Source organism: Miniopterus natalensis, chromosome 3, assembly GCF_054644295.1.
Source record: "Miniopterus natalensis isolate mMinNat1 chromosome 3, mMinNat1.hap1, whole genome shotgun sequence".
NCBI lineage: Eukaryota > Metazoa > Chordata > Mammalia > Chiroptera > Miniopteridae > Miniopterus > Miniopterus natalensis.
Genome location: NC_142083.1, coordinates 14235873 through 14371592, shown reverse-complemented (window position 1 = coordinate 14371592; position 135720 = coordinate 14235873). Strand labels below are relative to the sequence as shown.

Sequence of the window (135720 nt, the reverse complement as noted above, 5' to 3'; positions counted from 1 at the left end):
CATGGGAGAGGCAGAATGAAAAGTGTCCGAGGCAACGGAGACAACAACTGAAAGTGTCTTTGAACAGAAGCCCGTTCCATTTGCAAAACTGTGTAAAGGACAGACGGGCTGGTATCCAGAGGGAATGGGAGTGCACCTGAGGCAAAGCTGGAGAGGCTTCTCTGTCCTGTTAAGCAGTTTCAGAGCAATGAGAATGCATTGATTTTTGCTCTTAATTTCAAATCATTTTTAAGGATATGAAGTAACAAGATTTTAACTTTGTAGGAGTAATCCTTAATGCAGGATAAACAAAATGGTTTAAAAAAGGCTGAGGTCCTCGGAGGCAAATTTAAAGGCTGTTGCTATTGCTGAACTCCAGGAATAATATGGCAGGTAGTTTTGCATGTGGGAAAAAGTAGACACATTTCAGCGGTGTTGGAGAAGCAATTAACAGGAATATGATGAGTTAGGAATCAGGGGTGGGGACCGTCTGGCCCGCGGGCTGTATATGGCCCTCGAAATCATTTGGCCTGGCCCTGCCAAGGCCGCACCAAAAAGAAGCAGTCCCAGCCATCACATTAGGGGTGAGGTAATTAAATGTTTGACCAAATATAACAGGCTAATTTTTAAGTTGATATTTTTGTATGGCCCATGAATTATGTTATAAATATCCAAATCACCCTCGACAGAAAAAAGGTTCCCCACCCCTGCAAGAGAGTGTGATACTGTGGTTTCTAACTTATACAACTGGTTGAATCATGAATAGTTCACTTACTAAGAGAATACTGGAAGACAATGATTTTGGGGAGTAGAAAGATAATGACTTCACTTTGGTCTCATTGAGTTTAAATTGCCTTCGAGCCAACCAGGGGTGATTCAAGTAGACATATGGGTTGTACATCTAGAGCAAAGAGTATTTTATGGTAAATATTTTTATATGTGGAAGCAGTCATGACTAAATGTTAAAAAAAATGAAATAAAATAAGTAATTGTGGCTGACAATATAGAACTGTTAAAATTGTGTTAATTCCAAGCCAATTAATGTAATTATATCTTAAATTCCACTCTTAAATATAACTGTTATGAAAATGAATAACTTTTTTATTCTGAAAGTATTGCTAATATTTAAATTACTATTTAGGAGCATATTGAAATTTGAAGTAAAAATCACAATCTAATTGAAACAGACCAAATAGTGGGTATCTGAATGGCATACTGCTATATACTTATAGGTTCAGATATATGGGAAAATAAAGTTCATCAGCCAGGACAAAGACATTTGATTAATTTTTTTTATTAGTGGAGATTTAGGCTTCAGAAGTGTTAAGACATTTTAATTACTCCAACTGTTGTTGAAAACATTGGTGCTTAAACTCTAGATCTCAGGAACTGTAAATAGTGACCTTTGGAATATTTCTTTGTTATCATGCTGAGGGAATTGTCTTATATGTAAAGCTTATGATGAGAACTTTAAATTGTATCTTTTATCTAAAACCTCATCGGCGCATAAAGTATCATTTCTTCCTTCAATAAAACATAGTAAGAGAAGCTTATTTGAAAACCGTTAGGCATACCCTGAACTATAGGACAAGAGCTCTTACCCTTTTCAGGCACTTACAGTCTATCCGAGTAAGATCACTATAAAGCTAAAGTGCCAGACAGTGTTACAGGAGGAAATTCAGGGTCAAGTCGTCACCCACATGAGAGTGGTCAACTGTGCTTGGAGGGGGAGTTAGAGTCTTATCAGGGTGGGGGAGAGTAAGTGCTCTCACTTCAGATGGAATTAAGTTGAACTACGTTTGATGATACAGGGGCACTCTGGTAGAAGATGTCACATCTTCTCCTCTCTCCTGAATCAATTAAGACTTCCTTGCCCCGCCTTGTTCCCAGACAACTTCAGCTCTTTTTTCACTGAGAAAACAGAAGCAGTGAGATGGAATGTCTATATACATCTGCCATCAAATTTATTAAATCCATCTCAATCTACGTTTTTGTTTTTCTTTATATCACAGTGTAGACACTGGTTTGGATTCCTTCCCAAAGGCAAAAGACCCACTTGTGATTTGTTTCTCTTTTCCTCTTTGCTTTCACTTCAGAATTGTCCCTCCTCTTTCTATTTCTTCTACTGGCATGTTTTTTTCCTACCGAGTCATTTTCGATACCTACCCTGGCTCTAATGTGGCCCAACTGAAAAAAACTGTGCTTCGATTCTGAACTCCTTCCAACTACCATAAACTTGACCGCTTCCCACTTAAAGGACATTATTTGAGTGTTTCTGTCTTCTGGTATGCTTCTTTCTCCTTTGAAAACACCTCAGTCCTGACTCAGTTCCAATGAGTCCATTGATACAGCTGTTCTCATCATCGCTAATAGACCCTGGCTGCCAAACCCAATGGGCAGTCTGAAAATATACGATGAATCTACTGGAATAGGACCATAATGAAGTTGTCTGTTTTGCTCTCTCAGCTGTATTAATTGTGCATTAATCTCTGTATAACATACATTCACCCCATAATATTTGCTAAACAATTAAGTGACTGAAAGACTGAATAAATAAATGAATAAATGAATTAAAAACAATGTAAGGGTTCAGAGGTTATGGAAAACCCAATGTGCCTAGAAATATGCAAGGTTTAAAATATGACTTCAGAATATAGTTATAATTTGTTTTGAATAAGAAAAAAAATACTATGGCTATTTATTGTTTTACTAGAGACAACTAATTACTATTTTTCTATCTTTATAAAATCTTAGGAGTCACTTTCATTCAGTGTTTCCTGATATAAATGAATAATCGAGTGTTTATCATGTGCTTGGCATCATGTTAAGCCATTGATATACAAAAGAAATAAGAAGACTAAACATCATTGATCCGGAAGAACAATCACTATGCAATTTCTATACAGAAAAATAAGTGCCATGATTGGAGAGCATAGTTTTAAAATACACTTAGCAGAGCAATTCAGATGGTCTTTATTCTAGGCTTTGTATATTTAACCATTAAATAAACTAACCAGTTGCTTAAAGCACCAGCAGAGCAAGGACATCAGTTAAAATTAATTTATTAAGTTTTAAATTTATTTTATGCTAAAATGGTCCCCAAAAAGAATTTTTGCTTTTTTTGTTGTTGTTGTTGTTTGCTTTTTGTTAATTCTCACCCAAGGATATTTTTCCCACTGATTTTTAGAGAGAGTGGAAGAGAGAGAGGGAAGGAAGGAGAAAGAGAAAGAGAGAGAAACATTGATTTGAGAGAGCCACACTGATTGGTTGCCTCCTGCATGAACCCCATCCGGGCTGGGGATTGAACTTGCAACCAAGGCCCGTGCTCTTGACCAGGAGTCAAACCTGCAACCCTTTGGTGGTTGGGCTGAGACTCTAACCACTGAGAACACCAGCCAGGGCCAAAAAGATTTTTAGGTGATCCCTATTGTCTTGATTCACCAAGTGGAAAAGATCATAAAAGTCTTTAACCACATTTTTCTAAGGGTAAGCCTACATCTTTAATTTTATCACCATAAATTCAATATGAAAGCCTTTTGTTTAATGCTTATGACTACATTTATCTAAAAACTGGGGAATGCATTATTAAATAATGATGGGTAGAGATGTCTGCCAATGCAGATCAAAGATTCTGCTGTACCATTTAAATGTACATGTGTTGGGCCATTAAAAGTTAGAAGTGAAAGTGTTTTTACTCCATTTTCTAGTTTCCCTGACTCTAACGGTTTCTTTGATCATGCTCAGTAGCTATAATTGGGACATTTTTGAGTTAGAGAACCAGGAGTTTTATTGACAGGGGAATAATTTTGTTTCCTGAGGGTATGATTATCATTTTGTTAATTTGCCAAGGATAACTTTTCAATTCAAATATGATCAGTGGATTTCTAAGAAAAATATATAATATTTCTAATCTGCAAAAAGGGGTAAAATAACTGTCCTCCTAAAGTAAAGTTACAAAGGGATCACACACTACACAGTAGAATATCTATTTTGCGTCCATGTTAGTATTACAATAAGAGGCACATTAAGTGGCAAAAGCAGAACCTTCAAAGAGAAAAATAAAAGCATGGAGGAAAAAGAGCAAAGGATATAGAGAGTTATAAACTGTCTCAGTGAGTACAATGAAGGGTTAGTGGAATCAATCCTTTTACACATTGGATTACTTCAGAGAAAGGTATTGCTTACAAAGCATACAGAAATAGGCAAGTCACTGGAGGAGCAGAAGCTAATTTGAATGATGATGGATCACAAAGGAGTTTCTAAAAGTCCATCCCTAAATACAGTCTTACAAACTACCTAATGAATATCTTGACACACAATTAAGTGACTACACTTTTAGAATATTGCTGTGATAAGTGTGTTTTATTTATGCAAACTGTGTAGTATTTGATGTAATAGCTTGGTAAGTCTAAATACACAAGTATTCATAAACTAAGTTGCTTGTCCCACACTCTATGTTGGCTAAATTATACAATATGTCTGGTTGGCTTAAATAGAGACCTATGTCCATGGAATTGAAGTAAGCTAAGTGAATCATTTTAAGTGTTATTATTTTCTTCATTGCCCATAACTGCCATGAAATGAACCCTTTATGGTGAATAACAATTTCAGTTTAGTAGAATTTTTAGTCCTAGAACCTTTGATTAGTTATGTTGATATTTGTGGTTTCATTTTTTTCTCTGTAATATGTAAGTTATGCTTTTTAAATAAGTATTCTATATGCACAAATTGTCCAGACAAGCCCTCTTGAAAGACAAATGTAGAATTTTATTGTAAACATTATCTCAGTGTTTTATTGTAACCTTGATTCAAGTGTACCCAATAAATTGCACGGTATTAGTTGATATGTCACATAGTTTTAAGAATTTGAGAAGAATAAAATAAGAATTTCAGATGATGATATCAATAGAAATATTACAGATTCCCACAACTGCTTTTGGGGGGTAATTGCCTTAAGTTATATTATGCAAAATATCCCTGGTTATATATAAAAAGGCTGAATTTAGATGAGATTAAAAATGATTCTTTTGAGCTGATTTATGCACTAACTTCTTCATGCTTTGGAGAAAAATTTCCTTTCAGCTGGACTTGAAATATGTCTTTGTCTTCTTGAGTGAATACATTAAGGACTTTTACCTCAATAAATAGCCCTAAACTCCTGTGGACCTCAAGGGGTTCTACCTTTGGTTCCCATTCTTTTCCTCTGAAGTGTAATGGGCCAGTCATTTCACCATGGCCTCTGATAAACTTGCAGCATGGGAAAAGAGTGAATTTATTTTAATCAGATGTAGGAAAAATATGACTATGGCTTTTAGTGTTCAGAAGTAAGCATATATCTCCTAGATATTGGAAAATAAGTTCGCCCTTACTATAACCTCTATGTATTTTCCCTTCCTGCCAGTATAGTCTCACAGCAGAATTGAAAGTGAGTCCATTAACTATCATCCACATATACATTCAGCTTGATCCTTTCAAGGCTTGAGATAATTGTTGTGTTTGATCTTTATATGTCTAGAGAGAGAACAAATTGAATATCTTTATGTCAAGATATACAATATAATTTTATTTTTTTATAGGCTAAGGAACCCACAAGGAAAGACATTCTTATGCTCATCGAAGCCATAATCCAGCCCTGGACTACATCTTACAGGAAGGCGTGGAGTAAGTGTGCTCTATCTCCTGTGTCCCCTAAAACATTCATAAGCAGAGACACTTCGGTACCAATAATGCTCACCTTTCAGATCCTTAAGTCTCACTGGATGTAATGCTGAAAACTTACAAATTGTTCACGAAGTACTTATGGTTAAAAATACCTCAGGTCCTGAAAAATGCACCACCAAGATTAACTCTAGGAAGTGTCTACAGCAACTGACCTCAACCCTATCTCAGATTGGCAAATTTAGTGAACAATCTTAGTCTGAATCAAAATCAGAATGATATGTCATTTAATAGTTATAAATGAGGCATATATTGCAAGAGAAAAAGTGTTCTAAGGAAAACTCACTAAAAGCACTGGTCCTTATTCTGATATTCAAATAAATAATACAGTAGTAGGATACTAACGCCTTGGCCAGATGTCCAGATAAAATTTGCTAAGTGTGGGGCATTCTATCTAAGTGGCATGAGGATTCTGGTTCTTCTAACAACAGTAGTTGGTAAATGTTCACAAATCTAAAATTGCTACTCTTCTGTATTTGGAGGGCATCTAATACATAAATTAAATTCTGTTCTTCAAAATACATGATTTTGTTGGTACTGTTAATTATACCCGTTTTTAAAGAGTGTACTTGAATTAAATTATTTAATAACCTTTTTTTGTTTTTTGTTATAGTAAAGTTAGTCTGTAACAGAGAGATACAACAGAAATTTGGTTACTTAAAAAAGAGGGAGATTTCTTACTCTTTTAGTGCTAAGTTGAGGTCAGTGTTACAGTTCACTGACAGCTATGCTCCTTAGAGGACTGACTGCTCTTTGTCATCTCCAGCTCCACAAATTCTGGCTGATACTTAAAGCTGGTTTATCTTCTCATTATAAACTGTTGTATTTCACTTATTTAAAATTTTTTTTCCATCTTTAGGCTCTATTATTTAATTCATCCTTAAAGAAGCAGATTTTGGGGTTGACTAAAACAAGCAGTTTAGAAGCTCATGAGAGCCCTCTGATAAAATATTCCTGGCTTATTATATAGTGGTCTCAGAGACAGAATTTAGAGGCCGCCTGCCCGGGGAATTTTTCCAGCTTTATTGTTTATTAACTGTTAGAACTTAAGCAAATTAATCCTCTCTCTGTTTGTTTATGCTTATCAGAAATGGAGGTAATAATAGGTCTACCACAACAATAGATTAAATCAATGAATAGCTTTAAAGAGCTTAGAATAGTAGCAAAGCTATAGTAAATGCTCAATAAGTAATATTAAATGCTGTATACTAAAATAATAAGTACCTTGAGGTAAGGTAAGGAAAGAGTTCAGTGTTGTTGTTTCTTTTGTTTACTGTTGTTTCTCTAATGCCCAAAGTGACTGGTAGATAGTAAGCACTGAAATTTTTTTATGAGTTAAAATTCAAGGCATTCCACCAAAATATTCTTATCTTACATCATTTATCAATTTGCAAATGCAAACAACTCAATACTCAAAGTGTGGTTTAATGCAGTTGACATAGCATAGAGCCTGTGAACTAACATATTAGGATGGATCTGTTTAATTTGAATGCTGGATCTTCCACTCCCTAAGGTTTATTTAACCCCTGACTCTCATTTATCTTACCAATAAAATAGGACTTATGAAAGCTTACCTCTCAGAAGTGCTTAAGATACTTAGAAAAATGTTAAATATATCACTAGTATTATTATTACTACTATAATTGCTTCCCATTCGGATAATTATTAAAAGTATAGGTGTTCTCTTCATGCTATAATTGCATAACATTCACTAGGCCTACTTTATACTTCGTTGTTTTTTTCTTTCATTAACTTTTAAAATGCTTGTTTTCTCAGTAGTCATGTTTTATACCATTTTATATTCCATCTGCTCTCACTGGTATATGACTGCAATGAGTGCCAACTGGTGATTCATCCCAGTGATTTAAGAAATAGTTTTCTTTAGATATAAAATCAAGTACGCCATTTTCTCTGTGATCAATTACTCATGTCTTTCCTCCTCAAAAGAGAGTTTTAACAGGGCTGGCACTCAATAACCTCTCAGAAACATGGTCTCCTCCAAACATCTTCTTCATTGAAATGAATTATTTTTTGCTGTCATGTCCCAGAACAGTAATGCTGCTTTCAGACATTGGTTACTAACCCTGCAAGCACAGATGCTGAGAAAGGGCTTCACAGAGTCTTTATACTTACTGTCTTTTTGTTAATTCTCTTACTGACAAAGGATAAGTGAGTAATGTTTGACTTTCTTCTTCTTCAATAAGTTGCTTAAGTGGAGACAATCCCTTTGGGAAGATTGCTATCTCTTATTTAATTTTCTCTTTACAGAATCATTTTGAATACCCTCTGACTTCTATAAGGTAAGGTTCATCTAGTCTGCTCTACTCTTTGAAGACAAGAAATATTCATCCCAAATATCTTCATTCAGGTAACCAACAAATATATGTTAACTAATTTCTGAGCGTTGGCATGTGCTTTGTGCTAAGGATAAGTGAATAAATAGGATTTGGTTTGTGTTCTCCTGGAGCTACCAATCTAGTATGAGGGATGGCTGAAGATGAATGAAAGTGAGAAATATAGCTGGTGCTCTTAAAGCTTGTATTAAAGGGACCTAATTTATTAAATTTTGAAAAAAAAAGAGAAGTGTATGCATCTTACCCAGGATATTAATCCAGTTGACTTTTGAACTTCACAAATGTCCCTTATTTTACTGTCAGTCACTGTATTTTAAAAGTTTATTACAAAGAAATATTCAGAATCATTTATTTTATATATATAGAATTCTTCTCTCTGCTATTTTCCTAGCTCTTAGATGAAGTACAAGAAAACAATGAATCATAAAAAAACTGCATTTCCTGAGAATTTATTAACCCCAGCTTTTAAGAATTCAGTACCTTTACATGTTTACAGACTTACTAACAACAAGACATTATTGCATAATATTAAGATCTAGTGATCTTTTTGTTTTTGGTGTAGAGTATATGTTTTCTTGGAGTATTGAATAATTGTATAACCATAATTTGACATTTGGAATATTTTATAATAATAGACTTTTACCCATGTAGGTTGATACTGTTCTTATATATTTTTGATTAGTCAGAATGTTACTAGAACTAATCTAGAAAATTTTAATTCCATCGTAGACATATAGAATTGAGAATTTTGAAATTTTTATTATATTTTGAAATTTCTTAGGAATATTGAAATCATATAATTTACACAGGTTGACTATGTTGGTAATATTATCTTTCAAAAGTTATTTTAAAAATTATTTGCTATTCAAATTATTCTTTGGTTTATAACTGATATAATTTTTAAAGCCTCTGAAGCAAAACGCAGCCCTGTAACATATTCAGGTTGATAGAAATACTATCCGCCTATTACAAGCATGATTACTGGGGTTGGGTGTTTTGGAAAGAGTTGACAAAGACGGTCATGTAGCTTCTTCAGAGACCCCTTAGGAGGTCTTAGAAGACATCTTTAACTCAACCCCGTGATCTGCTGACTGAAGAGGCTACAAGGTATGTATTAAAAAAGGTTTTTTGATTTGTTTTTGTACAAAGCAATCTGTTAGAGTTTGTTTCCAGATTTTAGGGGAGAATTCCTATGCACTCCCCAGGGGTAGAATGAATGTGACTGTCTCTTCTAATCTGAGCATGAGCATATAAGGTTGGCTCCTAGGCAAGTGTTCAGTGTTTATGAAAAACAATAGGAAGATCATCTATGCACCTCTAGATATTCAGGTTCCCTTTGAAGTATCTACTTTTATTTCTGCCTGTTAATTTCAGTGATGCCTCTTAGCCCTGGGTTTTAAGGGCTGCCAGCATTACTTATTTCTCCCGTATCATTACTATAGAATCTTTGGAAAGTAATTCAGAGATGTGAACAAACTCCAATACTCTGGATCCAGAGTGTGTTTTTGAATCCTGAGGCTTCTTCCTTTTAGCTGTGTGACCTTGGGAAAAAGTAGTTTTACGTACTCTGGTTTCCTCAACTGTGGAATAGGGACAGTAATGATGCTAACGTCATAGTGTTTTCAAGAGGAATACATGCATTTGTAGACATGGAGCACGATGCCTGTCATGTAAGTGCACTCAGGAAACGTTAGCTTTATATGTTCAGAGGGTTATGGATGTGGAATGGAACTCATTCTAAGGTCTTATAATAGAAAACCCTGATGGTGGTTTTTTGTCATCTCACCAGATCAATTTTCCAAGCTTCTTTGATCTGCTCAGTGTTGCTCTGCTCTGTGCTACAGAAGACTAAAACCTAGACACTGTATCACAGGTCTTTCTCATTTTTAGTTTCCCATAGGGTTTAGCCCATGGATATCACTGGAAGTAAATAAAGGGGCAAGAGAAGAGAAAGGTCAAAATATTGATGCTTTCCTCTCCTTGCCATGGTGTGTTATTAAATAATTTTCTCTACCCACAGATACTGACTAGGGACCCTGTTTCTAACTTTATTTCTGTCACACTGCTGTTCTCATTCTTTTAAGACTGTGGGTGAAAAGTCTTCTCATTGTCATTCGTCACTAGGTGTTACACTCACCCTTGCTGGTTCTCTTAACACTGTCCTCACTTTTGTATATAATCCCCTTTCTTCAGTTAAATATGATGAACACAATGAGCATGACATCTTTCTTTATTGATGCATTAAATATAAGACATGGTCAAAAATGTGTCATTAAATACTTCTTTGAGGCTCACTAAGGGACCCTTGTAGTGTCTCTGCTCTCCAATCACCAAGCACCTACTCTTCATCTCCTCTTGATGGGAGGAGCTGCAGATAATCTATGTCCAATTTTTTTTTAATCTATTATAGTTCTACCTTCCAAAGTTAGGTGAAGTTGTTCCAAGAGACTGAAACATAATTCACACAAACAGATCAGGTGTATCTAAAAAATATAATCCACTTCCTTTTTCACCTTAACTAGATGGTTACTAAACTCCTAAATAGATGCCTCACTCTATTTTTTCAAGGTAGGGAAACAGAACAGAATACCCTTTTGGGAAAATCTAACATGCGTCTCCTAATTTTCTATATTGGGGAAAATTCTGGAGGCTCTTTCTGTAGCCAGAGGAGAACCAGGATGAGGCGGGTCTGCTCCAGCATGTTCTAGAAACAGGTTCTTGTGGCGTCCTGGGAAGGGAATTTCAGGAACACTCAAGAAGGAGAAGTTTAGTGATACTGGCAAGATTTATTAGAGTGAAAAGGGATAGTAGGTCCTCAGGGAGGCAGAGAACAGACAGGTTATATAGCAGCAGCTCTCTGGAAGTCCTTGCTAAGCCTCCATATATTCTTTGGTTTGGGGAGAAAGCTGGCTTTCTTTCAAACTATCCGATCTCTTTCCTGGCTTTTCCTGGGCCCGCACTGGTGCCCTCCCCCTAACCAATCTCTTCCCTGGATTTTCCGGGGGCTTGTGCCCTTCTCCATTTGGAACCTTTTCCCAGATTTTCTGAGGCTGGTGCCCTCCCCCTTAATGGTCACCATTTTGGCTGCTACTGTACATGCCTCATAGTTCTGCTTAAGCTTCTACTGTGCATTTATTTAGTAAAAGGAATTTCCCTTCATCTGGCTGAATGGTGATAGCTGTCCCCTGAGGTGACTGAAAAGCATCTTTTTTGCCTACTTAGATGCCTGGAGTAACTATGAAACTGTCCTTTCCTAGTTTATCTGGTTTAATCAGATGCTTGGCTCTGCTTTCTCCCTTCTATTTTGTAAACATCTAACTAACTGCCTACTGTGACATTTCCACTACTGTTTATATATTTAAAGCAGTGATACTGAAATAGCCATGATAGTGTGGTAAGAACAAAGTACAGACTAACAGTGTGCCTGAGGAAAAGATGCAGGTTATCTCCCAACTCAATTCTACACCCATCCTTGCATTCTCCATGGCCTTAGAGGACAAAGAAGAGCATCTTAGAACTTCCAAAATTCCATGTGAAGGAACACCAAAAACACAGATAACTTTCCTGGAGCAAAGGGACTAATGATTTCTAGAAAATGAGAAAACTGATTTATGAGTATGAGGACAGTTGGTCAAGACAATAAACGGTACCGATACTATTGTAATTAGCTGGTTATTAATAATAGGAAGAAGCAAAGGGAAGGCCAGACATTGTAAGCATTGTCATCTGGGCAGCTTCACCAGGGAGCTGCAACTTCACACTCCCCAGGGAACCACAGGTCATTCCCTGCAAATCACTGGGGGAAGGGGTCCAACAAAGAGGAGGTGGGCACATGTGCAATGAGTCACCCCCAGTGAGTTGGGTGATGTAGGGAAGGTGCCTGTCAGTCGAACTAGGGAACAGATATCACTGGCTAGAAGGGTAAGGGCCACTACAAGCCCACAGCAACATGGGACAGAACCTCTGGGCAACAGCTTTAATCCTAGCCCTGCTAAAGACACAGCTGGATCTTCTCCTTGGCGGGATGAAGGGGCATGGAACTTGGGAAACTCAGGGGTGTAATTCCACAGAAATGAAGCTTTCTATAATATCTCATCCTCTCATGCAAGTCTCAGAAAAGTATTTTTCTTGTGATATTGCAAGAAGCCCACTTCCACTGGCAACAGGTGGGAACAGGGAGATGGCCACACAGATAACAGTACTACACAGAAAGTGACTCAGTTTCTAAAGGCAAAGAGATAATATTTTCATAGATACTGTTAGGATTTGATAGCATTTTTCTGTTGTCTTTGAACGTATTGTCTTGAGTTTTTTAGTTTCTTTAGATATACTATCAAAATTTTAATATTTGGAATTATATTACTAACATAAAAATGACCACCATTGGCTTAGTGACTATATGAAAATTATAACATAGACATTGAACTGGGAAGGAACCTTATTGTCATCTTTGCTCAGCTAATTTCTAACACAGTGCTGGATCTTTCTAGATGCTTAAACATGTGTAGGAGACAAAGCCATTAAACATTGTGTCCATATGATTGTCTACATTTTAGTATGGAACAAATTTTAGCATAATGGCCTTAACAGTCATTTTTCTATTGCTTATGTTTGTAAATACTTTTTTTAAAACTTTCCTCTGAAATGACCTAGTAGATGCTAATCAGAATATGATAAAATGCAAATATATATCTATTTGTTTGCATAGACTTCATTCTTTTCCTACTGGAAATCTTATACCGGCTCCAAAGAAATAAGTGTCTAAGAAGTTTCACTAGGATTTTGATTCCAGAATCCCTTTTGTACTCATGTACTTGACAGAGTCACATTATATGCATATATATATGTTCCTTCTCATTACAAACAGTTTCAAAGTTAAAGATTTCTCCTTTGGCTATGTACAGGGTGGCGCAAAAGTAGGTTTACAATTATGAATATGCAAAATGAGTTTATTCTTTTATTATTTATTATTATATTATTTTCCATATGAAAAAGTTGCATCTTCTTTTGTGCCACCGTGTGTTATGGAATTAATGAAGATGGGCACACGACAACTCTAAAAGTGGAAATGGTATAAATAAAATATTTAAGTAAGATAAGCACCATGAACCATGGAAGGATGTGTGTCCTTCCTTTTTTCCTTCTTCTATCAATATGCACTGCAAGGCTTTCTATTCATAAAGGAAATTTGTCTCAAAAGATGATGAATTCTATAAGCACACATGAGACCTTTCATATGAGCATATTATTCCTTAAATCATTGTCATTTTGTTCTCAGTGGATTAGAACTTAACTCATTTGTATAGTTGATTGTATTCTCTTTAGGGTTTAATTTTAAATTAAATTTTAACGAGGTAATATTCTTTTCCTCATAAATGGAAGAAGAATAAAGATGAACTTTCTCCTTTTTTCCCTCATAACAGGATTCTGCTTAAAAAATGTTGAAATTGCAACCATCCTTTGAGATTTGTAACATATATTTTAAGCTTGGGGCTTTTCTTTTTGATCAATTTACATTTACTGCTTTTCCTCTTGGACCCTTCATAGAAATTTGTAGAAGGATTTTTTTCTCTCTCAAAGATGAGCAGAATTTCCTCTTAATCTTAAGTTCACATCCTTGATCCCAGTTCTCAAAGGTACTTTTGCCACGTATGCAGAAATTTATCAAAAATAGATGCCCAAAATTAAATGCGCATTTGTTTTTCTTTTGAAACACTGTATTATTTTATGTATAGACTTCTGTTGCATGGTGGCACAGATGTTTATTTGTAAAAAGAAAATGAACATAACATTTAGAGAGTAAATAGAACATATTTTTGGTAAGCTGCTGAAAATAACATATCATGCTAATTAATTTGTCATATATGAACTAAAAGCAAGCAGTTTAGGTCTATTAGTTTCAACTTCATTAGAGTAGATTTTTAAATAAAATATTTTAGGAATTCAGATCGCTGTTTTATTTAACATAGATTTGCATTTAAATATCTTTTAACATTGCTTCTAAATAATTTGTTATTCAGTGAGCAAAACTGATGGTTATTGCATTAAAGTTTTAATGAGTAAAGGTTGAGAATATTTAATATAATTTCATGATAATAAGTATGAGAGTAGAGTAATAATGAAAAATGCATATGATCTTTCATTATAGCTGGAAGGTTAAGGAATTAATTTTACAGACCATGAAATGGAAATAACTTCCCCACCATTTTATTAACCAATGCTTAGATCAGTATAATCAACTCTCCTATTCATAGCATGTCTAGTGTCTTATTTAGTGGCACTAGATCAAAATTCCTGTCTGTTCATTAGGTTATTGTAATTCACTAGATAATACCCAAGTAAGAACTAGATCATAGTACATGACTATTTCTTGATAAGTTGTTTTATATCATTTAGCAAATACGTCAACATTTCTGAAACTAAAACAAGTGTGAACTTTTAGGTACATTTTTTTATGTTAGGCAGTTTATTAGTCTGAGGCCATCAGTATAGGAATCTACCATTAAGAAGGAAAACAAAGGGAATATTTAGAATACTGTGAGCTTCACAAATAGTTCATTCCCGTTCATTGGGTAACTTATAATTCAAAGTATGATTTTTTCCATGAAAATTAAAAGCTGAGTGTACAAACACACTCAGATAACATATATGAACAACCCTCTACATTTTAAAACTATGTATTATTAAATAGATGCAATCCGTAACTGGGAATTAATATATGAACTTCTGTTTAGCACAGTGTTTTCCTAATTTTTCCCTGGCCAGTTGATTAAGTTTTCAATCACTGGAAAGTCTCAGTACTTGAAAAATTTTGGCAAATTTAAAATCACACTGGAGAAAGTACTTACAAGGGGGCAGAAGACCGTCAAAAACATCTCTCTGGCTCCCCCCTAGAATTTGGTTTCATTGGATGCACATGACTAAAAAAAGCCATACATCGTATACATTGGCCCGAGGAAAAAAAAGTAATTGCCTGTTTCTCTATTCTTTCCTATTACTAAGAAGTTCCCATGTTCCAGATTGTTCTCTTTAGAATAAATGTGGCTAATGACAAGTGTTTGGAATTAGACTTAATTGTTGCTAGGCCCCATCCTCATTTGCTTGTTCCACAGCTTAATTTACAAGTGGCCTTTCCAAGGTTTCAAAGCATCATATGAAAATGCAGGATGTAAGGTCCTACTCTCCCACTTCCGTCCTCAAATCCCTTGTTTTCTAGTGCTTCCTCTGCCCTAGTCGTGTGCAAGACAATAAGGCAAGCTTCTCTGTTACCTTCCTTCACAGTGTAATTACAAATTTAGCTGTTATTGCTAGTTTTAACAGAAGATTCAAAATAAACACAACTACATCTGATCTGACACACACTCCATATGACTTATTTTTTAAAGGAAAGTAATAACATACAAAAGTCTGTGGGAATTTCCCCAATCACAATTCATTTGTCATCTAAGGAAAACTAAGCATCAGAAATCTCATCCGTATTGGTGCATTTTAGTTTTTACCGTTAGTGACTATTTTTTGCACATTTTTCTACCATTTTGCCATGTTGATATCTATTGCCATGTAAAATATCTTTTGCCTCATTGTATTCTTTTCTATAAAGAAAATTATTATATGTGTTGATATTTGATAGCAAGCATTTGAATACTGAAAATCCCTGTTCCTCCCTCCAGTCTCTCCTTGACGTTCATGCCATTAAAGAATGGTAGGGAAGCACTCTCTTCATATTTGGCTCACTATAAGTGCACAGTAAATCTTTCTTGTGTCACCCTAATGAGCCACCTATTTTATACTATAACAGAGTATAAATTTTTAATATTTTATTTTAATATATTGCAGCTTTAAGTTAGCTTTTGCTTTCTGTTATTAGATATTATGGCTTCAGATTCAGGTACGGTCCCTTTCTAGAACTTGTGTACTTTCAGACCCTTTCATCTACAAGAAAAATATTTTGTATCTTTGGATTTTGTCAAAACCTAAACTCTTACTGGACATTTTATTTTATTTTTAAGCAAATTGTATATGACTGTTTTTTCTGAGGCAAATATGATTGAACAGTTCCTGGCTCAATGCTACTGCCATGTTTTCAGTCTCCTAAAATAATCCTAATACAGGAGAGGATCCTGGTTGACAACAGAGCCTACTGAGTCGCGTTGCCCAGATTCAAAACTTTGCTTCATCTCTTAGTAACTTGTGACCTTGAATAGAGGACAAAGATAATAACTAAATAAACGACTTTGGAGACTTAAGTGAATAATCCTTATAAAATGATGAGTAACATTTGGGACATATATACACATTCAGTGTGTGAATGTAAAGCTGTCCTCCTGCAGTTACCAACATCCTTACTCTCAGTAGCTAAATGCACATCATGCTATAATTAAAACCCCAAGAATGTTCCAACTAAAAAATTTAATATATGAATGAAATTAAACTTTGAGCAAGTTCATGATTAAGAGACTCATTAGGAAATATATCTGAAGTACTGTGAAGATGGAAATAAAAAAGCAATAAAACTATTTATTTTAAAATGTTTATAAAGTCTCTATGTATGTTATCAAGATTATTCTTAACCTTACCAAGTTACCAGTTTTAGTTATTAAAAAGTTAACTACAGTTTTGTTTTATGATTACTTGTTCAAGTTGATCGACCCCCTCAGACTTTCCAAGAGTTTCATTTGGCTATGAAGTCTGGTGATGCCATGTAAACACACCAACCAATGGGATAGGAAAAGCTGTATTATTTACATAAGTAAGATTTCTGGAGAGGGCAGGCTGGATGTCTCAAGCTAGAGAGAGGAAGGAAAGGAGACTTGACCTGGGTTTTTATTGTGGTTTGGGCATTGGGCCTAGTAAAAGTTTGCTCCTGTGGGCAGGACTTACGAGGTTTGGGTTTCCTGTCTGTATCCAAGAAAGGAACACACAGGCTTTCTTATCAGCTTGTCTAGATGTGGGGCTCAAAGAGAAGAGGGAGGAGAGAGGCTTTAAAACTATCAGTAGTCAAATATTTGATTTTTACTAGATATAGCAATTCTCATTCATTATTTTATTTTATTTTATTTATTTTATTTTAATTTTTTTATTTTTATTTTTTTTAAACATATCTTTATTGATTCCAGAGAGGAAAGGAGATGGAGAGAGGGAGACAGAAACATCAATGATGAGAGAGTCATTGATCAAGCCCACAGCCTGGGCATGTGCCCTGACCAGGGATTGAACCCTGATCGCCTGGATCCTAGGTGGACGCTCAACCGCTGAGCCACGCCTGGCCAGGCTCATTCATTTATTTTAAATTTTTATTTATTGATTGATTTTAGAGAGAGACAGAGAAAAACATTGATTTGTTCCACTTACCTGTGCACTCATTGATTGCTTCTTGTAGGGGGCCCTGACCAGGGACTGAGCCCAGCACCTCTGTCCGATGGTGAAGAAAAAAATTGGAACTCTTTTTTCTCATTCAGAAAACTTCTGTTGGTGGGGAAAGAATACTTTAGATATTTTTTTTCACCTACATAACATTTCTGACAGATTTACTCTCAAAATTCACTGGTTGATCCTATAGTAAAGAATTGTGCGGAAAAAAAAAGTTAATCATTAACAATTATATTTATACTTTCTATTCCAAATATGTCTCATATGCTATTGATGGGTAGATACCAGTGACTCAGTAAGCACTTGTCCATTCTTAAGTGGTTGAAGCAGAAAACCACAATTTATACTAAAGCTCTTCTACAGTTCCAGTACGTTCTAGTTCCAAAGCGCATGCAGTAACATAGCTGCTTTTCCCGTCAGTCAGGTTTTAGCTCTAAATCTGTAACACATTTCTGTTGCAAGTAATATCAGAACTGCTTCCAAGAATTAAATAAAACGACATTTATTTTTATAAATACTGGTTTATTTCATAAAAATACAAAAATATAAATATACATTTATAAAAATATGAATAAATTAACACCAAGACATTCTTCAACTAAATAAGTATGGCAGTAATAGTCATTCCTATTTCCTTAGGGATATATTTCCTCCGCTTTAACTTACAAAGCAGTCGCACAAGGTTTCGTTGAATAGTAAAGGTGACCGTGTCAGTCAGCTAAGAAAACATTTATAAAGTTGTATCTAAGGAAAGGCACAGGAAGCCTTTACGCGTGTTCTACGGGTTACTGGTGGGATACACTTTCCTTCAGAGACTCAGGCAGAGAGGGTGGACAGGGCATTAAGACTTGATAAGGAAATCTGTGTCCTTCGTGTGCACTCACAGAAACTGCGCGATTAAGCAAACCCCTCACGAAGACAACACCGACGCACTGCTTGTCGTTTTGATTTTTGTTTTTAAAAAAGCTTCCTCCAAGGGAGAGAATACAGGCCACCCAGGGTAGTAAGAAAGCGCGCTCGCAAGGACACCCGCGGTCACCGCTGTCTAGTCAAGGTCACCGGCTGTGTAGTCAAGGTCACCGCTGTGTAGTCAAGGTCACCGGCTGTGTAGTCAAGGTCACCGCCTGTGTAGTCAAGGTCACCGGCTGTCTAGTCAAGGTCACCGGCTGTCTAGTCAAGGTCACCGCTGTCTAGTCAAGGTCACCGCTGTCCAGTCGGGTCGCCGCTGTCTCGTCCGGTCGCCGCTGTCTAGTCGCGGTCGCTGTCCTGGCCCCCGAACAGGTCGGCCAGCGTCTGGAAGCGCGGCCCCCAGTCGCCCAGGAAGCCGTAGTCCTGGCCGCCGTCGGGCGCCAGCGACTCGAGCGAGCTGAGCGAGCCGGCGGCCGACGCGCCGCCCTCGTAGGCGTAGGTGGCCAGCGAGTCGTAGGGCGGCGCGCTCGGGTCCGCGTCGCTCTCGCGCAGCCGCCGGCGCAGGAAGTCGTGCAGGTCGGCGCTGTCCCAGGGCCCCGCGCGGCGCGGCCGCGAGGCGGGGTCGGGCGCCACGTCCCTGCGCGCGCCGCCGTCCTCGCGCGCGTCGGGGTGCCGCAGCGCGCCCATGTCGAAGGCCTGCGTGTCCTCTTCCCCGCCGCCCTCGTCGTTGTAGGTCACGATGTTGTCGCGGACGTCGTCCTTGCAGATGATCAGGGCTTCCTTTTTCCTGTGTCGCTTCACGGCGGCGAACAGCACGACTAAAACTAGTTGGAGAGAGAGGGGTGGTGAGCCCCGGGCGCAGGTGCCCCGCGCGCCTCCGCCTCCCGGGCCCGCGCAGCGGGAGGGGCAGGCCCCGCGGGAGCAGCCGCCCGAGCTCGGGGACGCCCCCTGCGCTCGCCCTGCTGGGCGCCCAGGCCCTGGAAACGCTTTATTCAGGCCCAGCTCGTGCATTTAGCCAGCTGCGGCGTGTGGTATCACTCCTCCCAAATGAGCATGGCTTCAAAAATACTGAAATTTTATTTTATTAAAAAGCTCCTTATTGATTTCAGAGAGAGGAAGGGAGAGGGAGAGAGAGAAACATCCATGATGAGAGCCATCCATGGCCCGCCTCCGGCACGCCCCCGACTGGGGATCCAGCCCGCAGCCCGGGCCTGTGCCCTGACCGGGCATCGAACCCCGGTCGCCCTGGTGCTCAGCCGCTGAGCCGCGCCCGCCGGGCTGAAAATACTGAAATTTTAAAGCTACAGTAATCATTATGCCAAGAGAAATTTAGCATCAGTTGGTTATTTTTCTCAATGACTCAAGGGAATATACGTAAAGTATTACTCATATATATGCGTATATATGTATTTGTGCATTCTATACATCTGTTGTGTCTATATAATGCATATGTATATGTATGCGTATATATATACATATGTATATATATGTATATATATGTAAGTATATATACAACATATAATATATAACTAATAACAAATAGGTATAACAGGTACATAAATATGTATGTGCTACTGATCTCTGCCCTTTCCATAGCTCATATCTGCTTACTTACGTTTCTTTATTGCTCTGGTTTTGAAAGCCTGCTGAAGATCTGAAATGTAAGTCATTATTGTATTTTGCATTCAAGCTTTTTGGCTAAAATGTTAATTGTACTCCCTGTATTTTCTGTGTTGTTTTTATTATTTACCTCTATCCTTACTTATATATTTACCTATATATGTCTATAGTATCAAGTTAACTGTAAACTTCCCCACATATGATATACTTACTTTCTTATTTTTCATTATATTACTGGAATTTCAGGAACGCATATATTTGACAATGAACATGCATAAAACAAATACATTATGCAATTAAACATACATTGAAACAAAAAGAAAACATGATGTTTCCAAATATAAATTTCCATTGAAAATGGACCCCATCCCTGATTTTATACATAAGAAAAGTGAAGCCCGGTCGGGCATGGCTCAGGGTTGAGCGTCGGCCTAGGATCCAGGCGATCGGGGTTTGATTCCCGGTCAGGGCACATGCCCGGGTTGTGGGCTCGATCCCCAGTTGGGTGCGTGCAGGAGGCAGCCCATCGATGACTCTGTCATCATGGATGTTTCTCTCTTTCTCTCTCCCTCTCCTTTCCTCTCTCTGAAATCAATAAAGATAAATTAAAAAAAAAAAAGGTGAATAATTAAAGGAAATTTTCCCAAAGCACACTTACACATTGCCTGAAAGAAATAACAAATAGGTTTCCCTTACTTCAGGGCAGTTAAACGTTTTGTTAATACCACTCATATTTCACTGAAAAACAAGAAAATGTTGGCTCAAAAATCTATTGTTTCTTTTCTCAATCTTTGTTTCAAGGTTATACAAAATGAATTCATTTACATCGAGACTGTTCTTCACGCTGGCCCTTGAGGCCTTTATAATCCACTAAAAGCCTATCCAATGCTGCTGTCATATCGGCCACCACACGTTCCTCAGCTCTTGCTGATTGGTAGAAAGAATTTTTTAAAAATCCTTAGAAGCATCTTTAGTTAAGCTCCACAGAATGGGCTTTGAGTGCTGAGCTATATCCAGAATCATCTTGGAGACAATTTTAAAAAACTGTTCAGTAAAGATGAGACATAACTGTACTCTAGTAAAACAAGATAAAAGTAAATTAAATCCAACACTATTTGAAATCCAACAATCTAGTGAAAGCAATAGAAAAAGGGGTTCTTTCTAAATTTAATAATGAGTGTATTCATTTATAAATTTACTGCTCTTTTATAAATAAAACAGCTATATAGTCCAATTATTTTAAATATTTATTAGCTAATATTTTGTTTACTAATTCTCACAAATGATCCTTAGGACTTATTCTTAGTGTTTTCTTCTCTGCCAGGTCAAAATTATCTGCTGCTTTTCCCTAAACTGAGATTATTAATCTGGGTATGTGATAAGGAAGGGAAAAAATGTATCATTATTTTCTCTAAACTACAACTGGAATTTAGTATTTCTTTCTATTTTGAATTTTAGCATAAACTATAGTTACAGTATGTGTGACTATTAAATCAATAGAAATCCCTTATTTTATATTATAGTTATGACATATCTCAAATGATCATTAGACTTGTACCAGAACAAGGCAATATGACAACAGTCAAGCACATTTTGCATTTTTTGGTGTTTTTTGTTCAATTGACAAATACATTTTGTTTTGTTTTATATATTTCATTTCTGTAAATTTAAATTATTATTCAAACTAGGCCTATAAGCTTTACTTGACTGCCAGAGGTGTCCAAGGTACCAAAAAGATTAAAAAGTCCTACTCTAGCTGTTTATCCCGTAGTTAGCCTTGCAACATGGATATAAACTAAGAAACCATTCTTCCAACTGTAATAGAGTATGTCTAAAATATTAATGCCGATGCTATATCACTATCTTGCAAAGAACAGACTCTCTTAACTATAGTACAGTAACTCTGTCCAGCCATCAGGATATAGCCTCAAAATAGCAACAAGACTGCCTTGGAACTTTGATAATGAAACCTCCTGAGGTTTATTATCTGGTTCTAACCAATTTTAATTAAAATAATAGAAAATCACTTCACATTTAGGCATAAGTTGGGAAGGGTGAACAATAAATGTGTGCCTTCTATATTGCTAAGGAATGAAAGGTGGCAGAATTTTCAGAATGAAAGAAGCCTTCTAGGGTTTGAAAATATTATACAGTTTAGTGTGATAATGCTGTAAAATCTAAACTTACTTGGGGGGGTGCTTTTGTTCCCCCATGGATGCATGTATGTTTTTATATATGTTTATGTATAATATTAACATAAGAATAAAAAAATCAAGTTTGAAATACACATAATTTCATGTTCTTATTTAGGAAATTAGAACTATCTGAGCAAATAAAACAATTTGAAAAGCATAAAAGTAGCATTTTGCTAAAAGGGCAAGCCAAAATTTAATCTCAATGGGGGATACAAAAATATTTTACTGAAGAGCTGAACTTTCTAGCAGCAGGTAGAGATGCTGACTGCTGATGGTGATGGTAGTAGTGTGTATGTTCTAACACCCTGAAAAAATGTTTTTCTAAATAGCTGGATCATTTTTAACTGAGAAATAATGGTTTCCCTTCACTTTCATCAATCCCCCACTGAAGTCCTGCAAGGATATCTGGCCAAAGGGATTTCATCCAGATAGCTTGAAAGGATTTGCAATGAAAAGGAGCCAGCACATATGGGCATTGGAACATAAATTTGGCTAGCTATCCTGCCCTAAGCATGAGCATGTTGGATGCATATTTGTTGGAAACAATTTTGTGGTAATGTTTTACAGTGGAACAACTGCTTAATTGAATTAAATCGTTGTCCTGTTAGGGCATGCTCAAATAAAACATTTGCTATTGGAAACATGACCTTATTTAGAAAGCATTGCAGGTATAGATATTCTATAGTGATATTTTAAAAAAATGAACATAAGATTTTAAAATGGTGTATTACACCTACATATAACAAATTTTATGAAAAAAAATATTTATCTTATTGTGACAACTTAAATATGTTTGCTGTCTGATAGGCATAACTTAGTATTTGTTAGTAATATTATTTATAAAGGTAGTCTTTAGTTTTGAGAATAGCTAGAAAGAAGAATTCTGAATCCAAATAATCTGGGTCTTAATGGTAATTAAACACTTTCTAAATGGGTGACTTGTGTAATTTATTTAGCCTTTCTGTAGATAAAAATAAAAGCATTTACCTTACAGAGTTGATGTAAAAATTAAATCAATTATTAAATTAAAGCTCATTAGAATAGTGACTATGTTTAGCACTAAAGAGTACAAATATAAGATAAAAAAATCAGTTCATGTAAAATATCACTAGCTATTTTACCCTTGTTTTTGACCCCTAGAATGCTAGACCTATCCCCACAAACAAAACGATTCTTTTTCTAGTTGAAAGGAGATTTAAAAAAAAATTTATATATATATATATATCCCATCTTTAGCTATAGAGAAGACTGCTCTGCAGCGCAGGGCCACAGGGCAGTGCGGGGGACAGTGCTGAGGGCTGAATGGCATTGGGGCGTCGCTTTACCCAGGAGTATGACCACGCAGAGAAGGCTGGCCACCAGGGCCCCGGTGCTCAGGCCGGCTGAGAGGAGCAAGGCCTGGGCGTTGCAGGACTGCATGTTCCCTTGGCCGTCGCAGGCGCACACGCGGATCGTGAGCGTGCCAGTGCTGCTTTGAACTGGATAATCGTTGTCAAAGATCAAAATTGGTAGTAGATAGGTGCTCATTTTGTAGCGGCTATACCCATCTTTTCGAGTCATGATTCCTGCTGTGTTATCTGGGGGGGGGGGCGGGGGAGGCGAGGGGGAAACAACTCACATCAGTATTTAATAGTGCATCTGAAGGTCTTATCATTTTTTTGTTTTAAAAAGTGCTCTATACCTTTATTATCTACAATGGTGAAGTTTGGGTTGAGGGGAAACTCTGGTACTGGTTCAAAGAAGAACTTGTGTCCTCGGGGAGGATCGTCTTTGTCCATGACACTGACAGTCTGAATCAACTGAAACAAAATACATTAAGTAAAGCACAGCACTATGCAATTCTTGTTGTTATAAGGCATTTTTGTGCTTTAACCTTTAAAAGACAGCATCATACAAACTCCATATATTTTCCAGGATCAACTGTACAAATAATGGTTTCTTTCCTTTTGCCTGTAAAAAAGAACGGTATATGCTTAGGTTTCTGCGTATTTAAATATACCACTGAAATTAAAGAAACAAAAAAATACACCATCTTCAGAAAATTATGCCAAGGTTTTTTATGGTTATATCTAACGTAACTGAATTAATCCAGAATGAAAAATGTCCATCAAGTATTAGTTAAGGGTACCTCTATGAGTCATTGCCTGATTCCTGGCCAGTGGAAAGGAGACTTTAAAGGAAAATTTTACCACTCTAGCACCAATCCTCTTTGAACTTTTTTAGAAGGCGCCAGTCTTTTTTTTTGTTAATTGGTTACCAATCTGTTGTCTCCACTAGATAATGGTTGTCTCAAAGGCAGAGAACAGATGAATTTTTTAAAATGTAAGTGCTTAGCATAACCACCTCCTATAGATTAAAATCACTATTAATATAGTTTTGGAAAATGAGAAATAGGTCCTATAGTATCAGCAATCAAAAGATTGTACAACTACGGGGCCCCATAACTACAGTCATATTGTATATTTTATTCAAATTATTTGCCTTTTTCAGTGGTATTTGCAAAGTTTAGAAAAATACACAAATAATGCTTCTAAAGTTTTGTAAAATCAGTGTCAAAGCGGAGAAATTACAAAACCTCTTAGCTAGGCTCACTGTAAGTCAGAGGTGTGCTCTAGTGCGATGATTGGAGCAGCAAATGACAAATTGGGTGCAAAAATTCCACTGAGCACTTTATTATGGAAAAAACACTAAGTTACACATCACAATGCCTGTTTTTCTAGTCTGGGGCATGCCATCTGTGAGATTTGAAATCACAGCCACTTAATTGCTCTTACTTTTAAATGTCTCTTCTACAGAAACAGTTGCACCACTTCCAGGTAACAGAGTCCAACATTCTTTTATGAACAGTTATTAGAATTTCACAGTAGTTTTTTGGTTGTGCACCTTCTATAGGCTCACTAATCTGCAGGCTCACTAGTCAAGAGGTTTCCTCTGTACTTTGATATTAACCATAATTTCATTCATTTTGACAGAGTGACATGTAACCTTAGGTGTTTTTAATAACTGTGCTTCTGAAAGTGCACAATTATTAATACAAACTGAATCCCCTGTTTCTCCTTAGAAGCATGACATAGAAAATAATGTACATAGTATTCTTATTCAATATTCTGTTCCAGAGTAGCAAAAACATATATATATATATATAGTATTTTAAATCATAAACAACATTGGTCCTTTGGTTACATGACTATGAGTTCTTGAAATGATTAGATGGATCATTGTTTAAGCATATTTTAAGAGAGAATACATATTAGTAGCTTAAAATATATTATGTTTTCTTTTTATTCTTGTTAATTTTTTCAAGAAAATTATTTTACATCAACTATATGGACATGATATAGATATTTTAATAGTATATATATTAAAATAATCAGTTAATATTATATTTTATCATTATAAAACATCAATTTGTAATATATCAATAACTCACATGAATAAAAAAAAGAAAGGCATACTAATAGACAAGTAAAGAATATCTATAGGCTATTATCAGTTGACTTGTATCCCTCCAAAATATATATTCAAGCCCTAATCCCCAGTACCTGTGAAGAGGAAATGTTATTTCTAGTTTATAATAATTTTATTTACCTGCCCAGGTTTTGCATTTTCACAAACAAATGTTTCATAGTACATGGCAAATTCCGGAGCATGGTCATTTATATCTAGAATTCTGATGAAGACAGGAATTTCACTACTTTGTTTTGAGTTATCTGCAACAAGAACATGTAGGAGATTTCAGTCGCACTTACAGAGAAGCAGTGATACCACTCTCCCCATTTGTAACTTAGCAACAGATCATTTCTGTGGAATTCACTACTTGATTGGATTGCTGATGGATATCTCAGCTTTCTTACATGGTCCAGATGGGAAGCATGACCAAAAGAGGAGAATATGATAGATAATAAAATATTATTTTGTAAGAGATAATTCTTTAGACTGCTTATTTTATGAGGTTAAATTACATTTCTACCTTATGGCACGGTATAAAGAAAATCAAGTTTAAAATAGATGAATATTTGGTAATCATTAAAATAATGAAAAAACCCAGGCACTCTAAATCATTTTTCTCAGATCTTTCTAATGATAAAATCATCCCACTCAAGAAAAAGAGTCTACTTAATGCCATTATTTTATCACTTTGGTGAAAAATAATGTGTTCAGATGGATGTATTTTCAACTTACTTATTTCTGTGGCTATAATGGTGATGTTGTGCCATGGAGATGATTCCCGGTCAAGGGGCTTTAAAGTGAAAATAGAGCCATTTTCTGCATGGATACTGAAAATCCGATCCATATCAGTGTGCCGATCAACAGAGTATCTAAAAGAAAAGAGGCTCATAAACCCAAGCGTTGTTTTAAGATTAGTTCACTTACTATTTCTTAAGCTTAGAGGCATACAAAACAAGGTTCTGATCAAGACATGGCCAGTAAAATGGTGAGAACTTTTTTGATTTTTTATTGAGTGTAATTGTCATTTTAGACAATCTGATATTTTTGGCTATTTCCATTATTACAGTTCCATGATTACACATACTTCAGTCATAATTTATACTCATGAGCCCTTGTGGCAGCCTTTGGTAAGTTTTTAATTGTCACTTGGTTTAATTATCCTATCATAGACCCATGCAGTGCTTGAGACATACTAAGCAGTTACATTAAACTTGAGAGAGTCAATTGCATTGGGTAAATAGAAATTGTTTAAAAAACATGTAAGGACACGTGTCCACAGAGTCCTTATGAGCGTAAGTGAACATGGAGTGGCTGTTCATTGCTTTTGAAAGACTATTCAAAGAACACAGCTGAATCCAACCTATTCCAAATAAAAATGAAGAGGCATTTTCACAGAGTTCCATGAATATTTCTCATTAGGTCTTGATATGGAAGATGTCACCATAAACTTTGTATCATTCTATGGTTGGCAAAATAATGCCACTTCCTAAAGTATGTCCATCTCCATATCCCTGGAACCTGTGATTATGTTACTTTACATGGTAAAAGTTACTTTGCAGATGTGACTAAGGTAAAAAAAAATGGAGATGGAGATTAACCTTGATTATCTAGATGGGCCTAAAGTAATCATATGTACCCTTAAAAATAAAAGAAAGCGGAAAAGTAAAATACTAGCTTCTACATGAATCACATTGGGAAAAATTGTTAAAAACAAATTTTGATTCAGTAGGTCTAGTGTGGGAGCTGGGATTCTGCATTTCTAACAAACTCTTGGATGAATCCCATGTGGCAAATTCATGGACAAGGTTTGAATAGCAAGGTGATAGACCATGGGGTAAACTGGTAAAAATAAGAAACAGTTACAGGCAACTAATAGACTAATCAGCATCTGGTGTCATCTTCATTTTTCTAGGAATCTATTAAAAACACTTAACAAATGAATTCCTTTTTAATCTGGTGATTTAGGAGATAATGGTTCCCATATAAATCTGCAATATATTTACTATCAGGCACTGACTTTGACAAACATAAGTAATATATATTTAGGTTTCTAAATATTGTGAAATACTGGCAATTTTTAAACATTGGATGAAAGTACATTTATCTAAATGATATAATTTTTTGGAGAGTTGAGTTGTTTTAATAAAGAGCATGTGACTTAGTCAATTAGTATATGAATTATGTGGAATTTAAGGCACATGTCAGTAAACTCAGATTTCAAAAATGATTTAAACTATTTAACATAGTACATGATGGTGTTTGCCTAATTTATTTTCCACTAAACTTGGTAAATGATTTGTTCAGGCTCACAAATACTGCTTCAAAGTGAGTTTGTGGCATATATATGTGTGTGTATATATATACACACACATATATATACACACATATATATATACTTCTTTTCATCTTAAAAGTGGAATAACTAAAAAGTGAAATAGCTAAAAACTTTAAATAGTTGTTCCCAGGTTTCTTTCTGTACCTTACTCCCAAAATATGGAACTGGCTCAGTCACCCCCTTGCCATCCTTTGGAAGGGTAGTGCAATGAATGATACAGCTGAATGGAAATAGCAGTGTTCCCTCACTTTTTCAATAATCGTGATTGTAATTTTCCTACATAATTATTATAAAAAATATTTGGATTTTTTGAAAAACTTGTATGACATATGGTAACAGCACAAGAAAGGGTAGCTATACTTCTGGAGTGGGAAATCCTAGGTAGGACATAATTAGAAACCTAAATATAATAATAAATATATAAAATACATAATGATATATAAATAATTCCTAAAAGCAAAAGCTCTATTGGTTTTAACCAAGAATTCTTTGTCAGACAAGAATCTGAGATAATTCTTATTCTTAAGATCACTATTAATGTACTAAAATTGAGAATGACAGTCATATTAATTGTTTTAATTTCTGTTGTTTAATAGTGCTAAAATTAAATCAACTATACTGTCTACAATTTAGTTCCTAATGTGGGCTGAAAAAGTCACTGAAACATTAAAATAATGACTATTTTTCTTAATTCTGCTTAAGAATAAAAACAATCGAAAATGAAAAAAAAGACAGCAAAGTAAAACAACATAGCCACATCTATGCAATGAATGGGACTCAATTCATAATATTCACCTTCATGTATTTCCCTCCATTATTGGAAAGGCCAATAGTTAATCATTATCTGCTTATGGTAGAATAGATCTCGGATTTCTTCCTACTGTTCACATTGAATATCAAAGAGGAAAATAAAAATCCCTTTGTGCCCACTGCTACTTGCCCTACAGATTTGTACCATAGTTTCTCTGGTTGAAGAATAGCTAACCATCCTAACATTACACAAACCTAGTTTTGACTTACTTGGAGCTTATGTGGAATCAAAATAGATCTGAATTTTGGCTGCTCTACTTTTAGGTTCAAACTTGAAAGACACTGTTTTTAAGTTAAGAATTCATGAAGGACTATCACTTTGATGATTTAGAAATGGCTTACTTTAACATTAACACTGCAAACTTTCAGTTCTATATTCTGAAATTTGCCCCCTTGCAAATAATGTCCTGCAGTTTTTCAAATTCCAGGGATAATTTTATTTACTTAGCAAGCAATATTTTATTTTCAATGCAGAATAGGCCATTCCAGTTTAGCTATTAATAATAAATGTACTGGATTACAACAAATGAGCAGAAAGGGCCCTATAAACATTTAATACAGGACAAAGCTATCTCTGTGTGCCAGCAGATTGCCTATTAAAACAACATTTTATTGATCTCCTTACATGGAATTTGAGCAATAATTTTAAAAAATGACCACTGGCATAATTTTTTGAATGAATACCTTCTGCAGAGACAGGATCCAATCATATAGGCTACAAATAGCAAGTAAAAAAGATCACCAGAGAACTGAGCCTGTGGAAGCTGAAATCTGGGTTAGTTGGATGCTCTTTGTTTTTTGTTCGTTTGTCTCTTTATTTTGTGTTCTGTCTTTCACAAACACACATCAGATGTCTGTAATTATATCTACTACAGAAAAACACACGTAAGTTAAATTTTAGGCACCAGAACAAATTGATATATGAAAAAATATGTCAAAGATAGCATTTCTTTTTTCTTTACTGAATTCCAGGCACACCATTGAATAAATAAGTCAGTATAATTAGGCTATGGCTATGCTCTTTCCTTTCCAGCTACCACTTTTTAGAAATGTGTTTTCTGGCTATGGACTATAAAACCTTCATCCCCCTTCAAAAACACACGTATCTATGTCATGTTTGAACAAATAGTTCAAATCTTTTTTTTCTTTGCAGATATTAGTGACATAATTTCAAATTATTATTATTTTAATCTCTGTAATAAAATCAGCAACTACTAGGGAGACATATAATATATGAAAGCACTTATTCACTTAGTCTGGCTTATGGTGGAATCATGTACATTTTATTGAGGCTTAACTAATTTCTCACCAGCACTTTTGTTTTGGACTTACTCTCAATTTGACCTCAGTAAAAAAAAAAAAAAAGAGCACTTAAAAAATTCATTGAACTTTAAATTTGTTCAGCATTAAATAGGTGTAAAATGAGACAACATGTTTTTTCAGAACCTGTAAAGCTGTAATCAACCCTATAACTTGGGAAATCCATGATTACTAATGAGGTGAAGCAGAGCTGACAGCAGCTGCTAATTGTAACCAGAATCTCATGTTGCAAGTGGCAGATGTATTTCAGAAAATATCTTTGATGAACAGATTTACTGGTGGGTGAAAATTAGTTCCCAAGCTTTCCTTGGAAATATTTCTCCTTGATGCTTATCATAGCCTGTTTCTGCTCTGGGGATCAGCCATCTTTCTAAATGCTATCAGAACAAACAAATGAGTCACATTACAATGTTGCCTCCTTGTTGAATTATTGCTGGGTTTTCACACTATAATTGGATATCTAAAGCATTTATTTCATACATTTCTATGCTAACAGGAAGCAACTTATATGCTATATTTTCAGGATGCCTTTTTACTTTGGCAGGCTTGGCCGTATAATTTTAGGACATAATTTGAGATTAATTTGTTCTCAATATTTTTATTCTGTCATAATTCTTGAGATTTTACAGGTAAAACTGCTGTTCGTTGTTTTTTTAAGACTTGATACCACATAAAAAGCAACTATTTCTCGGATAGCTGTGAACTTAAAAATTTATCAACCACTTTCATATACTGTGAAGCAAGGTTGCAAATTTTACTATCAGTTTTTGGCCCAGAAAATTGACTTCTAAAATTGTATCCTCATGATATCAGATATAGGGCAGGATGTGTGTGTGTGCGTGTGTGTGTCTGTGTGTGTGTGTATGTTTGTGTGTACATGTCTCCAAACAATCTGAACTTTTATCAGGGATGTATCACCTATATGACTGCATGTTATTTTATACAATAGAAGTTTGAGAAATTAATGGCATTAGCAAATATCCACAATGAATAAAAATACACACCTAGATATATATTATAAAAGCTCTACTTAATAAAAATAGAGATACAAATTGAATAAATATACTATGATATCCAAGTATTTGGAATATGTACTATGATATCCAAATATTTGGAGCTGCGCCATGGACGCAGCCCTATAGCGGGGAGCTCATAGCAGGGCTCAGCCAAAAGAGCGGAGGAATCAGGTTGTGGCTGGACTGCCTTCAGCTGGGAGGAGCAAAGAGATTCAGTGGTCATTCCTGCAGGAGTGGGCAGTGCCCGCTGTGGCTGAGCCCAGAGATCTAGACAAGAACACGGCGTGAAAGTGTGGTGGCAGCCGTCGGTGTCGGCATTCCAGACAGAGACGTTGCGCCTGGGCACACCGCAGCTTCCAAGAGCTTGTCTCCCTCTGCCCTTGGTGTCAGATTGCCCCGTACAACATTTGCAAGCCCATAACTGGTACTACAGAGTCACTTTTTCCCCTGAGTAAAGGGTTCATTCTGTGACTGGTCCCAGGGCTGAGGTGCAGGTGGGCCCCAGGAAGGCCTGAGGTCATCATTACTAGGAAAGCAAAACAACACAGAAGGCTGCCAGGTTGGCTCTGCCTACCCCACCCCAACACATTGTGGCGACACTGAGAGCAGCATCTCGCTGCAACGGACAGCACTGGGATGCCACAAAGTTAAAATGCTTGGGATTCAACTCCACCCACTGGAAAGTAATAGAAAGACCTCTTCATAGTAATCTGCTAGAGAAGTTCCACTCATATATAGATGCCTTCTCTTCAGGGTATCTACCCAAAAAACTTGAAAGCCTTTATTCACAAAGATATATGTAGCCCTGTGTTCATTGTAGCACTATTCAATGTGGCCAAGACATGGAAACAACCGAAGTGTCCTTTGATAGGTGGTTGCATAAAGAAGATGTTATATATATATATATGCACACACACATACATACATACATACATACATACATACATTCACACACACATTGGAATACTGCTAAGCCATAAGAAAAGATGAAATAATAATACTGTTATTTGTGACAACATGGATGGACCTTAGAATAGTATGCTAAGCAAAATAAGTCAGTTGGAAAAAGCTAAGAACCATATGTGAGATATAAAACTGAAACTCATAGACATGGACAAACAACATGGTTATTTCCAAAGGGAAGGGGGTGGGGGATAGTAAAGTGTAAAGGGGGCCAAATATATGGTAACAGAAGATGATTTGATTTTGGTTGTTGGGTGCATAATGCAATAGGCAGATCATGTATCAGAGAAATATACACTTGAAACCTATATGATCTTATTAACCAATGTCACCCCAATAAATTTAATAAAAATAATGTTTTTTCTTTTGTACAATTTTGTCCTTGAGGACTCTGCTTTATACCACTAAATTTGGTCTAATTAGTCAATGGATGAGGAACATTATATCAATTACATTTAATTAATAATCAGAACAGTAAGAAAGCATAGTAAAGAATTGGCTATGCATTCAGATCAACAATAGGTGAATCCTCTGTCTGCTAATTATTTTTACTATATCCTTTGGAAAGTTCCTTAAACTCTTTGCAACTCAGTTTATTCTTCTATAAAATGTGGGTGATAATGGTACTTACCTTATAAATTTGTGGTAAAGCTTAAATGAACTGTAAATATAAAGCACTTTAGACAGTTCTAGTTCACAGTAAATGCTCAACAAAATAACAATTATTTTATGGAGGAAAAGACAGGCAAAATGTTTGACAGTTTTATGCAATTAATTTGTTGCCAAATTTGAGTAATAGAACATATATTTTGTTGCTTATTACTTTACTTTATAATAAATGAAAATATTGTGTAAATGATTGTTAAACTGGTACAGCTTGATGAAACTCTTGATGCTCTCTGAATAAATAAGTACCCTTGGCAACATGGAAAAGTCAGGGTGCCCCTCTCAAGTTAACCAACATTCATTGAACTCCTAATATACAAGATATCATACTAAATGAATAAGAAAAGCATACACAGATTATTAAGATTTGGTCTCATTCATACTGAGGATTGCTCAGTAGTTTGTCAACAAATGGTTCTTCATCTGAAAGAATTAATATGCTGCCACTGTGTAGAACTCTCTAACAGTGGGTGATATTAATAAACAAAAGTTACAATCAATTACTTCTTAAAAACATTAATGTGAAAGTTTAACAGAAGCCTTTGGTGCCACAAACTTGGAAGAAATAGTCACAGTCAACATTGACTACTGTTTTTTTTGAGGATGGAGGGATCTGGCAAAAACTATCAAAGACAGATACTTATTGAGCATTCATAGTTAGTTACTGGTATGAACAGTCCCTTATTCTTTTTTAGTGTAAGTGGTGATTCATATCCATTGCAATATCGCAAAAACATGAAACTACTTTAAGCTATTGTTAATTTTAAAATATGACATGTAAGAGATGCCAAACCAATCAGCCACATATAATTTTAATAAAATAAAAATAAACATTATTTTGGATATAAACATGCTAGTGCACATACACAGGACCACTGGAGAAGCTAGATTACTCATTCATTTCATTTTAGGAGTTTTGTTTTATGCAATATAGGGATTTTAAATACATTTTATGCATTCAGATAAAAATTGTCAGAGTAAACTTCTATGCATTAATATTATAGTTCATGTTTATAAATAATATTGAACAATATGCATAATACATAACTTAAACACAAATGTTTATTACAATAAAAATCTAAGTAAATTTTATTCAAATTAGCCTAAAATTAGCCAAATATTTCAAGGTAATATAAACTCTGAGTATTAACTATAAAATCTGAGCATTAACTACAGATTAAAATTATGGACTTATAATATATTAATCAACAAATTAAAAATTCATTAAGATATATTTAGTGCAATAAGTGCTGCTTTATAAATTAACACTATCAAATAGTCATTACCTCTTTTAAAAAATTAATAATTATATGTTTAGTATTGTGCTTATTAATTTTCTATGTGATAGTATGACATAAATTCTAGGGAATTTGGGATTTTCCAATAATAATTTACCCATTTATTTTCTTTAATTAAAAATTTAATTTGCCCTGGTCAAAGGCACATAGTTGGGTTGCATTTGATCCCCAGCCCTGGTTGGGGCACAAGCAGGAAGCAACCGATCGATCTCTCTCCCCCACTTCCCTCCCTTCCACTCTCTCTAAAAACCAATGGAAAAAATATTCTCAGATGAGGGTTAATCAAAAAAATAAATAAATTTTAACATAGCACAATTTTATTCATTTTACTAGCCACACATCAGCACATAATGCATTATTTTTCTGTCTTTTCCACACTCTGTCTTCAACATATCTACGCATCTTCATTCACCCATCCTATATATCCATTTATTATTTGCATTCTCATTAAGCACTATGTATAAATTTAAGTTTCTGGCATATTGAAAGCTTTGAAATGGTTAATACAATATTCAAACTTTGTGAAAGTATCACACTATATTATACATTATACACATTTTAACACTTTTACTATTCTCAAATATTATTACTATCATTACTAATTCTGTTATTAGCATATAATTGACATTGTTTTTCCAAAATTTTAATATATGCTATTCCTGGTGACTGTTTCAAAAGAAGATATTTCAACATTTTCAAGGCATCTCTTACTATTTCTAGAGGAACACATTTTTTTTCTAATTTATTTGCTTAGGTTATTTATTATTTGAACTACCATTTACCAAAGTGGGACAATAAGATATAATCACAACACCTAAGGAATTAAAAATCACAGACTGAAGACTGACAGCCCGATTTTCAAACCCAGCTTGGCCACTAATTATTTGGCAAGCGATTTAAATGCTCAGTGCCTTAGTCTAACCGTCTTCAGAAAGGTATGATAATAGGATCTACCTTATAAAGTGATGAGTCAAATTAAATAATATATGCAGAGCACTTAGAAGACAGCCCACTTAAGAGTTTGTGCTATGGAAGTGTCTGTACCTGATCATACATTGTACAATGTTATTTTTTCACATAGCTTATAAATGATGAGAATATTATTTTTCTGCAAACTTGAATTTTCTCACAATACTTACTGTATGAAGTTGTTTGTGGCATCTGGGTCATAGGCTGTGACTTGCCCAATGATGCTGCCTTCCTTCACATCTTCATCTACCTCTATCAAGTAGGAAACCTGACTGAACACAGGAGGCTCATCAATGTCTCCCACAGATATTTTGACCACAGCTGTGTCTTTGAAAGGTCCCAGGTGTAGGAATCGTGGATCTGGGTGCGTGTTACTTGCATCCACTCTTAAAGTGTACAGCATTTTGTTTTCAAAATCTAAATTCTGAGGTTAAATAAAATAAGAAAAGTTAAGATGATATAGCAGGCGCAACAATGAAAGACAACTTCAATATTATATTTAATAACCAGCTCTCTTAATGGTACCAGTAATTCTGGCTAAATAATTTTCCCAATTATTACTTCATAGGTATATCAAATGAATTAGTAAATACTGTTATGCCTTACACTTATTTACAGGAGGTAATCATATTATAGCATACACATTAGTAGTGTTTCCCAGTTAGTAATACATTTCACATTTTGGTGGTCACAGGTTTATTATCTAATGGATACATAGGTTATTTATTTTTATTACTATTATTATTGCAAAAGTTATACAAAGTTAAAATTAGAGGAAAAAATAAAATAGAGATTTATACTATTCACAAAAGTTGCATCCTTAGGTCCTACATTTCTAAAACTGGTATTATAAAAAGAAAAGAAAAATCATTCATCTGAGCACTGAGGAAAGCAAGAGGTGAATGAAAGCAAGCAATCAAGGCAATAGAAAGTAATCAATATTTAGCTGGATTCTTCTTTGTAAGCTTCATAATGTTATCCCACACTGCATTAAACCTCAAGAAATCCAACAAAAACAACCACATAGCATCTTCAGGCCTCATCACCTTGAATAAAACATCACATTTCACAATTTATGCTAAAAAGTGCATCAAATAAAATGATGGCTGCATGCCTATTTTTTCTGCCATGGAGAAACATGATGTAGTCCTTCGGAGGTTGTCTAATCCTGGTTTGATTGTTGCCTTCTATAAGCCCGAGCAGTAAAGGTTTTACATCGCTTTGTAAGTGTCAGTGATGAAGGTGCTTAAAACTTACTTGAAGTGAAATCACAACTGTCCCCACTCACCCGGGAGATAGACAGCCTGTAAAGGGTGGGCAAAATAAACCCTAGGCTTTCCTTCCCTTAGCTGAAAAGCAAAACTCAACCAGAAAGTGCTCAATAAGAAAATGAAGACGGCGAGAAGAAACCTGTTTGACAGTTATAATCCCCTCCTGCGTGTCCTGGTCAGTGATGACTTCGAACATGCCAGCCCCGTCCCCGTCAGCGATGCTGTACTCCATCTCCGCGTTTTCCCCCACGTCAGGGTCACTGGCTTTTATTCTTCCAAGGTGGGTTCCCAGGGGTACGGACTCAGGGGGATTAAATTGATACGTACCTGGAAATTAAATCAGAGCTCTTGACATTTCATCTTTAGATAGCAAAAAGCCTTCATTTCCTTTGCCTTTTTCACTTAAATAAATTAATTTTAAATCGGAAGAGTTTTTCATCATATTGAATTGTAAGCTGTCAAAAATTATAGATTTATTAAGTTGAAAAAATAATTTATAAAGGCAGAACACTTTCATTTTGTAATTGAGAAATATAAGTTCCAGAAAGATTAAGTGAATGTCTCAAGGTTATTCAGATAATTGATGGCAGGCATAATATTAGAATCCAGAACTTTGACTTAGGGCAAGAACCAAATAAATCTTTTAAATAATTTAATATACATAAAAATGTGTAATGACGATGTTGAAAGCTCTAGATAAGCAGTACATACTTGGTTTCTTGCCCTCTTAAGCATTTATTTTTATATTCTAAATCAGGGATAGAAAAATAAATTTATATACAGCAGATTTTTAAAGTATTAATGCCTTTAAGTGGGATATGAATGTTTCTGTTTCCTGAAGTTTGAGCCAAACATTATTATTGCATTATGCTATCTCTGAAAGCATTTTGGTTTCTTACTATTTATTCAAAATACAAATAGCAGAAAAAATTGCAAAAATATGTCAATGAAAGTTAGAAATGTTTTTAAACACTCAGTATGTGCTGAACTCTATATAAGGCTAAAGGTCCTCTATGTTAACTTAATTATATCATCAGTTTTCATAGGACTAAGGTAGGTATGCTATCCTTAGGGACAGGATTCAAGGAAATCATCCTGTAATGTTGGGGAAAGCAGATGCAGAACAAAGGCTCTCTGACTTCAAAGTCTGCTCTCTTTCCAGTTTGCTTGGTGGTTAAGAAGAGGGATCTCTAAATATAGCTGCCTGGATTTATATTGCCATCACTGGGCAAGTTAGTTAAATTCTTAACCCTTGATTTCCACATATATAAAATGATAACAATAATGATAGTGATGGACTCATTGGTTTGTTATAAGAATTGCATGAAATTATGTCTTTAATATGCTTAGCTTGGGGCCTAGTTCTTGAATATTTTTACTATTACTACTGTAGTTCCAAAGATTTTGCTAAGTTTTTAATAGAACTAGAAAATGGCCAGCCATTTGAGAATTCATTAAATCATACTCTTTTGATTTATATTTAAAGAAACTCAAAACAAGGTTTAGATTTATCTTAATTAGGCTTATTAGTTATACTCGTAGCAAACTTTATTTTTTAACATTTATCACATATTTAAGTCCACTATCCAAAGCTGAATCATCAAATATTTTAAATTTAATTAGCTTGGAAAAATGCTTTACTGTATTGAAATCAATGTCATAAATTTAAGTTTGAGGTCTTTAATTAAGCATTTTAAGATGGGCACGTTTATATACTGCAGAAGGGAAACATTTTCAGCAGAGTATGGGAATCTGTTTTTGTAGGACCTCATGGCATACAAAATGGTGACAACTGAAAGAGCACTGACTGATTCAACCTTCACAAGCAGGTAGCAGATACCAGCAAACTATAACATATCTCAGATGCCACCACAGCTGAGCTATACCATAACTCTATGGGCCACTAAGAAAAGGAAAGAACCAATTGAACCAATTGAACCAATATGCATTGATTTTAATATAATATCTGATGTCAGAGATTGTTTAAGCAAGCATCAAGTCTGTGTTTTAGAAGCAATTAAAGAAGAAGTTATAATTCTTATGTACAGACAAGAAAACTGAGGCAAGACAAATCATGGACAAGGAATTTGAAGCCAGGCAGTCAGATTTGAGAGTCCATACTCTAACTGGGAAAGGGGTAAGAGAAAGAATGAGTTGATCACAGCGAAGTTTGGGAAAGATAGTGTGGAAAACTTTATAGCCCTTCTAAAGGTAGAAGGGGATAATTAAAGTTGCCAAAAGAACATCATTTTCATGTTTTCTCTTACTACCTACTCACTGATGAAAATGACCATAATGACTTTCAGTTTGTGGGAAATCGTGATATATCGCAGGGACAAGTGGTGTGGATTTGCCTTTATGCATGTAGTGATAGTGAAACCACTCGTACAAATATTAGCCTCTGTTTGTGGTGTGTTGGAGAAGCCTTCTGACGTGAGATCCCTGAGACCTTTCTTACTCTGGGGAAATCGAGGAGGGTTGTTGTTGACGTCTGTCAGAGTGATGTTCACTGTGGTGGTTCCAGAAAGGCCTCCCATCTGGCCGCCCATGTCTTTGGCTTGTATAACCACTTGGTACTTCTCTCTATTTTCTCTGCTCATGTCTGGTAATGCCGTTTTTATTATACCTTTTGGAAAAGTAGAGAAATATTTTATAATGTAATCACTGATTTTTAAAATTAAACTATGCAAGGTCCATTTTAGAGAAGTTAATCATAACAAACAGGTACGATGTTGTGCCTAAATACTTATTTCAATCTCTAACCAATTTCACATAATTGACAGAACTGAAAGAATTATTCCACTGGCTACTGTTCAGGAAATGACTTTTTCTAAATCATTTTGATTAATAAAAAATTGACTTCAAAAATCATCAGAACCATAAGCTTAATTTTGATGATTGTCGTGTGGTTAGATTTTAGTATTTCCTATGACATATAAAGTGGTAAATCTCTGTGAAATTTCGTAGTTAGTGTCATAAACATAAACTCAATAAATAGTTCAAAGAGCTAACGATTCAAATGATCTATTTAAATTACAGGAAATTTGCCTTTATTTCCATGTAATAACTGTAAGGAAAAAGTAGAAACAGATACTGAATAGATAGCTTTTAAAATACAGAAAAACATACAAATTAATTGTGCATCCAGATGCATTTTATAATGAGAAACAGACCGTATTTTAAGCGCTGTTACCTGATTCTGGGTCCACTGAGAAATATGGCTGTCCTTGCAATATGCTGTAGACCACTTTGGCACTATTTCCGTAGTTGGCATCATCGGCATCCGTCGCAGTCACTTGTATAACAGATGTACCTACATGAATCCCCACCCAAACACAGACGCTTAAATACTTCTGCATGAGAAGCTATGTTCCTGAAAAATTACTGCAGGGAGGGTGATGTGTTAGACTGTGGTTAGTTGGGAGAAATTGGTTTAAATTGTGCTGCCTCAGAAAAACCCTCACTTTAACTAAAGAACACATATGCATACCTCATGGTCATGGACAATAATTTGATGAAGGCAGGGAAAGGGTAGGTGGGGGGAGGTGGAGGTGGAAAGGGTTGGGGCGGAGGGGAATCCTGCAATAATGTCAACATTAAAAAAATTTTAATAAAAAGTAACCTAGAGTGGGGGGAAAAATAAAACCCTCAAATTTCTCTTTTATTCTTTTTTAAATTTAAATATTCCTTGCTTTTATGATTTGAGCTAACTAAATAAAAAACATATCACAAATATGAGTACAATGAGACAAATTCTGCTTTTTACTCTGGTAAATTAACTATATATTATAAGTGGAATAAAAAATGGAGAGGTCTTGTTTTTTATAAAAAACAAACAAGAATATTATAAAATCGACCTGCAATATTTTTCTTTTATGGGCAAGACATATATGATTGTTAAGTGCCTTTACTTCCCTGTAAAATGTAGTGAGCACAGTCACACTTGATTATACCTATAGATATGCTACACATTTTATTTGCTGATATATGTAAATTAGTAGATTTTTCCCTTATAGTTAAGAAAGTGTATAATTCTGTCACATGCAATACTATAATTTAACATTACTCTGTTTAATTTTATTTTATAAAATTTAAATTATTTTCTTTAAACTTTGTCAAAAATAATCTTCTTTAAAAGATTTTTAAAAGTTTTAAAGGAGCTAGCTTCAGGAGCCAGACCTAATGCCATATATTGATAGACTTTCCTTACATTTCACTAGGTCTCTATAAGGAGCCAAAACATGGTTGTAAAACTACTATTAACTGATGCCTACCTTGGGAAAAATGAATTTGTATGACATTTTTTCCAGTATACTACATATAAATTTTCAAATGTTTGATTCAAATTCTTACATAGATTTTAAAATTCTTTAGGACTGGGCAAGTTCCAAATTGGCCCTGTCACCTATTTTAACACCCTGCCTACATTATACACTCATGACTTGTCATATTGAGTTGTGGTGAATGTTTTCAAATTTTCATATCTATGTGAATGCAAATGCAAAAACTTAATATGCTGTACATTAAGATACAACTAACAGCTCATTTCCCACTAACATATTTGAATACTAACTTAGCAAGTCTTTTTATGTGCTCTCAAAATTCATTGTCCAAAGATGAGACCTTGAGTCCTTTCCCTGGAGGCCGCTGTTTCTTCAGCTGCAGTGGACTGATACACCCTGTGAGAAGGTACACTGCATCTCGCAGTCAACCCCTGACGTCCTCTTTTATTATGTGAAAACACCTGCTCGTGTACTAATGTCCTGGCTAGACCAAAGCAAATACCATAAAGTGATTTTCTCCCCACCACAATGTGCAGAGTTCTCAGTACTTGATTTATATCATTACTTATCCTAATAATAAATAGAGCATGTAGGCCTTGAGGCATAGCGAGGTTGCTCATGATCACAGGCCTAGGAGGTGACAGGGATGGGATTCAGTGTAGCCAGTCTGAGGAATGAAACTTCATTTCATTCTAAACACTTTACTAAATGGCCTATCTGGTGCTATGGGTAAGATTGTACACGTTACATACTGAATTTACAGATGGTGACCTCTAAATATGTTCCTGGATTAGGACATGAAGGATTCACTGATGCATTATTTGTGTGATCTGTAAAAAAACTACAGAGGAAATTCCTTTTGGGTGGATGGTGTGGAAGGAGAACTGGACATGTTTTTGAGAGACAAGTTTTATTATGAGTATTGAATAAGACAAGGACTTTTAAAAAAACACTGTATAGATGTGCTTAGTACAGTTCTGATCTTATTACATATGTGATAAATACTGATAGGATATAGATTGTATTTGTATTTCAGATGAGAAAAAATATAATTGAATTAGGTATACAGAGGTTGACAAAAAGTAGGTTTACAGTTGTGAGTACATGAAAGTTTATTCTCGTATTATTATTTATTAATTATTATTTATTTGTATTATAACTGTTAACCTACCTTTGCCCACCCCTGTATAAATGATAATATTCCATTAAATAAACAAAATAATATGAGAGAAGACACAGGCTATTTAATTTAAGTATTAGATTAGCCAAAGAACATATATGCATGGCCCATGAGCACAGACCAGGGAAGGGGTGAGCAGGGGCTGGGTGGAGGTGGGCAAAGGGGAGTAATAGTGTCAACAATACAAAAGTCTCTAATAAATATTGTCTTTTTAAAAATGAACTAATGTTTTGAAAATTTGAAGTTATACAAATTTAAATCAATTATTATCAAAATGTATCACATTCAACTATCTCTGTCATCTCAATTATACTTTTTACTTCTATAGGGATATCATACGTTTTTGGAGAAGGAAAGGTGAAAGTTTGTGTGCTATCAAGTGGCAAAATATCTTGCAAATAACATATATACAAGAAAAACAATAATGTTTTATAAAAGTTAAAGGGTGTTAACTAGAAAACTAAACTGCTTAAGAGTGCTCATCAATAGGAATTTGAGATGAGAGATAATTTTCAGATTTATCTTCATCTCAAATGTAAGCCCACAAAGAGATCATGATGTAGATTTACATTGGCACATTGGTTGACCTCTATGGACCAGACGAGTACTTTTCATGGAACTGTACCAGGAAAATGCACATTTAAAATTATTAAAGAGAACATAACTGCTCATATTTCATCCTAGGCTTTATGATTGCATAGGACTGCTGTCTAACTCGATAAGTCCCTTTCATATTATTGAAATGAATGCCAGAAAAGGCAGTAGAAACTGTGGTTTTCTCAGACAGCTGAGATTCCCTTTGATGTTAGAGGAAATTATAACTTTTTTACAAACTCTTGTTTCTTCTGACTACATGGCAGGGAGTTAAGAAACATTTTATGTTAATCACTCACTAAAGGTGGATATGTTTATTTTTCCTCATAAGGAAATTATTTTAGACTGAAATATACATGTATTAATTATAGTAATGTCAAACATATATTTAAAGCCAATTTTAAAATGATATTCAACTCAATAGCATCAATTTGTGAAAATCAGTTGCATAGTTTGGATATTATAAAAGCTTATTTTACTGAGGATATTTTAGAAATATGTTATAATTTAAGAGTCATTAACAAATCTAAACTTTTTGTATAAGTAGAGCTAAAAGTAGTCAGGTATACAGATTAAAATAATCGTATAACAAATGGTATTTAAAACTATGGGCAGCCTTAAAAATGAAACAATTATTTTCAGTTTGCAGAGCAATAACTGAAATAACATAAAAAGATTTGAAATATTGTTGTTATGCTACCAGGTGATTTGATCGAATTCAGTTGCTTAATCTTTCTGAATCCTGGGCTCCTAATTAACAGAAGGAGGATTTGAAGTTCTATCTCCCATGCCTACAACATTAAGTTGTTTCAGTGATCAAATGAAATGATCAAACGAAATTTGTCAAATGCAAGAGCATTCGTTGTTATTATGCAAAATAATGTGAGCAAAACTGCCCCAAACTGTTGATACTGTTTGTATTCCTTTCATTTCAGACAGAAATACACTCAACTTGCCTGCTATTTGAATGGCAGTTGAGTAGAGGTGACAATGTTTGTTGAAGTACAATGAACTAACTGTTCTCTGTGCTAATCATTTTAGATATGTTACAGCATAGCAGGAAACAGTAAGATATATACTGTTGGAAATATTTAGAAGTGAGATAGCTAACATAAAATAGTAGTTTTCAGTTATAGTTCTTGAAATAGGCCACATATCGTAACCGGATGTCCATAATAATTACCTTAGCAAACAAACAAAAAAGTTAGTTTACATGGATTGGCATATACCTACCTACTCCAGACATTTCAGGAACACTCGCAATGTATAAGTCTTTTGTGAATCTTGGTTCATTGTCATTGATATCATGGATTTTAATGATAAATTCAGACTCCGGTTCCACCTGCCGCCCGGTCTTTCTGTCTATAGCCTTGGCACGAAGAATGTACAGGGATTTTTCTTCTCTGTCTAATTTCTTCACAGCATGAATATCTCCTGTATTTTCATCTATAACGAATATACTGCCAGCCCCATCGCCTGTTAATATGTACTTTAAATTTCCATCTCCTTTATCTTGGTCAGTGTGAAGCTTTAGAGAAGTAGAAAAAAAGAGTTCTATAAATATATGCATTGTTATTATAGGAAAAATAATTTTGGTACAAATCAATTTATCTCCACATACCATCACTGGAACAGTGACTACAATGGTTATCTTAATTTTCACTGTGAGAAAATTAAGCATTTCACTTTTATCTTTCTCAAAATAAATTTGTAAACAATTATATTTATATACCTTAATGGACCAAATTTAAAATATAACAAAAATGAATATATCTTTTTCAAAACAGTGTTTCCAAACTATTTTAAAATAGAATGCTACTGCAATTTAAACCTCTAATACATTAGCAAAAAAAAATTATTAACCTAGATCTTGAGTATAAAATATTAATATACTCTTGATTACATTTAAAATCACTAAACTCAAAAGAAGTGATATGAGGAGTTTCTGAAATTATGCAGATATATTTAGAGAAAAATACGGTAAACTTTGAAGTGATTTTTCCTCCTTTCAGTATAATATTGTTTGTAGATGCACAGTTTCTGTCATTAGAGAGACCAATCAGAGAGAGTTTTATATCATGCATTTTTCTCTATGAGACTTTGGGAGGGTACTTTTTCAAACACAGTGTTCGAATTTTTTTTTGGGTGGGGGGAATTGACATTTATGGACATTTGAAATATCAAGTGATATAAAATATGCAAGACTTTCCCCCTGATCATATAAATAATTTAACAAAAATATGAGGAACTTATCATAAATTATCTTCCTTCTTCTGTTACATACCCATCTTAAAAATAAACTTTTTAATGTATAAGGGTATTTAAGACAGGTAAAATGTATCAAGTATTCACAGAAATTTTGCATTGGAAAATAGTCTTAAGGTGCTTGCAAATGTAACATTATTCTGAAACTTGAGCCTTAACTAGTCTATGCCTGCTGTGTTGTCTTCCATCACATACATCACAATTTCCATTATATCCTGCCTCTACCCGTTTCTTTGGTGCCCCATTCCATCTGTGAAGTCATTAACTATTTGAATCTGTTTTTCATGTTAACCAAAATTAAAAACTTGGTATTTACATTTTATTCCTCTTTTCCTTTTAATCCCAATGTTACAATAACCATCTGCAGCCTTTTCTTCTCTGAAATATCTTCCTGACCCATCTATCTGTCTCCATCTGTATATTACCACCCTTGTTTTATGTTCCATCATATCTTAGGTCACTACAGCAATCTCCTAATTGCTGCTTGCCTCCCCTCCTGTTCTACTCCAAACGCTTCCTCACACTAAAGATTCAATAAAGCCTATATAAAATGCCTTAAGAAAGATGAGTATCAAAATATTATTATTTGTTCAGATCTCAGTGGACCAAGTAGTCTTCTTTCCCTGGAAATAACTTATTTCCTCTTCTAAACTTGAATACATTAAACATAAAATTAATTATAGATACATTTCTAAATTAACTATTATTTTCCAAAAGTATCATTTTTAGTTTTCCCCCACTACAGTATTTTTTTTAGAAATTTGAAAAAAATTAAATAGGTACATGCCAAAGTGACCAATTTTATATATCGACCTAATTGGGCAAAAGGGTGCCCAGATATTTGGCTAAACACTATTCTGGGTGTGTCTATGAAGATGATTCTAGATGAAATGGACAGTTGAAGCAGTAGACTGAGCAAAGTGGATTGCCCTTCTCCCCTATATGTGGGTCTCATCTAATCCTTTAAACACCTGAATACAAAAAAGTCTGGGTGAGAGAAAATTCACTCTTTCTACCTGCTATAGATTGACACTGGAAGTTACACCATTGTTTCTCAGGTTTCTCAAGCATTGGACTCAGACTTCAATTATTGCATCAGCATTCCTGGGTCTCTGGCTTGCTAACTGCAGATCTTGAAATTTTACAGGCCCCATAATAGCATGAGCCAATTCTTTGTTTTATGTGTTTATATATAATAATATAAAATATGTAAGTATAATAATATAAATTGCATATAATAATATAATATGTATTTTAACATATACAATTCCTGAAAAAGAGAATCAATTTTGTTTATATATGATATGTATAATATTCATATATAATATATAAGTACATGAATTATATTTTATATAAATAAAATTTGTATTAGTCTGGTTTTTGCAGAGAAAGGGAATAAATAGTCCTTAAGGGTATTTGCATGTTAGAGCAGGTTTGTCATTTAGACCTACTCATACATGCTAAGGGTGTCTAGAAGATGTACTTTCTTTCTCCCAGCCTTTCCCAAATAAACAAATACCTTTAATCAGATTAGCTGTGCACTGAAGAAAAAAAAAAAGGAAATTAATCAGACCTTTGGGGATTGTGGGAAACCTAAAACAGGCTTCTAGAGAAATTTGCTCTAGCCCTGGGGATTCCAGGCGACCAAACATTAGTGTGATCTTTACACCAGAGTAGAGGAATGTAGAAGTCAGGTGACTAATGCAATTTTACCTGAAGATTGTTTCACGGTGAGTTTAGTGGGTCCCCAAAGCCCACTGAAGGATAAATAGTAAAGGGTGTAAAGGATAAATTATTACCTCTGGCCAGTTCTACAACCAAAAAAGGGGGGATGATGCCTACTGGGACTCTTTAGATTTTTGGAGACACTATTCCTCATACAAGGGTGTTATTCTACCCATTTACCAAATCACCTGAAAAGCTGCTAGTTTTGAGGGGGACCAAGGACTTGAGAAGTCTTTACAACAGGTTCAGGCTACTATGTGAGCTGCTCTGCTACTTTGACTATATAATCACGTTAATCCAGTGCTATTTGAGGTGTCAGTGGCAGATAGAGATACTAGAAGGAGCCTTTGACAGGCTCCTGTAGGTAAATTTGCAGTGCAGGCCCTTAGGATTTTAGAGCAAAGAACTGCTATCTTCTGTGGCTAATTGTTGTAGAAACAGCTCTCAGCCTACTATTGGGCCTTAGAAACTGAATACTTAACCATTGGCTACCAAGTTACCATATAACCTGAGGTATTCATCATCAGCTGGGTGTTATCTGACCAATAAACCCATAAAGTTGACTGTGCACAGCAGTAAGTGCTCCATCATCAAATGGAAGTGGTATATACATGACACATCTGAACATGCCCTGGGAGCATGGGTAAGTTACAGGAAGAAGTAGCTCAAATGCCCATGGTGCCCACTTCACACTGCCTTCTCTCGCCCAGCCTGCACCTGTGGCTTCACAAGGAATTCCTTCAGTCAGCTGATTGAAGAAGAAAAGTCTCGGGACTGGTTTAGAAATAGCTCTGCATGATATGCAGGCATCACTAAAAAGTGGACAGATGAAGCACTGCAATCTCTTTCTGGGACATCCTGAAGGACACTGGTAAAGAGAAATCCTCTCAGTAGACAGAACTTCAGGCAGCACACCCGGTTGTTTATTTTACTTGGAAATGAAAATGACCAGACATGCAATTATGTATCAATTCATGAGCTGTCCCTAATGGTTTGGCTGGATGTTTAAGAAGTTGGAAAGAACATGATTGGAAATTGGTGAGAGGGAAATCTGGAGCAGAAGCTTCTGGGTAAAACTCTTTGAAAGTGCAAAAAATATGAAGGTATTTGTATCTTATGTGAATGCTCACCAAAGGATGACTTCAGTAGACTAGAATCTTAACAATCAAGAAAATAGGATGACCTATTCTATGTATACCAGTCTGCCTCTTTCCCCAGCCACCCCTGCCATCTCTTGGGCTCATGAACAAACTGTCCATGGTGGTAGGGATAGAAGATATGCTTGGGCTCAGCAACATACACGTCAACTCACTCAGGGCCATATGGCTACAGCCACTACTGAGGACCCAACCTCCCAGCAGCTGACCAACATTGAGTTCTGGAGATGACACCATTCCTGAGGTAGCAAATTGATTGCACTGGACTGCTTCCATCATGGAAGAGGCAATGTTTTCTTATTACTGGAATAGACACTCTGAATATGGATTTGCCTTCTGTGTGCACAATACTTCTGACAAAATTACCAGTCAAGGACTTAGCAGAATGCCTTATCCATCATCATGGTATTCCATACAGCATTGCTTCTAATCAAAGCAAAAGAATCTTGGCAATGAGTGAGTGCTCATGGAATTCATTGGTCCTACAATGGTTCCCATCACACTGGAGCAGGTGATTTGATAGGTGGAATAACATTCTGAAGTCTCAATTACTGTGACAGCTAGGAGCCAATATCTCCAGGGATGGAGCAAGTTTCTCTAGAAGGTGTATATGCTTTAAATCAGCATCCAATATGTGGAACTGTTTTTCCCACAGGCAGGATAAACTGGTCTAAGAACCAAGAGGTAGAAATAGGATTGGCACCACTATGATTCTTGTTACTCACTAGCAAAAAATTTGCTCCCAGTTCCTGTGACCTTAAAATATGTTGGCCTAGAGTTTTTAATTCCAGAGGGTTGAATGCCCACAAGGATACACAACAATGATTCCATTGAACTGGAGAACTATTTCCTGGCCACTTGGGATTCCTCATGCCTCTGACTCAAAACGTAAAGAAAGGAGTCACTGTACTGACTGGAGTGATTGATCCTGACTATAAAGGGGAAATTGGACTGCTACTCCTTAAGGGAGGCAAGGAAGAGTATATCTGGAATATATGAAATCCCTTTGAGTGTCTCTTAGTACCACCATGCCTTGTGATTAAAATCAGTGAAAACTCACAACAACCTAATCCATATAAGACCATTAATGGTCCAGATTCTTTAGGAATGAAGGTTTGAGTCCCTCCACTAGATAAAGAATCACAACCAGATGAAATACTTGCCAAAGGCAAATAATTGGTAGTGGAAGATAATTCTTACAAATACCAGCTATGATCACATGACTAGTTACAGAAATGAGGACTGTAACTGTCATAAGCATTTCCTCCTTACTTTGTTATGAATATGTTTTTGTGTCTGCATAAGTTAAGCAAATACCATTTGTTACTCTCCTATTCCTTTATCATACAACATAAGATGAATTGAATTTATATTACAGTATTTAAGTATTGTTCATATTACATCATTGTATTTAAGCTATAGGATATCAAGGGGAAGAGTACATATCACTTCACTTTACCCCTTCTTTTGGGGAAGAGATTGGTGTGATTTCAGTTGTATACAGGATAGTTGTACCATGTTAGGCGAAATTACAAATGCTGTTATTGTCTTTATTTTGAAGATTAAGGAAATTAACAATGGAAAGCCTTGTGATGGTAAATTTTATGTGTCAATTTGACTGGGTCATGGTGTGCCCATATATTTAGTTGAACATTGCTCTGGATGTGTCTATGATGGTGTTTCTGGATGAGATTAATATTTGAATTGGCGAACCATGTAAAGCAAATTGCTCTCCCCAATGTGAGTATGAATTGTTCAGTCCATTGAAGGCCTGGCTACAACAAAAAGCTGAGTTAAGTTGTTTGGTTGTGCTTGTGCTGGGACACTGATCTTCTCCTGTCCTTACACTCAACCTCAGACTGGTACTTACACCTTCCTCCACTCTCCTGGTTCTCAAGTCTTTAGACTCAGCATGAAACTATATTTTTGTCTCTTCTAAGCCTCCAACTGCAGATCTTGGGACTTTCTGGTTTCCATAATCACATCAACCAGTTTCTTACAAGAAATATATATAAGAGATACACTGATTCTCTGATTCTCTGGAGAACCCAGATTAATACAACTTTTGAAAGTAAAATTTGTAAAATGGAAGCAAATTCATTTCTAATCAATTTTCCTTTAAAAGTTAGGAGTGCTTTTTTGATTATTTGCTTGTTTTAATTTTTTAATTGCAAAAGTATGCCATCACGTCCAACTCATACTATCAGCAATATTCATATATCTTAAAAATATATTTGAAATCTTCTAACATTCAGTTTTTGATGAGGAAATACATAAGATCTATTGCTAATACTTGCTAAAAATAAATAATAATTATTATAATAGTTATATTTGATATATGAATAATGTTTAAATACATCAATATATTTTCAAGAATAGTATGTGATGTATCCATCTTAAAGGTAGATTTTTCTTCTTGAGTAAATTACACATTTTTTCACTGTTATTAGTATAAATAATCAAGGAAACATCTTTTATGAATGTATCACAGAACGTATTATACACAGTGAAGTGCTCTATTAAATAGGCAGTGGAAACACTTACTGAAAATGGGTAGCTCTATGGATGGGCTTAATCATTTAAATGAACATGTTCCAAGTTTGAATATCAGAGGAGATAACGTGAGACTTCACTGGAATTGTTTGTGGAATCTAGAGGTAGGAATAGAGGAATGGGGTGGGAGGTGCAATTACAAAACACTCCACCTTTCTAAAACCTATTTAAAATTTTTGCATAAGTAATGAATGCCTAAGTCCTAATTTTGATGAAAGTGAATTTATCACCCCATATTTCTAAAGGTATTTTGTGATGAATCATAACATCCACCCTTATGGCCTACCAGAGCTACTTATAAATGCTGTTCCATTACCAAGCAACAGACTTGTCCTAGATATTTTACCTGCCAAATTCTTAGTCTGCCTAGAGATGGGGGTGGAATATGGCTGAGAAGTGTGAGTAAGGTTTCTTTTATTACCATCTTAGTAGGTAGATAACATGCCTGCTAAGCTAACAGTCAATCTTAGGTGGAAAAAGTAATAAATAGAAATAGGAGATATAACAAAAGAAAAAGGTACTCACAAAAGGATTCGTATACCAGGGAGGGATGTGACTGTTCAATTTCCAAGTGAGCATCTCAGGGCAAGAGAACAATACTCTTAGTATCCCTCTCAGATCTAATGATGACCAATGTCAAGTGGCGGGAGAAGCCTCAGGACTTGTTACTTTCACAGAAGAAACTCAACACCTGCTCATTTTACAATTGCAAAAACATATGTAGTGACTTGATAAATACAGGCCCCACTGTTTCAAATGTTCTGTGGGTATGTTAAGAGGTCATCTGTAGACTGAATAGGACTAAAATAACATTCCTAGAATGTTGTCAGCATGATGAGGAAGTCCTGCTAACCCACATAGGGACATTCATAAAACTTCTTCAGGAGACTGGCAATGGCTGGAAATTGATCTTGAGAGAAAGCAAACCTCAAATTAAATCAATTAATTAAATAACAACTTTAGCAGAACTGTCGACAGTGGTTGAAGAGGGATTATTTATAAGTAATGGCTATCAGATGTCATAATCTCTCATGACTTTAAAGGCCAGTAACTGTGTGGCTTAGTGAGCCAAACAAAGGAAATTCAATTGTGTAAATACTATATTAAACTTCAGTAATAGTAGGGCATCACAAAAAATTGTGGCTTTTATCATTGCTTTTAAAGCCCAAAATATTACAAAAAACAAACAAACAAAAAAAGTCTTCACTGTTGTGTAGCTCATTGAGTTTGAATAGATAGAGTGGCAAAACTTTGTCATCACATCTGGAAGCCAGGGTCCTAAATCCTTTCCTATCTTAACTGAGATATTATTATATCCACAAACCAAATATAACCCCACATTCACAGAATAATGTGCTTTGGTCACCACCTCAGTCAGTTGGAATGTGTGGTACACAGGGAAATTAATATATTAATCTCTCTGACAGAGCTATAGGATGAACAAATGGTTTACAAATTAATTTATAGAATTGAATTGAAACCAAACTTGTGTAAATGATCTCTTCAGAAAGAGAAAATACTTTATGATCTGAATTGAAGTCAACACTTGATAAAAGGCTTCTGAAAACTGTCCAAAAAGGAAGTAAATTTGGCCTTATAAAAATTACACATTCAATAAATGCTTACATCAACACATATAAAAATGTTCAACTGACTGTAGCCACTGGAGGAATAAGAGTAATTGCACTGACAAAATAATATTAAAATAACTCTGAGGGATATCATCCTGTTAAAAAGCTTTGCAAAGAAAAATCCTATTAAAAATGGTATGAGTCATGTCCAATTCATTGTCATGCTGTTTGTAAGATTAATCTTCATAGAAAATATAACACCAACTATAAGCTAAAAATTGAAACTATATCTTAGAAATCATTAGTTTGGAAATACAGACTGAGGACAGAGGATTGAGTAGGAAGTTCAACAGTTCACCTACAACATGTTTCCTTCACATTACTAGAGAGAGGTTGAAATTAGGGATACGAACATGACGTATCTTGTTGTAAACATGCTAAAAAATGCCCTAAAAACAACCTAATGTTAGAGGAGAATACTTACCTTTAAAATGCTTTAGTGGAGCCAATGGTTTAGGGTTGCCTTTGGTCATTAAATCAAGAATCTATGATTAATGAGGCATGCTGTCTGGAAAGTGTCTCGTAAGGTATGTGTGTACATAATGGACATACTTCATAACCTAACTAAAACCCTTTTTAAAGCAGGTGACTGTCCATCTTACTTAGGGACCTGTTCTTTAGACATGGGCTAGAGATGCACTCTGCAGGGATCTGGGAAGCTGTACTGAACGGCCTGAACCTCCTCTCCGTTTTTCCCCCCTATAGATTGTACATGTCCTTGAAAATTATCAGTAAAGCTTGATATTGAGCAGTATCTCTGACCTATGTGGATCTAATTGGACAATTCCCTATCATTTGTCTTCACTGAGAAGGGCAGGACAGCCATTTATCATCCTGTAACAGTGACATCCCAGTGCTGTTCCCACAGATCTCTTTCCCTGGTTCACTAGTGCCCACAAAACTTGCATCCTCCACACACAGGTCCAATTAAAAAAAATGAAATAAAGCAATTCTCCCTAGGAATTTAAATTTGCTGTTTTAAGACTCATTCTCATTGAAATAACCCAAAATGTCTCCATTCCTTAAAGAACACAAAGTTCGAGGAGAGAAAAGTCAAAGTTGAATAGTGAGGTTGTTTTAAAAAAAGTAAGGAAAGTAAAATAAATATGTAAATTAGGAAGCATTATATAATTGATAGTCTATGCAATATCAGCATAAAAAACACTGATGACTGTGACATTTCACATTAACTTCAATGTAACCTCAGTGTTTGTAGAAGCATTTCTACTTCTGCAACATATTTCCTTATTTTTATTGCAAGACATTAAAGTTTATACTAAGTAATACATCAAACATTTTCTTAAGCAAACCTAATAAGGCAATAATTTGACATATATAGACATTATATTATTTTGATTCAATTAGTACAGTATGAATTTGAAACTATAATATCAGCCTATTAAATTTTTATTTATTATAATTCAAAATTTTTTTTAAAAAAATAAATGTATGCATTAGTACACTACAAGTGAACTACCAAAACATTTTCTCCTAGACATTGCCATGGATACTGCCTTAATGAATTTATCATTATACAATAATGAGTCCTTATTTCTGTCTTCTATTTGTACTTTCTAAGTAGTTACCTAGTCAAATGACTTTACAGGCAAACTATATGTAAACACTCTCACAATGATATTTTCTTTCCTAATTTTTTACTGTCTTTTCAAACCAAATATTTGAATACCTGCCTTTCATAACCATCAGTGTGTCAAAGAAGCCATTTAAAACTTTATATGGTTCAAATAAAATTATCTATTTCTCTCTGAGTCGTCTACTATTCACCCATTCTCTCACCTTGCCTTTCCAATACACTCCACTGTGGTCAAAGGTGCTACCGTTTTGTATGACTGATTACGTCAAAACTTTCCTCTCTTTCTCTCGCATCCCCTTCATCCAATCTATCTGTAAATTCTATAATCTCCATCTTTTCTGTTAACATCTCAGTTCAAGCCACCACTGTTGGCCACTTGAATTACTTTAGTGGCTTCTTACTCAGTGTCCCTGAATCTCTCTCTCCTTTAGAATCTGTGTTCCACACAGCAACTAGAGTGACTTTTTTTTTTTTCCAAAATAGAATTAGTTTATATGAATCACTTACTTAAAACAGATCTATGGCTTTTCATTCCAATAAATCTCTGACTCTCTCTCTTTCTCTGTCTCTATCTCTGTCTCTCTTTTTCTTTTTCTTCCTCTTTCTCAGTCTCTGTCTCTGTCTCTGCCCCTTTCTCTGTCTCTCTCTCTGTCTCTCTCTGCCTTTCTCTCTCTGTCTCTCTCTGCCTTTCTCTCTCTGTCCCTCTCTGTCTCTATCTCTCTCTGTCTGTCTCTGTCTCTCTCTCGCTCTCTCACACACACACACCAAAAAAATCAAATAAAACCGAAAGATTACTATGACTTCCAAGTACCTACATCAGCTTTCCTCTGTCTAACTCTTAAAACTATCTAGTCATTGTTTCCCTCCTCACACACTAAACTATACTCCTTTTGGCTTTCTTTCTTCACCATGGATCACAATATAATTGAGCAAACTCTTTAATTTAGAGTGACAAATTAATTACCTTGCCCAAGGTCATGTTAGAATTTTATTGCAGAAAGGCATTTAAGCAAAATTTCCTGACTCCCCACTATTATTTTCCGTTCCTCTCTGTAACACATAAATTCCAAATGGCAATTACACTTTCCAGCACTTCCTTCACTTGTGATTAATTAACTATCAATTTTGAGTATTAATTCTCTCTCTAACTAGAATTGTGGACAATTTAGAGCTTTTGTTTTTGTTTTTGTTTTTTTTGGGGGGGAGGGGCAACTGCCCAGTTGTTCCTATTCTGGGAAAAAAATAAATCACTACTCTTTAGATGTTAGAAACTCCCTTCCTGTGGAGAAGATAACAAATCATATCCATCACTTACAGAGGAGGCTACAGAAGAGGAAGGAGCTGGGCGCTGTTCATATGCTTGTGAGTCAGGAAAAACTGAACTAATGTCCCATGTTGAATTGGTTATTTTGAAATATGATAAAATTATCGTGGAGGTAAAACAGTTCTATTAACTGGATGATTACAGCAGAGATCCATCATATTTTTCAGGACAGATAGTTTTTATGGTGGAGTGAAGGGGTAAAACTTATACTGGATGGCAACTGCATTTGGGTTCTAAAGGAAAGAATCTGCAAAGAAATATAAGCCATATATAATTTGTCCAGATTAGTTTTTTATTTTGAGAAAGAAGTTCTGAAATATCCCCAAATTATCTTACTCATCAATTGAAAGTCCTCTGGAAACAGAACTATTGGGAAACCGGTATGTGGGGTAGAAAAGAAAAGCTCCCTTATTTTATTTTACTTTTTTGGAGGAAATAACTTTAAAAATACTTAAATGACTAACTTTTCTTTTTGCAGTTAAGAATTAATCTTGTTGATTTTAACATTACTGATATATCTGAAATAAACTTATGTAATGCTCTGGTAAAAAAATTCTAAGGAAAAAATGATAATTTTTATATTATAATAATTCCCACAAAACTTTATGAAATCAAATGCTGTGTCATGTGTCATCATAAAATTCAATTTAAATGACAATTTACAATGAGCTGTTAGAGTACTTTCCTAAGCTGTTAAGCACTTACTGTTAACTAAAACCAGACATCACTAGTCTATCATTCCTCAACTGTTCTCTTTTAGCTGTTTGCTTTCTCTCTCTTTTCAGCCATTAGCTCCCCTGTCTAGAATGTCTTCTCTCCACTTCTTTGAAGTATTATTTACTGATTGCACTTCAAGGCTCAGGTTAAATGTTACAATATGTAGAAGCCCTTATCTGTTAGTTTCCTGTTGCTGCTGTAACAGTTTACCACAATCTTAATAGCCTAAAGTAACACAAATTTATTATCTTACAGTTCTTACAGTTCTCTAAGTCAGAAATCTGACAGGTCTAACTAGGCTAAAATTAAGATATCAGCAGGGCTGTAGTCCTTCTCTGGAAGCTCTAAGGGAAAATCCATCTCCTTGCCTTTTTAAATTTCTAGGGCCTGCTTCATTTCTTGACTCTTAAGTCCCTTCTTCCATCTTCAAACCCAGCAGTAGCAGGTCAAATGATTTTCACATGGTGTCTCTCTGAACCTTTTTGGTTGCATTTCTTTATCAATCTCTCTCTCTCTTCCTCTCTCTCTCCCTCTCTCTCCTCTCTCTCTCTCTCTTTCTATTTCTATCTGTATTTCAAGAACAGCTGATTAGCAACCTCAATTCTCTTTTGCCATATAATGTACCAAAGACATGGATTCTAGGTATTAGGACACAGGAATATCATTCTTCCTATGACATTTCTTTCTTCAGGTAGAGTTTCTTACACTAATCTTTCTACAGTTAGCAGATGTACTATTGAAAAATCATACACTAAGCTACACTAGGCATCAGTATAGTGTAATGGTTAAAAGGATGAATTTTTAGAGGCAGATGGACACATTTAAAATCCTAGGTCTGCAATTATTATGTGACTTGTGCAAGTGATCTAACCTTTCTGCATCTCCACAAAATCATTATAATAATAACGATCACCCTTAGAATTGAGGGTTAAATTCTTAAAAATATATGAAACAATAAAATATTTGTGCCATGGTCAGTGCTCAATAGATATTACACATAATCATTAGTGATTTCATAAAGTTGTCTTTTCCTCTGCTTTTCTTTCCTTTCATTTTTTTAACCCTAACCCGAGGATATGCCCATGTGCTTCCTCAAAAATATCCATTTAGTTGAATTTTAATATCACATTTTGATTTCCATTGAAAATACTAAAAGGAACTTATTTTTGAAATTTGTATTCACATTTGCTACAGAAGCGGTATTGAATACATTTTATATGATATTAATCAGAAGCATTTACATAGAATAGTAAGAAGAAATGATCTTAAAAGCATGTTAGGAATAATAAAATGTAGTTATTAAAAATTATTTTGTTGTCAAATTGATATTTCCATGAATATCTGGAATTACTTACCTAAGAGGCAAGTTGGATGCACAAGTATAGATAAGCATTATGCAGACTCCATGCTATACAATGATATGCTTTCTCTGCATCAAATTAATTAATATGTTCTGGAACTGCCTATATTTTAAATAAATCAGCATTGCTTTACATATTATTCTATTTAAAGTTTACCTCAAAGTCATTGTGAGGCTTCTGGTTTAAAATGACAGACTAAATAAACAAATTTAGCTTCCCATTCTTTCTCACGAACAAATTGAAATATGATAGAAGAAATACTAAAATAAGTGAATTTACAATAATGTTGAGAAAGAACTGATGTATTAGTTACTTTTAGCAATTCCTGGAGAAAAGCAAATGGGTGGGATTTACTAGCCCATGATTCTGAGAAAAGAGTCACAAATCTCAGTGAACAAGAAATAATACTCTAGTGAGGGGCACAGGAGTCTGTTTGTTTATTGTTTGTCTGTTTTTTGCACATATGAACCCCTAAGGTTAACAAAAATGGAAAGTGAAAATGAGAAAGATGACCATTGAGGCAGCTAAGAATGGCTTATAAAACGGCATCATTGGTTGGTTGGTTTTCATTACCCTTCTTTAACCAGCATAGAGGAAAGAGATGGTTTACTTCCAGACTGAAACAAGACATCTGCTTTCTAAGCAATCAGAAGTCCTACTTAATTTTCCCTGTTTATTTTTCAAAAATATGCCCTCCATGTTTGCCTGCCTGATTCCCACACATGTTGGCTAAGATGATATCTTCATTGTGTAGGGAGTTTTCCTAAGCACAAAGCTGAAGTTCACCTATAAATTAGGGGATAGTGGCCATAAAAGCAGTCATAGGTAGGAACAAACAAAAAGTGTTCATGATACACTTGAAGAAAACTGGTTACTAGGAAGTAACTAAGTTAAGATTAGAAAACTGAACTCAGAAGATACTACATCAGTACAGTGAAGACAAAATTACTTTAAATAAATTCTAAATTGTATGCTTATTATATTCATGAAGAACTTAGTTTCACCAAGGAAAAATATTTCACTAAAAAAGAAGTATAATTAGAAACCCAGAAATAATGTATGTAATAAAAATATGCAAAAATATTAGTAAGAATAACTGGACAAAAGTTGGTATAAAATTATATGGTGCCAAAAACCAACTCAAAATAGATCAGTGACTTAAGTTTAAGAGCTAAAAATATAAAATTCTTAGAAGAAAGCATAGAAATAAATCTCCATAGCCTTGCCATAACCTTGAATTTGGCAATGTATCTTTAAACATAACACCAACAGCACAAGCGAAAAATAAAACATAGGTAAATTAAATGTCTTGGGGAAAAACAAAAACAAAAACTGTGTGCATAAAAAGACACCATCAGGAAGGTAAAAAATAATTAGCTACATAATGAGGGGAAATATTTGCAAAATATATATCTGATGAGGGTCTAGTATCCAGAATACATGAAGAACTATTACAATTTCAAAGCAAAAGACAACCCAATTAAAAAATGGTCCAATGTTTCGGATAGATGTTTTCCCAAAGGATATAAACAAAAGGTCATCAATAACATGAAAAGATGGTCAACATTATTATTCATTAGAGAAATGTTAATCAAAACCACAATGAGATGCCAGTTTATACCAACCATAACAGGTGTTGAAAATAAAATGGATAATAGCAAGTCTAGGAATTGGAACACTCCTGTGTTGCTGCTGGTCATGTAAAATGGTTCATCTACTATGGAAAACAGGTTGATGGTACATCAGTAAGTTAAAAATAGAATTATCATATGACCCAGCAATTCCACTCCTACGTATATGCCCAAAAGAGCTGAAAACACGTATTGAAACAAATACTTATATATGAATGAATGTGGCAGCACTATTCATAGTAGCTAAAAGGTGGACCCAAACATCCATCAATGGAGAGTGGATAAAGGAAATTTGGTAAAGTCATAAAATGGAATATTACTCAACTATAAAAGCAAGTACATACTGCAACGCGGGTGAACCTCAAAAATATTATACTAAGTGAAGAAGCAGGAAATAAAAGGTAACATAGCCTATGATTTTATTTAGATAAAATATGCAGAAGAGGTAAATCCTTAGAGACTGAAAACAGGTTAGTGGTTGACAGGGCCTGGGGGCTAGGGGGTAACTGCTCAGTAGTTATAAGATTTCTTTTGGGGTGATGAAAATGCTTTGAAAATACAGATACTGGCTGCACATTAAAAATGTACCAAACTCCATTGAATCATACATTTCAAAATGGTTTTTATGTTAGTAATACTTCAAAAACATAAAAGAAAAAAGATAAAGTGATGAGACACAGAAATTTGAATCTCTTTGATTTTGTTTCTTTTTTGTTATCATGAAATTTTACTACATAAAGAAAAATCATCCTCAGTGCTTATAGTGAGGGGCTCTAAGCGGGTCACCTGCAGGGGAATGTGCATTTTATAAACAGTAGCCTTCTCATCAACAATCTTGGACACTAAACAAGAAAGGAGTGATCGAAGCGGTTAATGTTTATGATCAAATTATTTTGAAACTTGAATTTCATGCTCAGTAAAGTTATTAATTAAACTTGAGGATAAAATGAAGACAGTTCATGCATGGGCACAAAAAGCTTGCCTCCCATATGCCATTTCTAAAACCACTGAAAAGTTTAGAGATCATATTTAGACGTTCCAATCGGTAATGTAATTATCATACTGGAGGCTTTTGGTTGAGACCGGCATTTATAAATTTTGTTAACATAAAAAAGACAATCGGTTACTTAAAAAATAAAGTTCTCTGGAAAGTATACACAGTTCAATTAGAAACCAAGCTCAAGGGTTTCATAGTGAGCTTTACGGGCCCCTGTTCACCGAAGCAGTAAGCCTTCTGTCTCCGGCAGTTCCCTCAGCTGCCCACCAACAGGGTGAAAACAGAACAGACCAAAAACAACAACAGAAACTTTCTCCTTTTAACTTCTTGTGGTTACTGTTGTTGGTTTTGATTCTGCCATAAACATTTCAATCTCTAGTCAGCTGATCAACTTTTTTTCTACACACAAAAATATTTTTTAATAAAAAGAACCCTCCTGATAGCTAAGTCAATATATTTTACAACAAAAATTACACACCTGTTGTCTTTGAACAAGTTAATACAGGCAGTGATTTCATGAGAATATAAAAAGTAAAAAAATTGCTCGTTACTATTATTTGCAAATACAATTACTCTGATACACATAAATACCGAGCAGTAATTGATCAGACTCATTAAATCACATTAGAATTAATCACTTAGAAATACTGGTAATAATATGAACTTCAATCTATACAGCATTTGGACTTTTGTCCTTTTAGAGATACAGGGTTTGTTTTTGTCTAGAAGAAAATGTAGAGCATTAAACAATCCCAAAATAATTTACATTCATTGCAGGACGGCAGTGGGTCTAGTTCCTGGCTCTGGCCCCCTTTAAGGTGCTTTTGTCAAAGCACTTTTAAGTTGACTTTTGATAAGCCACTCATGTCTTAGACTCTCCCAAAGTAGACAGAAAATACGGCCGACCACAAAGGCATCGGATGCCAGCTCTGCCTTTCCTGGTTTATGGTGCCACAACTATTCCTTGCTGACATTTGAGCCCAACCAGAACATCGCAGGCTAATACTTTATAGCTGGCTACAAAGATGCACGTCAGTGCTAAAGAAATACATACATACATACAAGTACATGAAGACCTCATTTGTCCTCACATCACTGACCTAAAAACGCAGTCTACTCTATCAGAAGATATATAGAGATGTCTTTTGTCCTACTAAAGTTAAAATCTGTACTTTTCACTAATTTATCTCAGATAGCTTCTTATATCATTTTTAAAAGGTTCATATACTTGTTTTTCAGTGTGAAGTAACTGTTCATTCTTATTTAAGCAACCTTCAGTGAGGAGATATTTAGGTTGTTTTTTTCATTGCTGTCATTAGTTAGTATATTAAGTGCTATAATGAATGCACTTGTACATAGATCTTCATATATTTCTAAGAGTACATCTACTGGATATATTTCTAGTGGGTGAATTGCTGCTTCAACTTTTTTTTTTTTTTTTTTTTTTTTGGTTATTTTTGGATACTTATCACTTAAAATGCACTTCCAAATCCCTTGACAAAGTATCAAACTTTTTTCATTTTTACCAGGCTCATTGGAGAAGAACTACAAATTGCTTTGATATTATTTTTGTTATTTTGAGTGAAATAGAGAATCTGTCCTCATGTTAGCAGCTAGAAAAGGATTTTCAGAATGATGATCTTTCACATTTTTGAAAGATCAGTGTGATAAATTAGAGAATGAAATAAGGCAAAGGCAGGGATTTTATTTAAGTGGGTTGTGAACAGTTAGCTCTTGGCTTTGTATGTATGTTCCTGCTCATTGTAGTTCTTGTAAAAAACATTCACTGTAAACCTGAGATATCCTAGCGTAGTGCCTGGAACTAGCAGATATCAATGCATAGTTGTAGAGTTTAATTGCACTGCAATGATCCTTTTAAAATTCAGAATTTCCTTTGCCTAATACTTGTGCTCATTTCTTTTAATTATTTTTCCTTATTTTACTGCTGACATCAAAAATTGAATTTTTAAATTATTTTTTACTTTCTGATTTCACTGGTGGGTAGAAAAAGAAATTTTACATGTACATGCAGATATAATATGCATGTCCTATAAATTATATCCACATATACATATACCTTTTCAAGGTAAGTCATATGAGTCTCAAAATATCTTCACACCAAAACCAATTTTAAGTTCTTAAAAATTTCAAATGACACTTTTTGCATTTTTAAATTAAAATAAAGTTAAAAATGTAGTAGTAAATCAAGAATTCTAATAACTTGAGAGACATTGGGTTTTTATTTTTATGAAAATGTCACAAATCTAGTCACTGTCTTTTTTTACATACAATTTAACTTATAGTTACTATCCTAACTACAGTTCTTTATAACTAAACTTTTTCAAAAAGCTTAGTGAAGAAATGACTATGAGACACATTGTTTAGCCGTAAAGAATAACCCTCATTGACTTATTTATAGTTTTTCTAACAACTTACCTAACCTTAGAAATGTGTGAGGAGCCAGGCCAGCGTGGCTCAGGAGATGGAGGTTGGATCCCCAGGAGGCAGCAGGTCAATGACTCTCTCATCCTTGATGTTTCTCTCTCTCTCCCTCACCCTTCCTCTCTCTGAAATCAATAAAAATATATTTAAAAAAGAAAAAGGGAAAGAAATGTATGAGGAAAAACAACCTCACTGCATCACTACACACACACACACACACACACACACACACACACGATGTATATGGCTCCACATGTCCTATAAATGGTTTTCCCAATATTGTATTGCTTGGATAGCCATGATCATGTTACATCATATTTATCAGGCTTAGTAGCCTAAAATAAACATAGAAAATAACGAAATCATCACAACAACTCCAGAGGATGATGGAATAATTGAGTACACCCTGAAGTTTTTGCATTAGTAATCAGAACCTTCATTTCTCCGCCTTCACTGAATTCTCTTTCCATATATTTACATAGACGAGACCTTATTTATTTGCCAAAAACTCATTTTGCAAATTTGACCTTGCCCTGTATACCTGTAGGCACATATAGATGATTTTTTTCTTATAAATGTTACAAGTCCTACAGTGATTCAGATGTCAACTGTAAATACAATAGGAATGGTCCTGAGACTTCCACATATAATTAAAATTGAATAGCAACATAAACTTCCATTTTTCTCTAAGTTTTCTGATATATAGCAGAGAAAAGAATGTGAGCAGTAAAAACGTTAGAAATGCTACTGACAATAGAGGCCATTCTTATCACAATTTACACATTTGTTACCTTTATTCTATGACGTTCCTTTTGACATACATGAAAACTCTGTTTCTTTTCAGCTTTATGCAAAGCTAAAATGGGGACCTCTATTTCTAGCCTTTACCAGAAAGTCTGATTGCAGCATTACTATCTGATTCCAGCATTACTCACCACAAAAATGGTCAAGATAAAGCACATATTAACAGCGGTGAAGTGACATGAGAGAAAATTGGAATTCACTCATCGGTCATAGAGTACAAACAAAGTTCATAGCCTTGAATACATCATTTCCAAGAGGCGATTTTTATACTCTAAGGAGTGCTAACTACAGCAATGTATTATCACTTTTTCAATTTCATTCCAACTTTAAGGAAATACCTCCCTAGTAGGAACACCAGTAAATGGTATTATCCATTGTGTTTTCAATGCACTCAATTCATTAGATATAAAACCTGCAAGTCAAGAGGGGAATTTAGATGAATCATTATTATGTGACATATTTGTGTATGTTGCTAAAATCAACTACATGGCTGAAATACTTTGAAAACAGGATTTGCCTTAGAATATTTGCTTGTGAAGTTTAATCTCTTTACAAAAAAGCTATCCTTATTGCTCTAATGCATGTGTGGTGTGTGTGTGTGTGTGTGTGTGTACATATGCCTGCATTCATCTCAGATTGTTGACTACAGCAAGTTAGTAGTAAGCTTATATTTTGATCCAACTTTAAAGTTATAGCTGCTCATGAGATGTGGCTTCAAATAAGATTATTGAATGTGCTCTCTATATTAGCTCTATACTACGTCTTACATTAAGAGTTTAAGAAATTGAAAAACCTAAGCTACCAAGATCTATATAGTCTGTGGAAGATTCTGCTAGATATATGATTGCATCAATAGTATATCATTTGTTTTTGTACATTAGTTTGCAATTATCTGTATGGCATCAATTATATTTTGCATTTTCTTACTAAAGAAGTTACTTGAAGATTGGCAGTGCAATCCATTATCACTATTGATTCACAGTTGAAACTAAATTTAAATTGATCACAAACATTTAATTATAGAATATTATCCATCAGTTTAAAACCCTTCTAGAACCAAAGCTTTTCAAGTGATTCTAACAAAAAATGTCACTGATTTGAGTGTATGTCTCTCTGCCCTAATATACCTTAGGGAACATGTTTTAATAAATATGCCCTTGAATGGCCTTTCTTTAACTTTGTTTTGTGATATCATTATCTGTTTTAATATCATGAATAAATTTTAGGTTCAAAACAGTGTTTAAAATGCATTTTTACAACTTAAAATACATTGAAAAATAAGCAAAATAACATGTAATATTTATATTATTTAATACAGCTCAATTTTACCTAAGTATCCCATATCACATATTTAAAAACTTAATTTGTCCCTTTCTGTACCATATTTAAGGTCATATTTTCATTTAAGTAAAGGCCATCTTAAGTGAGCAAAATTATGTTTTTGTATTTATAAAAATAATTAAGCAAATTAGGCATAATATGTGATTTTTTGTCCCTTTGCAAAACTCTACTAATGTAGTTCAATGGGTTTGGAAGATATCTGCCTGTTCATTTTTATCTCTATCTTGCAGTAATTAAAATAATGACAATAGCATCACAGAGTCCTGTGCTCAAAAGCTTAGATTAAATTCAACATTAAGTTGAGTGCTAATATGTGCCAGGAACTGAACTGAGGGAGAGGGGCATAGTGATCTGTATTTTTAAAAATAAGCAATCTGAATAGATATGACAAAGGTATTTTTATAAAATGCAGTAAAAACAAAATAGTGATGTGATATTTACTTTACATAACTCTGTTATATATACAGAATAATAAACGTTTAGATAGTTCAAAAAATAACTGGTGAGCCTGACTTCTGCCCTCTTACTCTCACTGATGTGCTGGTGGAATAAGTGGAGGTGTTCAAAATTGCACTGGAAAGAAGGGACAGTAATTACTGATCTCACGGGTGCTTGAGACGTTGTGACTGGAAAAGCAGAAGTATGACTATATAGATGGGTTGGTCCAGACAAGAAGTGAATAAAAAATGTTTACAAATGGCTACTGCAGATTTCCACTTGAAGGTTTGAGTTCTTTGCCAGGAAGGTAAGAGTGCCATTGCATTTCTTAATATGCCAGAGGACATCAAAATGCCAACAATTCTATCCCTAAAGCGACTTAGAGTAAGGAACTGATTTACACCATCACCTATGATGTTAAGCGCTTGAAAGCTCTACCTTATATAATAAAACATGAAACAAAAATTGTAAGTGTAGCTTTGTGGGGTTTGGGGAGAGCTTATTTTGACTTAGCACTCAGAAAATTATTTAAAATCTTTCCTTAGTGGTGCATGAAACCTTCATATTCACATTTTGATGTGTTTCTCAAAGGCAATCTTTGTATTGGGGGTTTTGTCCTCACAAAATAATTGCATTAAAAAGTATATCCACAGAGAATAACTGTGAACCGTATGACCAAAGTAAACCCACATACAGACTGACAAACCTGACAGTGGACAGTCTGATGACAGTTTGATAACTCCAGACACCAACTAATAGAGGAGGAGCTGCAAAGACTGTGATTTTGAGTTAAGCTTTTGGTGGCCTGTACCATTACCAGCCTTTTCGTTTTTCTTTCTGTTTTTGGTAACATCCCTGGAAGTGCAAGGGAGCTTTCATTCTTTACTTTATCTTTGCATTGATTGAATTTTTTTTAAATAAGAACTTTAATTTTTTCCTAAGAAAATTGAATTTTTTATTTTACAAAAAAAAAGAAAGAAAATATTGTTGAACTCTGTTGTATACAAGGCATTACTAGAAGTCAAATTATATAGTAATAACATTCTGAAGTTTATGACAGTTATGGTGAACAGACTTCTTTAAAATTGTGGTAAAACATACATAATGTTCAGTTGACCATTTTTACTATTTTTAAGTATAAAATTCAGTGGCATTAAGTCCACTCACATGGTTGTGTAGCCATCACCACCATCCATCCCTAGGACTTTTCCATCATCCTAAACTTAAATTCTGTACCATTGAACAGTCACTGCCCATCCCCCTTACAGAGGCTACTTTATGGTTATGGGGTTGGAGACAATATGTAATTAGAGCTCAAGTGGAGAACCAGTATTATTGGGCTGAGAAGTGAGTGGGTAGAGTTCAGATCTGCCACAGTGGCTAGAAACTGCAGAATACAATCTCAGGGAGGAGGGAATCACAGAGATTTGATCCCCCGAGTCTATTAACATCCTCAAATATTTAGTACAACTCTAAGTAAGGCAGATAATGTCAGCAAGAATTCTAAGAAACTGAACAGAGATTTCATCAGCAGGGAATGAAAATTAGAGTTGCCAAGTTAGTGTGGGTTTGCAAGTAATCCATGTCTTCTGTATTGCTCAAGAAGAGACAAGACCTAGAAGCAGTGAGTGAGTGGAAATAGTTCTGCTTGAGAAGAGTAATGGGCAGAGGGGGGAGAGAGAAAAAGACAAGCAGGGAGGGATGGAGGAAGGAATGGAACTGGGAAGGGAAAGAAGGAAGGGAAGTAAGTTTGTGCACACAAGTGTGTGTGCATGTCTGTGCTTAGAGATCAGGATTCAGGGCTACCATCATGACTAAAGATTGAGAGAAGGAAATCTAGGAACAGGAGAAGCCACAGGAAAGATGGCCCTAAACTTTGAATACTCTGTATATGTAACATGTGGCTGACTTTTAAGCTGATCATTTATACAGCAAGACTCCAAGGAATTCAGAGAAAAGAAAGAGCCATAAAGTTTAAAACTGAGCAGAGATCTTCCACTACAAGTAATGCAAAAAGGAGTCTTCAGGTTGAAAGGAAATGATAGTAAGAGAAATTCAAATCAGCAGAGTAAACTTTGCTGATGGAAATGGTAATTATGTATGAAAATATAATAATATAATTAAAATATAATATAATATATAATATAAAATATTTCATTAATTTTAAGTTTTTAAATCAATATTGAAATGCTTAAAAATAAAGATTAGCAATGTATGGTACATCTTACAGTATACACAGAAGGAAATATATGACAAAAATAGAATAAAGTCCCACAGGGGAAATGAAGTTATACTGTTGTGAGATTATTGCATTGTATACTAAAATACATAATGTTATTTTAATTTATATCATAATAGGTTAAGTATTATTTATAAAGAATTTAAATTCAGATTTTTAAAAAAGTATATATTGAATTGCCCTTAAATATGTTAGAAAAGCAGAAGCAAATGTTTAAAGAACAGTGGAGTAAATTAAAACAAGAAAACAGTAGAATTCAATCCAAATGTATCAGAAATTGCATGATATATGAACGGACTTAACATTTCAATTAAATGTTAAAGATTTTCAGTGGATAGAAATACATAAATCAAGTTTTTGCTGTTTATAAGATCTGAGTTTTAAACAGAATTACACAAAAAGCCTAAGAACAAAAAGGTGGAGAAAGATAAACACCACAAACACAATCGTATATTTGTTGGTTGTGGGTGAATTTGTATCAGAGAAGGTAAACTTTAAGCAGCAATAGTATCAAAAATAAAGGGCAATATTTTATATTAATAATACAACAACTAATCAGAAACATAAAATATAATTGACTGCTCATCTAATAATTGAATAAAAATGAAGAAAAATTGAACATTATAACGAGAAATTTTAAAAATTAGACATTTTCATACTCTTGATGGTGCCTGTGTCTAAGCCTTTTTTTCCTGTCCCTCTCTGTGTTCTCTGCTGGAGACTCTACTACTTCTATTTAAGTTTCTTTATTTTAATACTGATAACTATGTAAGGGTAGATTTGATGTTCTAAAAGTTTGGAAATAAAGGAAGAGAATGTTGGAATGTTAGAAATAGGACAAGAGCACTGAAACCGATGGCAGGAAAAATCACACACAACTTGATAATCATACTAATAAACATTTTTCTACCACACCCTAATAGTTTTTAAATTATTTAACAGGTATTTGTATTATACCAAAAAAATACTTTACTAAAATTTTATATGTAGATGTTTCTGGGAGTAGTTACAACTCTGTATTCAGTCAGAATTTGTTTAATCCTATGTTTTAATCATTGGTACCTGTTTAAAATTATCTGAGTTAAGTACATAGACATTATTTTGGAGTGAAAGTGAATCTAATGTATGTGCTGTTTGAGGGCATAAAGCAAAATGGGGAGGGCTTGGTTGCAATTATGATCCTGAAGTATAATGGAAATACAGAAAAGGGATTGCATTTGAGGCAAAATGTGTCAGGGGAAGGGAATATACTTGTTTTAAGATTTATCTGCTCTTTTCGTGTTTCATAGTGTCAGCCTCCCAGATTGTAAATGCTTAACAAAGGTCTACTGAGAGAGCAGCTGAATATTAATTTTGAGTAAATACATGATGTCAAACATTTTGGAGAACTTAGACCCAACACAGATTCAAAGGTCACAGATGCTAGGTGATGAAATAGTGGACCAAAATAATTAAAATTGGGCCATGAATGAGGTTTTGGTAGGTGACAGAATTCTGACGGGGAATTCACCTGGGTGGATGAAGCTGGGCCTCATGTATGGGCTTCATGCATTTGAGATTAGACTTAAAACAAAGGAGAAGAGATGAAATTAGGGAAGAGTGCTTAGGTATTTCCTGGGCAAAGGCCTGTGAGCATGATAAAATAGAGGTCAAGTATATGGAAGAGGAAAGTTTAACTCTGCCTAGAGCTAAGGCTACGCAGTTATGGGGACGTAGCACAGAGGCTGGGTTGTACAATGGTATTGAATACTTTGAATTCTACTTAAGTAAATGTGAGTTCTTTTCCCATAGACATTTTGTCCAAGATATTGGTATCATTCAGGAAACAGCATGTAATATGTTTTGAAAATTAAAATACAGTCACATGAAAAGGTTATTTAGTGTGCCATGCAGTGATGGGATAATACAGTACTGGCAGTGAGAATTAAATGATAACACTCTATTATAAAAGTCAATTTTTAAAGAAATCTGTGTCAAAGAAGCATTTGTGCCTTGTCCCAAGAATCTAGTCTTAATGCTTAATATTTTCCTCACGTGTCTCCAGTTTTAAACAACCAAGCTATAAGAGAATTTGGGGATATAATGTGCTTTTAAATCAGAAGCAGCTGCTACATGTACTGGACCATAAGTAATGACATTATAAAACCTTTATAAAGGTAATTTATTTTGATTCTGAAAAACACTGTAATACTATAAAAATTTATCAAACAGCCACAGGAAGTTTGAGACTTTATTTCTGTGTCTATACACATCAAACTGATGTATCCTAAAGCCTAAGAGAAAACTGACTGTCCAAATACATTACTTTATGTATGCTTTGGGGAATATCAAAGTTTAGTGTATATGTCAACATACGTAGTACAATAGCTTGATTACCCAACAATTCCATAGCTCAATTTAATATAAATCAGAATGCTGTTTTTCAGTTGATACCTGTGTTTTCATGGTTTTAATTAACATCTAAATCAATTGTATCTAATTTTAATCAGGAACCTGATAAATGTTTAGATCTCCTTCCATTCTAGGATTCTATAATTACACTTATGATGATTTAAGCTATAAAATAGTAATTTTTTTCATTAAAACTATGAAAAATTTAGAGCTAACTCTGTAAAAAAGATGTCTTATATTTAGATGGTGACTACCTATAGGCAGTTTCAGGACACTATGTTGATTGCCCTGAGCAAAATGAAGGCTAAATATATATCTCTGAATTAAAGTGATAACCAATGAAGTTGATATTTCAAAATTATTTTATGAATAATGTTTTTCTTTAAAAAAAGAATAATCACTACTCCTGTAAGTTTGGCATTCCTTCATGCAATAAATGTCCTTCAATAACCAGATATTAAAATCAAATACTTATCTGGACAACCTGGATGAAATGGAAATGGATAAATTCCTAGAAAAATACAAACTCCCAAAACTCAGTCAGGAAAAGTCAGAAAATTTAAATATACTGATAGCTGCTGATGAAGTTGAAGCAATAATCAAAGGGCTCCCAGCACACAAAAGCTCTGCCCCCGATGGCTTCCCAGGGGAGTTTTACCAAACATTCAAAGAAGAGCTAACACCTACCCTCCTCAAACTATTTCAAAAAATTGAGGAAGGAACATTTCCAAGCTCTTTTTACAAGGCCAGCATTAGCCTAATTCCAAAACCAGACAAAGATACCAGAAAGAAAGAGAATTACAGGCCAATATCCCTGATGAACATAGATGCTAAAATCCTCAACAAAATATTAGCAAATCAGATCCAGCACTATATTAAAAGATCATACGCCATGACCAAGTGGGATTTATTCTGGGAATGCAAAGCTGGTACAATACTCATAAATCAATAAATGTGATACATCACATAAACAAATTGAAAGACAAAAATCACTTGATCATATTAATAGATGCAGAAAAACATTTGATAAAATCCAACACCCATTTTTAATAAAACCTCTCAGCAAAGTGGAAATAGAGGGATCATACCTCAACATAATAAAGGCCATATATGACAAACCTATAGCCAACATCATACTCAATGGGCAAAAACTAAAACCATTTCCCCTAAGAATAGGAATAAGACAGGGGCATCCACTTTCACCACTCTTATTCAACATAGTACTGGAAGTCCTAGCTACAGTGATCAGAAAAGAAGAAAACATAAAAGGCATCCAAATTGGAAAGGAGGAAACAAAACTGTCATTATTTTCTGATGACATGATATTGTACATAGAGAATCTTAAAGACTCCACCAAAAAAACTACTAGATTTAATAAATAAACTTGGAAAGGTAGAAGGATACAAAATTAACACCCAGAAATCTATGGCATTTTTATACACTAATAATGAACTCTCAGAAATAGAAATCAACCCCATTTACCACTGCAACTAAAAAAATAAGATACCTAGGAATAAACTTAACAAAAGATGTAAAATTGCTGTACTCAGAAAACTACAGGACACTGAAAAAAGAAATACAGGAAGACATAAACAAATGGAAAAATATACCATGGTCATGGATTGGAAGGGTAACATCATTAAAATGTCCATACTACCCAAAACAATCTATAAATTCAATGCATCCCTATTAAAATGCCAACAGCATATTTCACAGATCTAGAACCAACACTTAGAAAATTTATATGGAACCAAATAAGACTCAGAATAGCCACGACAATCTTGAGAAAAAGGAGCAAAGTTGGAGGGATCACAATACCAGATATCAAGTTAAACTACAAAGCCACTGTAATCAAAACAGCCAGGTACTGGCACAAGAACAGACATATCCATCAGTGGAACAGAACAGAGAACCCAGAACTTGACCCATGCCATTATGCCCAATTAATATTTGATAAAGGAGGCGAGAACATACAATGGAGTAAAGACAGTCTCTTCAGTAAGTGGTGCTGGGAAAATTGGGCAGATACATGCAAAAAAATAAAACTAGACCACCAACTTACACTATACACAAAAATAACCTCAAAATGGGTAAAAGACTTAAATGTAAGACATGAAACCATAAAAATCCTAGAGGAAAACATAGGCAGCAAAATCTCAGACATCTCTAGTAGCAATATGTTTGCTGATATATCTCCTAGGGCAAGAGAAAGGGAGAAAATAAACAAATTGGACTTCATCAAAATAAAAAGCTTCTGCACAGCAAAGAAACCATCAACAAAACGAAAAGGGAGCCCACTGTATGGGAGAACATTTTTGCCCATGACACATCTGATAAAGGGTTAATATCCAAACTATATAAGGAATTCATACAACTTAACAAAAGGAAGACAAACAATGCAATTAAAATGGGCAAATTCTGCTTAATTCTCAATAATAGGCATATGACCAATTAATTATTAATCCATGACAACATTGAAATCTAACTCACAAAAAATAAAATGCACCTGAAGATTCTGTAACCAAATAGTAAAAGCCTTCGCTGTGCTGCTAGTGTTGTGGAGTTGTGCACCTGAAACCTGTGTAATTTTGTTCACTAGAGTCACCCCGGTAAATTCAATTATAAAGAAAAAATGTATTTTAGTTCTTCTCCTGAGCAGTATTACTAGTTCTCCTAAGTAATTCATTACATGTGTGTCTTCAAATTACAGGGAAGGTACATGGCAATTGCTATGGCTTTGTCATTCTCTTTGTAAGAACCAAAGGTTTTTCTTGGTGCAGAAAACAGAATTAGTCAACGTCTAACAGTTTCAGCCAAAAGTAAGCAACCAAGCTTCAGATGGAATTATTGTGAAAAACAAAGATTGCTCTTAATTTCAACATTTCTGACTTTTCTCTCCTGTATTGTAAATGCAAAAATGACATAAGGAAACATTCTATAGTATTTCCTTATAAAAATATCATTTTGATTCATTTTCTTGCTCCTCAAGTCTATCCGGACAGTGAAAGTTAATTGATCACCCCAGACTGTGCTCTGAATTTGTACAAGAGCTTTCAGGAGGTACTCAAATACCATGTAAAAGCAACTCAGCATGGAATTCTGGGCCTTTCACAGTAATGGCCTATCTTTAGCCCACTAGATTTGTCTCTGTGTGTGTGTGAGTGTGTGTGTGTGTGTGTGTGTGTGTGTGTGTGTGTGTGTGTGTGAGAGTGTGTGCTTTATTCTGCAATATGCAATCCCACCTCCTTGGATTATCCACATGTAAATTTGTATTACATTTTTACTAGCTCCTCATGCCCACATATACAACTTTCTCTACAATCTTAGAAAATACCAGAAATTTGCAGTTAAAGAAATCTTAATGACAATTTTATTTAACCTTACAAGAATCTGAGGTTTGGGAAGTTCAATCGACTTCTAAGTTCTGCATAATTATTAAATGGCACAATCAGGACTGAGCCTTGTAAGCTGCATGTTTGAGTGTGTGCACATGTAGATTTTATTAAATCTTGCTACTACTCTTTTATTTGTTTTAAAACTGCTTCCTCTAAATTCAAAATTAAACTCTCGATTTTACATTCAAGGATTATATACCTTTCTGACTTTATATAGTTTTATATCACCTATTAATTAATATGGGTCTTATTTTCTGGAATACCTAACTTCTGTAAAACTAAGAAAGAATTGGGAAAATCTCTTTGCTTTAGAAGCTACCTATTTTGTTCCCAGTCCTGGTCCTGGTATGAGAGGCCTTTATATCACACGTAATATCGTCCCTGCAGCAGAACCAGGAGGGCTAAGTTTGTGTTACCCTGGGCAGCCAGAACAGTGTAATCGACCAAAGAGACAATCTGTGCTGTTCAAGCACCGAAATCCTCATTAAAACTCACGTGTTCAACCAAGTTTAGGGACATGAGTCTAGCTAGCCTCTGTATATACTAATTAATAATAATGTCAAAAGCCAGGACAGCAGGTTCGGAGAGAGTTTATAGACTCTTACGAACTTAAGAAATGCTAAAAAGTAGTTGGAAGCCCACTTTCATAGTGAGGTAGATATGTGGTGTAGGGCATATATAAGACAGGCCCTGTTACAAAACAAGAGTGCATTTTGTATGTTGTTTTTTTCAGAAAGTATTATAAGTGTTTTCATTGAAATCTCTCTTTCATGTACATATTGTTTTCCATGAATACTATAAAATAGTTGACACACTGATTTGATGCTCATTTGAGGAAAATTCTGATTATTATATATGGGCTTTCCACTTTGGCTCATGACCTATTTGTCAAAGATAAATAAGCACAGGAAACTGAACACTTTAGGCCCTGGCCAGGTAGCTCATTGGTCAGAGCATCATCTTGATGCACCAAGGTTGCGGGTTTGATCCCCAGTCAGGGCACATACAAAAATCCAAGGAATACATAAACAGTAGAATGACAAATTAATGTTTCTCTCTCTCTCTCTCTCTCTCTCTCTCTCTGTCTCCTCTCTCTCCTTCTCCCTCTCTCTAAAGTCAATAAATATAAATAAATAAAAATGGAATACTACATAGCTGTAAAGAAGAAGAATCTTGTACCCTTTGGGACAGTATGGATGGTCCTGGAGAATATTATGCTAAGTGAAATAAGCCAGGCAGCGAAAGAAAAATATCACATGATCTCACTTATACATAGAATCTAAAGAACTTAATAAACTGATGAGCAGAATAGATTCAATGACATGGAAGCATAGTTGAGACTGACGAAATGTCAGAGGGAAGGAGGAGAGGGGGTGGAGGGGGAGAGAGTAACCAAAGAATTTGTATGCGTATATGCACAACCCAAGGACACGGACAATGGTGGGGAGAGTGACTGGGGAGGGGGAAGGAACGGGGGGGAATGGGTCATTGGGGAGAAAAGGGACATCTGTAATACTTTAAACAAAAATAAAAATTATAAAAAAATAAAAATAAAAATAAATTTAAAAATGCACACATCTCTAGCTTTTTAAAAATGAAAAAAAACAAAATAAAGTTAAACCACAACGTAAAAAAAAGAAATTGAACACTTTAATTGTCAGAGGTAAAAATAATACAATAAATAAAATAAAATAAAATAAAATAAAATAAAATAGGTTATTTTCCCAAGACAAGTGATAACATTTTATGAAAAGTAATTAAATAAAACTATATACACACTGTTAGCTTTCTTTGACTGATTACAGAACTAATTAAAAATAAGCAAAATGGTATAGAAAGAGCTAAAGCATATGTGTGTTTTAAAGTGTCAGCATAATATTCTCAAGGTCCATCCATGTTGTTGCAAATGTCAGTGTTTCATCTTTTCTTATGGCTGAGTAGTCTTCCCTGATTGACAAACAATGTAATATACAGATAATGTAACATAGAAGTGTACACTTGAAACCTATGTGATCCTATTAACCATTGTCACTTCAATCAATCTAATAAAAAATATATAATAAAATCTAAAAAATAATAAAATAAAATGTCAGTGCAGTAACAGTGGTTAATTAATCAATGCACACTCAGTTTTCAAAAGGAAGCATTTTTGTGTACAGCTAAAAAGAAAGGCTTGTAGCGGAGCCTTGATTGCCTTAAGATTACAAGTATCTCTTCTCATCTGTGCTTATTCTTCTGTGTCTGTGAGTCTCCCAGGATGAAACCCTTTATATGAGGCCCCATGAGCCGGACGTGCCCTTTGTGCACCGCCTTAGAAAAAGAATCACAAAGCAATTTCAAGTTCTCAGATACAAACACTTGTCAGTTGAACTTGAAATATCATGATGTTAGTTATTAACTACGGAGTGAATAGTGATGTTAAGTGAGGGATGCTGGAGGATGCCGAATGACTAACCTGAGGAGAAATGAGAGAGAGAAAAGAATCATCGGGTGAACTGTATGGGGCAAATGAGGACAGAGATTTCCAGAGAAGCGGAAATAATAGACTTCTGGTAACGGAAGCTGCATTTGAAACCATATACGGTCGCACACACAAAAGGAAGAATCGGGTCAAGATTTTGGAAATTTCACAGATGAATGTATTTCTTCTGGTTTAAAAGCAATAGGCACATTTTTTGTGATATCAGGTACTTTTTTGTTTATACTTTTTGCCTGTTCTGTCTTATTTGCCTGATGCTGCAGTGAATCGAGCAATACTCATATCATTTCAATCACCTCTAGGAACAAATGCCAAGAATCAAGAAAAATAAATAAGGATCTATGGGCATTATTAGTATTCATAATTGTTTATTATGTTTTATTCTCATGATGTGAAATTAGGGGGCATAAATAGGGGATAATGCACAGTGAATACAGGAATTGCCCAGCATATAAAATAGTATGAATGAGATTGGTAAGGGGAAGATAGATAAATAGAAAACTTTGGACATCAGAAAGAGCATTTCACATAATCTGAGACACAGAGGAAAGAGAAGGAGAGAGGCAATGAATCCATTTGCTCAAAATTGAATACAAGAAGGGGTTATGTATTTTCCATGGCCACTTGCCCTTGGCTGCTAATGAACATCAACAATGTACATCAAGATAATGAGCAGCGGCATCCTGCTACGAGGATGCTATTAAATCTGCTAAAGATAGTTTCTTTTTTCTATTTTTTTCTTCCTCCTTCTGCCGCAAGCCCTTTGCTCTGGATTGTAGGCAGGAAGTAGTTCAGTTTGACGGATACTAAGAAATTGAAGCATCTAGAAGTATTTGTGTTTATTTATGACTCATACATATCACACTACCCTTAATTATAAATTATTCATCAGTAGGGATATTTTAGTCATTGTTGGTATATCATAATTGCACTTCATATTGCCTCCTATAACACACTAGTTTTTATTTGCCCATGACTTTAAATTAAATTTCAAAGAAATTTTTAAAAAAAATCTTTTAGATGTACACACATAAGATTAAATCATATGTAACTGATTAATAATTAAGTCCACATATACCTTGTTTTATTTTGAGGCTTACTATGAATACTGACCTATATTTAGCTACCTGAATAAATCACATTCCTTACCCTACCCTACTGAAATAATGTACAATATTATGCCTTTTGCACACTGTAATTAGTCAGATATTGTCTGAGTAATCATTAGTGACATGAAAAGTTGCTGTAAAAAATAAACCACTTTCAGCCTCTTATTATCATATAAGAATTCTTACCTTGCCGACATATTGTGTATCTGTACCCGTGTACTCTTCCAACAAGAAGAACTGATTCCACATCCAGCCGCGCTTGGTGCGATGTAGCGTTTTACCATGATCTTTTGTCAAACTCGGCATCCTTTTGCTTGGGAAATCCCTGTTAGCTTTTCCTTGTAATGGGAGAGCATCAACTGTATAAAACATATAGGTCCAGATGAATAGTGGTAGGCAATGGTAAGTCCTCATTATCTGCGGCTTCGGCAGGATATCAGATTCAATGTACCGTCTATTTCCCCTGAGGAGTAGGGGGAGAAAATGGTCTATTAGGCTGTGTTTCACTTTCAAAGAACCTGTAAACTGCAAAACGTTTCTAAATGTTATTTAAATTTTATATATAATATATTATACATACATTATCTTTCTATGATCCATCAGTGAACGATCCTTAAAAACTCATATAGATAACTAGGAAGGCATATATACTACAAATAAACTGAACAGGAACTTAGGACTGGCTTTAATATAATTATATTGCAGCATATAAATGTGAATATATTTGTAATATAAAGTACTAAATATTTTGAAAAAAATTAATCTCTACAATACATCAAAGATCATACTGATTACTCCTAGAGGCCTTAAGACTAATAAAAGTGGATTATTTATTAAATTATGCATATATGTGAACTATGTACTTTAAAGAAAACTGTTTTCCACCCACAATCTACTAAATTTTATAAGCTGTTTCTCCTTCTTCTCTTCTTTCTCCTCCTGCGGGTTTTCCTTTGCTTGGCCCTTCTTCTGTAATAAGTCGAGATGGTGTCTCAAAGCAAACTCTCTCTCCAACACAGTGGAATGGAGAACGGTGATCGACAAATAGTATGGATGCTTGCTATGGTCCAGAGCCATTGGCTCTGTCCAACATGTACCCTGATTTCCGTACCTTTTATTTAAAAAATACGCTTACTTAACAAAATACACACGTATGGCCACAAATCCACACGCTCAACAGTAAAATAAATAAATCAAGGTCATGTCACTCTTGACTTTGAAATCTCAGGTGATGAGAATTTTCTTTTATCAGGACTTTATGTGGCTATTCATAATCTTGTAAACTATGTGAAACTGGTAAATTTAACCATAAGCAATATGAAACTCTGAAATTCATATCAGAAAACTACAATGTCAAAGAGTGTTAAAAAAGTGTAATGGAAAAGTACCATCTAGCAGCCACTAGCTCAGAACATGCCCTGCATGCTGTTGCTTAGTAATGGTGCAGTGGAAAATGAGGCAGAGAATCTGAAGGGCAGCTGATATCTCACTTTGATAAAACACGACAAATTTCTTAGTTTGCCACACTGATTACCCTGACTTCTTCTCACTGGAAGATTTCTTTTGGCCATCATCATTTCAGATCACCCTGGCCAGAGAAATTGGAGAGCACTCTTTATTTCCTGAGGTCTGTTCTAGCTACAATGCCCACTTTAGATGGAATGCAAGCCTTTCAGCAGAAAAGTCCAATTGTGTTAGATGGAGTCAGAGACAGGCAGGGACTAGGATCCCATAGGCATCAGAACTAGAATAAAAAATTGCATTCATTTTCAGTGCACTGGAAAGCCGTTGGAAGAGTTTAACATGGCATGTTTATCAAAGATCAATCCGGCTACAGAGTCGAAAATAAGTTAGAGGGAAGAGAAGGGTTTGGTTAAAGGGCAGATCAGTTAGAATTTATTGATCTAGTCCAGTAAGAGCTGACAATGGCATACAGAGAAATGGTTTGAAGTGGACAGTGATACTCTGATCAGGTTCCCTTTGATTTTTAATGTGGACACACACACACACGCACACACACACACCCGTACGACACACACGGCAGTTTTTGTATGCTTTTGCTTCTTCTAATGGCCTGCACCTGCAGCTCTCATTGGAGAACTTCCTTTGGCTACCGGAGCCACTTTGCCCACATGCAGAGGGAGCCTAAAGTGTCTGCAATCATCTCCCACAAACTTTACAATAACCTCCCACAAAATCCCTGAGCCATTTTCTAACAGGTGCAGAGATATGAAAACCTACATGTTACTTATATCCCAGAGCTCCCCTGCAGAATCATGCAGGGGCTGGTACTTTGACTAATGACACACGTTATTTGGATAATCCCCCCGTCTTTCATTTTCCCACTGTCTCCCTGGCTTCCTGATATCGAAGCAGTTTATTACCAATCACTTGCACATGAATCCACACCTCAGTGTTTGTTTCTGGAACACCAGACCTAAGCATAGATAAAGTCCACATAGTCACAAGATTAAATACTGCCGTCTCGTGTATTGGTCATTATGGAGAGTGAAAAAAAATGAGAAATAAAATATAATTCTTAGATTCTTAATTTCTGAATTGTGTGATGATTAAGCCATTCATTGGGTGAAAAGAAGTTCTGTTAGAAAAATAATCAAGTTTTTTGCTATTCTTGGTCAAAATAAAGAAGCAATTTTTGTACTGCTACTGCCAACAACACTTTGGCGTAATTAATAGTAGAAAGGAAAGGATTCACTGTCATATCATTTAATTTATATACTTATGACAACCCTTTAAAGCAGAGTCTTATATAGTTCCTCATATTATTATGAGGCAACTGAGGGGCAAAGAGGTTCAATGACTGCCCAAGGTTATATAAGCAGACAGAAGCATTGAGAATTAAATCAAGGTAAGCCATTGGACTTGGGCTCAACCTACTAACTTCTATGATGCTGGATGCTGGCAACCAACATTTGTTCTAACTTGCCCTCTGTATTCTAGGCAGTTTGCTGAGTCTTTTCTCGAATGGTTTTTATTTAACTTTCATCTCAGCAATTATTATAAAGAGAGGATAGCTGTGTTAGATGGAAGATTAAGCTGAGGCTTTGCTTGTTAAAACAGCTTACTAATATCACAGGGTAGAAGGCACCTGTGGAGAGGTAGAGGGCATCCAGGATTTGAATTCTGCATGACTGATGACAATACTTGCGACAGGAACTATATCGCTGCTAAGGAACGTTGTTCCACATGTGCTCGCCTGGATGCCTCCTTCCTGTGCTTTAATCACTTGCCCAGTTCAGGGTTTTTGTCTTTACTGGCACTCTGACCTGAGACCATCTTACCTGGCTCACCCACAACCATCTCATTTTCAGTCTCTGTGTGATATGTAGCTTTTTTGAGAAGTCTTCTAGACAACTTTTTTCAAAAATAGCTTACCCCACTCAGTCTCTGTTGATTTATTTCATAACATACATTTATTTTCTTAATATCCTTTACCATGAATTTTGATTATCTCTTTCATTTAGTGGATTCTATGTTTATTGACTCTTTCCACTTCTTATAATGTAACTTGTATGGTGGTGAGGTATTTCATAAATGACTGTGCCTTGTATAAAACAGTTATTGATATGCAGTAGGTACTTAATATGTATTTATAAAATTAATTGGTTGATGATTCATGCATAAAATGGATAATCCTGTTTGAGCCTGGGATCAAATACATTGATTAATTTAATAGTCCATTCCATAAACAAGTTAATAGAGATATAGAAAGAGTTGAACTGGGAGGAAATGTGTCTTTTAAAAGAATGCTCCTATTAACCAATGTCACCCCAAAAAATTAAATAAAAATAAATTAAAAAATAAAAGATGCTGTTTTTTCCCTAACAAATAGACTACAATCTGCAGTGAAGTAGGAGTAATATTCATAAAAAATTTGTATAACATGGAATTAAATATAAATTCCACAACATGATTGGTACAAATGGTAGATTGTTTGAACTTTGAAGCCCTTTTACGCAATATCTACTTTATTTTTCTTATAATTCTTCACATAATTCTTTACATTTAGGAAATAAAACCTATTCCCATAGATTTTATTAAAAATTCTTCATATCCTTTAATCATTCAATAGCAACAAGCTGATTATTAAATTTTCTATGTTTAATTACCTCTATCAGCCTTAAATGCGCTGCATTTTAATCACATTTTTTGTTGATAAATAAATACTATCAGATGCATTATAAAGTGCAATATTTTAAATTTGGTTTGACTTTGATTTTGTAACCAGAGAATTCACTTAAATCTTTATAACTTTAAAAACTGTAGCTAGTTTTATTATTATTCCCTGTCCCCTTAATTATATTTCAATTGCATTTGAGAAAAATGGCTTTTGGCTATTTGTGAATCAAGAAAAAATGTGCATTAGTATAATTAAGTAGATGTTCAGCATATAAAATCTGCATCCAAAATTAAATTATATTATCATATCTTATCCCCACAGTTTAAACACAGATAAAGTATTTTAATAATTTCATTCTTGTTTTTCAGGCATATAAAACAAGTAGCTGTGATTGATTTTAGTACCTTATTATATAATTTGTAATCAACAAAATAGTTCCACACAAATAGATCTATGTATCTTCAAAACAGAAACAACTGTGAGATATGGTCATATAATTTAAATCCTTTCCCATTGGAGATATATGAGGTTTTGAGATATGAAGAAAACATTTCTGATTATCCAGTTATTTTGTGGTTTTGACAAAATTCCTACATATTTCATTTGATTCCTTGGTCAGTGATTATTTCCAGTACACTATTATATTTTTATATCAGTTGGAGACATAAGTCTGACAGATCAGTTACATAAATGACACATATATTTATCAAAATTATGAGTATTATATAGTAATCAAGGATCTATTTAGGGATATATGTTTTAATATACTATTTTTTATAATAATTGATAATTCTTATACAAATGTAGGTGGATATATATTAATATATCTATATATATAATTGATCATTAGTCTGTTATATTTAATTAGAATATATATTTAAGTTCTCTAAAAGAATTTATTGATTTTTTTTCAAAAATCCATGCCCTAATATTGTCACGTTGAATTTGAGATTCTTCCCTACTCTAAATAAATGTTAAAAATAATTTTTAAAAGAACACCCAGAAATATGAGCTGCTAACTTTGTATAGTATTCCTTAATAGTTAATACCATTAAACTCCCAGCTTCAAAAAATTAGAATTAGATCTTTCCTAGAAAACCAGCAATATAAACTGTTAGCAGAAGAGGAGCTCTTAAATCAGAGTTTTCCAATATCCTATCAAACAAACAATAATAACATTATACATAATAAAATATAAAGACATATGTAGAATATATAGTATTATAAAATATAAAGACATGTAAACAACCTATTGACAGTATTTGATAAAAGTAACCACATCTATAAGGATAGTGGAACTGGGTTAAGAAAATAATGATTGATGACTTTTTGTTATATGAAAAACACATGGACTTTCAATTAAAAGGAGATAGGCAAGCACATTTCCCCCCAATATTGGTCCCCTGAGTGGGAAACAAGCGTATCAAAATTTATATATTACCTCCTACTACAAAGATGCCCCTTTTGAAATTGGCATCTACTCAATTAATGCACTACCTAAAATATAACAGGACACGGAAAAAATAAGACAATTTAGGTGGTATTATTTGGAAATATTTTAATTTGAAGTATGCCTTATAAGTAAACCATTTTAGTCTGTCAGAGATTTTAAAGCTGTTAGAAGAGAGTTGTCTATGCTCTTGACCTATTTAAGAATGTTGGTTAACAAGGTATTATTGGTGGAGCGAAGGTAACACTTAATATTATCACACACAAATGAGGACGTTTTCAGTCAATATGTTCTTAAACACTGGAAACTGGACAAAAGGATTTAAAAGTGGGTGTGGCACAATGAAGTAACATGCAGAATAAGTCAGGCTATAATAAAGCCCAGAGAAATGCATACCATCCTATCAACATAAGGACAATAACTTCTTCTGAGGAAGGAAAAAAACAAAAAACAAAAAGCAAAGCACAACAGAGTGTCTATGAAAATGTAGGAAATCAGAAGAGAGGAAATCAGAAGAGAGGAATTCAGAAATCCACTTTACAGGGGAATGGTAATTAGGCTAGCATAGAAGATAGAAGTAAGTTAAATGGGTAGATATGTTAGCTGTGTTGGAAGGGGTACTGTTATTTTTAATAATATACTCAAAAGAGACTTTCAATTATGGTGACATTTGAGCAGAAAGTTGAAGGGAGTTGGGAGTGAGTTAGGAGGATTTCAATAGGAACAGTGTTCCAGAAAAAAACTAACAAAATGTGAATACTTGGTAAGAAGGTTTGGGGGGAGAAAGCATATACATTTTCAAAGCCTTCAAGTCATAGAAAGGACCTAAGGGTACCTAGAGTTGAGTCAACAAGGGGAGAGCTATAGACTCTGAGGTCAAAAAGGTGGCCGGCTTCTGGAGTCCTACAGGCCATGATCGGGAGTTCTAACCTTTATGATACTGAAATCCCAGGAGGGTTTGCTGCAGAGGACAATCATGACATAATATTTAATGGCCACTTCTAGCTGGCATATGAAAAATAGGCTTAACAAGGCAAGAAAGGACCCAAAGAAAGTGCTGAGAAGGTGACTGCAATAATCCTGATAAAAGAATATTTTTACTGGCTTGCAATGAATAGAAATGCAGGAGATAGGGATAAATCCCAGGCTTTGGCTTGAACAACAGATATAGAGCTGCCATTTACTGCTGAGAGGCCCTGGAGGAGTTCAGGTTGTATGTGGGACTAGAAATATAGTAGATCTATAATACATAATTACAATCTTCCCTTTCTTCAAACTGAAATTATTGATTAAGTCATCACATAATTATATTCTATTAAGATGCAATAAAAGAATATGCATTTGGCTAGAAAACTATAAATGAGATTTGAGAAGGTCATTGTAAACTATTGCATTAACCACTTTAAAGGAATAAGCACATTCACAGTTTATTGTAAGTGTTGATTCTATAGTAGGTGCTGTGGTGCTCCGTGCAGATCTCATTGACAAAGTCGCCTACATACTTACTAGCGAGCTACTGTGAGGTTTTGGTGCTAACTGCTTAGAGCTACCCCTTCCTCTGAGAATATTCCTGGGCTGATGAAAACCACCACGCTAGGGGTGTTACTCCACTCACCACCATGGTCCATAACACTGAGGTACAAATAGCCAGACCCCTCATCTCAAGGTGGGTCAGCTCTCATTCCATTTCATTCTCAGAGCCTCTCTCTGTGATCAGGCCAAGGCTAGACTCATCCTGAGACAATGTTGGTGTTGTGTTCTTTCCCTGTCTCTCTCCTGCTTCATTCTCTCCCTTATAGTGTTCTCCTGAGAAGCACATTTTTAATCAATCACCTTTATCAAATCCAAGTCTCAGACTGATTCTAGGAAACCAACCATGATATATATATATATATATATATATATATATATATATATATATATATATATATATACACACACACACACACATATATATATAGTCTGAATGAGCATCTAGTCTATTAAAAGTGAGTCATTCAGTTATTCTTCAAATATTTATTTGGTGCCTGCTATTGCCAGGCACACAACACACTTTAGGTGCTAGGGATACTAAAAAAAGCAACAACAAAAAACACATTCACCCGTGCAAAGACTCCTGCCACCTGCATTCATGCAGGATCAGACAAACACTATTCAATAAACATAGTAAATAAGAAAGCATAAAACACATAGTAGATGGAACCTGTTCAATGCTACTGAAAAAAATTAGAGCAGTATGGTTGGACCTGAATATAGTGACTTGGTAAGGGAAGGAAACTGAAATTCCATGTTGGCTCTATTGAGAAGGGGTTATCTGAGTAAATATCTGAAGAAAAGGGAGCTATCCAAGTAGCTGAGTAGAGGGGGTATTTTCAGTTAGAGCAAAAGCTTGAGCAATGGTTTTACCTCAATAGAGTCCCTGGCTTATTTTAAACCTCAATGAGGGCCAGACTTTTGTTTGTCTGGGCTGGTGGTTTCTTTAGCAGAGCAACTCTCTTAAAATCTAAATGGTTCCTTATCTGTTTGACTCCATTCAGTTTCATATCAAGAGGCATTCCATAGAATGTTTTCCTATTTAAATATAATTCTCAGATTCTATATATTTATATTCTCACCACTACTCCACAAGTCTTGCTATTTTGACTTGATTATAGCTTCCTTTGTTTTATTGGACTTCACTGGGCAAACCACAGCTTTAGTGTCTTTAACATAATGCATTTTGTTAAGTGAAAGGGTTTGCTGGGATACAGACTCTTAGCTGGGTCCTTAATCTTGCTGATGTCATCCATTCAAAGGTTTTAAAAATATCTGTGATGACCATTCTCTTGTTTTTGCTACAGGAGTTTCAATCAGCCATCTTCAACAAAACTGTTATATTTCTTCTATCATGAAAAGTTGTCTCTCCCTTTCAACCTGCCAGTCCCTCGTTCATGCCATCTTCATTTCCTTATATTTCTGCCAGCAAACTGACAATAGCTCTCTGGATTTGTCTCTTTCTTCTAGTGCTTTGATGATACAACTGTAGTGATACTTTGTTTTCCCACATTTTCCCCTAGGGCTACAAGTTCATTTGGCCCAGTTTCTGCCTTCCAAGCCATCACAGTGATAACTTGACTAAATATTATACCCTTGTATGAAATAAATTTCCATTTTTTGAGACTCTGGTAAGGCTTTCTTCACTACTGGTTGGCCAGGCCTTCACCCAATGCTTCAAATTTTATGTTTTCTGTTGTTATTAGAAGAGCATATCACTTCTAATAAATATTTATGCATCGTAACAATAGGCTGGGTTGTGCTGTAGTAAACAGAAACCTCAAAATCTCAGTGGCATTAGAAACAAATATTTATTTCTGCATTGGGTATATGACCACTGTGGTTTTCCTGGGAGGCTGTAATAAACCTTATTACCAGGAACACAAGGCAAGGAATTTTCATCACCACACTCTCATGACTGCAAAGATAAGAATGAAGGGACATGGAGAAACTCCTGTTGTCCCTCAGGCCTTCCACAGGAAGAGATACCCTCATGTGCACTCCCATTTCAGTGGGAAAAGCAAATCCCACAGTCATGTCTAAATTCAGAAGTGGGGGAGTACAGTCTTAAGATGCGTTTGGAAAAGAGAAATCCAGAAATATTGTTTCACTAGTATGAGAGTTATTACTATGGGCTTAACATTGTCCACTAAAAAGATATGGGGATTCCATTCCTTACCAATAAATGTGAGCTCATTTGGAAGTAAGGTGTTTAAAAATGTAGTTAAGATAGTTATATTTTATTTTATTTTTCTATTTTTTATTTTTAAAATTTTATTTTTGTTTAAAATATTACAGTGTATTTTATATTATTTTATTTTTGTAGCAGCTTGGGGTGATTCAATTCAATTTTTTTTTATATCTATTTAAATTTTTATAATAAATTTTTTGTGACTAAAAATGTAAAATGTGTATTCTAATTATGCTTTGTAGTAAAATTTCTTTAAATATAATCTGAAAATAATATATATGCATAGAAAAGACTTGAAGAATATAAACTCCAGTGTTAATAATGTATTTTTATGTCTGCATTTATGTATGCATTTTACTTTATTTTATTTTTATTGACTGTATTAGGGTGACAGCAGTTAATAAGATTATATAGGTTTCAGGTGTACAATTCTATAATACATCTGTATGTTGAATTGTGTATCCACCCCCCCCCAAGTCATGTCTTCTTCTAAGATGAAGTCATATTTAATTAGACTGGGCCCTACTCCAATATTACTGGTGTTCTTATAAGAAGAGAAGGGATACACATATACAGGAAAGGTGACCATGTGAAGATAGAAGTAGAGATTGGCCACAAACCAAGCTACAAGATGCTGGAAGAAATTAGGAAGTATCTTCTAGTGAAGTCTATGGAGAGAATATAGCCCTGCCAACACCTTGATTTCAGGTGTGTAGCCTCCATAACTGAAAGGGGATAAATTTGGGTTGTGTTACCCACCCTGGTTGCTGTACTTTGTTATGGTAGCCCTAGGAATCTAATATAGAGCTACTTAAATATTAATATTTATTACCCAGTTGTAATATTTCCTTGACTTTACCATGTAAAAGTAAGATATATTTTTTCTCTGCTTCACATCATTGAGAACATAATATTAAAGACAGAGAGTTAGCGTGAAGACTTTTTAAGACCACAAACAAAATTATTCCAAAAGGCTGTGCTACCTGCTAGTCATGTAACTTCTGGTGAGACACCTCTATGTGTGTTTCTTAATTTGGAAAACAGAGTAATAATAATAATACTATTAATACTCATAGAGTTGCTGTTAATTTTCTTGAAAGACTTTAAAAATGCTCGGTTAAGGTTAGCTATCTTTAAATTACTTGTGACTCTCTCCTTCTTCAGAGTATAATTCAAAACAGTCTTTTACAGAGCAGAATATTTAAAATATGTGTTGAGGAACTAAACACATTAAATTTATAATGCTTAATCTTCAGTCTGTTGAATTACATATAGCCTTTCTTAATTTTTTTTTAGAATTCAAACAGGAAATACAATGTAATTTGGAAGAATACTATATTAAAATAGAAAATCATATATAAATCATAAGTATTTCCATTTAAGAATTTTTATTTAAAAATCTATTATTTAAAATATATACTATATACATCTATTCATTTTCCTGAGCTTACATGAGTAAAAACGCCAGCAAAATTACATTTCTATTATTGAAATGTGCTGTGAAACACCGTGAGAGTCTCATAAAGATTTCTTGGCACTGATGCCAATTTAAGTGTCACTATAGCAATCACCATGGTAATGTTTTCAATTAGCGCTGCACAATCACAGCATTACATGAGTCTAGAGTACCATTTGGCACCATCATAATGGACCTCCAGATTATTTAGTCTTATCAGTCAAATATAAACAGTACAAAAAATGAAATAAGCAACCACCATGATCTATCCCTAGGTTTCAAATTTTAAATACTCTAACTAAACTTTAGAAATATTTTAGTATAAAATTACATTAGATTGTTTAGCTTTGTGAGTCACCCATTTGAGCACAATACAGTTTAAAAAAGTATATTTTTAGTATCTCATTGTTAGACATTGATATTAAAAACCCCGTGTTTATTTCATTTGGAAAGTCCATCTGAAAATAGACTCACATATGTTATATAATAATTAATAAATCTTATGGAGACAAGGAAAATGAAGATCATAACAACATATCAGTCATTAATTATTGTTACATCTGGCACTTATTAACCACTTATTATGGAACCAGTCACCGTTCTAAGTGCCTCGCAGTTGGTGGCAGCCATTCACTCTGTCCCCATGGAGCCCATCCCTCCATGCCTCCCTCTTCATAGCCCATTGGGATTGAGCTTCTCTGCTATCCTGAGGTTCTGTGAGGCTATTTAGGAGTTGAAGTGGCTGTGATGTAGGTTCTTTCTGGAAAGGTTTATGAACTGTTCCACGAGCCTGCCACTGTCTTTACTGTACCATACCAAATAGCAAGGCTTCTTAGCCTAGCACCCAAAATGATGACAAGGAGCTACCCCACACCCCTACCAGCCAACCGGTGATAAATATATAATGGGAAAGAAAGAGAAACTTTTTTAAAAACTTCACTGCATGCCCTGGTCCTTTTGATTGATACGTATATCTTAAATCACAGAACAGTGTCAAAATCCACTTGATGAAGGTGCTAGTATACCCATTTGATACACAAAAAACACGAAAGTACCAAGTGTTTAAATATATTGTCCAAGAGAACTACCTGTTAGGTAATGAGGACCAAAATGAAAATTAGCTCCAACGGCTGATAGCTGGTACCCGCCTGGCAACTAAGAGCTATGATATGGTTTCCCCTGCTGAACACAAATATTTTAACAGAATATCAGCATCAGATAAGCTCACTCAGCAGCTGTGAGTGAACTAGAAAAAGCAGAGGCGATAGGTACCCCCAATACAACCAAATAGCCTCCTCTCCTGGTTACTACTTATCCAAGTCAGCTTCAAACTCTTTTTCCAGTTTTCTAGACAGAAACTACAGTTTTCTAGACATATCTACAAAGTTGTCCCAACTTCCTGATATTCCCCCAGGGAAGTGCTGATCCCTGCTCCATAAGCGCTTCCCAAAGCTCCAGTATATTTCCTTACTCTATAATAAGCTTATCCTAACTCCCTCTGACCAAAATATCTGAAATTTCCCCCTGATGAGTAGTATGCCTTGTTGCAGGAAGTTGATATACCTAATTTTGTTTGACTACAGCACTGTGCCTGGTGATCTTTTGGGCACTGGGTTTTTCCAGGGGCAGCTGAAATTTATACTTAGGGAATCTGTCTCTAGTGCTCATGACATAACCATATGCTATAATCCAAATAAAGCAGTATAAATTTTGAGAATTGAAAAGGTAATTAGCTAGGTGATTTCCTTTCTTAAAGTGATTCTATGATAAACAGTTTTACTAAACAAATCAAGGGGTCTGATTACAATAACATATCAAAGAAATATAGTAAAAAAGTAAAATTGGCACTAATATAACTTACTGGTGTTTATATAATAAGAATTTATAAAGAAAAATTATGAAGGAATAGACTTAGTTCCCTCCCCACTGCCCCAACATCAGATGCAGACTATTGAATCAATCATCCTCCCTGTTCATGGACCATAATTATTATTGATTCATACAAGGGCCTTCACTTGTTTCATTGATTTATTTTTATCTCTATCAGCCACTCTCAGCTCCCTCAATTCTCCTAAGGATTTTTCAATAAAAACCTGTGAATCAGAAGTGTTTTACAATAAAAATTAATAATCCTTATGATGTATACAAAGGTTAGTGTGGAATTATGGTCTGACTTGGAGGAGAAATGACAGACCAAGAGTTCAAGTGATCCAATGCACTCAGTCTATGCAGATTATTTAATACTTTGAACATGTTATCTTTCACCTTACACATAATGCCTATAATTGTATCTCATTTTTAAAGCACTGCAAAGATGAAAATGTTGAAAATTTAGTTAGAAATATCACACAACCACTCACTAAAATATGACAGAAATACTACACAACTGTATAGCTCTATTAACCCACTGAATTTAAAGGGAGAATGTTATTTTCATTTTGAATAATCATGCTCTCACTACTGATCTTGTAGGACATCTTTTATTTGCTGGAAGAGGGAATCTAAAGGAAAAAGTGCATATGAGATAATCTCCTAAAATCAGGCCTTATTGAAGCTCCTTTCACATCTGACTATGAATCCTTCTCTCTATGAAACTTATTTGTGCCACATGATAAGACCATTTTATTTACTTTATTTTTTCTCTGTATTTGCCAAAGGAATATATGTTTGCTTCATCATTAACATCAGAGATATGATATACTAAATTAAATATGTATTCGTCAGAGCCAAAAAGTTCTCAAATGTTTGCCTCTTAGGAAGGTGCCTTTTACTAAATATAAATTCTAAAATGTATGCCCTGGTTTCTTGTACATTAATAGTAATTCCCAGAATTATTTAATTCATGTTTCTATTGCATAACATTATAACTCTATATCTGCCAAACACTTGCCACAGCTGTCTTTTCTAACAGGATTCTCCTTATTAAGCATATGAGGGTTGCCTGTGTCAACACTGAGACTCAGAACTTTCAGTATGTCATTATCTCCTCATAATAATTTAGTGAAAAAAATCATTTTCAGTTCAGGATTTTGTCATCCTATCCTAATGAGACATCATTGCCATCAGAACTAATGTAGGTAAATAGGAAAAGGGGCTATATAGATAAAGACAGGTACAACATGAACTGACACCTTATATAATTTTTATTCCTGAGATCATCTATCTTTTATATTTCTATATATGTTACTGCTTTTGAACAGTTTATTTTCCCTTATTTGTAACCATCCTCAGAAATAGATACTGTAGCATCTCAATAAATCTCTAACAGGTATAGATGTGCAATCAAGTGTGGGTTTTGGCCATGCATTCACAAGTCATTTCTATGACATAGGGCTGGAATCAATAGACTGTGTGAGGTTGAGGAGAAAGATGAAGGTGAGAGTGTTGTTTGACCAAAAAATACATTACTCATCACAGAATGCCACAATGTGAGCAGAAGTAATTATAGGATTTATATGCAACAGGCTTAACCACTGTGTGTGCTAGAGTTTCCCATCACTTCAGAGAGGGAACCCATTTGGCCAATACACTTAAAAAAGTATGTGCTATTCCTCTTAAAAGATAAGAATGCTTATTTAATTTTAACTGCTTATGAACTTGGAGCTTTTCAACGATTCCATTAAAAAATCTGAGAAGTGGGTTATGTCCATTTTGGGGCAAAGTTTAGCGTGACTGGTCATGTATCTTTCTCCTAAGTAGTAGTTTAAAATCCAGTATAACTTAAATCCATTGTGGAAATTATCTATGAAATAAATTTTTGTTTTCTTCAAACAGTGGTTAAAAATGATTTTAGGAGTCAAAAACCTAGGATATGATAGCTTTTATATATTTTAAAAATTTGGTGAGATTGAGAAAAAAATTAGGGAAGCAGACAAAGTTTCAAAGAATGCATTGTTTTTAATCCACCAAGACATTTTTTAATTCATGAAACCCTGATAGTTTTCAAAAGGTTTCATTTAGATCACTTAGAGTTTCAGATGCCAGACTGTTATCAAGTTCTATCATTATTTTTTTCCTATCTTTGTTTCCTCTTCTGCAACATGACAAGCTTTAAGATTAATAACTACAAGAGCATATATGTATAGATAAATATTCACATGCATACATATATAACACATACATATCCAGGAGATGACACAAATATTAGTTTCGTCTTTATGTATTGTCTTCTAAGTTATTATTGAATAACTAAGAAAGATAGTTAAAAACCTCTAAAGTAACAATTCATCAGTTTACAATATCTGGTATTCAGTACTTTTTAAAGTATTTTTTTATTTTTGTGCTTTAAAATGATTATTACATAGTTTATAAAATAATTGAGCTCAAATATTTTATCTGGAGAATTGTATTAAAGTCCTCATAAAATGAGGTAAATATTAATTCATTTTAAGTAATATGCATTAAAACTCTTTGCTAAAAAACATTAACTTTATTTTATTTTATTTTTTTAAAGTATATCTTTATTGATATCAGAGAGAGGAAGGGAGAGGGAGAGAGAGACAAAAAAATCAGTGATGAGTCATTGATCGGCTGCCTCCTGCACGCCCCCTACTGGGGATGGAGCCCACAACCTGGGCATGTGCCATCTCCTGGATCATAGGTCGATGCTTAACCGCAGAACCACGCCAGCCAGGCTAAAACACATTAACTTTAAAACAAAGTGTTCAATAACTGAGCATTCAGCCAATAAAATATTACTAGATGTAGATTTGACTTATTTTAATTTGAAGACTGATTAAAAGTATTAATTTTACTCAGTTTAATAGTGGAGTAAACATCTCAAATGTTACATAATTCCAGTAGAAATAAGGGCAAATTAGGGCATTTTCTCATATTTTCATATTATAATCTGGGCCATCCAAAAGAGGGAGCTCAAGTATTGTGCTAAGTAACTCGGTTTTATGAATGTGAGATTTTGGATCAGTTTCTCATATGAATTGCACAATGTGTTTAGATGTAAATTTAACTCGGTCTCATATTGACTTGTTAACATTAACATATTAATGGGCAGTACTTACTTTATGGCCATAAAGTTCTATGTTCTCTCAGAAGAAAATTATTTTTTCAGCCATCATGAAAGTATAAAATTAATTACAAAAGATGAAAGGAACATTAAGTAAAATTTTTTAATATTGAATCTTATAAAGGAAGGAGAGGAATTACATAAACCTCAAATAACCTGAATCACATGACTTTCCTCTGCACTAGCACTTATATAAATGGAATTATAGTATTCCTGCCTTATCTCCAGTTTCACTTTCCATGGCTTCAGTTACCCAAGGTAAATCATAGTCCAAAAATGTTAAATGGAAAATTCTAGAAATAAACAATTCATAGGTTTTAAATTGTGCACCATTCTGAGTAGCATAAAAAAATCTCATGTCCTTCTCTGTTCCCCTGCCGTTAATCATCCCTTTGCCCAGCCTATCCATTCTCTTTATGCTCTGACTCCCCACACATTAATCACTTAGTAGCCCTCTGAGTTATCAGATCACCTGTTGCAGTACCTTAGTGCTTGTTTTCAAGTAACAATTATTTTACTTAATAATGGCCCCCAAGGGACAAGAGTAGTGATGGTGGTAATTTGGATATGCCAAAGAGAAGACTTAAAGTGCTTACTTTAAGTGAAAGGTATGTATGTAGAGCAAAAACAAAAAAACAAAAACAAAAAAAACCATAGTGTAAACAGTATGGGATTTGGTGCTATCTGTGTTTTCAGGCATCTTCTGAGGGTCTTGGAATGTATCCCCATGGATAAGGGAGACGACTGTAGCAATATTGAGGTTGTTTCCATGTACATGAACTTTTTTTAACTTTTGGGGTTTATTGAGTGAGTTTCCCTAAAGTTTTCAGTACTAGAGAACTTTTTCATGACTCAGTTGTTCAGAAGGAAAAAAAATGAAGGGCTAAGGACTTCCTAGAGCAGAGAAGCTGAGTGACATTTTATAGGAAAGTTACTGGAAGCTAAAATATTTTAAAAACATGCTCCTGAGAAGCAACCAAGATAACTGACCAAATTTCACACTTTCAATATTTAAAAAAAGAATAAATGAACAAATAAATGAATGAATGATAAATTGCTCGATAAATGTATCAATGGATAGGTAACAGTCTTTAACATAATACTAACAAGAAAAACTATATATCCATGGAAAAATCTGCTCTACTACTCATTTCATCTACTCTGTTATAGCTATTTTATAGTTTGCTTTATATCCTTTGGCCAATAATGTAATTACTTAGAAAATCAATAATTTAAAAGATGCTCAAAATCACTTTTGATCCTAAACTAAAATTTCTGGATTAACCAGGTAGGATTTCACAAGAAAAAAAAAAATTAAGCTTCGTCATCTATTTTACTTAAGTTCCTTATCAGTGGTGCTGTGTAAGTAAATAAAGAATCAATATTGGCAATACATATTAAATTTGGATGGATGCATTGTCTTTCAAGAATACTCTTAAAAGTAACATAAAATATGATTCATCTATAAAACACACCCAGGGCCACACAATATGTTATATAACTTCAGCAATATCACTGGCAATGGCATTCTGTATGCTAATTATGTGTGCGGTTTATCCAACACAGCTGCTACTCATCTTCCCCATAGACTAGGGTAAAATACCATTATAAATAAAGGTTCATTGCCAAAGAAAAATAGAATTTGCAGTTCCCTATTACAAATTGGGATTAATTTAATTAGTGGATAGATTAATCTCCTTCAGAACATCAGAAAGAAATCTGTAACTCCAGTAGGAAATTGCAAGAATAGGAGATCATTTACCAATAAATAACTAATTTTTTTGTAAATAGATTGTGAAAGCAAAATATTTAATTGACTATCAGATACTCATATTATGTTTCCTCCAGAGATTACATTGAAACAGAAGGTGTTGCTTTTTTGTGATTTGGGAGAACTTATCTTACATACTGATGCTTTTTTATTCATCTCATAACACTATAGATAAAAAATGGTTATGAATAGGAATTTCTTCTATGTTTAAGTGAGGTCTAGTACCTGAAATTCTGAAGAGGGATTGCTTACAAACAACAACAACAACAAAATAGTATCCAAGGTTAGGACTATGAAATGATGCCAATATATAACTTTTCAAAGAAATTACTGGTCTTATATTCATTCCTTTGTTATAAATCTAGTATTTTACAAATTGAGTTTTTTAGGGATTCATTTCACATTACAATTACAAATTCTTTAAATGAATTCAATCTTTATTTTAAAATCATCAATCTGACATACTTTCTTTTTTCCCAAAGATTGAGCAATTGTATTAAGAAATTTCTACACATCATGCAATGTTTGCTATAATGTGTAAATAATTTGTGTATATAAATCGCATAAAATAATATAATTTTATACCTGCAGAAATATATATATTTTCAAACACATGAGTAAATTATACTATTTTAATCAGCTATAACCAAAAATATATTAAAATAAATGACTGAAACTTGTCCCTTTTTAGGTGGTTATATTTGATTTTGTAATGATAGTTGTGAATATGCTACTACATTGGACACCAACACAGAGAAGTCCACATCTCAGAAAAGGCCTTTGAGAGGACCAGTTGTGAGAGAGTGATATCCAGGCTTTTGGATATTTTTAAGCACAGTATTTCTGTTGTTTTATTTTTTCTTGCAAGAAGAAAGCTTGCTATAGAAACAATTGAAAGTTAAATATAGACAACTCTTTTCAAGTAATGAGTCAATTGACTTTGGAATTGAAAAGGTCCTTAGATGCCTTCTAGTCTCTTTCCACCATTTTTAAAATGAAGAAATTAAGTTCAGAGCAGTAAAGGAAAACATACCCCTTATCTCTGGCCTTTTACCCCCAGCCACTGTTCTCCTTGCTATACCAGATTGGATTGTAATTCCACCATGAAAAATTTGGTAAACAATTAGTGAAACCCAAATGGCAGAAACACTTGGCATGAATCTATGTTTCCTTCTCTACCTGCAGAGTCCAGTTGGTTCATTCTATTTTTCAGTAAGGTTTGTGGAGGAAGCCAGGCCCAACCACAGTGGTCAACCAAATGGCAGTCATTTTCTACTTCTGGCTACACATGCTTACTGTAATGCCAAATTTTACATGTAAAATGTTATGATTCAAAAATAATTTTGTTAAAGTCTAAATTATTTTTTTAGACTAAGTTATTTAAAATAAATAAATTTTACTTATAAGGTATTTCTAATTATAGAATTTATTTATGGGTATCTGGGTTCACTTTGGATTTTTCTCCTCTAGGATAACTTCAAGCACTTTTGTAGGAGTTGTGGTACCCTTACCTGTAAAATCAGTCAATTAAGCAAATATCAATTAGGTTCCTTCTTGCAGTTGTTAATCCCTGATTATATGAAATCATTATTTTCTTAATTTAAAAATCGTCCTTCTATGGAAGAGATCACATTTTATAGGATAAACTTTTTCCATTTAAAAATAGCATGAAATACCATAAGAAACCATTATGACAACTTCTATTTTCTTTAATAATGAACAGCGAACAAATATTTTTTCCAAGACCAATATTTTTCATACGTTTTCAAACATATTTTTATGCTCTGTGCCATTTGAAAGTGTGACTGTGTACATAATTTTTAAGAACATTTCTTCAATCTTTCCAATATGTTCTCATTGTCACTCCTACTCTGCATTCATGATTGATCATATGTTATTTTTAAAAGCCAGTGTAGATTTCTTTAGAGAAAATATGTTGCTTAATCAAGTAAAATCCTAGCATAGGCCAAAAGCATCTTTTCCATCAATTATTTGAAAGTAAAATTATTTTTCATTTTCTACTTTGTTTTAAATTCTAGACAGTGGAAGTCCTGAAATATGTACAGAATATTGTAACTACTATTCCCAAATATAATAGTAAAATGCTCTAAAAACTGTAATATAAAGTGACAGCTTTAGTAAGTTGTGAATATAATAATAATAGTAGGCAAAATGGATATTTATTAAGTGGCTACTATGATAAGCACTTCGATGCATGCAATATCATAATCATTCTTGACAACAACCTTAATGATTATAATTATCCACATTGTCACATGAGTAATGTCACTGAAATTTAAGAAGATAAAATAAATTCATTGTGACCACATGGAAGCAAGACAATAGCTGGTGTTTCTGGCTCAAGAATCTGACAGTTAATATTTAAATAAATATGATTTGTTCCTACTCAGTAGCTCAAAAGAAGGGCAGGCAGATTTGGGTTGGGAAAGGGAAAAGCAGGGAGTTAGATCTAGAGTTAGCATCAGAGCAAATGTTACAAACACCATACCTTCCAATATGGTAGATGAATCAGTTTCATAATTAAGGAATGTAGAACTAACTGAGGAGCAATTTAGCTGAACATGATTCACCCAAAACACTGTTATTTTTCCTTGTTGAAAATATTCAGTAATTTTTATAATCTTAAAATTCCAAACTGGGCATATTTTCATGTTTGTTTAATAACTGTAAAATACAATTTCACCAATATGAACACCATTCTGTAGGATAAGAAGCGTGTCATTTGCATGTTATTTTGGGGGGAGAATATTGTCATTATACTTTTACTTTGCACAAATGGTATAGAGCTATCAATATACAGTGAGTACCATGCTGACAGGTTCTTTAAAGAAAGGTGTCCAACCAGTCCTTGTGAGGTCAAAGGTTAGTTTTTCAGCAAATGCATTGTGTATTGGGGACCCAAGAGAAGATAACTAGAGACATCTAATTCAGATACGGTAAGGAAAATATTGAATACCAGCTAAAACACTATTAAGGGTCCTGGTACAAAGAAAGGAGGTTTAGAATTATACAATTATCTCAGAAAATTTAAGCAATCATCAGAAAGAGGGAATCAGGAAAAATGAAAGAGAAACCATAAAAGTGCTAAAAGATAAAGTTTGGCATGACAGACGACACATTAATGAGAATGGAGCCTGTAGGAGAGCACATCCTCAGAAGCAGAAATCTGCAGCCACATAATTAGATTCCTTCTTTTGGAAACTACAGGGTGTCCCCCCAAAAATGTATACACACTTTTTCTAATAGGTCAATTGATGTTTCTCTCTTTTCAGATTTAAACCATTGCAATTAATAATCATTCAAAGTATGTATATAGTTTTGGGGACACCCTATATATTAGAAGTATGAAATCGTGTTCAAGATAAAATCATACAAATAGAAAGGAACGTACATGTAGAGACATTTGAGAGGATTCTAGAGTATGTCCTGCTGTTCCTAGTGTCTTCAAGGATAGAACCCCTCTCAATACTCAGGATAAAGGTGGATCAATCCTATTATGAATCCCTTTGATTTTGTGGGGGGGGGGGATGATTGTAAGACTAACTGGCCCTTATCATCATACATATTGATATAGAAATATATAGTGATATATACAGTTATATATGTCCTCCTTAAAATAAGGTACTCTTCCCTGCTTTAACTTAAGTGACTTTTTTACTTATCATCAGGAGAAACTAGACAACTAAACATTTTGGACACTCATATTTAATAGTTAAACATTTCACAGTAGCTTTCTTGAATTCCCACCACAACATAAATAGTAATATTTAATGAGTCTAACTTTGTATACATAAAAATATAAATATTATATTGTATTAGAAATATTTAAAGCAAATAATTTTAAGAATGCAGGTTGTTAGCATAACATTACTATGAAAAGTAGAAAATGTTTAGTTCACATTCTGATTACTAAGTTTATCTCTAAGTAAGCATAATGTAGCAACGTAGTGTTTTTAAATTCAAATAATTGTAATTAGGATTGTATTATAAAATGAGCAAAGTTGTTAATGTACCAGAGCCTTTGAGACTGCTTTTTATTTTACTTAAGATGATGTTTTTCATAATATTTTCCTCTTTCCATTCAGAATCAATTCAAATATCACCTTCTCAACAAAACTTCCTCACCACCTTGATTAAGTTCCACCCATCCCTTTAAGTAACTGTCCATCACACCACCTACTTTCTCAGCACTCACCAGTACCACATTTATCTTATTTGTTTTTTGTGTCACTACACTAAAAAGGACCTTCTTGTGATGAGAAACTCTTTGTATTATGTTCACTGCTATAACCGCAGCGCCAGAAAAATGCTGTAGACATGGTAAAAGGTGAAAAAAAATTGGCACTAATACATGAGTAGAGGACAAATTTACTAAATAATATAGCATAATGGTTTCTATATTTTATGAATAATATAATTCCACTTTACAAAGATTAGAAATAAGCTATCACATCTTTAACATTCACCACAATATAACTTCTAAGTTAATTTTAATGAATGTTACTCACAGCATGCAATCATTATTACTATTTTGGTTTGAACTATACTTTTCAAACCATAGTAACATTCTCACACAAACAAGCCTCCTTTATAAGCTTTATTAATTTTAAGGTAAAGAATGTTATTTACTTTATAGTCATTAATACCAGTAATTCAAAGCTTAAAAGGGGACAGCCATTAAAATGATAGAAAAGGAAAGTTAAATATATGGCAGTAAATTATGTGATGATATGGAATACTATGACATTTTATTGCCATTGATTTAAAAGACTTTCATAACTCATATCTCTAAGATCCATCAATAATATACTCATTCTGACTTAAAGCAATAAATTTATATCATTGTATCTGTGATAGTAAATATTCTATATTAATTTCAATATGATATAAATTTATAAGACAAAATTGTTCAAAATATACTTCCATGGTATGCTATGTCAACTTAAAAATCATGACATATATTAATATTTATATTCATGATGCTGAAACTGACCCAGATTTGTCTTCTCTAAATTAAAGAACAATGAAATTAGTCTCCAAATTCTCTAATACTTTTCTATATTGAGAGTCCCAGTACTTTTGCCTACATATAATGAACCTGAGCAACAACATTCTTAATAATAACACTAATAACAGTGGTTATAGGAACAACCAATTGTGTCTCCTCATAATAAATTACAGTCAATACTGTTAATATTTTAATTTTATACAGGAATCTCCTGGCACTCCAGGGCATTAAAAGACTTTCTCAATTTCAAACGCACATTAAATCATAAGTACAACATTTTTTGTGAGGATTTCGGAATAGTTTTGATCCCTTAAAATCCTATGTGTTAGGCTCCTTAAGGCTGTGGCCATATTTTTAAAACTCAAAGTGTAGCAGCAAAAATGAAATATAACATAAAACCAATTGCTTGAAGGCTTGGATTCAAGGCTTAGGAATACTGACTTATTTCTAGATTTGATGGGGTGTGAGATGAGGGTGAGGGAAGAGAGGGTTATTTGAACATATCTTCAATTTACAAAATTATACTTTGTGAAGTGTATCAGTAGTTAAATAATAAATCATTGGCTAGGTGAACGATGAAAATGTTATCATATTAGTACAGCAAAGAGGTATTAAGGTTCTTACAAGAAGAGCGGCCCAAGGGCTGGACAGTAAAAGATCAATGTCAGATGTGACAAGGGTTATTTATAGCTCTCAGAATTTCGCAACATTTGATATTACAGGGATGCTAGGTGACATAAGCCAGTCAGAGAAAGACAAGTACCATATGATTTCACTCATATGTGGAATCTAATGAGCCAACTGAACTAACAAGCAAAACAGAGACAGACTCATAGATAGCAGGCAGAGAGCTCTAGTGGTGGTGGTGGGTGTTTGAGGGGGTAGAGGGATTGAACAAAAAGAAGAAGAAAAAAGATAATTACAAATCATATAAAGACTTTTTTTTCTATATGTGTCTTTGGTAGCAGTGAGGAGGAGTGAAAACAAGGTCTTGGATTAATTTGAAAGGTAGATTTTAAAAGGGATTTATAGCCCTACCGATTTTGTGCTCCCTATTTCACACTGGGATTATGCATTTCATTTTTAGGGACAATATCAAACAAGGGTTCATTTTACACAGGGCAACCAACATGGTAGGGCAGCCTGTAAACGTTACTTATGTTTAAGCTGAAGTAGAGAGGAATGTTTCTGCTGAAGAGAAAGGATAGGCCAGACGACGTTTTTTTTGCATGAGTTTAATACTCTTAGACAAGGGTAGAATCAAGATTAGTTTCAAGCTCTATGGGGAAAACTAAGACAAAATAAAAAGAGAAGTTACAAGCAGATGCACTTTGTCACTTATGGAGAGAAGAGAATTTCTAACTGAAGTTGCTTGGAGGCAACCGTGGTTTCCACGTGAAGGTCTCCCAACTGGTGTTTCACCGCAGCACAGAGCCCAGGACGTAGCAGGGGTTCAGTAGGGAGTATATTCAAAGGTAAGAAAATAAAATAATCAGCCAGTGAATACATGAGTTACCTATTACAAATAATCTGAGGACCTTTGTACTAATTGTGAGTTTAAAAAATAAAAACAATAGGAAGGGAGCATATAGAACTCTGACTACACCCCTCAGCCAACTGCACACATTCAGGAAACCGCACTGTGGTCCTGACGCTGTGAGAAGCGTTGCTCCTACTCACACGTGCAAACCGTAAGGTGGGCGGTCACGCCTGCTCCCTGGAAACGGAACACAGATCAGCTTCTTAACGTGAACAGCTCGTGTGCGTCAATTTGGGGACTCCTGAGGCCGAGCGATCAATATCGAAACACTTAGCCAATTTGTCTCTTCACACGCACACGCTCCTAATGGATATTAATCGTGCAAGCATAGCCTTAGGTATTCAAGCCCCAGGTTTTTTAATGATTCTCCAAAATCCTCCTGCAGCCGTGTCCATGCAGCTCTGCGTCCCTGAGCTTACAGTCGGACCCTTGTCAGTGGCAGTATGTCCCCTTGTCCTGCTTCTCTCTTCTTAATGAATTGTGACCTTGGTAGAATGTCCTAGAAGGCTCATTTCCAGCCAGTTAGACAGTAAAAGGAGGGAGAGGTGGAGCAGGGTCTCTAAAATCATCCATGAATATAGTGACCAATTTTTATTAGCCCCGTATCTAAGGAGTTTCTCGTGTTGGAAAAGCTACTTTCCTGCTACAGTTCACGGAATCATCTCCACAAAATGCAGGTCCAGCTAAGAAGGATGCTCATTATAGTTAAACTATGCTGACTGTGAAGTAGAGGGTGGTGGTAAGGAGAAAGAGGCCAAGCAACATGGAAACATGTAGAAGCAAGACTAACGCTGTGATGAAGGTGGGAAAGCACAGGAAGTTAAAAGTAGCAGGACAAATAAATCAGCACAATTCACTGACACAGGCAAAATACTGAGAATGAGCAATAATGAAATTATCAAATAATTGCATTTAGAAAATTGTCTAAAGCTTCACATTTAATAACAAATACATATCACTGATCGTTTATAAAACATCTCTCTTTTACAGAAAGCCACTGTGTTGTATGAATGTGTGCGGAATTTTATAATGATCCAATAGTTATTTATTTTCTGAAATCTGCTTTCAAATCCGTATTTTATAGAATAAGATAGGACCTATAAATAGTTAGGCATATGTTTGTCCAAACCATACTTTGGATAAAATTTTCATTCTGGGGAAGAATTTGGTTACGTTCTTTCCATACGGGTTGTTTATTTACATTTTCTTATAATTTCAGAAGAATGCAATTCATAAATATGGTCGTTGAAGTACAGTGCAAGACACATACATGTGACATTTTTATTTTAAAATAACATTTGTGTCTCCCTGAATATGTTTAAAGCTCAATTTCAATGTAAGACTTGTATAAACACAGTTTAGTCTCTGTGCCCATGTTTAAATACAGTGGTGATCCCAAAGGCAGTGCTTAATTTGTCAAGCAGCAAACCACAAGCAGCTTGTCTGGAGGCGTCAGACATCCTTGATGACATCATTATGAAACTCAAATTGTCGTGAAACTCTGCTACTGAGTGTGTGATGGAATCCCAACACTTTCTTGTCTTCATTCTCTCATTGGGTCTCCATCAGTTTCAATGTTTATCATTGGGTAGAAGTAATTACAAATTCAAGTAGTTTCCTGATATACACATATGTTTAAAAATTCTATTAGAACAGTTATCCTATTAGTTTTCTAAAATCACAGAAAATTCCCAAAGTTGGAACTTTTTTTGAATATAAATAAAATAATCTTCCATATTTATCTATTGAAATCAAAATTTAAGTCAAGATGTCAAGCCCAAAGTAGTGAGCTTGAGACACATCATACATATTTAAATGTCCATTTATCTAGATACAGGGAGATAAATATATACAGATCATACTGATAAAGAAAACTCATTTTAATGTACTAACAAAACCCTACAATATTAAAAATATATGTTTATTATTGACATTCATATGGAGTTCTATTAACATTTAAATAGAACTCCATTTAGTTCTATTTATATTTAAATAGAACTCCATTTTTTAACTCACCAAAGTGAATTTTAATTGTAAAGAAAGTATTTATTGCAGTTATAATAATAACATTCTGCATTTATTAATGGTTGTATCAGGGGTCTCTATTTCAAGTTAAATATAAAAGACAGACAAATATGATTTGCACACATAATCATATATATTATGATGAAAGCACAACAATTATTTAATCCCTGGAAGAGTATTTATTGTCAGAAATACAAATCTGAATATTATTTAATGCTCTTATATTAAAACATAACTGAATGGAATATACAATGTCACATCATCTGGATAAACTGGCAAGATTCGGAGAAGGAAAATTATTATCTCTCTTCTAATAGTTAAACCTATTCCAATCCCTGCTCAATATATGCATAGTTGATTTATAATGTACTAATAAGTTATAACATTAATATGGAAGGAGTGGCAGTAAAAAAAATATATTATCCTACACTTTGATTAATTACTGTAGATATATTATTAGATATAAGGCAGCGCTATTTAATTTTAGTATCATATTTTTAACATGAAGCGAATTTCCAATTTAGCAAATAGTTAACTTACCCAATAATACAACAAATGTAAAATGTCTATTGACCTGACCCTCAGTGAGGGAAAATGACCCAATAAATCATTTAAATTTTACCATGTGATGGGCTTCCTTTGCATTATACAGAAGGAAAAATGATAATGATTGTATGTCCTGATATTAATGATCTAATTTTTACCTAACATTGTTTGAGATAGCATTGCTATACCTACTTACTGTAGCACTTTCCCATCCGCCATAGGACTGAGTGAAGAGATTATATTTTTATTAGGTCTTCAAGAGTTGTGGACGTAGAGCAATTACCTCCAGTTACAGTTTCAAAATATGATTCTTACTAATCAAAAAGTATCCAAATCAGCCATAACACATAAACTGTTTACATTTTTCTACATTAAATTAAGCTTAAATTGTTATTTGTTATTTTATTATTTGTTCATGATATAATATCTATGGTTGCCTGACAAAAGAGCCTTTTATTATCTAATGTTTCACCATTGTAACAATTTAAAGTCTGTAATGAATTTATACATTGAAATAATTGTGTTTTCTTTTTTATTTTCCGTATATATTTAGGGTGAACACATAAACATATTTACTTACATAGATAAATAAAAATTTAAATGAAAACACAGATATAGACACAGACATGTAGATGAATATATGAAATTTTAGATATATAGATGTGACTTTGTAATTTGACCTATACATTTTCTTGGATGCTTCAACTTATTGCCATTACAGTATAAAAGATATTTTAATTTCTTGAATTTCTGATATAGTCTTTCCATTGTGAAGTATTTATAGCACATAGACGTGAATGTTGTGAAAAAATACTGATGACTACCACAGTAAATTATTGCAGTAACCTGCTTTGTAGAGAAAAAAAATAAATGAAAGAAGTTAATTGATTGTCTGAGGGAAAACTTGCTTTGCAACTTTTAGAATTGATGTCTCAATTTATAAATAGAGCATATTTTACATGAGTAGAGAATATTTTACAGAAGTAGAGCATATTTTACATGGACATCCTTCCCCCAAGACTATAAACTGTCCCAGGAGGTGAATTATCGGTGTTCATATGCTTAAACTACACATTGTTATATGTTTTGTTGTATCCCCTGTTATAAGGACTTCCTGCAAATATTGTTTCTTGTTTTTACTGACTTTCCTAAGCTCTTGCTTTAGTAAATATGAGAAAAAAGTCCATTATGCATGGGATACTCTATTAATATTACATAAAATAGAGTGAGCTTAGCACATTCCAATATAAATTTTGTGAGGCATATATATTTCTCAAAATACATTTAGAAACATATTCATCTTTAAAATAAAATATCAAATAATTACTAGCCACTACTTTCTCCACTTTAAGTTGAAAAAGTTTGGAATAATAATATAATGAAGTCACCCATGCTGTTCACAACTGTAGAGACAATATCAAAAACTGATGTGAGCGGCAGACTTTTTAATTCATACTTATAAAACAATCATATGCTCTGGTGTTTCACTGATCAAGTAGGGAGACCAAGAATGATCTTGCCCATGAAGAGAAGTAGAGAGTATGAGAGCACTCATTCCTCCTGCAGTCGATTTACAATTTGGCAAAGGAATGGAATAGAAAATAGAAAAGCCTTGAATACTACCTTGAGAAAATATTCAGGTCTTCTCCTTTTTCCTACCTTTTCTCATAAATGTAAATAAGTATATCACACACACACACCATGCAACAACAAAAACAACAATAAGACCTAGTGAGGTTACCATTTTCTCTTCATAGGCGGATCCCTCATCGTGACTTTAGTGTTTGGGGAGGTGTTTCTTGGTGGTGCTGATGCAGAATGTCTTGGTTAGGCTCCAGAGATCATGCTTTTATTCAGGCTCTTTGCATTCTTACTGTGACCATAAGACCATCTCTTAGCGCTAAATTTAGGGACAAGTGCATTAACATATTAGGACTGCTATGAAAATGTATAAAAGTGCTATAAGGACGCTCTCCTCCCTGTGCATTCCTTACTGTATTTTAATGATGAGAATGGTGGTTTCAGGCAGAGAGATTTGAAGTGACTCATAAAAAAAACAAAAACAAGTTTTTTGGGATGTTTAAAACAATCCAGGATTCATTGATTTCAACTAACTAGTGTGTGTGTGTGTGTGTGTGTGTGTGTGTGTGTGTGTGTGTGTGTTCCTAAGTTTTCATATACAATTTGACAGGCTTGGGTATGTAACCTCAGTTTTCTTAGGTCACACTGGAATTAGAGGGGATAAAAATCCCTTTTCTAAAGTTCTAGAATTTTATGTAAATACCAACATCGCATAATGTCATGGATATTTGGGGGGGATATATTTTAAGACACAACTAATTTTTGAGAACAATTATGCAAGATACAAAGAAAATATTGCTCTCTCTCAGGAAACACACTATATTCTACAATATAGTTGGTCATATTTATAAATTAGTGTCAGGTGAATATAAACAAAGCTAATTAAAACCAACATCCGTTTGGTCCTATTTAGCATACTTTCTTCTTCCTAAAGAAAACTTAATTTTATTTAAGTAGATAACTTAGGAAGTAAATTGCCCAAGAACCTATTATTTTAATAATAAAATGTCTTACCATAAACCAAACTTACTTTATAATTAACATTACTATTGATTTGATATTACATATAACAGAAAAATATATAATAAGACTTTATATATATGTATTGAAGTCAGAAGTATAAATAAAATACCATATTGGACATTTTTAAAGTATCATACTGTTTTTTTCCAATGTTAGATTTGTTTATACTTTATATTTAAATTTTCATTTGATGGAACAAAATTAGTCTTAAAGAATAGCAAACTAATGACCCATTACACTGAAGCATCTGCATTAGTGCCAAATAATCATCCATCTAGACTGTTCACTTTCAAAGAGAGCAAGTTCCAGCCAATGTTTATTCATTACACACTCACATCATTCATTAAATTAACTTTTACCTTAATTTATACTTTCTTCCATACAATATATTGCCAAAGTACTCACATAGTTTATGTTATGTGATTTTTCAAAGCATTCTGATTAACTGCAGCTACTCATAGTGCAAATATTGTAGGTAATGCATGTCTGCCTCAAATCACTACTGATATCTAAAGAGAGGTGAGCCAGAAGAAAAAGGAAAAAAAAAACTCCAATTAATTTTTTCAGTCATTTTAGTGAATATATCATAGAAGAAAAAGTGCACTGGCTAAACTTTGCATGTACTGGAGTCATAGGAAAATACCAAACAAAATCTCCATGCAAGGTGACACTCAGAAGAGCTTCTGATCCAACATACAAGTATCAATTTGAGCAACACACTTACAAATGTAATTTCAAAGTCCACTTTGACGTTGTGATCTCCTTACACATAGGCAATGGGAGAAGACATTTTTATTTCAATTATGCAATGAACAGAGTGATGGTGGCATCATTATGTAAACCATCTCGAAATTGTCTTAAAAACAATCGAATAGTGCAATAAAAGGAAAAATCATGTTTTCCTTTCTAGAAATTATCATCTTATATGAGTTGCTTTTCTAGTCCTACCAACTCTATCTGACTCAAAGTTAGTGAATTACTTTTAAATTGACACTATCTGCTCCCTCTACAGCATTTTTCTATTCATTATCTCCAGAATTAGATTTGCTCATACTGAGCACATTGTCTTACATATTCTCATTTTTCAAAACAAACACAGAGATGACAGTATTTTAACTTCTCAGCATGTATCTAAGTGCATGCAATTGTACTTTACTCTTCCTTTGATAAAAATCAGTTCAATCCATAATATATTCTATGACAAGACCACAAGTACAAGCTGTTCATGTTATGTCCAAGTTCTTTGCTTCTCTGTGCTGGAATAGCATAGTATTTCATTTTCTTTATCTTTCAAAAAATCTACCATTCAAACCTGAATTAACCAGTTTTGTAGTCACACAAATGTATTCTGCACTTGACACAGCATTGCCTAGGCAATGAAGCAGTGTCTGAATCTTAAAATAGGATGTATTCTCTGTTAAATGCCGGAGGTGTCTAAATCACTCTTTTTCCAAGTTAAGAACATTGAATGATCAAATTCATTCTTAGTCAGCCATGGTTGAAGATTGGTAGTTATAATTCCGTAAAGTAAAAAGTAACTTTCATGCAAAAGTTACCACTTTTTGCTGTCACAGAATCACTCATTTTTTTTCATGCTGCATAGATTTCAAAAACTTGTAAAAATCTTTATTAGTAACCCTATAGATCTATAAAACAAAATTTTATATGACGACAAATCTTCAAAAAGACCTCCAATTTCTCCTAAAATCTATAGTGCATTACATTCTCATCAAAAATTGATCATAAAAATAAATGTGAACTTATCTACTTACAGGGGCTCACTTTTCTTTTAGTGCACCTTTGTTATTTAAAATAGATTCTAAGAACATACACTGTTAGTAATATATAAATGTAATTACTATAAAATGTTGATACCTTTATAATTAAAATTTATCATACCATTTGAGATCAATGTGCTTGAAAATTTAATAGATGTGAATCATTATATTGAGTATGCAAAGAAAAAAAAAAAACACCAGTGCTCCATCAAATCAATGCATTTCCATGTCACTTTAAATGAAGCATTTCAGTTTTGCTTTTGCAACTCTTTCCCTCCTGTGGTTTTCATCCAGTCTTTATTACATTAAGATACATTTGCCCATTGTAATGGAGAGCAATTATAGCCAACCGACCTACACATTCAGAATGCTGACCTGAGTGAGAACCTCAGATACTTGAAGGAACCTTTACCAGGTAAAGTGATCACATTAATCCTGATATCCTATGTCCATCTATATAGGCTATTTACATATTACTTATTTTAGTACTAAAAGAAATGATATATTCTTTAATTATGAAAAAAATGCATTTATTTTTTACAGTTCTGACTCAAATTAAAAACAGTTATGAGAAAACTGAGGGTCCATTTCAAATTAATATAATAATAATAATATACATAAGCACATCAGTGTCTGAGTAATTCAAAGCTACTACAATCAACTAACATAATATAAAGTTTGGTTTGATTTTTATAATAATGCTCCGTATGCAAATTTGCACACTGTAAAAAGAGCTTGGGTAGGTATCAGCTCTGTAAAAGTAAAATAAGAAGCAGATGTTTGCAAGTTTTTTCACCGAGCATTTTAATTATTCCTTATTCAAATACTATAAAATGCCTTCTTACCTGCTTCCAAATGTTGAGAGAGAGAGAGAGAAATCGAGATCTACTAGGAGAAAAGCAACATTTGCACTACTTCATTACTAGAAAAGAAGAACTGAATAGCTCATATTTGCAAACAGAGGAAATAACACTTACTGTTGTAAGCAAGGGGACTGAGTTTAGCCCTGCTCAGCGCTGACAGTTCCCGCAGCAGCGTGTGGCTTCAGTCTCATTCCTTCTCTTTTTATAGCATTTTCACAGCTGAATCTTCATGCATCGCAGCGAGCCTCCCTCTTGGAGCATCGCTTCCAACTCAGGCAGGCAGGCAGCTGAAGCCAGAGGGACTCTCCCTCCGTCTGATTGGTTTCCATTCAGCGCCTCTGATTAATAACAGACGGTCCCTCACACGGGGAGATATTGCCACGGATGGCGCTGCAGGGCTCCAGGTTTGGGACAGGGACAGCAGAGACCTCCTCGGGCACAGCGATTTGCAAGCGAATGAAGTGGGAGGGCTCAGAGAGGAGGGCTTCATCAAAGACCCCAGAAGAGAAAAATCACCCAGTGTTTTCAGTTTCAGTTAATCAGCCCCTTTAATCTGTTTGCAGTTGGGAGAGAAAGGTCACAGGGTGTCCAACCTGTAAATCATCAGTAGAAAATACACATGCCATGCAGACAGCTGTTGCTCAAAAGGAATTTCGTGTATAGTCCCTGCAGAATTCACCACCACTTATTTCGGTTCAATGCCAAAATTCCAAGTTTAAGAAAAGAAAGAGATCAAATCCAGATCATATGTATCGTTGATGATAATGAATTTGTATCTGACTCTATGAGTGTATAAACTAAAACAAACTTTCAAACAGTAATATAAAAGCATCCAGTATCAATGCTTTAACAGGTTCTTTTTTCAGTAAAAAGAATATTAAGTATAATTTCAAATTTCTAAAACACTTGGCTTTTTACTTGAAATTGCAATTGAGGGGCTTCCAACCTTCTCTGGAAATGTCCAGAAATCACGGTGACCAGAGCCATGCCACAAGAAGCAGTCGGTCCACCTGTTAGATTCGCTGTTGTCCGTTGCACAGCTATTAGAGAGGGTAAATCATAACAGAGTCAGACCCTGCTTCAGAGAAGTCCCTTTAGTACTTCTGGAAATGGCACAATAGAAGGATATTGATTAGCAGATAAATCCCTCTGAAAAGAACTAGTAATAGCTGTGTGAGATGTACAGTGGGAATATGGCTCACTTTATAAGGACTCATTAAGCCACAGTAAGTAAATAACTTAAATGCCAAACAATATCAATATCCTATTTGGTGCTTCAAAGGAAAACTGACAATAGAAAATAAAAATAAAATTGCTATTTCTTTTTATATTTTTTCTCCAGTGGTGTAGCTTGGCCATGAAGTGTAGATAATAGAGCTGCCTATCTGAGACATGTGCATTATGGAAATTTATTTCCTAAAAAGGAAATCAAAATGTAGAAAGTACACATCCCCAGTTAAAAGGTGACACTGCTAATGCATGGTGATTGAACTTGGAGTATGCGGTTGTTAAGGAATTGTGAATTTGAAATGTAGGAAATGGGGGGGAGGGGGGAAGTCAACTTTATTTTGTTCCTCTACAAATGCAGCAAAAGAAGAGTCAGAAATAAAGCTTTACGCATATTGTTCAGGGCTAGAGAGACCCGAAGGGTTACAATCAGCTTAGTGAATTCTTCATGGAGGCTAAGAGTGTCTTCCTGAGGCAAAAACACTTAATTTAAAATTCACATGATCCTTTATATGTAGTTCTTCAAGGTTTACTTTTTCCTTTAAATAAAAGTATGCATTTTCAAAGTCTCTTTGTCAATGCTGAGATAAAGCGATGTATGTAGAGTGGGAAAAAGAAACCAAACAAAATATTTTATTAGTTTGAGATAAATATTCACAAATAAAATATTTAAATCCCTAAAGTTGCATTCATATCACTTCCCACTGACATCCAACTGAAGGGAAAGATTGTTTGGTGTGAAATCCACAATCCAACAGAGCATTCTACCGCCTGATTTGAAGTTATTTTTACTACTTCTTGAAAAAGAGGTGTGTTTGGGGGGAGTAATGCCCAGAAAAAAATGGTTACTCTCTCAAGAGCCTTTCTCTTGATTGTCATAGTGATAATGGAGCATTTGAAAACAAAGGATCTAAACTTGGAATTATAGAAAATTCTTGCATTTCGTGTGTATAGGTAATTGTAAGTTTTCAAATATAAATAGCATTCTATATCATATACAGTTTTTAATACTTAGAATAATGCATGTGAATATTTAGCAAATAGATTTGTACAAAAATATTCATCATCATCATTATTTACAGTAGGAATACATGTCATCTATGTATTTAGATATCAAAATTCATTAACAGTAAATGTAAGATATTATTTGATTTATCTAAATTATTTTAGTTTGAATAACTTTTCTTAGCTATTGGTACTTTAAATATATTACCTTATTGAGAAAACATCATGGAATTTTTTTCATGTCTTTTTCTTTGAATATAATGCATCTCCATACTTGGGGATTCCACCTATTTAGTGCCATTCAAGACAACTCATGTATCCCTGCCACACAGAAAAGTCCAACTTCTTTTAGCATTTCATTATTATAAATACTATTCTATTATGCGATAATCATTTTGCAAATTGTTGAGAATGAAATATTGAAAAAAATAGAGTAGGCACAATGCTCATTTATCTAGTGGAAGATAAAAGTGGAAAATAAAAAGGGTGAATTAATGAATAAAATAAACTTTACATTGAAGTGAGCCTTTAAGCATACAGTTGGCCCTGCAGTGTTTAGAGAGGCCCATAAAGACATGGACATTTCACTGGGACAGCCATGGACAGAAGTTCTCTGTGTGGTGGTACCACTCATAGGACCACTCTTGACTTTAGGGCCACCATCTGCTCCTGGTAGGAACTGTTCATTCCTTCCCAACTAAAACTAAAATGCCTTGCCCTGACCAAGAGGCTCAGTTTGTTGGAGAGTTGTTCTGGACACCAAAAAGGTTATAGGTTTGATTCTTGGTCAGGGTGCCTATTGGGAGGCAACCTACTGATGTTTCTCTCTCTCTCTCTCTCTCCCTTCTTTCTCTAAAAACCAATATATCATATGGTGAGGATTATCAATTATTTCCTACTTTCCCTAACAAACCATCATTGCTCACATCCCAACTTACATCAAACCCTCTCTGGAGTTGAAGCTTCTCCAATCATCTATCATCACCATGGTTTTTATCACTGTGGCTTGAGGTATCCCCAGATCTCATCAGAATCCCCTCAGATAAATTATGCCTGCTGGTGAATCTGCTTAACTTCAGAAAATCCTTTGTCTCCTCAGCCTTGTCTTTGAATATTCCCTTCAATTCCCTGATCTAACTCAAAGCTCTCTGTTATATAAAAACTATTTTCTATTTCATGTTTCTCATCTGAAAGATATTAGTCCCATAGCCCATGTACCACAGGGCTTGGAGTTGGTCTAAATGATCTCCATTGCTAGGCCATTTTTCCTCACACCTGTATCCATGCTTCCATAGATTTTATCATGATTAACTCTCCTTGTTTAAATCATTTAAATCATTTAAAGACCTTCATAAATTCAGCAACCACTTAGGTGATTCACTCAATGCATTGATTCCTCCTTACCTTGATATTTCGATTTCCAATGATCATTTCCTCCTCTCCATTTCAACTGTAAACTCATGGTCATGTCCTATCAGAAGAGAAGACAAAACACACAAAAAAACTTTTTCTTCTTCTTTTGGACAACCATTCTTTATTTCAAGGTGGATTAGCCATGAGTTGAATCATTGAAACTAAATAGGTTTCACCTTCATGACATAATCATGGCCCAAAGGCCCTACCTCTTAACAGCATCACCTTAGGCGTTGGGATTTCAACATCTGAACTGCGAGAAAACACAAACATCAGACCACAGCAAGATTATATATATAATCATCAGACCACAGCAAGATATATATAATCTTTTATACATTATTTTTCTTGGATGATCCTTGATTTGCACCTATGTGTGTGTCACTGCTGGTGTTTATTCCTAACCTGTGTCTTAATACCTGAACATGCCATTATAAAAAATGTATGACCTCCAAATTATGTTTTGTTTTTCGGTGTGGTGTTTTTTTTTCCCCTTCAGAAATCCCAATTCTAACTCCTACTGTCAAATGACTCTCTGTGATCTGATGCCAGCAAGACTACTTCCCCTGCAGGACCTCTCCTCCACTGACCTCACACCAATGTGCATCACTCTTCTGAGATTCCCATTTCTCTTGCTCACTCATGTATAATCCCAAGGCCCATCCCCAAACCACTCCCTTGCATATGCTCCTGTTCTGTTCTCACTCCATGACTGCACACACACAGGCTCCAGGGAGCAATACGTTTTTAGAGAATGGTGGAGAGAAGTAAGGAAAAGGTAAAATGTGGCAATGGAGTATGGGCCAGGGATAGGCTCTGGGATTATGAAGTGATCCATACTTCAAATAGTGCAGCAGAGTAGACTTTTGGAGTCAGAGTTGCTGTTCTTAGTTGTTTTTTTGTTTTTTTCTTCATAGTTCAGAGAGCTTTGACAAATTCCAGGCTTTATATAAAAGATGAAAGTTTAGAAAGTTCACAGAATCCTTAAAGTTTATCCTCGTATATTCATAAACCACATAGAACATTAATGGCGTATATGACTCCACTATTTTTTTAGATTCTGCTTATAGCTTTATTTAATACTGGGACCACTATTACAATTGCTATTACTATCAGTTGTAATAACAATAATAATAATAGGCTATAATTTATTGTATATTTGAGTTAGTAGCTATAAGCATTTTTTTAATTTCTTAAAACAACTCTGCAAGTCAGAATTTGTTTTTTTCTTGATACAGTGCAAAGAAACACAGTCAGTGAAGTTATTTTGTCAAAATTCACTTACACAAGAGATTGATAGAACCAGAAGTAGAAACTAGTTCTATTTAAATGTCTAATGTGCATTTTTTAAGCACTATACCCTTCAGCTTCCTTCAGTCGCCTACTGGTAACAAAGTGCATCCCAACTCAGGAACTGATGGACAAAGGTAACTGGAATATTAGGTGTGCCCTAGAGAGATTTCTTATCCTCTAAATTTATACACAGTATAGAATTATATCTAAAATGTTTTTCCTCAGTAAAGAGATTTTTTAATATTATATAGAATATAGGAAATTTATATCTAGATTTAGAATAAGTTCTAATAAGGAATTAGGTTAGAAGAACATGATAAATTATAAGTGATTTATAAATATTTAAAATATTTTAAAGTTTTGTGTATGTTTTCTGGCTCATGGATAAATTTTTGGAAACACAAACCCCTTCCTAGATCGGGTTAGATATGAGCTCTAAAAAGAATATAATGAAGATTCCACTGGCACCTACATTAAAGAAAGAAATATGTTTAAAAGCCCTAGAAAACTATTCACTTTTGTATCCTTTCAGCACATTGAAAAGCAGAGTAGTTAGCCAATAAATGGTATATTGTGCAATTAGCATCAGTTTTAAACAAAATGAAAATTTAATAAAAACATTGTCATTTTATTTTTAAATTAAAATATTTTTGTTATCTCGTACATAAAAATTGTATGTTTATCCTAAAGTCAGAGAATAAAATCACTTTATAACACACAAATAAAGAAAATTTCCATTGTTGTCGTTTAGCATGTAAGTTAAATCACTACACAATTAATTTTAAATAAATGGGATCAGATCCTATATATTATTTTTATCATGGATACTTTTAAAATTTTGTTTTAATGCTGCTTTTGTCCCCCTTATTTTTTCTCATCTCATCCCCCTTCTATTTTACTACTTCTTATTCCAATGTAGGTACTGATATTAACAGCCTCTTTTATTATTTTCTGTACCTTAGATAATCATATTTAAAAATCTATCTCTGTCTATGTTTTCATATGTATCATTAGTGTTTTAATTAAAAACAAACAGCACATTACATTAACTTCTCTGCATATTGCTTTTCTATTTAATATATTGTGGGCATCTCTACAAATCGATTGATAAAAATGTTGTTTCAAAGGCTACTAAACATCTTATTTTATTTGTTTTTATTGACATTTTTTTAAGGGTCATCACTTTTAAATTGAAAACTTAGGATTTATGTTTCTTGGTAAAACACTTTGCCCACCTGCTCTCAAGCTCCTGAAATTTACTTACTGTCTTCTGTTTTCCTGCTGTTTTCTTGCTTTGAGTGTGTTTTATTTGGCTACCAGAAAGCAATGGGATGAAATATCTGTGCTTCATTTTCAGTTGTACACATTCTAGGTTTGGCTTTAATTCATTAATAAATAGAATAACAAAATCAAAGTAGGATTTGCTCCACCCAATTTACATATATGTAAATTGAGAGACTTTTATATTTAAAAGCCTGGTATCAACAATTTAAAATCTGAAAATATTGACCCTTAAATCAAAGAGCTTTATAATAAACAGTATCTCAAAGCTTCAAAAGAGGAGCCTGCCCATGAAACTAGCAGAAATTGTAGAGAATTGAAAGAAGGAAAGTAAGTGTCCCCAAAAATAAGCTAATATTATGTCTGTGTGCATCATGGTTTGATTTAGTTAAAAGCAGTTTCTTATAGATGATTCAAAAGGAGATTTCCAACAATGACTTTAATATAAATGTCTTGCACAGCTTTCAGCATATAATGTCCCTTTTGACATGTTCCCATATCCTTTAAGGATAAAATCTAACTTATATTATCAGTTCTTTATTTTTTCTTTTAGAAATTTTTTAAATTTTAAAATATTGTTTAATTTATATTTATTTACCATTTGCAGTATTCACATTGTGTTTGCAATGCATATCAAATATCAACATATTGTATTATATTATAATTATAATAAACATGTCATCAATTGTACAATTTATCCTAAAATTAAACTTAATATAGTACAAAGAGCTGTGTATGTGTATATACATATACATCTATATCTAATCTATATCTGTACCCACACACACGTGTGTGTGTGTGTGTGTAGTGCACAGCCAAGAAAAGAGTGAAAGTTTCACTCTGGATTAAACAGTGACTTTGACATAATCTCCCCAAATAAATGAAAGTTTAAAGAATTCCTTGACACACACAGGTCTTTGCTAGAAGCACTGAAACACCAGAGTAGAAAGTCTGAGTTTCTTCTCTTAAGAAACCAAAGAGATAATTTATACCCTGCAGAAAGGTGACCTTGAGAAGTTTTCTTTTTAAACCAACTAAAAGGAAATATTTTTTTACTCTTATCTACTGTCTGTTAGCATTGAACCTTGGTTGCAGTAAAACTAGGTCAGTGTTTCTTGGCTGTGTTCACACAAGGCAATCACCTGTGCATAAAGCTCCTCATCTTGAAATTCTGATTCAGTTGTTCCAGGGTAAATCCCAGACCCTAGTGATTTTAATAGCTCCCCTAGTCATTCCAACAAGGAGAAGTTCCAATAACCACAGGCTAGGGAATTGATCTGAGGATAATAGACTTCCAAATTCAGCCCCTGGTTATGTTCAAGAGAGGGTCTAAACATGTGGGATCTACAGCTCTCTGAGAACTTCGTTTCCAGGGCCCCCAGTCCCATTATGCACTGCCCAAGGACAATGGAAGTTTTCATACTTCCTTTAATGTATTGCTTTTTGTTTGGTTTGCATACTTTGCACATGTTGTTCCTTCTGCCAAAAAAGTCTTTCTGTTCTCTGTATTTTTTTTAATCCTTTAACACAGTGTAAATGCCACCTCCTTTGTGAAGGTGTCACTGGTGACCCACTCCTCTTCGGGTATTGCTAATAGGCACCCATTTCTTTGTCTCTTTTGTTTGTTGTTGACAGATCCATCTCCCTCCATCAGGCTATAAGTCCCTTGGAGGCAGAAATCTCTTATTTGCACATGGTGATACCTCCAGCACATACATTACCTGCCTGACAATAATAGGACTCATAAAGGGGATTCTCTAATTTTTTAATTAGCCAACTGGTTAATACATAAGATTCCAAGTTTTTCATTTTATTTTATTATTTTACTAAAAGAAAGAGCTGTCTGCAATCACCTCATTATATGTAAAATATCTATACAGCAGAGTAATTTAACAAGCAAAGCTATAGTAACAATTTTACGAACACACCTTAGAAAGAAATGTATTAGTCAATACTTAGTTTCATAATTTTGGCTCTTATGTCTGAAGATTAATATGTTAATCCCAGTATATTAATTCCAGTTCTTAAAAGAAAATTCACACTAGACTATACTAGAAGAACTAGACTATATTTGTGTTTTGTTTGTTTTAAGTTTAATTGGTGTTATTTTTAACAATAAAAGCTACCACAGTTGAAAACCAATCACAGGTTATTGCACTAAATTTTCCTCATTGGATCTCCACAATAACGTAAAAAGGTACATGCATGAATTTTCTCACCCTACAAATAAAAAAATGTAGGCTCGAAAATGGTCAAATGTTAAAGCCAAATCACACAGCTAGCAGCTAGTACCGATGTGATTGAACCCAGATGTTTTACTCTGACACTTGTTATTTCTAGTGTGCTATACATGAGAACATCATATTACATCTTCTGAGCACATTTGTCTGATTTTCTTTTCATAGTCCACTTTTTAGGAGAATGGGTTTGATAATTAAATAATTCTGAATTTTCCATATGCTGATTGTGTGAACCTGAGTAAGTTACTCAATGTCTCATAGTCTCAATTTTCATGCAACAGAGGAGAAAATAATCACAGTCTCTCTCTGAGGATCAAATGAGGCATTGACATTGCTATAGAGAACTAGATATTAAAGGCCTAGCAGAAAATTAGGAACTTTTGCTTTCAAAACAAGCAGAAGTACACCTACGGGGCCGAGGCCTGGTGTACTTAAAGAATTCTTCTGGGTTACCTGTAGCTTCCCACCTGATGCTGAATATTCTTCCAGTTGGACACCTGGGCCAAGACTGTCACTTGGTTTTGTATCAGTTTACTTATAGCTAAAGTCTTAGATGTCTGACTGGCTTTTTCGCTTCAGGATTCCAGACTAACACAGAAAGCTAACATTCACTGAGCCTGCTCTTGTAATATAACTCAACTGTGCAAAATGTGACAAGGGCAAGATGATTTGGAAAGAATCTGCCAACACCGCTATAGATAAAGCCAGAGGAGGAAATACAAATGGCTTTTCCTGAAACTGCAATTTGCAACACAAGGTACTTCTGTTGGCTGATGGGGGAGCAAAGCACAGTAGTGAAAATTATGGTAGTCACATAATCAGTGTGAGAGAGTCGAGGTTTATATAGTACATATTTCTATAATAGAGCTTTACTGTATCTGGATAGCTCAGGCTTTATATATAACTAATTATATTTAATGTGTAGATGCTTTAAAAACAGTTTGACTATTTTTAAATCCTATCCGATAATCTTTGTGTTTTAATGGAAATGTTTAGAACATTTGTGCATAACATAATTGCTCATGGAGTTGGGCTCAAATCTCTCATATTGGTCTTTGTTTTTTGTATGTCATTTTCTCTTTTAAGCTTTTTTTTCTGACACCCTTTCTATGTCTTTTTATTTCACTTATTAATTTTCTCTCTTCTAGTAGTTTTTGTCTATACCTTGTATTGCTGTCTTCTACTGGTTATTGTAAACATTGATAATGATGCCCCACCGGGCGTGGCTCAGCAGTTGAGCGTCGACCTGGGATCCAGGCGATTGGGGTTCGATTCCCGGTCAGGGCACATGCCCGGGTTGCGGGCTGCAGCCGATCAAATGACTCTCTCATCATTGATGTTTCTCTCTCTCTCTCCCTCTCCCTTCCTCTCTCTGAAATCAATAAAGATATGTTTTAAAAAAATTGATAAGGAAGCCTTAATATATTAGAGAAACACGATATATTTTTATTATTAGAGTAAACAAGTTAGTATTTTGTACAGCATCTAAAACAAACCAAAATAATTATAATGAAATAACTTTATTTTCTGTACCTACTTTTTGTGCAATTGTTGTTATATATTTAATTTTATGTATGTTTATAAAATATAAGGCATCATATTTAATATTGCTATAAACAATAATGGTATTTTATATTTAATTATATATTTACCATTTTATTACTCTTTATTCCTTCCTAAAGGAATTCCTTGTCTGTTTCCATTTGAGATATAGCATTTCCTTTAGTGAAGGTATACTTGAAAACAATTTTTCTTAGCTTTCATTTTTCTGAGAATATTTTAATTCTACCTTCATTTTTGAAGGCTAATTTTGCTGAATATAGAATTCTTTGTTAATTGTTCTATTTTTTTTCATCACTTAAAAAATAACATTTCTTTGTCTTCTGAGACAAAGATTCTCTTGAGAAGTCAGTTGTTGTTTTTCTATTACTGATCATGAAAAATAATATTTCTTTTTTTCTCTGGCTGATTTTAAGATTTATGCTTTATATTTCATTCTCTGAGATTCGGTTATGCATTTTGTAAGTGTAGTTTTCTCTGTGTTTCTTCCTATGGTTTATTTATTTACTTTCTTGAATATGTGGTTTGATATCTCCTTTATTTGGAAAATCCTTATTATTTCTTTAAAAAATATATTTCTGTTCCATTCTCCCCCTCTCTTCTTTTTCTAGGATCTCATTTACATGTTTGGTTTTTATCATATGCTATGTTTTCCTATGCTGTCTCTCTTTTCCATTCTTTTATTCCCTCTGGGATATTTTCTCTTGAACCATTTCCAAGTTTTCTAGTCCCATATTATATTCACTAATATTAGTCTAATATTAACTCAACTTTTCAACCCATTTTGTCAACTATTTTTATGTAACAAATAAATTATTTTTTCATTCTTGTGCTTACTTCAATATCTCGGTTATTTTCAAATCTGCTTCTGTTGACAGTTTTACCTCCTGAATATCACTTGACTATTTGCTCTCTTACGTGTCAAATAATTTTTATTGTATACTGAACATTGTGGCTTTTATTTATTGAAAATTTGAAATATAATGTCTTATTCTGAAGGGTATTGACATTTGCTCTATTATACAGGCTGATTCTCATGGATCACCTTGGTCCTGTTGAGACTTAGTTTGAGGCCCATTAGGGAAAATTTATTTCTGTTGATATTTCCTGTGCCTTTCAGGGTCCCAACTGAATACCCAGAATCTTTGTTAAGTTTTCTCTATCTGTTGAGTTCATACACCGATGGGTTCCAACTCTGCAAACCTCTGACATTTCTATTTGGTTCTGTCTCTCAGAATCAGTTCTCTCCTAGGTTTCTCAAAGTTGTGCCTTGAATATGTATATCCAAGGATACCAGGAGTATTTTTATATAGTTTTCAGGTATCCTTGTTGTAGTTTTTACCTTTCTCATAACCCATCTCCCAAACTTATTTGCCTTGGCTGTCTTAGTTTCCCTTTTTTATTCATGCATTAATATAGCCACCTCTGCTTGTATTCCATTTTCCCATGTACCTTTGGCAAACACAACAGGGGAAAAGCTGAGATAAATGTGGAGCTCACTTTTAATTCTTTCCTTATCGCAAGAACCATAACACTAAATTGGTTATTGTCTTAGAGAAAAATTGGTGTCTCAATTAAATTAACCTCAAGTAGGGAAGGGGTGACTCACGGATCAGCTACTGCTATCCCTTTTTTCAGTCGGCTTATATGACTCCATATGGTACCACATCTCATCTCTTGCATATGGGCCTGAATCTGAGCAATTGTTCTTATTTTCAGGTAGCTGAATATGTTAGTTTATTTTCTACCTCCATATGTTGATCTCTCCAACTAGAAATTTTCCAATTCATTTTATTTTATATTATTTAATTGAATTCATTAATTTATTTTAGTTTGGTTCTTTTCCAGGATTGCTTTATTTTTGCTTATTTTCCTCTCACTTATTTTATTTTTAAATTATAAAAATGTATAAATAATAAGTTCACCCATTTCTCCCACCACCCACCCCCTGCTCTGACAGTCACCAATCTGCTCTTTGTATCTCTGAGCTTGGTGGTCTTGTTTGCTTGTTTTGAGTTTCCACATGTAACAGAGATTCTAAGGTATTTGTCTTTCTCTGTTTGACTTATTGCACTTGGCCAAGTGCCTTCAAGGTCCATTATTTTGTCACAAATGCCAAGATTTCACTCACTTTATGGCCGGATAATAGTCCATATTATTTTCACTAACCAAAAATGACTATGTAATTCTCCACTTGTATAGAACTTCTGGCAATATTATCCTTTAAATACATCCATCAGTGGACACTTAGGTTGTTTCTATATCTTGGCTCTTGTAAATCATGATGCAATGTAAGGGGTGGGGGTGGGGTGCATATATCTTCCCTTGTTAGTGTTTTCATTTTCTTTGGATAAATACCCAGAAGTGGAGTTGTAGGCAATAATTTTATTATCTCTCTTCCAGCCCCTTCCTACTTTCAAACTCAATCTACTTGAAGAACATATATCCAATCCTCAGCACACTGGTCAAATATCATCTCTTTAACTCTCTCCTATTGTTCAAGCAGAATTAAGAGCTTTCCACTTAATGCTTCAATAAATTAGTGAGCATAATTCTATATTAGCATTTTTATGTTTAATATGTTGCCTACTAGACTAAACCATATGATTCCAAGTGGAACATCTTTGTTCTCCTGTTCTTTCTAGTCTTATATGCCCCTCTGTTAAAGATACATGAGGGGCTGTAATAAATACTTGTGTAAAAAAATAAAAGGCCTTGTGAATAAGAAAGTGTAATAATGCATTTGGTTTATTGAGTAATATTGACATGATATATTTAGTGCCTTAGATAAAACATCTCTGAATATCCCAAAAATCCTCCAATGTAAGAGTTAAAAACAACAATTGAAGTAGAGAAATTTCCCATAGTAGGCAGTACTGGGAACCTATTTTTCAAAACTCTAGAATCTATATTATTTTCACTAACCAAAATTGACTATGTAATTCTCCACTTGAATAGGACTTTTAGCAAAATTATCATTTTAAATTATGTAGAAGACATATTAAGGTAGTAAGAAATGATAAGAAATATTTTAATTATATGTTACAATCCAGATGATAGAATAGATTCATTGAAGTGAGTTAATTTGAGTGTCATATTTTAATATACACATTCAGACACATAATACATATATAATATTTTAGAAAATATATACCACTAATTTCTTAAAATAGAACTCATAACCTTGAGGAAAAACACAACACTCTGACACAATAAATAATATAGTCAAAATTTTGTATAATTAAATAAAACATATATAATATATATTTGTATAATTTGATGTAGTAAGCAAGTGACTAATTTATCTGTTACCACTAAAAATTTTTAAATTGTAAAGTATATAACCTAGCAAAGATCTCATAAATCTTTATAAATATGTATACATAATTTTAATCAAAGTATTCTCTAAAAATTAAGGGTGGATGATTTATATATACAGAAATAAAGTAATTATTTCCTTTGAATAACAATTCATACCATCTAGGTGAAGTTTTTCTTTTGTTAATCAGTAACATAAATGTAGAAAAGGCACTTGTAACAGTGTATTTAATTAGAAACTGTACAGTGAGATAAATTTAGGCAGAATTCTATATATCCTGCTGTTCTACCATGAAAGTGAAAAAAGACTCCTCATTGATATTGCATTTAACAATAGAATTACATTTTCTGTTTCAATGAGGTTTTATCAATCACACAGTAAGTCAAACTGTTTCTGATTTCAGCAGCATGGGACTTCTGCTGCTATTATATAATACTACTGATTAAACCAAAGGTGCAGAAATGCATTTTATAAATCATTATCTAAACTCAGACTAGCAAACACATTGAGGCTGGCCTTACTATTAAATTGATTTTTCAAGCAATTGACACAGTTTCAAGTTTCTTTGTGCAGAAGCTTCATTCTCTCTCTCTCTCTCTCTCTGGTCTGTCTCTCTCTGTCTCTCCCCTCTTCTTCACTTTGGAGTGCTTTCTCCTTTGGGGCACATTATTGGCAAATAGCAACTAACGATGAAATCTTTGCATCTATGTTGGCAGTTTAATTTCAATGTGCAAATAAAAGACTTTTTCCAAGGTCACATAATTAGATTGCATAATCAGCTACTGGTATAACCAGAAAAATAAAATTTGAGATCTTGCTTTTTATACCTTACAGAAAGGCCACAGTTTATATAGAATCATACAGAAGCTGCTTCTAGAAGGATGCAGAGAAAGGAATCATTAGTAGGTATGAAAAGGTGAGATTGCATTAGCTCTGCTTAATTCCTAAATAGCAAAGTACCAAAGAGAAGTGCCTGCACATCTGCTTATCTGTGGGCACTCTTGTGCCCAAGAAAACATACAAGACTTTGCGTCTACATTGAGTTAAGTTATTTCTTTCCAAAATTGTTTCTGACTCAAAAATCAGATCAATTTATGTATGGGACTATTGTTTCCAATGTCTTAAAATAGTCTTACAATAAGTCAAGTACTGAACAGTGTCAGCTACCTAATAGATCATTTTTGCTCTTGTGTTTCCCCCACTGGGCTGGTCCAGACTTTCTCAGAGCTTTGCTGCGATCTGAAGTCCTTACTAGCCATTCCTCTTTTCCTATCACATGCATCTGAGATGCAGGGTTTTCCTGCCTACATTGCTCCCTCTCCTCTTTTATGGGCGTTACTCCCAGTAAACCTCTTGTACTTTTCAGTAAGACCAAAAATCATGCACGTTCTCTAACATGCACACACACACACACAACCTATAAGAGACTATTAGTGATTTTTATCAGATACAATCCAACAAGTTTTCATTTAAATTAATTAACATTAAATTTAAAAAAGTATTTCTCTGTCTCAGCCAAATGTTAATAGTCCTGATTGGCTACTAGTTACCGTATTAGAGCAGAAAGTTCTACTGGACTGTGATGATGTAGAATTATACAAATGTCCAAGAATGATAAATCATTGTAGGGAGAACATTTTTGAGAACATTTTTAACAACATGCTGAAAATAATAAAAATTATGAAAATTCTTACACAACGAATAAATATTGTGTTAACTATATCAAAGAAAAGCACAGTGAATTCAAATTGGCCATTTCTTTAATTTTTTAAAAGAAAAATGCCCTATTTTCTTGAGTATTTAATGTTATTGATATTTAATAGCATTAGCATTTGATGGTATTTCTCAACTGGCGTATGCAATACCTCACTGTCTTTTCCTCTACTTCTCAGTTGTGTCCTGTCTTTCCCACAGAACCTTCTTTCCCCTTTTAATCCCTAAAAATCTATTTCATTTTTCTCTTCAGAGGCTCTACCAGTCCCATCAGTAATGCAATTTAGGAAAATTGACCAAGTTCTCTAAACCTCAGTTCTCACATCAATAAAGTGTAGTTAATATTAACCTCCGTGATACTTTGAGGATTACAGTATTATTATTTTTCACTGGGTACATTCTTTATGAAGAGCTAATCTAGATCCACACAGTGTATTTCGATGCAGATCATAGAAAGGTTACGGCTTTGAGGCATCTATAATTGTTGTGTAAACTTGCCCTTAAGGAAAACTTAACCCTCCTAACCTTATTTATTAGGAGATAGGAATGCTGAGAGAGAAGGGAAAAATATGATGTCAACTTTAAACCACGTATTTTCAGGAAAGGGTAATGCAGGCAAGTGGAAACATTCTATAAATTGCTTGGGAGCTATGAAACTACAATTCATCTGCAAGGTCAGGGCCAGAGAGTTGGCCTGGAGTGGCACAGTAGTGAATATCGTGCAGTCATAAATTGTGGTTGCACATCGTGGGAAATGTTTTATTAAAAAAAAATATGAGATAATTAAGCCCTGGCCAGGTAGCTCAGTTGATTGAAGTGTTTTCCCAATACACCAAGGTTGCGGGTTTGATCCCCAGTCAGGGCAGACACAAGAATCAGCCAATGGATGTATAGATAAGTGGAACAACGAATGGATGTTTCTCTCCACTTGACTGTCTCTTTCTCTCTCTCTTTTTCCCTAATATATATAAAGAAACTAGAGCTTAAAGGACTATATTAAATCTTCAGGTATTAACTATTTAATATCTCTGGACTTTATTCACCAGTAATATAAGGTATTAATATAGCCTTTATTTACCCTGGGTCTAAATAACCTACTGTGGAAACAAATTCAGAGCATATTATGGCTAATATTGGACATGGCCCTTTAGCTTCCTTGGTTGAGGAGTTTCCTTAAAATAGCCGACCCCGTTGATATCAGTGAAATCACTGAGATCTTTGCTTGCATATTCAGTGGCTATTGCAGAGAATTTGCCCTGAGAATTTTCATTGTAGATCATTTGTATTGCTTACTCATGGGCTAAATTTACCAGCATATGGAGTAACTGTATAACCCACAGAATAGATATTGTATTAATTTCCAGAAAACTACTGGGGCTCCTTCAAGCTCCATGATAATGCAGTAGTGTAGTATTAACGATTTTATAGTGTAACTTTCAATCATAAATGGAAACTTGGCGTGCCAAGAAAAAATTTCAATTTCTAAAAGAAGAAATAATTTATTGAGATTAATTATTTTAAAGAAAAGACCCTACATACTTTTCTTAGAGACTGGTATATCTCAAATATATCCATGTTAATAAATAAAATTTTGTTCCATAAATATAACTTTTCCTGAACAAAAAGAAAACACTCTTCTAGATGATTTTCTATTTCGAATTATTCATACCAATATGCCTCTTGGATCCCACAAGAACAAAATCCCTATTTCAGATTCCACTCTCAATGTAGTAAAGAACATTTTTTCCCATGTGACTTGTTAAGGGGATGTTAACAGTGAATAATAACAAATTCTGATTAGAATGAGGAATATTAGCAGACTTTCATGAAACCTGAATGTTAATACTACAATTGACTACAAAAATAGGCTGTAATTTACAGAAATAAATGTGCTCCTAATTTATGCAGAAATTTTGACATGATAAAATATAAAACAAACTGAGTCTCACTGAGACAAGGAAATTTAGTGAAAAATCTCCGCATTGTATCTTACGTTTAAATGAGTATAACAGAGCCATGAAAAACTTATGTATACAATATATATTTTAGTTAATGTATTTTCCATTACAAATATACAGAGTCATCAGTATTAAATATAGAAATTAAACTTACCTAATGGGAATTTTATGTAATTGTACAAACTATTATCAGTAAATGTGAATGATCATATACATAATTCATAGAATAATATGCAATAATACTCTTTTCACTGAAGGATATATGTTAATTATTAGCTTCTTATAAGTAGCATCCTTTTAATGGAGTTTAAGTTTGGCTGAAAACAAGATACATGATACTGAGTTACGGGTAAAATATAATAGTCATGAACTAAAATATTAATATATTTTTCAAGGAAAAATAATATTTTATTTATCTCTCTATCATACACTTATTAAATCCATAGTATGTGACAAGAACTTTGTTTAATACCAGCTGTAAGGTAGTAAATAAAACAGATACAATTCCTTTCCAATAGGTGGTCCTACTGGTGAGGAAATCACAGCCTGACATAGGAATCAGCACTTGCTTTTGCAAATCAAGTTTTATTGTAACATAACCATGCTAATTTATTTACATTTTATTTAAGGTCTTTTCTCTTGAAACAGCAGAGTGGAATAGTTGACAACAGCGACCATGTGGTTTGCAAGCCTATAATATACAACATCTGATTCTTTAACAAAAATGTTTGCCAATCCTTGCTCTAGAATGTGAAGAATACTTGCAGAACAATAATTTTCTTTAAAAATTTTTCAGCTGTCCTTACCCCCACATGTGCCTTGACGAGGGGTCAAACCTGCAACACAGGCATGTGCCTGGACCAGGATGGCATTCCAACCAGCAGAGCCACATGGGCCAGAGCAGTCCATATTTTCTTTCTTTCTTTTTTAAATTTATTGTTGAAAGCACTACAGATGTTCCTCTTTCCCCTCACTGACCCCCTCCACCCCGTTTCCCCCCCACTTCTCAGGCTTTCACTACCCTATTGCCTGTGTCCATGAGTTATGCGTATATGCATATAAATTCTTTGGTTAATCTCTTCTCTCCCCCCAGTCCATATTTTCTTAAATTAAAAAAAACACAACAAAAATATTTTCCAACACAATATTAAATGAGAAAAACATTTGTAATAGAAACTATTAACATTCTCACCTCCATTTTGTATATATTATGTGTATTATTTTTCTATGTGTTTATCTTTTTTGTTAGGTTGATAATTACTTGATTTGTAATAGTTTTTGATTACTGGCAGTTATTACCTGACATCCATGTTGATTTGACCATGCCTACACCTTACACCAGTCACAAAAATTTTAGTACCACCCTGTTTCATGGTGACTCAGTAACTATTAGTTAATCATCATAAATATGTGCTCAATATTGGAAGGAAGAAAATCTCTTTCATTTTAAGTGATAAATATAAATGGGTAAAAAGCAAATGCATCTGTAATAAATCTTTGTGATTATGGGGGGGGAAAACGATTTCTCTGGACTAGTCAATTATATCACATTAAATCCAAATCATTATCCAAGATAATCCTCATAACAATTTCATGATATTATTATCCTAACTTTAATGGTCAAGAAAAAAAACAGAGGGGCTAAATTACTTGGAAAAACGTGTTTGCTAATGGCTGATAGAACTAAAGACGTTGGTCTAAGTCTATGTTGCTCAAAAATCAATGCTCTTAGCCACACTATTAATACTCCTTTATGTCAACTGGAAATCATTTTACCTGTTCAATCCTGAAACTGCTTTTTTTTCTCTCCTATAAGATTTTCTTGTAATTCATACAAAAATGTCCACTAACATACTATTAAGTGTTACAACATTCATTAGAGATCTCAAAACAATTGCATAGTTTTCAAATGGATACAATAAACTGCGGTGTGACTGATATACAGAATATTAGGATTAACTGCATATTTTCTCAATTTTGTTTGAATTTTTATTATATCTTGTGATAAGAGGAATAAAAGGTAACTTTATGGGACTGTATCTAGAAGCCTAGCAATTCAACAAAAATTATTTATTGTGCTTGTTCTTAAAAGTCCTCTTAGTTTAAATATGACACTTTCTTAGCATTTTGAAGCATCATGTGGAGCCTCTAAATTTTTGTATCAAGGTTTGTCTAAGAGCAGCTGAATGAGAATGACAGTAATGCAACCTCGAGAGTGGTGTCACCGTCTCCACATTCTACTGGTTGCACTCCTCACTGAGCTATAGAATAAATTCAATTTAACAACTTTCATAATGACCAGCTATAATTTTTTAAGAATATGGCCAGATTATACAATGGAAGACATTTTCTTATCTTTCTAAAGGAACTCTTTGGAGACCCTTGAATATAATATTTCTGTATGGAAAATGACAACTAGCACTACTTAGATGTAACCAATTTTTAGCTACCCTTTTCTAATTCTGATGGCATTAACAGTTACCTTTCCATTTGAGCAACTTCAGGGTTGGGTTTACTATGGTCATACAATGGAGAAAATTCTGAAAGTATAATTTTTCAGTGAAAAGGTGAAGCCAAACAAATAAAATGAATCAAAATGATTAGCAGAAAGATCCCTACCTTGAAAAATTACTTTGACACAAGCCCAAATAGAATTGATGTTCATAATTTCTAGGAAGTGGAATTTTAAAATATTCTACTTTATTGAAAGTAACTTGTTCATACTGTTCATATTCTCATTGTATAGCACCAGTGAAAGTTATATCCTTGCCACTTTTGGGACAAAATCTTATCATTCATATTACTTTATAATTGATATACAATTGATATTTTTCTTTCTGAACCAGTAAAATTATATCTATTCATCTATCTGTATGTATATTTTTATTGCTATTATTCTACAGTATGTTAGCAAGTGACTTCATTTGATTGACACAGGGAGCTATCAGGAGATCACTTCTATTCAAGAAAAGCACAAAGCATAAGTGACTATTTTCAAAATGTTTTAGAAATATAAAACTAATGCACTTATTTTTAATGCATTTAAGAGAAATAAATTGCTGCTTAATATAGGAAACACTAACAATTTTACATTCTATATATTTAGAGTCACTCAAAAACAAGTAACACTAAAATATTGAAATAAACAGACACACAATTTAGCCACCTGTTTCATTAAATAAGCTAAACAGTGTCCCTTTAATGCTTACTATGTCTTAGGCACTGATATAAACACATTGGATTATCCCATCAGCCATGTTAGATATGAGCTATTATTTTCTCTTATATTTCTAGTTGAGAAATTATTGCACAGAGGTTAGCATCTTGCCCAAAATCACACAATGTATAAATGGCAGAGCAGAGGTTTGAACCCAGGGAATCTAACTCCATAATAAGGCTTTTTCATTGCTGACCAATTACTGCCTCTTTATATAGCAAGGGCATAGAAACAGGTGTGTCATTTATTTCCCAACCGAAAGCTTAACATGAACAGCTCAAAGTCACCAGGACAAAAAAATCATATTTGTTATCTCATTTATTAAACATTTATTGAGCACTCACTTTGTGGTGGGAACTATAATAAGCACCGAGGGCATGGCAGTGAACAAGACAGTACTTCAGTCCTCATAGATCGGAGGTTCGGGAAATTATCCTCTAACTTAACGGTCATCAGAACCACTGTTAGTGTAAGCTTTGGTAAATACTAACATTGAGTTTATCGAGAAAACAAAGTTATAGATTCTCTTACAGAATTTACTAAGCATCAGTGAAAATAATCCTAGTTTTATGACTAGCTGAATATATTTCATCTAACCAAAAAACATTTCTTTGTTGTATAGGAAGCTTTAATAATAAACTTTTTTTTGCTTTAAAATGTGTCAATGAGTACAAATTCCAGATCCAAAGCCTGAAAAATATTTCTAAATCTGCCCCCCAAAATGTTAGTTTGTCAGCAAGTAATTATTTAAAATAACAAGGGAAATTCCAACTCGTCCCTGTATTGAATTCTTCTGAATAGTATGTAGTGCTCTGTGAATTCATAAAGGGCTCTAGTAATACTTGCCCTTGATTTTAACTTTGGTGTGTGCATGTACAAAGTAATCATAAAGTTGATATGTGCTAAGATATTTTAGTGAGATTAATTAAAATAAAAACTTAAAATATGTATGGAAAAATAAACAGCTTTCTCTATGAAGGGTTGCAGTAAGTTAACCACAAAGTAAAATTAGCCACAAAGTAAGCACATAGAGGAGATAGATTGTGAGGTATGGAAACCTTCTATGCCTGAAAGATTAGGAACAGATGTCTCTGGCCCATATTCTAGCTTTCCCTAATACTCATAGATTGTGGTCAAGTTACATAATTGTAACTTGATTCAAGATTCAAATTGTTAATTTTTTAATAAAATGTTAATTAGAAAAAAATTTAAGAGGGGTAAATGAGATTATGTTCATATATACTGCTTAGCACAATGTTTTGAACATAATAGCTATTCAATAATTTTAATTTATTTTTACTATTATATATATTTTTTATTATCATATACATTCATTTCAAAAAACAGTAGTTTGGCTTTAAGAGTCATTATCTAAATACATATTTCTTTTATCAAATCCAAAGAAAATGCATTTAAAGAATATTATTAGGCTTGTGTGACAGAGCCAAAGTAGACACTTCTAATAAATTGGCCCAAAAGTTCACTATTCAGACCCTGGCCTGATCCCAAGCTTTCCTTTTCTTTCTCTTTTTCAACTGGCTTGGTTTTCTTCACAGCTCGTTCCCTCTCTATGAATGAGTCTGAAAATATCCTGCTACAAACAAACAAGTAACAAAAATTCCATCTCTGCAACTATTATCCACTACATTCCACTTTAAAAAATCAATCCAGGTTCTGCTTTTTGCTCTCTGAACTGTCCTGTTCTGATTTAGTAACAATCACATGTGGATTCTTTGTCTCTGACATGGTCCCTTCAAATTTATGTCACTGCCTCTTGTATCAATCTCACTTCCAAAATCTGTAGTTCAATAGCCCATCTTCTCCTCCATCTTTTGAGCCAATTCCAGATAGATACAAAAACAGTACGTGTCCAGTTTTCAATGAAGGTTATTCAGACACCTCCCATAAGGCCCCATAATATAGGCTCATCTCTTTCCTTTCAGCCTTACTGTTGGCTGTTAATTCTGTTCCAGCCCTCCCACCCCCATATCCATATCTGCAAAGACGGAATAAAATTCACAGTGACAGCTAAAGCAAAGGAGTAATCACTCTACTTCCTAATGTTAGGTGTCATTCATCGTGTAGATGTCACCAGATTGGATGCTTACAATGTGAGAAAGATATAGCCAGTTGACAAAAGTACTAGGGAATTCCAAGAATAAAAACTCAAAAATGAAAAAGAATGGACACATGAATCAGGAGGGGAAAAAATGTATTTGGGAAATTGGCATTTAAATAAATTTACTTATTATAAAGATACGGAAACAGATAATAGACAATTGAAATACAAAGGGATAGCAATGTAGGCAGATCCCAGATCACGGAGGACCTTTCATGCTATACGTAAAGATTTGCAGCTTAGCTTATTGAAAGGACATTGAGCAGCGATTCAATATTATTGTTTGTGTATTAGAAAATGTATTTTGGTTCGAATAGATTATAATTTTAGAAAATTCATTCGACCTGATCGCCTTTCTTTATTCCTGATGGCGGAACGTCATTTTCTCCACACCTTTCTCTATTCATACCATCATGCTTCCACTTCAAATCTAACAAGTTGAACTCAAATGTGAAGATGCAGAAATAAAACGATTCAGTCTGAAATGTTAGTTATAAGAACAGTGCTTTATTGTCCAAAACAATCTTTAAATGCATAATCATCACTGATGCTCAAAACACTCTTACGGGGTGGGCAAACCGAGTAGTAGTATCCACACTTACAGGTGAAAAAGAGAGGCCAGGAAAGGTCAATTTTTTATTGAAGGTCATGTATTTTTTATTGAAGTTCAGAGCAAGGACAATCTCCTGTACATAACTGAAAATGGTAAAAACAAGAATTTCTGTGTTTGCAAATGATGGGCTTTCTCTTCAATCATGATGAAAATGCAAAAGAGAAGGTAAAAGGATGGCTAATATAAAGGTTTGCTGAAGGGGTGGTGGTGTAGGGTCGATTGATATCCAAGGGCTTTTTTAAGGGCTCATTCTTTTTGGAAGAGGAGGAAATTAGATCGTGTCAAGGAGGTTTAATTATTGCAAGTACTATTTTTAGAAACAACAGCAACAAACCTTGTATTCCATGATTGCTAACTAGAAAAATGTGATTACTTGAAATTGTATTTCAATGATACAAAAGTGCCTGGCTGATCTAAACAAATTAAGCTCCCAATTCTGATGCAGTAATCTTGAGGGAGTTGAAAGAGTGAAGTTCAGGGGCCTTCTCTAAGAACAAGGGAAGAAAACCAAAGCAGAGCCTAACAAAACACGGTCACATGAAGGACTGTGATAGTTGGAATATTTAAATTATTTTCTTTCTGCAATGTCTTAAAAATCAATTTGGTTCCATAACATTTTCCAGATTCAAGCATTTTTTCTAGGATCTAGCAGTTGTTATAAACAAAAAGAATCTCAAGCAGCCTATCTATTTTCTATTACATCTGTCTGGTGGGAGTGTCCTGTTTTAACCAATGACTAGAAGTTTAGTCCAGGCAAGTGGCTGATTGTGTTGCAAATATTTCTTTCTTGGTTTATGAAATCCCTAACAAAGTATACTTGACCTAATTACCTGCCTGCTGATAACAATATTAGTTCCATAAGATCCTGTATCTAAACTGAGATTAGAAGCAATCTTAACTGGTGACACCAGGACAAGGTGTCCCGAGTACTCTGTAGGAAGACCTGTGTCATAACAGATGCAATCTCACTGGCCTATAAAATATAGGAGTTATTAAAAAGCAGTGAGGCAAGAGTGCAGCTAATGCAGTATGGCTGCCAGTGGGCCCTTAAACTGGAGAACGCACTCCAAGTGCAATGTTCATTCTTACATTCCCCCAACCACCTTTTTACAACAAAGGCAGAAATTCTGACTACTATATAAATTCTCCTAAATGACAATTAATACACTTTATAACATTGAATAGGCCAGGCAAAACAATCGTTAAAACTGTGGAAGGACTTTTTTCCCATTTGTACCTGAATCATTTCTTAGGTACTCTGAGCCTGCAAGCTAACTAATCCATCTAGAGTAATGAGTCAAGCTGACTCAATTAAGAACAAAATAAAAATAAATTTCCATGGAAATAGAGAGTTGTATTCACATAAATGCCAAAATAATGTCTTATAATAACATTATTACAGTGAATACAAATGAAATCATCATTTGCCATTTACTTAATTTGTGCTATTAAATGCTTGATAAGAATGTCAGAAGTGTTTTTTAAAATGTTCATTAAAGTGATTTATTATAATGATGAGGTAGAATTACTATTAAAGGATTAATATGAATTGGGCATGTAATGGGGAGGATTTGCAAGGGAAATTATCATGAAAGAAGAGAAAATATGATACCTGAATGTAGGCCATGAATACACATTTCCTGAGAATGGCATAGGGGAATTATGCAAAATTTAAGAGCATAACATATTTTATAAAAATAAACCATATATCATAAACTCTCTTTTCTATAAATGTATATCTAAATTAAAGAATAGTTACCAATATTGTCAATTTTTACTTTATATTGCAGTTACCTAACTACAGATAATGTATATTCCTGTATAAGCAATTAATATTATGCAATTTTAAAATAATATTTTTGGCTGTTGTGGGTTTTCTATGCTTAAAAAGCTAAAGACATTTATCTTTGCAATATTTTTTAAAAAGCATTTTATGTTGAAACCATAGTAAACTCTACTCATATAAATATTTTAAATTGCGACATACATTTCCATTGCACTTGAGTCTTACTCAGAAGCTTTTTGTCTAAAATACTCTATTCCCTACAATTGAACAATTTTACTTTCAGGAGGAATCTTCATAAGCAAAGTCAGAGGGAGAAATAAAAAATTATCTGCTAAAAATTTGGCTCAAGTATATTGAAAGGAATTTATGGAAGCCAACCCCAAATTCTCCTACCCTCTGCTGAAATAACAGGCATATTTCTGCATATTGAGTGTTTTAGTCCTATTTGTCAGGTTGTTAGCTTGTGTTTCCAGCTCTCTGATTTAAACTGGCCCATGAATCTCTGGTTAACTCAAGTCTACTAAAAGGGATGAGTCTCTGTCACTAGGCTATTGAAAGGTCAGCAAGAGTAAGAGCTTCGCCATCTCAATTGCAGATTTCCAGCTAAAAGTTAACTGATGTCAAAATTAAGTCAAAGCTGGAACCTCATTGTAGTAAGCAGATTGTCAAAACAGCGAAGCACTGTGTAGCTGAGGAAAGGAAGCAGAGGAAATGAGCTTTGTGTCAATCTGAGGACATGCCAGCAAGTGTGGGCATGTCAAAAGCCCAAGCTAGCGCTTTGCCACTCTGATGTTACAGTTTTGATCTTAAAAGTTTGTTCATCTTCCATACATAACTCCAGAGAGAGACAGAGAGAGAGAGAGAGAGAGAGAGAGAGAGAGAGAGAGAGAGAGAAGGAGAGAGAGGGAGAGGAGAACCTATGTGCTTTGTGTCCATGGCTTTCAGTGGCCTTATTAAATTTTGTATCAAATACAGAAGTAGTAGAAGCAGCTTGAAGAAGTAGAAACAACTGGAAGAAGCTTGGAGATAGATAACAGCAGAGCCAACAAATAGAAAATGATATTAATGGTGGAAATGCCATCTAACAAATAAATTGTGGGTTGTTTTTTTTTTCAGTTATTCTTAATTAAAACTATCTATCCTGGGCATCAGATATCTGGAACATAAATACAAATTCACAAAGAAACTGAAAAGTGTTTTTAAATTAATGGAAGACATTGGGAAAGGGCTTTTGGATCCATTTGCAGTGTTATATATATATCAGAAAATTATATAATTTCATATGGAAATTTGAAGTTATATCCTATAAACTTGAGACTAGTGTGTGGTGAGACATCTCATGTCATCACATACACACATAATACTGAGTGGGGCAAAAGTAAGTTTACTGTTGTTAGTATGGAAAACATGCCCCACCCTGTATATATTTAATTTGTGTTATACACCAAGCTCCCTTCTAGGCTTTTGAAATAAATTAGAGAATAAGACAGAAATCCCCACTTTTATGGTATTTACATTCTCATAGAAGGTTGGGAAATGATAAGGGTTATGTAAAAATATAGATGGTGTAACAGGAATTTTAATATTGAGTGTGTGAGTATATGTGTGGGTGTGTGTGCTGGGAGGGTTGTAATTTTAAATTGATTAGAGTGTTCAAGGCAGGGTTGATTGAGAAAATATTTTTCCAAAAATCTGTAAGAGACTATTATGAGAATCTTGACTCATAATTTAAAAATCACAGCATGATTAACTTTAACATACATGATAAGGAAGCATAGATTGAAAAAGACTGGATAAATAGGAAGATATATGTTAAATCAAACATATTGAAATATCATAGTACAAGTATTATAGTAAAATATTAACGGTAGGTGATGGGTATTACTGTAAATGTCTTTTACCTTTGCAGAATATTCAAACATTTTAAATGAAATGTTGGATAAATATAGAGTAATTTTCTCTATACACCTATATTCTATGTACACATTTCTTCCTTTTGTTTTCTGTTGTTGTTGCTGTTCACAGCTCTTAGGCCTAGACCTCTAAAATTTACATATTAAAATGTATCTTAAATTATATTCTGTGTTCTACTATTTTGACAATTATTAAGTTCCAGAAATCATGTTTACTTTTCTTATGTGACTTTGTATTCATAACTTCACATTTAAACATTAATAATTTATGTAACTCTTTTTGCTAAATTTCAGAACATGGAAAAGTCAGGTGGGGAGCCTCAGATAAAGTCTTACTGGAAGTTACATTAGAATTAATTCTGCATATCAAATTAACAAGAGCATTACTCTTGAAACTCATGAAATACCTTTTCAAAAGATGTAGATGTAATATCTGCCTAACCACTGCCAAATTTTTATCTGATTCCAAGAAATAAAATGACTTCAATAAGCCAAAATGTGGCTATATATTCAATCACAAATACATTTTTAAAAAATTAAGCTCATCATTGCTTTTTACAGCTTATTGAATGGTATCCCCCAAGTTACAGTGCATATATAGTTATTGTGTGAGTTTTAAAAAATAAAACAAAAAACAAGCTCCCCTTTAAAACAAAAATCTTTATTCTTATACTAATGCATTTTTTTGAAGATAAAGAGACTCTAAAAAGATGAACCCCTAATTTCCAAAAATTGGCTCCTGTGAGTACAGGATATGTTTTATATCTGTCCCTAGTACACAAAGTTGCTCATTTTTGTTGAGCTACTCGCCTAAGTAATTACAGCTCAAAATATGGGGTACAGCGCTTCATCAAGCCCGTGCACCCTCATGTGTTTCTCTTTCATTACCAAGTGCATGCTACACTCTTAATGTGCAGCCAGTCTTCTTCCTCTTTTTTCCTCCTTTTTATCATTTGTTTTTCCTCTCCACGCTTTCTTCCTGTTGGTACAATGGATTTCACTAATTTTAACTGCAAGTTTCTTTAGAAAATATGTGGGATGATTACATCTTTCATGTTTTTAGCTAAATGGCAAATTCATTTATCCTCATAAACCTCTATTTACTTACTTGTAAAAGGTGGATAATTACATTGACCCTATATAATTGACAAGAAGTATATAAGAATACCTTCCAGGATTGTTTTACTGAATTCTGTTATATTATTACCTTGCTAAGCACCA

General features: G+C 34.2%; 1 protein-coding gene across 1 annotated transcript; it reads right to left on the bottom strand.

Moving 5' to 3' along the window:
• Positions 1-18556: 18556 nt before the first annotated feature.
• CDH9 (cadherin 9) lies at positions 18557-108043 on the bottom strand. Its single transcript, XM_087815333.1, has 12 exons — positions 107957-108043; positions 76079-76355; positions 43533-43827; positions 39436-39555; positions 38701-38868; positions 36382-36569; positions 35142-35395; positions 26327-26463; positions 25733-25854; positions 23826-23943; positions 23470-23721; positions 18557-19153 (listed from the first exon to the last, which is right to left on the bottom strand). The coding sequence occupies exons 2-12, from the start codon at positions 76304-76306 to the stop codon at positions 18669-18671; spliced, it is 2367 nt and encodes a 788-aa protein (XP_087671459.1). The 5' UTR covers positions 76307-76355; positions 107957-108043; the 3' UTR covers positions 18557-18668.
• Positions 108044-135720: the final 27677 nt, after the last annotated feature.

Excerpts from the sequence above, each read along its gene's own strand:
- CDH9 (XM_087815333.1), bottom strand. The coding sequence starts at position 76,306 with ATGAGGACTTACCATTGCCTACCACTATTCATCTGGACCTATATGTTT. Across the intron at positions 35,396-36,381 it reads GGATTATAACTGTCAAACAG|AATTTAGATTTTGAAAACAA; the intron begins GTTTCTTCTCGC and ends ATTTAACCTCAG. Across the intron at positions 19,154-23,469 it reads CTGCGTGGTCATACTCCTGG|TTTTAGTCGTGCTGTTCGCC; the intron begins GTAAAGCGACGC and ends CTCTCCAACTAG.